This window comes from Musa acuminata, chromosome BXJ2-11, assembly GCF_036884655.1.
Source record: "Musa acuminata AAA Group cultivar baxijiao chromosome BXJ2-11, Cavendish_Baxijiao_AAA, whole genome shotgun sequence".
NCBI lineage: Eukaryota > Viridiplantae > Streptophyta > Magnoliopsida > Zingiberales > Musaceae > Musa > Musa acuminata.
In genome coordinates this window covers 5,374,290-5,489,260 of record NC_088348.1, presented here as the reverse complement: position 1 = coordinate 5,489,260, position 114,971 = coordinate 5,374,290, and the positions used below count along the sequence as shown (strand labels likewise).

Sequence of the window (114,971 nt, the reverse complement as noted above, 5' to 3'; positions counted from 1 at the left end):
GCACAAATTTTTAAGTATAACAGATTGGACGTAAAAGATCAGTGGTTTATATTGAGAATTTTTTGATGAAACCAAAGGAAAATCTACTGTTATGAAGTGTCAAAGCTATCATAAAAATTTCGTAGAGATTTGGATAGAAACAATGTAGTATCAAGATCAAACACACAGTGCTATGCAGCTGAAATTTTACAGTGCAGATTTTCAAGTGTAGCAGATTAGACGAAAATATCAATGATTTATATTAAGAATTTTTGACAAAACCAAAGAAAATATACTGTTAGGAAATGTCAAAGATGTCATAAAAATTTCGTAGAGATTTGGATAAAAAAAATATAGTAGCAAGATCAAACAGACGACGCTATACAGTTGGAATTCTGCAATGTATCTTTCATCGTAGAGATGAAAACTTTATGACGAAAAGTTTATGCAGCAATATATGAATAATTTTTTTGGGATTTTCAAATAAGGATAACTAAATTTTAACAGCAGTAAGGTAGGAAACCAGAACCTGTTGCAATTCACGGGTAGATCAAAGGATGATCCGCGGTGGTGGAGATGACGACGGAATTTGGCGATGATCTTTTAAGCAATTGTGGAGGGTTGATGGATGGCTGTGGAAGGGCAGCGAGATGCTAAGAACGCTGCTCTGATACCAGGTGTTAGAACCCTTGGGGATTCTAAACTTGGGGTTGATCTCTTTAGGGGATCGACCTCCTTGGAACTCTATAGGGGTTCCACCCTCCAAGTTGCTGCTCAAAGGCTACAGAAATGATTCATCTATTGCTTGTGAAAAGAGGAGGAATACATGACTATTTATAGGGCTTCTAAACCCTAACTCCTAATATGACTCCTACTCAAGACTCCTACTTCTAACCAACTCCTAATAGGTCTCCTACTCAAGACTCCTATTCCTTTACAACTCCTTATTCTTCTCTGAGAAACAACCTCCTAACCCTAGCCGGCCTCTTCACCTCTTTAATAGGGGTCAGCTTAGGTAGGTTTTACATGAATATCCCTCTCAATTAGGACTCTCCAAGCTAGAGTCCTAACACTTCCTCGATGGTTTGAAGCCATGGGCTCAGCAGGAACTAAATCGAAGGAATGTCACTGATGTGGTTGGGGTAATTGCTGCTGCAAAAAGGCTCACCGACTTTGTTTCCTCCGAAGACCTAGGGAGAAGGAAACAATCTTCAGACAATCGCTCTCCAAAACATTCTCGAGGGAAGGAGCTCGGGGGCGAATAAAAAAAGAAGAGTTCCCACAAAGGGCCAAGCTCGAAAGGCAAAGCCCCGAAACTTGACGGATGCTTCTTGTGCGGAGGGCCACACATGGTGAGGGAGTGCCCACAAAAACAGGCACTCAATGCGTTAACAGCTTCCATCCACCCTCCCAAATCGGACAAGGGCAAGGCTGTCACCCTTAGTTCGAGTAGTTCTGAAGCCAGCAGCGACGATGAGGAGTCGCAAGGACCCCGGATGGGAGCCATGCGTTTGTTGAACACCATGCGGGGTCAAGTGGGGGAGAACCCGAAGACAAGGCAACAAAAAGCAGGAAGTGGCGAGCTAATGTATGTTGACATCAAGCTCAATGGCCAAACAACTCGTGCAATGGTGGACACGGTCGCTACCCACAACTTTATAGCCGATCGAGAAGCAAAGCGACTTGGGTTTATCTTGGAGAAGAGCCCAAGTCGAATGAAGGCGGTGAACTCGGAGGCCAGACGAATCTTCGGGTTGGCGAAAGGAGTCCCCATCAAAATCGGGACATGGAGCGGGAACACCAACATGATGGCAGTGCCATTGGATGACTTCCAAGTGATTCTTGGAATGAAGTTTATGCACGCGTCGAAGTTGGTGCTAATGTCATTCTTGAACTCCCTATGTATGATGGGAGGCGATGATCCCTACGTGGTTCCTGTCTCTCGGAGAGGAACCAATGAACCGCAACATATATCGGCGTTGCAACTAAAGAAAGGGGTGCGAAAAGGTGAATTAACCTTTGTGGCGGCGATGAAGCTAGAGCCGCTTGACGAGAAGGCCATTCAAGAACCCACTGTGGTGGCGAACGTCCTGAAGGAGTTCAATGACGTTATGCCACCCGAGTTGCCGAAAACTCTCCCACCACGCAGGGGCGTGGATCACAACGTCGAGTTGGAGCCAGGAGTGAAGCCTCCGGCGAGACCAATCTACCGCATGCCCCCGCTAGAGTTGGCAGAACTCAGGAAGCAGTTAGGTGAACTACTAAGCGGTGGTCTCATCCGCAGCTCTAAAGCACCTTTTGGAGCTCCAGTTCTCTTCCAGAAGAAACAAGATGGGAGCCTCCGATTATGCGTCGACTACCGAGCCCTCAACAAAGTGACAGTGAAGAACAAGTATCCCATCCCGTTCATTGCGGACTTGTTCGACCAATTGGGCAAAGCCAAGTATTTCTCAAAACTCGACCTTCGGTCGGGGTATTGGCAGGTGCGCATTGCTGAAGGCAACGAAGCGAAGACTACCTGTGTGACCAGGTATGGAGCGTTTGAGTTCTTGGTGATGCCTTTTGGCTTAACCAACCCTTCGGCCACGTTCTGCACTCTCATGAACCAGCTATTCAAGGAGTATTTGGATAAGTTCGTGGTCGTCTACTTGGACGATATCGTCGTCTACAGTCAAACGCTCGAGGAGCATGTCAAACACCTTCGGACAATTTTCAAGGTTCTCAGGGAGAATACTCTGTTCGTAAAAAGGGAGAAATGCTACTTTGCTCAAACTGAGATCTTATTCTTGGGACATCGAATCGGTGATTGCTCCATTCGGATGGATAAGTCGAAGGTGTAAGCGGTTGCGGAATGACGAACTCCAAAGAAGGTGCCAGAGTTGAGATCCTTCCTTGGTTTCGTCAACTATTATCGACACTTCATAGCGGGATATTTGAAGCGTGCAACCCCACTAACGGAGTTGCTGAAGGAGCAGCCTTGGAAGTGGCCTGACAAATGTGAAAGCCGTCAAAGCATTGAGTGCTTGTTTTTGTGGGCACTCCCTCACCATGTGCGGTTCTCCGCACAAGAAACATCCTCCAAGTTTTGAGGCTTTGCCTTTCGGGTTCGGCCGTTTGTGAGAACTCTTCTTCTTTTGCTCGCCCCCGAGCTCCTTCCCTCGAGAATGTTTTGGAGGGCGATTGCTAGAAGATTGTTTCCTTCTTCCTGGGTCTTCAGAGGAAACAAAGTCAGTGAGCCTTTCTGCAGCAGCAATTGCCCCGACCACATAAGTAACATTCCGTCGATTTAGCTCCTGTTGAGCCCAAGGCATCAAACCATCGAGGAAGCTGAACAACTTGTCCTTCTCGGACATGTCCTGTATGTCCAGTATTAGTGCAGAAAATTGTTTCACATAGTCTCGGATGGTGGTACTCTGGCGGAGTTGTCTCAACTTCCTTCTTGCGACGAACTCTATGTTCTCCGGTAGGAACTGAGTTCTCAACTCCCGCTTCAAGTCCTACAATGTGTCGACTCGACACCGAACTTGTTGGATCTCCTCCCAACGGGTTCGCCACCAAATTTCGCATCTCCGTTCAGATACATTGTTGCTATAGAAACTTTGGTATCTTCAGAATCGGGCCTCGTAGCTCGAAAGTATTGTTCCATGTCGAAGAGAAAGTTCTCAAGCTCTTTGGCTTCTCTGGCCCCTCCATATCCATGAGGCTCGGGTGCCCTCAAATTTTGTGGCGGTGCAACGTGGGTGTTGCCTCCCGCATTTAGTGTTCTTGTGAGCATGGCCACCTTTGAAGTGAGTTCCGCCACAACATCCTGTAAGTGTTGCATGGAGTCTTTGGTGTCATCAGACAATCGGTCGACTAGGGCCTCGACCTTGTCGATCCTGGACTCTGCTTCCTCTTGCGAGCTCTCTACCCCAACAAGCCTTTGTTGGCCATGGTAGAGTTCCTCCATGCTCGCTTCAAGAACATCCAGGTGGATTTATGCCGTTGTGAGTCTCTCCTTGTGACTCTTTTTCTCAGTTAGCGCTCCAGATTGCGCTTCCTCCGCTCGCGGAGAGTAGCCAACTTCTCGCTCATCATGTTCGCTGCCGCGCTCCTCTTGAGTGGCTCCAACAGCATGAGAGCGAGTGTGCATATGCTGCCCACCTGTGGCTGCTTGGGGCAAGGGTCCAGCTTGCCCCGTCTTGCTTGATTCGCTACAATGCTTTGCCATGGCGAAATTACGAAGTTCGTTTGCTGCTCGCTCGAAGTGCTTGCCCGCTTTAATACCACAATGTCACGGCCTTAGCTGAAATTGCCTAAGGCGTGAGGCACCCTTGCGGTTAAAGACGTGAACTTAGCTTGCGTTGCCTAAGTCGCGGGTCACCCTTGCGGCAAAGACCCGAACTTAGCTTTCGTTGCCTAAGTCGCGCTTCGCCTTTGCGATATTGCTCCGCAAGGATCAGCCCACTTGTATATTGTTGAATCTTGGATTTTGATGATGAAGTCAATTGTCATTTGTTATCTAATCTATATGTTGAGATAAGTGTGCAGGATTAACTACGATGAAAGTAAGATATGCAGCAGGAGTTGCGCCGGAGTCAAGACAATGATCACGTTGGGAGTTCGAGAGTTCGACGGAAGTTCGGACAGTTGTCGGAGGTTCTGTGGGAACAAATCCGAGAAGTCTATGAGCTTGCCAAAGAAGCTCGTCGGAACTCGCCAAGTGGATCGTCGCAAGTCCAGGAGTTTTTCGGAAGTCCGCAAGAGCATCACCGAGGGTTCATCGGATGATCGACGGAAGTTCACCGGAAGCTCGTCGGAAGAAGCGATCGACGCATCGGAGCAAGTTGCAGTAAATGTCTTAGGAAATATCGTAGTTAGCACAATGATTAAGTTGTAAATGAGAGGTGATCCCATTAACTTAATCTTGGGGCAATTGGGCCCCTGAAAAACCCAAATTGGGCAGAATGGATCAACCCATTCGGACCCTGATTTCTGCCAGGCGGTTGAACCGCCCAAGCCAGGAGGTGGCACAGCCTGGGCTAAGTCTCCGAGCGAGATTGGGCGGTGCAACCGCCCCAGCCAGGAGGTGGCACCGCCTGGGCTCAGTCTCCGAGCGAGATTGGGCGGTGCAACCTCCCTTGACAGGAGGTGGCATCGCCTGGGCTCGGTCTCCGAGCTCTGGCTGAGCGGTGCAACCGCCTTTGTCAGGAGGTGGCACCGCCTGAGCTCGGTCTTCGAGCTCTGGCAGGAGGTGCAACCGCCCCTGACAGGAGGTGGCACCGCCCAGAGGCTCAGTATTCGAGCTCTGCCAGGTGGTGCAACCGCTCCAGTCAGGAGGTGCAACCGTCAGATCCCGGAATTCCGGGAATTAATAGTTTTGAGCTCCAAATTCAAACTGGGTTGGGGCCTATAAATACCCCACCCATTAAGTATTGAAAGGGCACTCAATATACACCAAAATCCTGATCTTGTTATGTGATTTTTAGAGTTCAAAATTGTTGTAAAGGCCAAAAGTTCTTCTCGCTCTTTTCTTCTAAGTTCTGAGCTTTAAAGAGAGGAGAGAAAATTCTATAAGGGTTGTCTCCTAAGCCCGTCAAAAGGAGTGAAACTGTAAAAGGGTGGTTGGCCTTCGCCTATTGAAGGAAGGCCTCTAGTTGACGTCGGTGACCTCGTCGGTGGAGGAAGCCAAAAGTGGAGTAGGTCAAGATTGACCGAACCACTCTAAATCTCGGTTTGCATTTACTTTGAGCATATTATCTTTATTGCAAACCTCCTCTAAAGCTTACTGCTTTCTGCACATATACGATCGGGTTTCAAGCTTTGCACTTTCCGAATCGGCGTTTAGACGTAAAACAGTTTCATTGTACAATATCATATTTCTGTTTGCGTTTACGTTTTGATTTCTATCATAACTGCAAACTGCCTTTATATCCTTGCTTAAACTGCATCTTACTTAGTCAAGTAATTTACGAATCAGCATTTAGACGTAAATCAGTTTTTTTGTATGAATATCATATTTCAGTTTGCGCCTACTATCTGATTAGAATCATAACTGCAAACTGCATTTATATCTTTGCAGTATCTCGCTTAAACAAAAGTTAAAGTGATTTATGAATCGACTTTCTTACCAAAATCACTTTTAACGAACAAACGCAGTTTTTATTTTTCGTAGAAGGTTTTCCACTGCACTAATTCACCCCCCCCCTCTTAGTGCTCTTGATCCTAACAATTGGTATCAGAGCGGGGTTAACTCTCAAACGGATTAAAACCTAAGAGAGATGGCATACGCCGGAAACCAAGAGGGCCATTCTATTACACGTCCACCCTTGTTCAATGGGACGGACAACACCTATTGGAAGACCCGAATGAGGATCTTTCTTATTTCTATGGATTTTGAACTTTGGAATCTTGTCGAAAATGGATTTTCGAAGTCTTCTCTTCCAATGATCGATTGGAATGAATTGGAGAAGTAGGCTTTCGCTCTTAATGCAAAGGCTATGAATGCCTTATTTTGTGCGCTTGATAAAAATGAGTTCAACCGTATTTCGGTTTGTGAAACCGCATTTGATATTTGGCACACACTCGAAGTGACTCACGAAGGCACAAGTAGAGTGAAAGAGTCAAAAATCAATCTTTTGTTATATTCTTTCGATCTTTTCCGGATGAAACCGAGTGAGACTATTGGCGACATGTTTACCCATTTCACGGATGTCGTCAATGGTCTAAAAGGACTCGGAAAAAGTTTTTCGGATTTTGAGCTCGTAAATAAGATTCTAAGATCCTTTCCTAAGAGTTGGGATCTTAAAGTCACTGCTATTCAAGAGGCGAAAGATCTAAATAACTTTCCTCTTGAAGAACTAATCGGGTCATTAATGACCTACGAGATGATTTGCAAAGCTCATGAAGAGCAAGAAGACATCCTTCCAAAGAACAGGAAGGATATGACACTTAGAACTTCAGAAGACTACTTGAGAGAAAACTCAAGTGATGAGGACTGTGACGATGACTTGGCACTTCTAACAAGAAAATTTAAAAAATTTATTAAAAGAAACAAGTTTAAGAATGACACAAAAAATAAACTTGAACTTAAGAAGGACCAAGTTATTTGCTATGAGTGCAAAAAGCCGGGACACTACAAGAGTGATTGTCCCCAAGTCAAAAAGAGAACATCAAAGAAGAAGGCACTCAAAGCAATATGGGATGACTCGAGTGCGTCCGAAGAAGAGGAGTCCAACACCGAGCAAGTTGCTCATTACGCCTTAATGGCCATCGGAGAGGAGGTAACGACTTTAATAGATGCAGATTTATCATTTGATGAATTATTAAATGCCCTCCATGACTTATTTGATGAATGCAAGATTATTAGTAGAAAATACAAATTGCTAAAAAAGGAGTATGATAATCTTACTTGTAATTTTAACAAGTTAAGGACTGAATATCATGATAGTTTAAGTTCATGCATAAAATGTCATGATCTAGAAACTCTCCAAAAGGAAAACTTGCTACTTAAGGACACCTTGAAGAAATTCGAGGTTGGTAGCAAGTCCTTGAACATGATCCTTGCAAACAAGGGTCACGTTCCCAAAAGAAGTGGAATCGGATTTGTGAGAAGTCCTCACCAAAATCCAACCACCTTCATAAAAGGCCCCATCTTACATGTTCGACATAAAAGCAAATGCAACTTTTGTTGCAATCTTGGACACAACGCATTATTGTCCATTTAAAAAAATTAGTCCGAATAGATTAATTTGGGTTCTTAAAGGAACCATGATAAATTCTATGCAACATGATAAAAAATGTAGATATATTTTTGAGGCACCCAAAATCAAATGGGTACCAAAAGATCATCCTTTCCTGTAAAGACACAAAACATCATAAGCTGGGAGCAAGAAATAATATCCTGCTCTTTGGATTCTCGATATTCATGACCCGAGATCCAAAAAGAAGTCGCGATGCTCTCTAGCCTAAATAACAGAAGAGGATTAGAAAATTAAAATTACCAATGCGATATAGATACAATCCCATTGGAAACCCATGATTCTCACTTCACATATCCTCTGGATTTTCGAACCTATTGATTTCATCCGTTCGTTACTTTCAAATCCAACTATATCATGAACTTACTAAGTTTGTCATGAACTTGCAAGGCTTACCAACCTGAACAATCTGTCACAAACATATACACGACATTTAGAGTATGCACGTCACAAGATCTATCTTGATCATACAAAATTTCTTATCTTACAATAGAAAATTCTTACGTAATTATGTAAGTAAAGTTGATTACTCTGAATGAAAATTCTTCTCAAGTCAAAAACATTCAAATCAAATCACACTACAGTCAGAACAAGTGCTCACCGCCTGCAGGCGGTGGCACCGCCCCAGCTGGAGGTAGCACCTCCGGCTGTCACGTGTTGCAAGCGGTTGCATCGCCCCAGCCAGCGGTGCAACCGCCCGCAACTCTGTCTCTTTTTAACCCGAGCTAGGGTCGGCAGTGGAATCGACCCCAACTCACTCCCTTCCCCTCTTTACTCTTCCAAAGCTTCGCTACCTCCATTTCACCCCTCATAGCATCCCAAATACTCCTCATTTTGAAGCAAAAGATCAACAATCTCTCCTTCTATTGAAGATCTCACTAAGGTATTCTCTAAGAACCCCTTAAATTCTATTTTTGATTCATTTACTCTTGCTCATTACTATCCTCTTAAATAGCAGTAGTTATGGGGTCTAGAAGATCCTCAAGGGATAAAGGGAAGAGGAGATTAGTGGAAGATTTTGATCTTATCCTTTTCGATTCAAAATAACATGCTGAAAAGTTTTCCTCTTTTGAACTTAGGAGTGTTAATAAGGGAAAACATATAGATTTAAATGAACTAAAAGACTTAGAGACAATCCAATGGTTTGCAAACTTAGATCTACTCCCTATTTTACAAATTAGTGAACCCATCTATCCAAGACTTGTTAGACTGTTTTACAACAATATACAAGTGGATGAAGAAGAAAGAATGTCTACCTATCTCTTAGGACAACACATCTCCATTACGAATAAATTCATTTGCGACATGATAGACATTCCTATAAAAAATAGAGGACTTTACTTTAGAGGATCATGGGATGATGAAACCGTTGGGACAACATATGTTGAAGCCTTAGGAACAATTTTCGCTAATCCCAACTTAGCATTTGTTCCTAAAAGTTGTGAACATCTACTGTCACTAAACACTAAAGGTACTTCATCATATCCTAACTAGCATCATTCTCCCTAAACAATACCATCATGATGAAGTCAGCCAATTAGAATTAGGAACTATGTATTGGATCATGAAAGGACATGATATCTGTCTTGGTTATCTTATCCAGCAAAACATGTTAGAACTATCTAAGAAAGACATGATGCTTCCATATGGTGGTATAATCACTAGAATACTGAAAGCCTACGATTTTCCAATACCACCGGAAGAAGAAGTAATAGAAGTAGATATGTTTAGCATAATAAACAAAAATCTACTTCACCGATTAAGATGTGTTTATAGAAACGGTAACTGGGTTAGAATGCTTAGAAGAACCGATCCCCCTCAACCTGAACCAGAACCGAAAACACCGGTCTTTAGGGGTACTTAATCTCCTCCGATCTGTCCCTTTGAGGAAACACACTCATTTGAGCAAGCACATACATCATCTGTCGAAGATATTGGGATTCGGATGGACCGATTTGAACAAAGACAAGAACGACTTGAACATCGACAAGATCAAATCCTATCTGAGCTGCAGCAAATTCATTGACAATTTGACTCTTTATTTAGGCATTTTAATTTTTCACCTCCTGAATGAGCTTATATGTGTATTGTAAACTCTTTATGTTACTCACTATAATCACAATGCCTTGTGCCTTGATCTTTGATATGGTTACCTGATGTATTTATTTGTGAGCAGAGTTACAAACATCACTTATTGTTTAATCTCATTACTCACTGTCGGATTTTACATCAAAACTAAATGTTTTTGAAAACCTTGTGTCTTGGTTTCCATGATTTGTGAAAATGATATACCAATGCAGTTGATGCGTCATGTTATTATATTGCCATAACATTAAACATCAACTAGCTGATATTTTTACAAAACCTCTAAGTTAAGAACAATTTGATTTCATAAGAAGAGAATTAGGAATGTTGATGTGTCCGAATACATAAACTAGTTAAAATTATTTTTCGGACTTTATTGAATTATCAAATCACTTGACTGCCATTACATGCCTAAATAACTCCTGGACTTGCGACGATTCACTTGGCGAGTTCCGACGAGCTTCTTTGGCAAGCTTATGGACTTCTCGGATTTGTTCCCGCAGAACCTCCGACGACTGTTCGAACTTCCGTCGAACTCTCGAACTCCCAACGTGATCATTGTCTTGACTCCGACGCAACTCCTGCTGCATATCTTACTTTCATCGTAGTTAATCCTGCACACTTATCTCAACATATAGATTAGATAACAAATGACAATTGACTTCATCATCAAAATCCGAGATTCAACAATCTCCCCCCTTTTTGTATTCAACACATAATTTCCAACATGTTATTTAGGCATGTAATGGCAGTCAAGTGATTTGATAATTCAATAAAGTCCGAAAAATAATTTTAACTAGTTTATGTATTCTGACACATCAACATTCCTAATTCTCTTCTTATGAAATCAAATTGTTCTTAACTTAAAGGTTTTGTAAAAATATCAGCTAGTTGATGTTTAATGTTATGGCAATATAATAACATGACGCATCAACTGCATTGGTATATCATTTTCACAAATCATAGAATCCAAGACACAAGGTTTTAAAAAACATTTAGTTTTGATGTAAAATCCGACAGTGAGTAATGAGATTAAACAATAAGTGATGTTTGTAACTCTGCTCACAAATAAATACATCAGGTAACTATATTAAAGATCAAGGCACAAGACATTGTGATTATAGTGAGTAACATAAAGAGTTTACAATACACATATAAGCTCATTCATGAGGTGGAAAATTAAAGTGCCTAAACAAAGAGTCAAATTGTCGATGAATTTGCTGCAGCTCAGATAGGATTTGATCTTGTCGATGTTCAAGTCGTTCTTGTCTTTGTTTGAATCGGTCCATCCGAATCCTAATATCTTCGACAGATGATGTATGAGTTTGCTCAAATGGTTGTATTTCCTCAAAAGGACAGATCGGAGGAGATTGGGTACCCTTAAAGACTGGTGTTTCCGGTTCTGGTTCAGGTTGAGGGGGATCGGTTCTTCTTGGCATTCTAACCCAGTTACTGTTTCTATAAAAACATCTTAATCGGTGAAGTAGATTTTTATTTATTATGCTAAATCTATCTACTTTTATTACTTCTTCTTCCAGTGGTATTAGAATATCGTAGGCTTTCATTATTCTAGTGATTATACCACCATATGGGAGCATCATGTCTTTCCTAGATAGTTCTAACATGTTTTGTTGGATAAGATAACCAAGACAGATGTCATGTCCTTTCATGATCAAATACATAGTTCCTAATTTTAATTGGCTTACTTCATCATGATGGTATTGTTTAGGGAGAATGATGCTAGTTAGGATATGATGAAGTACCTTAGTGTTTAGAGGCAATAGATGTTCACAACTTTTAGGAACAAATGCTAAGTTGGGATTAGTAAAAATTGTTCCTAAGGCTTCAACATATGTTGTTCCAACAATTTCATCATCCCATGATCCTCTAAAGTAAAGTCCTCTACTTTTCATGGGAATGCCTATTATGTCGCAAATGAATTTATCCGTAATTGAGATGTGTTGTCCTAAAAGATAGGTAGACATTCTTTCTTCTTCATCTATTTGTATGTTGTTGTAAAACAATCTAACAAGTCTTGGATAGATGGGTTCATTAATTTGTAAAATAGGAAGTAGATCTAAGTTTGCAAACCATTGGATTGTCTCTAAGTCTCTTAGTTCATTTAAATCTACATATTTTCCCTTATTGACACTCCTAAGTTCGAAAGAGGAAAATTTTTCAGTATGGTATTTTGAATCGAAAAGGGTGAGATCAAAATCTTCTACTAATCTCCTCTTTCCTTTGTTCCTTGAGGATCTTCTAGATCCCATAACTACTGCTGTTTAGAAGAATAGTGATGAGCAATAGTAAATGAATCAAAAAACAGAGTTTAAGGGCTTCTTAGAGAATACCTTAGTGAGATCTTCAAGAGAGGGAAGGATTGTTGATGTTTTGCTCCGAAATGAGGGGTATTTGGGATGCTATGAGGGGAGAAATGGGGATGGAGGAGGCTTGGAAGAGTAGAGAGGGGAAGGGAGTGAGTTGGGGTCGGTTTCACCGCCGGCCCTAGCTTGGGTTAAAAAGGGCAGAGTTGCGGGCGGTTGCACCTCTGGCTGGAGCGGTGCAACTGCTTGCAACTCGTGACAGCTGGAGGTGCTACCTCCAGCTGGGGCGGTGCCACCGCCTGCAGGCGGTGAGCACTTGTTCTGATCGCAGTGTAATCTGACTTGAGAGTTTTTGTCTTGAGAAGAATTTTCATTCAGAGCAATCAACTTTACTTGCGTAATTACATAAGAGTTTTCATTTTAAGACAAGAACTTTTGCACGATCAAGATAAATCTTTTAACGTGCATACTCTCAATGTCATACACATGTTTGTGACAGTTTATTCAAGTTGGTAAGCCTTGTAAGTTCATGACAGACTTAATCAGTTCATGATACAGAGTTGGATTCGAAAGTTATGAACGGATGAAGTTGATGGGTTCGAAAATCCAAAGGATATGTGAATTAAGAATCATACGTTTCTAATTCTGAAAAGTCAAATAGGATTGTATCTAAATCGCATTTATGATTTTAAATTTATAATCTCCATCTGTTATTTAGGCTAGAGAGCATTGTGAGTTCCTTTTTGGATCTTGGGTCATGAATATCGAGAATCCAAGGAGCAGAATTATTTCTTGCTCCAGCTTAATTTTTTTTATTTTATGTTTTTATAGGAAATGATGATTTTTAGGTACCCATTTGCTTTTGGGTGCCTTACAAATAGATCTACATTGTCTATCATGTTGCATAGAATTTATCATGGTTCCTTTAGGAACCCAAATCAATTTGTTTGGACTAATTTTCTTGAATGGACAATAATGCATCTTGTGTCCAAATTTGCAACAAAAGTTGCATTTGTTTTGGTGTCGAACATGTAAGATGGGGCCTTTTATGAAGGTGGTTGGATTTTGGTGAGGACTTCTCACAAATCCAATTCCACTTCTTTTGGGAACGCGACCCTTGTTTGCAAGGATCATGTTCAATGACTTTCTACCAACCTCGAATTTCTTCAAGGTGACCTTAAGTAGCAAGTTTTCCTTTTGGAGAGTTTCTAGATCATGACATTTTATGCATGAACTTAAATTATTATGATATTTAGTTTTTAACTTATCAAAATTACAAGTAAAACTATCATGCTCCTTTTTTAGCAATTTGTATTTTCTACTAATAATCTTGCATTTATCAAATAAGTCATGGAAGACATTTAATAATTCATCAAATGATAAATCTGCATCTATTAAATTTGTTACCTTATCTCCGATGGCTATTAAGGCGTAATGAGCAACTTGCTCGGTGTTGGACTCCTCTTCTTCGGACGCACTCGAGTCATCCCATGTTGCTTTGAGCGCCTTCTTCTTTGATGTTCTCTTTTTGACTTGGGGATAATCACTCTTGTAGTGTCCCGTCTTTTTGCATTCATAGCAAATAACTTGGTCCTTCTTGGGTTCAAGTTTATTTTTTACGTCATTCTTAAACTTGTTTCTTTTAATGAATTTTTTAAATTTTCTTGTTAGAAGTGCCAAGTCATCATCACAGTCCTCATCACTTGAGTTTTCTCTCAAGTGGCCTTCTGAAGTTTTAAGTGTCATATCCTTCCTATTCTTTGGAAGGATGTCTTCTTGCTCTTCATGAGCTTTACAAGTCATCTCGTAGGTCATTAATGACCCGATTAGTTATTCAAGAGGGAAGTTGTTTAGATCTTTCGCCTCTTGAATAGCAGTGACTTTAGGATCCCAACTCTTAGGAAGGGATCTTAGAATCTTATTTACGAGCTCAAAATCCGAGAAACTTTTTCCGAGTCGTTTTAGACCGTTGACGACATCCGTGAAACGGGTAAACATGTCGCCAATGGTTTCACTCGGTTTCATCCGGAAAAGTTCGAAAGAATGTAACAGAAGATTAATTTTTGACTCTTTCACTCTACTTATGCCTTCGTGAGTCACTTCGAGTGTGTGCCAAATATCAAATGCAGTTTCACAAGTTGAAACACTGTTAAACTCGTTTTTATCAAGTGCACAAAATAAGGCATTCATAGCATTTGCATTAAGAGTGAAAGCCTTCTTGTCCAATTTATTCCAATCGATCATTGGAAGAGAAGACTTCGAAAATCCGTTTTTGACAAGATTCCAAAGTTCAAAATCCATAGAAATAAAAAAGATCCTCATTCGGGTCTTCCAATAGGTGTAGTCCATCCCACTGAACATGGGTGGACGTGTAATAGAATGACCCTCTTGGTTTCCGGCGTATGCCATCTCTCTTGGGTTTTAATCCGTTAGAGAGTTAACCCCGCTCTGATACCAATTGTTAAGATCAAGAACACTAAGAAGGGGGGGTGAATTAGTGCAGCGGAAAACTTTATGCGATTAAAACGAAATTATGTTCGAACGATAAAAACGATTTCTGTGTGAAAGCCGATTCTAAGATTTCTTTAACTTAAGATCAAGCAAGATGATGTTAAAGTCAATCTATGAATGCAGTTTGCAGTTATGATGAAAACCATAATATAAGTGCAAACTGAAATACGACGTTCGTACGAAGAAACTGATTTACATCTAAATGCAAATTCGTAAATCACTTGATTAGGCGAGATGAAGTTTAAGCAAGGGTATAAAGGTAGTTTGCAGTTATGGTAGAAATCAAAATGTAAACGAAATCTGAAATATGATGATCGTACGAAAAAGCAGATTTACGTCTAAACGTTGATTCGGAAAGTGCAAAGCTTGAAACCCGATCGTATATGCGCAGAAAGAAGTAAGCTTCAGAGGAGGTTTGCAGTAAAGATAATATGCTCAAAGTAAATGCAAACCGAGATTTAGAGTGGTTCGGTCAATCTTGACCTACTCCACTTTTGGCTTCCTCTACCATAATATAAGCGCAAACTGAAATACGATGTTCGTACGAAGAAACTGATTTACGTCTAAATGCAGATTCGTAAATCACTTGATTAGGCGAGATGAAGTTTAAGCAAGGGTATAAAGGTAGTTTGCAGTTATGGTAGAAATCAAAACGTAAACGCAATCTGAAATATGATGATCGTACGAAAAAGCAGATTTACGTCTAAACGTTGATTTGGAAAGTGCAAAGCTTGAAACCCGATCGTATATGCGCAGAAAGAAGTAAGCTTCAGAGGAGGTTTGCAGTAAAGATAATATGCTCAAAGTAAATGCAAACCGAGATTTAGAGTGGTTCGGTCAGTCTTGACCTACTCCACTTTTGGCTTCCTCTACCATAATATAAGCGCAAACTGAAATACGACGTACGTACGAAGAAACTGATTTACGTCTAAATGCATATTCGTAAATCATTTGATTAGGCGAGATGAAGTTTAAGCAAGGGTATAAAGGTAGTTTGCAGTTATGGTAGAAATCAAAACGTAAACGCAATCTGAAATATGATGATCGTACGAAAAAGCAGATTTACGTCTAAACGTTGATTCGGAAAGTGCAAAGCTTGAAACCCGATCGTATATGCGCAGAAAGAAGTAAGCTTCAGAGGAGGTTTGCAGTAAAGATAATATGCTCAAAGTAAATGCAAACCGAGATTTAGAGTGGTTCGGTCAATCTTGACCTACTCCACTTTTGGCTTCCTCTACCGACGAGGTCACCGACGTCAACTAGAGGCCTTCCTTCAATAGGCGAAGGCCAACCACCCTTTTACAGTTTCACTCCTTTTGACAAGCTTAGGAGACAACCCTTACAGAATTTTCTCTCCTCTCTTTACAACTTAGAACTTGGAAGAACAGAGGGAGAAGAACGTTTGGCCTTTACAACAATTTTGAACTCTAAGAATCACAGAAAAGGATCAAGATTTCGATGTTAATTTTCTACCTTTCAGTGCTGAATGGGTGGGGTATTTATAGGCCCCAACTCAGTTCAAATTTGGAGCTCAAAACTATCAATTTCCGGAATTCCATGATCAGGCGATTGCACCTCCTGACTGGAGCGGTTGCACCATCTGGCAGAGCTCGAAGACTGAGCCTCTGGGCGGTGCTACCTCTTGTCAAGGGCGGTTGCACCTCCTGACAGAGCTCGAAGACCGAGCTCAGGCGGTTGTAACTCCTGACTGAGGCGGTTGCACCGCCTGGCAGAGCTCGAAGACTGAGCTCAGGCGGTGCCACCTCCTGTCAGGGGAGGCTGCACCGCCCAGTCTCGCTCGGAGACTGAGCCCCAGGCGATGCCATCGCCTGGCTGGAGCAGTTGCACCTCCCAGTCTCGCTCAAAGACTGAGCCCAGGCGGTGCAACCTCCTGCCTTGGGCGGTTCAACCGCCTGGCAGAAATCAGGGTCCGAATGGGTTGATCAATTCTGTCCAATTCGGGCTTTTCATGGGCTCAATTGCCCCAAGATTAAGTTAATGGGATCACCTCCCATTTCCAACTTAATCAAAGTGCTAACTACGATTTTTCCAAAGACATTTACTGCAACTTGCTCCGGTGTGTCAATCGCTTCTTCCGGCGAGCTTTCGGCGAACTTCCGTCGATCATCCGATGAACCCTCGGTGATGCTCCTGCGGACTTTCAGCAAACTCCTGGACTTGCGACGATTCACTTGGCGAGTTTCAACGAGCTTCTTTGGCAAGCTTATGGACTTCTCGGATTTGTTCCCGCAGAACCTCCGACGACTGTCCGAACTTCCGTCGAACTCTCGAACTCCCAACGTGATCATTGTCTTGACTCCGGCGCAACTCCTGCTACATGTCTCACTTTCATCGTAGTTAATCCTGCACACTTATCTCAACATATATATTAGATAACAAATGACAATTGACTTCATCATCAAAATCCGAGATTTAACACTTTTGACCTGAGTGTTGGCGATCCGAATGGAGATCACCAAAGCATCGTCATGATGGGATCGCTCAACTTCTTTAGCTCCGAAAGTGATTTCAGGCTCGAGCTCGGGTCGGGGACGTTTCTCGACTGCGCTCCGGGCATAGGCCTTCCTCGCCGTTGAGCTGCTGTCGCCGGCTGCTGGTCCTCTCGAGATGACGTCGATCTGTCTTTTGACGGGTCCCCTAGGGCGTGGAGTCGTTTCCTGGGGTTCCTTGAGATAATGCCCGAGGTGACCTCTCCGGATCAGTTCCTTGATTTGATTCTGGAGGTCGCGACAGTCTTCCGTGTCGCGGCCGTAGTCCCGGTGGAACCTACAATATTTGGACCGATCTTTGTAAGTAGTTTTCATAGGGTTGGGCTGTCGCAAGAGACCCTTCTCCCTGATTTGGAGGAAGATCTCGGTACGACATGTGTTCAGAGGGAGAGGCGGGGGCCTCGGGAGCAGGAGCTCTTATCGGTCGGGCCTCCGGCGGGGTTGCGCCGGGGCTGCTGAGGTCGTTCCCTGGGATTGTTCCGCCCTTGGCCTCTTGCCATCCATGCGCTTTCTCGCTACCAGAGCTTCGGCGATGATGTATTGGTTGGCGCGCTGAAGCATCTCGTGGATGGTTACTGATGACTTCTCGATCAGCGACTAGAAGAACCTTGAAATGTTTTTTGCAGCGAACAAAATGTCAGTCATCTCAGCACCTTGGAACCCCTCGAGTGGCACAAGGCTGGATAGGGCTTCGGTATATTGTCGGGCGTTGAACAATCTTCACAAGTTCGCACGTTTTCTTGTCGGGAACTTGCCTTCGCGCCCAACACCTGGTGAGCAGCTGTTTGTGGACTTACAGTCGTTCGTTCAACCTTATAATGTCCTTGTTCTCCTCCTTTCTCCATTTTCTCTCATGCATACAAGGTGCTCGCTGAATTGCTTATAAAGCTTCCCTCTTCGCGAGACATTAGGACATGTCCGTCGCTCGTTCTTCGAACTAATCAACTTTCTCTTTTACAGGTCCTTCGGGACTTGAGTGAGGTTATAAACTGGTTGACCTTTACGGACGCACATCGCAAGAGCACGTTAAGAATTAGACAATCCCAGCTAAGTCCGAGAATTTGGCGCAAGTGTGCTTTGCGACTTAGGCAACTCAAGATAAGTTTGCGTCTTGGCCGCAAGGGTGCCTCACGACTTAGGCAATTCCAGCTATGTCCGTGACATTATGGTATTAGAGCGGGCAAGCAATTCGAGCAAACAGCGAAGGAACTTCGTATTTTCGCCATAGCAAAGCATCGTGGCGAATCAAGCAAGCGGGGCAAGCCAGACCTTTGCCCCAAGCAGCCGCAGCTGGGCTGCAAGTGCAAACTTGCTCTCATGTTGTTGGAGCCACTTTGGAGGATCGTGGTAGCGAACATGATGAGCGAGAAATTAGCTACTCTCCGTGAGTGGACGAGGCGCAATCTAGAGCGCCAATCGGGAAGAAGAGCAATAAGGAGAGACTTGCAGCGGTGGAAACCCGCTTGGATGTTCTTGAAGCGAGCTTGAAGGAACTCTACCAAGGCCAGCGAAGGCTTCTTGGGGTAGAGAGCTCGTAAGAAGAAGCTGAATCCCTAATTGACAAGGTCGAGGCCCTAGTCGATCGACTATCAGACGACACCAAAGACTCCGTGCAACATTTGCAGGAAGTCGTGGCAAAACTCACTTCCAGGGTGACCATACTCACAAGGGCACTGAATGTGGGAGAAAGCAACACCCGCGTTGCGCCGCGACAAAACTTGAGGGCACCCGAGCCACATTGTTATGGAGGTGCTCGAGTTGCCAAAGAGCTCGAGAATTTCCTATTCGACATGTAACAATACTTTCGAGCTACGAGGCCTGATTATGAAGAAATCAAAGTTTCGATAGCAACCATATAGTTGAATGGGGATGCAAAACTTTGGTGGCGAACCTATTGGGAGGAGATCCAATAAGGTCGGTGTCGGGTGGACACATGGGAGGACTTAAAGCGAGAGTTGAGAACTCAATTTCTACCCGAGAACACAAAGTTCGTCGTAAGGAGGAAGTTGAGACAACTCCGCCAAAGTACTTCCATCCAAGACTACGTGAAGCAATTTTCGGCGCTAATGCTGGACATACAGGACATGTCCGAGAAGGATAAGCTATTCAGCTTCCTCGATGGTTTGAAGCCATGGGCTCAACAAGAACTGCATCAAAGGAATGTCTCCGATGTGATTGGGGCAATTGCTATTGTAGAAAGGCTCACCGACTTTATTTCCTCTGAGGACCCAGGAAAAAGAAAGCAATCTTCAGGAAACTGCCCTCCAAAATATTCTCGAGGGAAGAAGCTCGGAGGCGAACAGAGGAAGAAGAGTTCCCACAAAGGGTCAAGCCCAAAAGGCAAGGCCCCGAAACCTGACGGATGCTTCTTATGCGGAGGGTCACACATGGTGAGGGAGTGTCCACAGAAACAGGCACTCAATGCTTTAACAACTTTCATCCATCCCTCCAAAGTAGCGAGCTCATGTAAGTGGACATTAAGCTCAATGGCCAAACAACCCGTGCAATGGTGGATACGGGCGCTACCCATAACTTTATTGCCGATCAAGAAGCAAAGCGACTTGGACTGATTTTGGAGAAGAACCCAAGTCGAATGAAGGCGGTGAACTCGAAGGCCAAGCGAATCTCCGGGTTGGAAAAGGGAGTTCCCATCAGTATCGGAACGTAGAGCGGGAGTACTAACATGATGGCGGTGCCACTGGACGACTTCCAAGTGATTCTTGGAATGGAATTCATGCACGCAGCAAAGTCGGTGCCAATGTCGTTCTTAGACTCTCTATGTATGATGGGAGATGACGACCCCTGTGTAGTTCTTGTCTCTCGGAGGGGAACCAGGGAACCCCAACATATATCGGCATTACAAATAAAGAAAGGGGTACGAAAATGCGAATTAATATTCGTGGCTGCTATGAAGCTAGAGCCACTTGACGAGAAGACCATTCATGAACCTGCTGTGGTGGATAACTTGCTGAAGGAGTTCACAGATGTTATGCCACCCCAAGTTGCCGAAGATTCTACCGCCATGCAGAGGTGTGGAACATCATATTGAGCTGGAGCCAGGAGTGAAGCTTCCAACGAGACCACTATACCGCATGCCCCCTCTTGAGTTGACAGAACTCAGAAAGCAGTTAGATGAATTGCTAAGCAGTGGTCTCATCCGCAGTTCTAAAGTACCATTCGGAGCTCCAGTTCTCTTCCAAAAGAAACAAGTTGGGAGCCTCCGACTATGCGTCTATTATTGAGCCCTTAACTAAGTGACGGTGAAGAACAAGTATCCAATCCCACTCATCACAGACTTGTTCGACCAATTGGGCAAGGTCAAGTATTTCTCCAAACTCAACCTCCGGTTGGGATACTAGCAGGTGCGCATTGCTGAAGGCAACGAAGTGAAGACTACTTGTGTGACCAGGTATGAAGCATTTAATTTCTTGGTGATGCCTTTCGGCTTAACCAATGCTCCGGCCACGTTCTGCACTCTTATGAACCAATTATATAAAGAGTATTTAGATAAGTTTGTGGTCGTCTACTTGGATGATATTGTCGTCTACAGCTAAACGCTCGAGGAGTATATCGAGCACTTTCAGATAATTTTCAAGGTTCTCAGGGAGAACACTTTATTCGTGAAGAGGTAGAAGTGCTACTTTGCTCAAACGAAGATCTTGTTTTTGAGGCATCGAATAGGTGATAACTCCATTCGGATGGACCAATCAAAGGTGCAAGCAGTTGCAGAATGGCGAACTCCAAAGAAGGTGCCAGAGTTGAGATCCTTCCTTCGTCAACTACTATCGACGCTTCATAGCGGGGTATTCGAAGCGTGCAACTCCACTGACGGAGTTACTGAAGAAGGAGCAGCCTTGGAGGTGGTCTGACAAATGTGAAGCTGCATTCCTAGATCTGAAGGCTACTGTGTTTGAAGAACCGGTGCTCAAATTGTCGAACTATGAGGAGCCCTTTGAAGTCCATACAGATGCTTCAAACTTCGCTATTGGGGGAGTACTTATGTAGGAGGGTCACCCGGTGGCCTAGGAGAGCCGCAAGCGGTGGTCCACTATCTACGAGTTTGGCGGCACTACCTTCTTGGATCGCGATTTGTGCTGTGGACGGAGAACTTCGCTTTGAACTATTTCCAAACTCACAAGAAACTCTCCCCAAAGCAAGCACGATTTGTTGCTACAGTGTTGCTACAGTGTCGGGCCGGTAACAGGCGGTCCGCGTACCGGAAGCCTGTCGAACTGATACTGCAGACCATTGTTCGAAGAACAAGCGACGGACAAGTCCCGACATCTCGCGAAGAGGGAAGCTTTACAAGCAATTCAGTGAGCACCTTGCGTGCATGAGAGAAAACAGAGAAAGGAGGAAAACAAGGACTTTAGAAGGTTGAACGAACAACTGTAAATCCACAAACAGCTGCTTACCGGGTGACGGGCGCAAAGGCAAGTTCCCGTCAAGAAAACATACGAACTTGTGAAGATTGTTCAATGCCCGACAATATACCAAAGCCCCATCCAGCCCTATGCCACCCGGGGGGTTCCAAGGTGTTGAGATGGCTGACATTTCGCGCGCTGCACCAGGCTGCAAAAAACAGCCCGCGACACACGAAAACGGAGCCATTTTGGGGCTTTTTGGCCTGACGCGGTGAGCGGTCACACTGTGTACTGCAACCTGTTCGAACATGTAATTTTATAAGTAAAAACACACAAAACCAAGGCAAAATAGGCCGCCATGTCTCTGTTCAAGCATGCAAAAGCGACGAACGGTTCGTTGAACGAAGTTATTTCGAGTGCGTGATGACCGTTCGTGACAGAATGGTGCTTTGAAACTATAGATAAGACCATAGCTTAGCAGTTCATCTAACTACTTTCTGAGCTCTGCCAACTCTGAAGGAGGCATGCGGTATGGTGGTATCACTAGAGGCTTCACTCCTGTCTCCAGCTCGATATGATGATCAATGCCTCTGCGTGGTGGTAGAGTTTTCGGCAACTCGGGTGGCATAACGTTTGTGAACTCCTTCAGAACGTTAGCCACCATAACAGGTTCATGAATGGCCTCCTCGTCGAGTGACTCTAGCTTCATAGCAGCGACGAATGTTAATTCGCATTTTCGTACCCCTTTCTTCAATTGAATGTCGATATCTGTTGGGGTTCCCTAGTTTCCCTCCGAGAGACAAGAACCACACAGGGGTCGTCACCTCCCATCATACATAGGGAGTTTAGGAACGACATTAGCACCGACTTCGCTGCGTGCATGAATTCCATTCCAAGAATCACTTGGAAGTCGTCCAGTGGCACCGCCATCATGTTAATACTCCCGCTCCACATTCCGATCTTGATGGGAACTCCCTTTGCCAACCAGGAGATTCGCTTGGCCTACAAGTTCACCGCCTTCATTCGACTTGGGTTCTTCTCCAAGATCAGCCTAAGTCGCTTTACTTCTTGGTCGGCAATGAAGTTGCAGGTACCACCCGTGTTCACCATTGCACGGGTCGTTTGGCCATTGAGCTTAATGTCTATGTACATCAGCTCGCTGCTTCCTGCATTTTGTTCTCCCCCACTTGACCCCGCATAGCGCTTAACAAATACATTGCTCCCATCCGGGGTCCTTGCGAGACTCCTCATCGTCGCTATTGGATTCTGAACTACTCGAACTAAGAGCGGCAGCCTTGCCCTTGTCCGATTTGGGGGGATGGATAGAAGTTGTTAAGGCGTTGAGTGCTTGTTTTTATGGGCACTCTATCACCATGTGCGACCCTCCGCACAAGAAGCATCTGTTAGGTTTTGGGGCCTTGTCTTTTGAGCTTGGCCCTTTATGGGAACTCTTCTTCCTTTGTTCGCCCCTGAGTTTCTTCCCTCGAGAATATTTTGGAGGGCGATTTCCTGAAGATTGTTTCCTTTTTCCTGGGTCCTTAGAGGAAACAAAGTTGGTGAGCCTTTCTGTGACAACAATTGCCCCGATCACATCGGTGACATTCCTTCAATGCAATTCTTGTTGAGCCCATGTGTCACGGACAAAGTTCTAAATATGATGTTTGATGTAATACTTATATATGTCCGTGTCTTTTGGTTTGTTCATGCTTTACACAGCATGTAGAGGGACGGTCGAAGGCTTAAAAGCCCCATTTTAGTTGGGTTTGGTGGCTTTCTTAAGCTTGTAAATAAATGTTGTGTCATGTGGACACTTGTGAGAGATATTCGGTCTATAGTGGACCATTTTGACCCTCTGTTGTGCAACTGTTCAGAGCTTGTAAAGTCTGTTTGTAATTTGCATTGTCTATGAAGTGTTTTCGGAAATGTTTCCTTGTGGATTCCGAATGAGGTGTTTTCTCTAACCCGTTTTCTCTTTTGTCCTAAGGGATCATGGGAGGCTTCAGGGAGGCTGACCTTTGCGGACGGACACGCAAGGGTGTCGCACGACTTAGGCAAAACCAGCTAAGTTCGTGACATATGGCTATAAACCGTCGAGGAAGTTAAATAACTTATCCTTCTCAAGCATGTCCTGTACGTCCAGCATTAGTGCAGAAAATTGCTTCACGTAGTCTCGAATGGAAGTGCTTTGGCGGAGTTGTCTTAGTTTCCTCCTTGTGATGAACTCTGTGTTCGCAGATAGAAACTGAGTTCTCAACTCTCGCTTTAAGTCCTCCCAAGTGTCCACCCGACACCGACCTTATTGGATCTCCTCCCAACGGGTTCGCCATCAAAGTTTTGCATCCCCATTTAAATACATGGTTGCTATCAAAACTTTGATTTCTTCAGATTCAGGCCCTATAGCTCGAAAGTAATGTTCCATGTCGAACAAGAAATTCTCGAGCTCTTTAGCATCTCTGGCACCTCCATAACAATGCGGCTCGGGTGCCCTTAAGTTTTGTGGCGGCGCAACGCGGTTGTTGCTTCCTCTCGCATTCAATGCCCTTGTGAGCATGGTCACCCTGGAAGTGAGTTCCGCCACGACTTCGTGCAGATGTTGTACGGAGTCTTTGGTGTCGTCTAACAGTCGGTCGACTATGACCTCAACCTTGTCAATCCAGGATTCAGCTTCTTCTTGTGAGCTCTCTACCCTAAGAAGCCTTCGTTGGCCATGGTAGAGTTCCTCCAAGCTCGCTTCAAGAACATCCAAGCAAGTTTCCGCTGCTGTGAGTCTCTCCTATGGCTCTTTTTCCCGATTGACGCTCCAGATTGCGCCTCGTTTGCTCGCGGAGAGTAGCCAATTTCTCACTCATTATATTCGCTACCGCGCTCCTCCTGAGCGGCTCCAACAACATGAGAGCGAGTATGCACTTGCAGCCCACCCGCGGCTACTTGGGGCAAGCGTCCGGCTTGCCCCATCTTGTTTTATTCGCCACGATGCTTTGCCATGGCGAAACTGCGAAGTTCCTTCGCTGCTTGCTCAAATTCCTTGCCCGCTTTGATACCATAATGTCACGAACTTAGCTAGAATTGCCAAAGCCGTGAGGCACCATTGCGGCAAAGACGCGAACTTAGCTTGAGTTGCCTAAGTTGCGAAGCACCCTTGCGCCAACTTCTCGAACTTAGCTGAGATTGCCTAAGTCGTGGCGTGCCCTTGCGATATACGTCTGCAAAGGGTCAGCCAAGTTGCAACCTCACTCAGGTCCCGAAGGAACTGTAAAAGAGAAAGTTGATTAGTTCGAAAACGAGCGACGGACAAGTCCTGACGTCTCGCGGAAAGGGAAGCTTTACAAACAATTCAACGAGCACCTTGCGTACATAAGAGAAAAGAGGGCAAGGAGGAAAACAAGGACTTTAGATGGTAGAACGAATAGTTGCAAGTCCACAAACAACTGCTCAACAGGTGTCGGGCGCGAAGGCAAGTTCCTGTCAAGTTAACGTGTGATTTATGAAGATTTTTCAACGCCCGACAATATACCGAAGCCCCATCCAACCCTGTGCCACCCGGGAGGTTTGAGGGTGTTGAGATGGATGACGTTTTGGTGTGCAGGTGTGGCTTGCAGAAAACAAGCCATGACATGCGAAAATGAAGCCATTTAAGGGCATTTCGGCCTGACGTGGCGAGCGGTCGCACTGCAACGTTGCAACATATTCGAACATGCATTTTACAAGCAAAAACACACAAAACCAAGGCAAAACAGGCTATCATATCTCTGTACAAGCGTGCAAAATCAACGAATGGTTCGTTGAACGAAGTTATTGCGAGTGCGCGACGACCATTCGCGATAGTGCGAACTTGTGTATATCGATCAATGCCCAACACTACCCCGAAGCCCCACCCACCTTGCGCCACTTGGGCGGTTCCAGGGGTTTGAGATGGCTGATGTTTCGCGCGCGGCTGTGATCTATAGAGAACAAGCCATGACACACGAAAACGAAGCCATTTTGTGGCAGTTTTGCTCGGCGTGGTGACCGGTTGAATTGTAGTGCTACGAACTATTCTTGCTTACATTTTTCAAGCAAAAACACGCAAAACCAAGGGAAAAATATTGTCAAGCATTTGTACAAGCATGCAAAAGCGACAAACGATTCGTTGAGCGAAGATGTTGCAGGTGCACGACAATTGTTCATGATAGTTGGGTAGGTCGTCCAAGAGGATAACGAAGTCGGAGGGGAGGATAGCACTTCACAGAGGTTGGAGGCATCGCCTGGATCTCCTCTGGAATGCCTCTGGCCTTGCCCGCCACCGATGTCGCCATTGGGTAGGCCGTTCGGGAGGATAGTGAAGCTGGAGGGGAGGATAGCGCTTCATAAAGGTTAGAGGCGATGCTCGAATCTCTTTTGTAACGCCATCGGCCTTGCGCACGCCACCGACGTCGTCGTTGGGTTGGCCGTTCGAGAGGATACCGAAGCTAGAGGGGAGGAAAGCCAGAGGGAAGGATTGTGCTTCACAGAGGTCAGAGGTGTCGCCCGGATCTTCTTTGGAACGCCACTAGCCATGCACGCCATCGACGTCACCGAACTGTCAAGGATAAACTTCGAAACAGGATGTTTGATGTAATGCTTATGTATGTCCATGTCTTTTGGGCATGTTCATGCCTTGTACAACATCTAGAGGGGCGGCCGAAGGCTTAATAGTCCCATTTTAGTTGGGTTGGTGGCCTCTTTAGGCTTGTAAATAAAGGTTGTGTCACGTGGACACGTGCGAGAGATTTTCGGTCTGTAATGGACCATTTTACCCTTTGTTATGCCACTGTTCAAAGCTTGTAAAGTCTGTTTGTAATTTGCATTGTCTATGAAGTTTTTTTCAGAGATGTTTGCTTGTGGATCCCGATTGAGGCGTTCTCTCTAACCCGTTCTCTCTTTTGGTGGTCTTAAGGGACAATGGGAGGCTTCGGGGAGGCTGACCTTTGCGGACGGACACGCAAGGGTGTCGCACGACTTAGGCAAAACCAGCTAAATCCGTGACAGATGGTATCAGAGCGGGACAAGCACTCATAGAAACACTTAGCATGCAAACGTGGGGGACCTAGCGGGGCTGCGTTGAGGGCAGTCAGCACACGCGCGACCGTTTGGGGGAAAACGAGCATGGAGATGTAGGGAAAAGGAGTCGCTCAGAGGAGCGGGCATCCGAGATTGACATTCAGAGGAATGGTCAACCCTTCACGCAAGAGGCACCACGAGAACAGGCAAGCTTGGAAGAATATGGAGCACACAAAGGTTGGGATGGCTGAGTTTGAGCTACGGCTCAACGTTTATAACTATACTTGATGGTGCTCAAAGCAAGCGAGGCGCTTGGTAAAGGATGAGACCATGCAAGGTGGAATGAGTTGCTCAACGACCAAAAGAGTTTTGCAAAGCTCATAGAGGTGAGGGGAATTGCTAACTCGAAGAATTTGGTACTCATCCATGGGCTTGTATGCGGACGATGGAATGTTCGTGGCCATCCCAAGGCGACCGAAACTCGGCGCCATGGAGCATTGGAACTTTCTCTTCGACATGTGAAGGATACGTCCGTAGGAGGTTGGAGTATGCAACGAGTTCAGCATGTTGCTAGGCCTTGAGTGGTGCAGCGGGGGCTGTATGGACGTGGAGTCGCAATCTAACAAAGTGCGTTTGCAGGAGGCAGAACAGTGCACAGTTTGTTCAGCAGATCGGAGTAGTCCAAGGGGATGGTGGTCTCCGAAACGAAGAGAGATGTTACTCTAATGGGACAGTTATCCAGGAGGGATAAGTCCCGGCTCTCCAGAGGGAGAATCATGTGAGACGGACCTCACATGTTGAGGAGGAGTACCTCAACAAAGAACAACTCCACGAAGCTCGATGGACTGAGCAAGCGGCGAGGAGTCATCGCATGATTTCGCTTGAGAGAATGGATTGGTGGATGCATTGCGAGATCAAGTGGGGGAGCGACCCAAAACAACTTAAATGAAGGCACACTTGGAGTCGATATGGAGATCGGACTTGAGGGAGGGCTGACCCATGGAATGGTGGGCGCGAGGACCACCATCGACTCAATGCAAAAACGAGGAGCGGAGCAACTTGGGTGTAACTTGGCGAAGTACCCAAGCCGCATGAAGGGAGCCAGTATAGAAGTTGGAACATGGAGCAGAGGCATAGTACTTTCCTTAGACAGAGGTCAAGGACATGAACTCTTGCAGAGGCAAGAGTAGGATCATGTTGTTCCATGGGTCCTTCATTCTAATGGAGTGGACTCATCTTGCATGGTGCTAAAGACGAAGAGAGCTTCAGGGCACATGTACCTTATCTTGGAGAAGCAATTGATGGATTGATGGAGAAACTAAGGCGACTCAATTTGCGGAGGCGAAATTGGGTTCAGAAGGCCTTAGCATGGGGCAAGAGGACTCAGAGGCAGGTACTCTTGAAGAATATGTCATAGTGTTGCTATTCAAGTTGCCATGAAGGAAGCGGTGCACAGCGGAGATTGTGCTGGTAGGGGCAGAGGCCCAGAATCCAGACAATGGTGCACAAATTACAGTGAAGTCGGTGGACTTTGGGAGCTACTAGGCGACGGACTGTCCTAGAGCGGTGCTTCATCTAGGTGTGACCCAAGAGTGGGTGTATGAAGGTCGATTACCAAAGGAGCGAACAAAATCGAAGATGGAGGAGACCCTGCAATATATTGGCAGAGGCCACACATGGAGGGTTCACAATTCAAGTTTATTCCACAAGGATTAGAATGCAATGGAGATGTCACCAGGAGGCGACATGGTGTAACGGATTGTGGTGGAACAGTTCGTGGCAATGCGATACACACGACTTAGTTCCAGGAGGGACTAGATCATATGGAGGTATGATCGGGAGCTACTGGAAGCTCCACTTCGGTGAACAACACGACGGCAAGAAGGGCTATGGATTCAAGGAGTGAAGGCCATGGTACCGCAGAGGCGGGTCTTCCGTGCGTACATCGAATTTTGCATCGGATGAAAACCTTGGTCATCAGCATATGGGGGCTGTGTTCCACTAAGGGAAAAGTTCGAATGCAAGTACCGGTGAGTCCCACGGGAGGGACTTGATCATGTAGAGGTATAATCGAAGCAGTTGGAGAGTTGGACTGCTCCAGAGCTCCTATTCGCTTAAGGGAGCCCGACAAGTTAGAGGACAAGGTCGAGTAAGCGAACGTTGCTACCAAGGAAGCCAAGAAGAACAGAATCGGTGCAAACCCTACAACGTGATGGCAGAGGCCATGCATGGGAGTTGCAGTCTGTCTTTCCATCGACCAAACAGACTGCTTGGAGAACACAGAGGTGTTGAAGCAGGGGGTCGAAAGGGGCGAGGAAGCGACGACGAGTCCAGAGGGACTTAGCTACCCAAAATCAAGCATCAGTTAGAATAGAGGTGGACTCAGAGGAGTGTCACGGAGACATTTCTACTGATCGTGAAGAAAAAGGGATGCAGATGCGAGGCGACAGATAGTAGGGCCATGGGCATAGCAGCGCCATGGTACCACAGAGGTGGGACTTCCGTGAAAGTCATTGATCCCTTGCTCTCATGGAGGGAGAGCGCTTGGTTGTGAAAGGGGCCGAGGAGATGGAGCATGCAGAGGCAATCTCCAAGTACCGAGACAAGGTTGAAGGGCAGAGGCCGAAGAACTTCGTAAGACCGGTGTCAATGTGCTTCTCATCAAGATAGCCGAAAGTGAAGGACTTCGGGTCATGCAAGAGTGCATAACCAAGGAACGAAGCAGGCAGTACGTGGTGTTGTACCTTTGCTACTCAGAAGAGTAGGCGGCAGGGTTGATGGAGAAGATGGTACAATCCCAGAGGCGACCAAACCTATGTGAGAATTACTCCAAGTTAGGTGAAAACTTCTTGCATTCCAAAAGTTCGATGGCATTGAGAAAGTGAATCACAATAACTAACTCAACGCAAGGAGTACAAACACTTCAAGTGTTTCAGAAGTGTGAGCAAAGAGCAGGCGAAGGCTAGTAACCATCTCGATGCATGAAGTACAACCTCGAGGAGGCGGGCGAAGTCAAGTAACCTTTGCCTTCTCAACTCTTAAGAGAATGGGCGAAACTGAGTACCCCAATTCTCTTATCTATCCAGCAGAGGAGCTCTGTATATGTTCAAAGACCCTTCGAAGATAATGGAAGACAATAGTTGTCAAATCCTCACCAACGGTGATCAGTGTTACTAAGAGTAGATTGTTCGCTTCATTTCCCAACGAAATGCCAATCGAAAGCGGAAGTGATGCGAACCTACTTGGATGTGACAACTAAGTGAAAGAAGAGTTAATGAGCAAATTTTGTGGAGGAAGAACCCAAAACTTCAGAAGTTTGCGAGACGATGCTCGTTAAAGCTCCAACAAGCATCGACCCAGTTTAAGCAGCATGTGGAATTTGAGAGACTGGCGCAGTAAGGATGGTCTTTTCCTTCATCTGGGGGATCCGCAGGAATCAACAAGGATCAACACAACTCAACCAACCCCACACTAGAGTCAGAGTCATTGGTGAGTTGAAGCAGCATAGCGGATCAAAGGTTCGACTACTCAAAAACAACAGCGGAGAGCAGCTGGGAGTCAAGAGGCGCATTGTAGCCGGTGCAGAAGATTGAAGACTCAATAAAGGCGAGGAGTTGCAGTGTCGACAAAGGCTTCAACGAGGACGTCGAAGGAATAAGTGGGGGAGAATGTCACGGACAAACTTTGAAACAGGATGTTTGATGTAATGCTTATGTATGTCCGTGTCTTTTGGGCATGTTCATGCCTTGTACAGCATCTAGAGGGGCGGCCGAAGGCTTAATAGTCCCATTTTAGTTGGGTTGGTGGCCTCTTTAGGCTTGTAAATAAAGGTTGTGTCATGTGGACACGTGCGAGAGATTTTCGGTTTGTAATGGACCATTTTACCCTTTGTTGTGCCACTGTTCAGAGCTTGTAAAGTCTGTATGTAATTTGCATTGTCTATGAAGTGTTTTTTAGAGATGTTTGCTTGTGGATCCTGATTGAGGCGTTCTCTCTAACCCGTTCTCTCTTTTGGTGGTCCTAAGGGACAATGAGAGGCTTCGGGGAGGCTGACCTTTGTGGATGGACACGCAAGGGTGCCGCTCGACTTAGGCAAAACCAGCTAAGTCTGTGACAGAACGCCACTATCCTTCTTCTATAAAATTAATATTTTGAAAGGGATGAGGATAGTGAAATTACATTTTTACCCCTTTTATTCGTGCTCTTTGTACACTTGACAGCATGTGCAATTTTTTTCGTCGGTAAGGTTGACGTCGTGAGGGGAATTGGGATTAAATATTTTACTTTCGTAAGTATAGGAATCCTAATGTAATTTTTTAAGCTGTAGAGATTGTGTTGCTAAACATAGCAGCTAACTATAGGTGGTAATCTATATTAGCCCTCTGTTGATATTAGGTGAATGACTCAGTTTTCTAGCTTTTGTTTCTTCTTTAGAATCAATACATAAAAGTTCCCAATGATGAATGACATCACAAACATGAATCTGCATTAGTTTGATGATCTACTTTTTAGTCAAATTAGACAGCTAGCAATATGGTTATATATTCATTGAATTTAGATGCATAACATGAGCCATAAGTAAATTTCCATGTCACTTGGATTCTGCCATTAAAGAAATAACAAATTCATGTTCTTGTTATGATTTGGCATGTGTGTGTTTTTCAACACACAAAAAAGGAAAGCATGCCATCTTTCAAAATGGTTATTAAATAGTTGTGATGTGAATGCAATTTGCACTGAATATATAGGTTTTATTTGTGCTGTTAATGCAGTTGCTTGCTTGATTTGTTCTGCCTTTATGGTTCTTCTCAATAAATTGTACCATCATTCATAAGTTTTATGATATTCATATGTGCCTAAGAATCTCATCTTTTTAATAGAACAATTCAAGACTTACATGTATATGTTGAATTCTCTTCTTATCTTTTTTCTATTGAGAAGTAGCTAACTATTGAGTAAATTTAGAAGAAGAGTGTGTGAATGAGCTGTCTTATAATGAGATTTAAACTTTGAAAATTGTAGGATCATTTCTTTGTGATTTTTCATTACTAATGTGAGTGTCTGTTGAAATTCTTCTAGAGTTAAGTTCGAGCATATCAGTAATCACTATGCATTTTCTATTAATGCACCGGTAAAAGTTTTAAGTCTTCTAAGGAGTAAAGGGCCTTTTTTGAGAGGCTAAGTATCTGAATTGTTGGACAAACATTTTTTTGGTTGTCTGTGACCTTTTTATTTATCACTTTTTCCCTTTTATTTTCTTCTAAACTATCAACTTCTTTTGAATAAATGAACAGTCATAATAAACTTGTGTATATCTGAGTTGGTACTTATTAATTGTACTTCATGTCCTACAATGTCGTTGTGCCTGAAGGCTGGAAAACTACATCTGGGGATCTGATATATGAAGCTCCTTGACGAGCAAGGCTATGAATCTTGGTTGTTGTGGCTCGAGAATTCTTGGTATTAGAGTCTGTATGTTTTGTCCAGGCTTAGTGACCCTCATCTGAACATCTTTCATCATGTTGAAAGAGTCTCTAGAGAATTTGTCTTACGGTCTTACTCACATTGCATGTGACGATGGAGAATTCTTCAACTATTGTTGTTGTTATGGTAGGTTGTCTTGAACTCTAGATGTTGATCAGGCATCAATTTGGTACCAAATTTATATGATTGTTGTGTGAAATTCAATTAGTGTTTAATAATTCTGGTTCAAAATTTTAAATATCCTTTTAATTTTTACACTAATAAGCTTGAGCCATCATTTTCCATGAAATTATAATATATAACTGCTTTTTTGAAGTTCATTTGATATTCTCTGCATGTTGCCGGCATAGAGATGACCATAAAATAACTTTTGTTCAGCCATTTGACATAAGTTGATTACTGTTTGTTTTTTATTGTGGTCTGTCATTTGTACAGTAGTCTTTCATAGTAATAACATTCTAGTCTAAGTTTTCCGTGATTTAAATAACCTGACTGACTGGATGTATAAATTAAGACTGTTTATGCCCTCAAACATGTTTTATTTTATTAAGCTATAAGCTACAATATATTATTATATTGTTGTACTATATAGTGTTGTGTCATGTTTTTGTTCAGTGACTTGCTTATGAAAGTACAAGGGGTTATTGTGGATATTTCTTGTCAAGTGACTATCTTAGTTGGCCTTCTTTTTCCCTTTTCAGGTTCTTCACAACATTGCTGTTGTTACATATTTTCGACATGATTGTTCTGATCCTAGGAATCTGTTTAGTGTACCTAATATAGTTAAAGCTATGCTAATCAATATTTGCTTATTCGTTTTGGGGCCTGAATAACTGTGTGTAGAAGAACTTTTTAAAGTCATAGTAGCATTAAGTTCAGTTCTTTTGCTGTTTCGCCTTGTGATCTTTGACTTATATCAATTAACAAATTTTTTTTCAGAGATTGTTAGAACAATATGGAAATCTTGCACTTTATATCTGTGGCAAGATATTTTTTTTTTTTTGAGAAATAGCCAACTGGTATTGTTAACTATGCAACAGCTTTAACTTTGTGAACATGCCTATTCCAATTTTAGTGTCATCACACTTAGGTAAACGACCAAAGATTCAGTTTTGCCTCTTTCTTTTATTCATATAAGCCAAAGTAGTTTGCTTTACTTTTGGAGGACATTTTTTGTATCATGATACATTTTTAAACTTCCCAACTTGATGTTGTTTTGCTCAAAAACTTCTACCTTAATAGTTTTGTTGCAAATAATGCATGTGACAACATTAGGGACTTTCAGGTGCTTTAAATAGTTGTATATCTATCGAGGGTTCTGTTAAATGTTTCTTGATAATGATTCTTCTAGTGTGTATATAATTATCATTGTACCTAAAATATAATTTGAATCGTCATGTTAAATTAATTTATTAAAGGGAGGAGAGGAAAGGGGAGAGAAGAAGATGGCGGGAAACAAGGAGGACAATGACAAAAGTGGAAACCTACAAAGAGGTGAGGAGATAAGATGAAATAGAAGATGATGAAAATGATACAAAAAAGGTGAAAGAGGGGAAGTGCAAGTGCCATGATAGTCTATTTATTTGCATTTGCAATCTCAATGGGAGCCTTAGCCAGTCCTTTTATTTACATTATAAAAGGAATTATAGAGGAGAGGAGGTGAGAGATGAAGCAATAGAGGGCAAGGCCTGCTGGCCATGGCAGTGGAAGGAGCTGCCTATGCACGGAGGAGAGGAAGGAGGGAGGGTTTTGCACAAAGAAGAGAGGTTGGCAGGGAGGAAAAGAAAGAATGGAGGAAAAGGTAGCGAACAAAAGAGGATATATATTAGATGGAGGAGAATCAAATGGTGGTAGTGGATTGACAGTGATGGCAGTTTTGTGTGTGTGTGTTGGGGAGAGGGGGGTGGAGTGGTTGGTGGTGCGGTTCACGTGAGGTCAATCACACATTTTCTTGTTCTTGGTGGTGAGAATTTGTTTTAAATTTGGCTTTGCCAACATGTACTTTTTGACTAATTGATTGTTTCTGTTGTAGGAACAAAGTGAATAACTTGCTTGTTCTTCTCGAGGACAGATCGAATCTGGTAATAATAGTGAGAATAATGTGTCAAGATCTAAAGTGAATATTGCTTCGCTTCATCAACTTTCTGCAATAAATAGTGGCAGAATTGTTAATGCAGAAGAGTTTGACACTTCAGTAACACTGTTGAACATTGTACATAGTTCTGCATCTACTTCTTGACCAAAACTTCCTTTTTCCAGGGTCATTGAATGCAAATCAAATACTGTTCATAACTTCATATAGTGACACTATGCTTGCTCCATTTTGGTGAACTACAGGCTGTTGTTCTCTACCATGTCCATGAATATGCACGTGCATTATTTCTCCTAGAAACATTATATCAGAACATTGAGCCCATCGATGAGGTTTTGTCACTTAGTCATCTTATGTGTCCATGTGATGTTCTTTTTTTTTTCAACCAGTGGTTTGTACCATGCAGAGAATTGTTCTTCATGTGTGCCTCCTGCTACTGGATGTTTGCATTAGCCTGCCGAGATGCTTCAAACGCTGCAGTAAGTTTTTATGGATATATAATTTATATTTATTTTCCCGGTTCAATGTTTGTTCTACGCGGATCATGTGATAAAACTGGTGTTATGCACTTTTGGACTAGAACACAAAACTCCTTCTGTGACTTGTTGGTATAATAATATCTGTATTATGTATTGTTACCTTCTCTTACTATAAGCTACTTAAATATTGTTGCTGATAATTAAGCTGATTCTGAAAAACTGAAGGAAAAAGAATTCTTTTGCCTGTAGTAGAACTTGGTGCCTTGGTGTGGTGTTCATGGAGCCTATCCAGCATTTACAGGCTGGAGCTTTTGTTGTTTCATTACCTTTGATTCATCATTAGTTAGGTTTATTTTGTGAATCATGTTGTGTTTGAGGTTATCCTTCAGTATGCCGACTCATGTCTGATTGGAAACTGTGATTGCAAAAACCAAGGTTCGCCGTATCGTACCGTACCGGTGTTTCGACCCGGGCTCGGTACCGGTACGGTACGGTATACCGCTCGGTACACCCAGGTGTACCGAGTACTGTACACTGCTACAGCGCTACTGTACACTGCTGCAGTGCTCGATACGGTACGGGACGGTCCGCGTACCGCTGGCCTGTCGAACCGGTACGTGCCGCCCGTACCGGGCGGTACGGTCCGGTATGACGAACCTTGGCAAAAACTAATGGATGGGTGTCCTGAGGTTTGTGGCATTACTTATCTTTTAGGAAATACCATAGGTTTGGGAGTCCAGTGCATGTGAGATATGAAACCTTGTTGCAATCTTGGGTTTGGATTCATCTTTTCCTCTTTTCTCTTTCTTCTACTCTTTTTTGCTTTTACGTTCTTTCCCTGTTCTCACACATTTTCAGCACAACAGTCAGCCATCTCCTTCAGAAACCTAACTCAACATCTCATGCATCTAGGCAATGGTATATCACCAACTTTGAAAACCCAAATAGTTGTTTTCTGTTACTCTACATTCTGACGACAAGTTTCGGAATATCTACTTAAGTCTCTTGATGTCCAACTATTTTTTAAAATTTTATTACAACACCAGTTTTTTTTTTCTACCCAATATGCATCCAATCAAGTTGATTTACCATTTACTTAAGAAAGTTAGGCGTATCTGAGGTTGCTTAAACTTTCTTTATACCTAGATCATGCATGTGTATCGAATGTGACAGTAGTTTTGACTAGCCAAATACTCCAAATCTTATTGGTTAAAGAAATGCTGACTCACTTAGGCCCATAAGATGATTTACACAACAATGTATTTACAAAGAGTAAAGATGCCAAGAGCTTTCACGAATTGCCACTTCTTCAAGGTGGTCCTATAGTGATCATGGCTCTTGTCACGAATTACCCGAGGAAACGGGGAGCTCAAGTGGATCAACAACAACAACAAAGGCGTAATGTGTCAACACTTCGGGGTTGACTGAATACATCTTTTATCGTCATGGTGCTCCATAGAAAATCATATTTTTAGTGAGTATTTAACTTCCCATTTATAGTTCCTAGTAAAGTATTTTTGTCTCCCTCTATCTGTCCTCGTAACACTCATAGTAATTGTTTCTCCTCTTTAAGCACAATATCAACATGTTTCCTTAGCATATGTTCATACCAACTTAGACCATTCTCTCTCAACCACATTTAATTGTTCACAAATAAAAAAAATATTTTTTTTTCTAGTAACACTACACATCCACCTCAACATTCTCATTTAAGCGATATAGTTTTTTGTGTATGTCATTTTTTAATTGTCCAACTTTTGGAACTAACAAAATGCTTCTTTTAATATAAGAGATACTTGATGATAACATAAGGCTCCCGACGTTCCTCTCAATTTTAATCACCCATTTTTTTTATTATGAATGTTATTTTCATCAATAATAATCAATCCAAGATACCTAAAGCTTTTAAGCAGTATATCTAACATTTGTGCTGTTTTTTTGTGGGATTTGCATGTGATGGACCTAGAAGTGTTTTGGGTTAAGCTCATGAGAATGCTTGAGTTTTGAAATATTTGGTTCTTGATAACGATCTTGAAATCCTGATATTGAGTGAATCCCTAAATTCTTGTAGTACCACGAGGAACTCGTTTCTTTTTTCTGCTGACACCAGTTGAAATATTTGGTACCTGATAATGATCTTGAAATCCTGATCTTGAGTGACTCCCTAAATTCTTGTAGTACCACGAGGAACTCGTTTTTTTTTTCTGCTGAAACCTGTTGAAATATTTGGTACCGGATAATGATCTTGAAATCCTGATGTTGAGTGAATCCCTAAATTCTTGTAGTACCACGAGGAACTCGTTTCTTTATTCTGCTGAAACCTGTTGAAATATTTGGTACCTGATAACAATCTTGAAATCCTGCTGTTGAGTGAATCCCTATATTCTTGTAGTACCACAAGGAATTTCTTTCTTTTTTTCTACTGAAACCTGTGTCCTCAGATAATTGGGATTGTTTATTCTATATTCTGTCCTTGTGTGCTTGGACAATGTGATTGTTGTTGTACTGCATAGAACTGCATAGTTGGTTTGATAGCTTTGTATTAGTAATCCCACAGCACTGCTCTATGTTGGATCAGGAAACTTCTCAAAATCTATTTGGAATTTTGGCTCCCCTGTCATAATAGGTGTTGGGACTTCTATGGCCTTGTTTTTGTTGTTTTAGTGTGTCATAATAGACTTCCACAACATGTGCTTCTTGGTATGCTGCTCCACGGCTTCCTTGACACTATATCCGTCTTAGGTTAAAATGCCGAGAGATATTGCATGGACAGGTACCTATGTGGTATTTTAGTTGGTGCTAACGATTTGATCTTGAAACTAATGGTAGTACTCATTTTCATGTTAAATGAATAAACAGATGTCGTTCTTGCTGACTTTTTAATGTGAAAGGTGACTGTTTCCTTGTTGTTCTAATTTGTGATGGTGGGATTCATATGTGCAGAATTTTATCTAGTGTTGTAGTCTTTATGTGTTCTACTTTGCTATGTTGAACATCTTATTCCTTTGTTTCAGGATGTCATTCAATACCTGGAAAATATTTTTGGTGTTGGTCATGCATTAGGGCAAGGAGAAAGTGGAAGCAACATTCAACCTCAGTCTAACCATGGATTAAAATTTTCTGGTATAAATAACATCCCTGCTTCAAATGCGTTCAGTACAGATTTTAGTGGCAGCGTAAATGCTCAAGAAAGTGCTTTGACAAGAACTTTATCAGATGAGACACTAGAATATGAGACTTTATGTTCAACATTGGATACTGGTACTTATAACTTGGAGAGACCTACTACTAATGCTAACTCAAAATTAGCAGTTGTAGCTTCTGCCGTTGATTTAAAGCTAAATTTGCATCTTTACAAGGTCCGACTATTGCTGCTTACAAGGGACCTGAAGGCTGCAATGCCGGAAATTAAGCTCGCTATGAACATAGCACGCTTTGGGGATTCATCTGTCACTTTTGTTGAAGTCTCAGTTAGAATATGCTCGTGGAAACCGACGAAAGGCTATAAAACTATTGATGACATCCAGTAGCAGGTGTGATCCAGGAATGCTTTGTATATTCAACAACAATATGAGGTGCATATATCACCAGCTTGGGAAACATCATACTTCAGCTGTTGTTTTTCTCTAAAGCATTAAAATGCAGCGAGTCTCTTCGGTGTGAGAAATCCCCTGAAGCTTTCTACTTTTTCTCAAGATAAATCACTATATATACTATACAACTGTGGTTTGCAATACTTGCTATGTGGAAGGCCATTGTTTGCAGCTCGGTGTTTTGATAAAACCTGGCCAATCTTTTACAACAGATCCATTCTATGGCTCCGATTTGCTGAATGCTGCTTGTCAGCTCTGGAGAAAGGTCTTCTAAGGAAAAATGGTTCATCATTTGAGGGTGAGGAGGTTAAAGTTCATATAGTTGGATTGTTGACTGATGAGTAATGGTGACTGTACAGTCAACTTCATATACTGAATAAAAGTGAAATGATACAGTCAACTTCTTCACTCTCTAGGAAGGAAGCAGATGATTCCAACAAGGCAACTTCTGCAAGTGCCAAGAACTTGAACCACAAGAATATATTGGTTGGTGATTCAAAAGCATCTAATGCCACATAGGCCTCCATACCTGCTAGTAATGGTGACTTCAAAGAAACCAAGGCAGGTATGATCTTGAGCACTATGTTGGAGAGCTCTCTTTCTTCTTACGAGGAAATATGTGGAAAAGAAATCAACATAAAGCAGGCTGTGCTAGGGAACCTAGCTTATGTGGAATTGTGTCTAGGAAATCCATTGAAAGCATTATCTGCTGCAAAAGAACTTCAGCAATTGAGACAATGTAGACATGTCAGATTCTTTCCTGCTCCTGTAACAATCGGTAGTAGGTGACTGTACAAATGCTCAGTTGATTACCTTATACTAGAAGTTTGTACTGTATCAGAATTAGGGATTTATGTACCCCCACAGATGGCTGTTTGTAGAATAAACGTTCTTACATAGGCGCATGGTGGTGCTGCACATTTATGTGTTTGAACTGTATAGCCCAGGTTTAGGCAAAAAGAGAAGAGCTCCTTTCCTTATCATTCATGTTGTTCTCTCGTTTAAAAGATCCTCTCAGTTCTTGTGATCAGCCTTCTCTGATATGCTGAGGTTGTCATGGATGGACTCGAACCATATGGGCTTTTTGGTGCAATGGTGTGGCAAACAAATTTCTGTAAGTTCTTGGAAATATTTTTTCCCTTTTAGTTCGGTTTTTATTGGAATTTCTTTCACTTTGATCTTACCGTCAAGTTGTTTCCCAAATAGATCCTCTTTTTGATGATATATATATATATATATATATATATATATATGTATGTATATATATATATATGTATGTATATATATATATGTATGTATATATATATGTATGTATGTATATATATATGTATGTATGTATATATATATGTATGTATGTATATATATATGTATGTATGTATATATATATGTATGTATGTATATATATATGTATATATGTATATATGTATATATATATATTATATTGTAAGAGAATGGGATGAAAATTGACTGACTCATAGATAGTTGAATTGAAGCACAAACCAAGGGTTTGGTTTAAGTTAATACAGAGTTAATGGTGACTAAGTTAATCTGATGAATCGTTTAAACGTCCTTGACACTGTAGTCCTCCTTAATTATCATATTAAGAGCATGTCAATTTGGTTTAGGACAATCTTTGTGTCCACGGACCGGGCGCAGAGTGGTTCGCGACGGCCCGCACCCGGTTCGAGGTGGCCCCGAACCGTGTTGGACGGGACGTTGCACGAATCACAAAGCGTAATGCACGAAGAGATCGGGACTCGTGGTGAACATGGTTACTCTTAGGTTTCCTAAAGGCGAACGTGGTGCGATTAACGCTCTCGAATCGCCGCAGGGGCATCATCCGAATCGATTCGGCTCACGGCGGCGCACTCGACGTTCCTTCATCGCCGCCGCATTTACCGAGCAGCACCACCAGCTTCTCCGCCGCGCTCGCGAGCGCTCGTGCGGGATTCACTGCACTGCCCGCTTCTTAATCCGTCACGCCGACCTTAGCCTTCCTTCCCGTTCCATTCTCACCGAAGCTCCGCGACCAAGGACCAAACTTTCTGGGTATCTGCGTTCGCCCGAACCATTCTCCTACTCTCCGAGAGTTTAACTCGTCTCTTCTTCTATTTTCCTGGATTGATTTTGGTGGTTGGAGAGGTGAAGGAGTTCGGGGGCAATGGGACTGGGTCCCGATGAAGCCCCTTCTTGCTTCGTCAGCTTTTTATCTTGAAGCCGTTATGTCTATATTCCTCGCCTTGGCTTAATAATGATGCACCTTCTTTAGGTTCATGTATAGTAGAGATGTTTGTTCCTCTTCTCTAGGTTTATGCTTTGTGTAGATGTTTGCTCATTGGGTTATCTTTGAATACTTTTAGCATTTTCAACCAGTGGTTGTGACCAAATCTTTCTTCTAATCTGCAAATGAAGATGCCCATTCACTTACCTAGATGGAGAAAATCTTCTTTCTGATACGAAAAGTTTACTTGTTTGTAAAAGTTCCGTTATTTATAATTGTTATGAAGATTCATGGACGACTAATTGGAGTGGTTTTGGCCACTTTCTTCTGAAGCGGCGAATTTTTTGTTTGTGCTTCAGTTCTGGATTTACTTCAGAAAAAAAAAAACTGAAGGGAAGTTTGTTGTAATGGTGAACACTGGCTTTTCCGATTTATGCTAAGCTGCTATACATGTAGGAATTTAATCATGTGGATGCATCTTCCTCTTCTTTTTTTGATGAAGTTTGACAAGCATTGGTGTTCAGTAAATTCACCTTGTTTTTGGTTAATTCATTCTAAATAATGAGGAAGTCTGTCTGTACTGGGACAACGAAGAGTAGCGTGGCTTGAAAAGTGTCTTTCTTTCCTTGCTTGCTTCCTTGAGAGAGATTCCACTAAGGAGTGTAACCATGCTTTATCGAAGAATCCTGCAGTCACTTTCTGCCACTTCGTGTAAGTAAAGCAAATCCGTCTGTACCTTGCTGCAGCATGAGAAGCTTTGGTGAAATGAATCAATCGACTCTCCCTGTATTCGTGGACTCATTGAACAAAAACTTAGCCAGTTCAGTAAACACTTAAGAAATTAGAATAAATTCACCTTGTGGTTGTATACATGGGGCATGGACCAATAGTCCCATGTAGGTTGTGACTTGAGTAAGTTTGTGGCTCCCCTTTTTCTTTGATGTGCCTTTTGCACAGGCAAGGCTATGTAGACCATGAGCCAAAGCTGATATTACCTCCAGGGAAAATAGACCATTGGTACACCCCTAATATAAGATACTTATTATTTAAAGGACGAAATGCATAAACTATAAAATTTTACATAGTCATCCTTGAGTTTGCTCAAATTGTATGAATTTTTTTTGTCTTGAGTGAAGATCTTGTGGAATCAGATATTGTTGTCAAGAGATCAACTAATCTATAACTGTTTTTTCTTTCTGAGAGTTAGAAGGGATGAGCAAATAATAGAATAGATGTAACAGTGAAGCTTGGTCATCGTACAAGTGAGCATGGCAATCCTACAAGTACACCAACAATTATGGAAACTACTTTTCAACTAAAAACTAACCAGGAAAGCAACTTCAAGCAAGTTGAAGTATATGACCTTCCGGATCATATGGGAATAATAAGAAGCTTTTGGATCAGATCAAGAACTGCTTATGGGCATAATAAGAAGCTTATGTGAGTATTTGACATTGTTCTACATAGATCCGGGCTAGTCCCATGTGGATCTGGCTTGACTATTTGGATCTGGCTAGATCCATATGGATATGACCTTCCAGATTTAGGTTAGATCATCCAGTTTACACTTTCATAGATCAAGGTCTGATTTGTGCTAGGCCAGGTTAGATCTACATAGACCTAGATTGAATCTTCATGAAAACAACCTATCTCTGCTTGGTTCTAGGTTGGACGCTCACAAATTTAAGCTAGATCCATGTGGTTCCTATATGCTGTGATCCAGAGAGGTGGCTGACGGAGAGATGAACAACTTTTTCATATATGCCGCCTAGGATGAGGATTATGACTGGAGAAATTAATAAAATTTATGAGGGGAAGATGGAAGGTAGTTGATGATTTTGAGCTTATGAGAGCCTCATAGATTGATTTGGTGGGAGTTTGTCATGGTTACTATCTTCCTATCAACTTGGATTTCATAGGTCAGAGTATGAAATTGACTTGTAGTCTCAATTTGTTGAGTCAAAGAAGCCTTAATGTTTGCAAGAGAACAATATTCCTCGACAATCGGTTTTTAAACTCTATCATCAAACCTTTATGGAGTTGTAAATATACAGATCTTGTACTTGATTGATAACTGAACTCCTTTGGTTTTTGCATATCTTATTAGCGTGTACTATGATGTGTACTGGCACTATATGTGCGAGGAGCAATGCCATTCTTATGTTTTAAACACATCATATTGTCCTTCAGCCACAGGCAGATCCTGAGCAAGTATGGTACTCTTTTGGTATTAGGATAACAGGATATTCATGAGGTGGACATCATAACTGGTATTTGCTTATGTTGATGATTGACTTGGTGTCATGTTTGCATACTTGCTTAATGATTGAAGATATCATCTGGTGATTTGTTTCTTGCTAATCTTTGCCCAATCCACCATTAGCTACTTCAGACTTTTTTGCAACTTCACCGTGAGTTCCATCAATCTGGCGAACCTTCGAGTGTCCCTCTACCCTCCACCAGAACAATGTCAACTGCAATGACGATATCTGTTTCATGGTTGCACTTTCCTCCCTTATTGACCACTTAGTTTGTGGCCATTGTCATTGGGAAAGTGATTTTTATAAACTTGGTTTTAATTTTTAATTAGATGTAATAAGGCTATGATTGTGATTGTACTTTAGATTGCGTCAACATTCATGTGGAGTATATTTTTATAAATTTGGTTTAGTTTTCCAAACATTATATTATTTGTTATTTTTTCTCTTCTCAGTAAGAGGATGACAACCTTCTTGGAGCCCTCAAGCTTCTTTCAGGTACGACCCTCCTCTGTTCGTGCCTTCTCCATGCCCTTCCGGTCATATGTCGTATGTTGCTCCAATGGCAACCCCTCCACGGTCGTGCTCCTTGGTAGTTCTCGTGATCTAGAATCACATGAGCGTAAAGTTGTCCGCCTTGGTCTTCCAAGCAAGGGCCGTATGGCTGATGAAACGTTGAGCCTTCTTAAGGTGCCAACCTTCCCTCTTCTTGGATTAACTCCTAGTCTATTTGATTCTTCTATTTTCCAATCATGCCTGACAGAGTTTTCTTTGTTGTTCTTAGAATTGCCAGTTGTCTGTAAGGCAACTTAATCCACGACAATATGTAGCTGATATCCCACAGGTGATTTTCTTTCATTGCTGATATCCTTTGTATTGTGACTTTGTTTACTCAATATAAGCACTGTGTTCATGAAGATGTGAAGATGGTAGCAATCTACAAATGTCCTGGTTGTATTTTGTGTTGGCTTAGTACAATCACTATACTTTGTTTCAACAAGATCAATCCAAGTTTGTTTTGATTTATAAATAACATATATTTTTGTATATAAATTATACATCACTGTACCGCCATTACTTGTAATGCTACTCTATAATTGGTATAAGTGCAACATATACATGCCTGATTACATTACATGTTACACTACTCTATAATTGATCCACTTGTTTTGTCATTTGATGGTATTCATCTTGTAGCCTTGTCAATCTTGTTCCTGGAGGAGTTGAATTATAGGTTTACCTTTAAGACGCAAAACTTGGAAGTCTGTTTTACTTATGAATTGGCTACTCTGTTTCCAATGTTGATTATATTTATGGGCCTGGATTCCAAGTTTAAGTTGGAGATTAATTTAAGTACAGTAGCTAATGAGATACTATGTACTATCCAGGCAATCACCTGCGGAAAAACATCTATGTTGCTATTTTCATTTTACCAGTTCTTTGATGTGGCTTTTAGGTTGAGGTATAAATAAAATAGATGAAACCATTTATCTACCACATTTTTAGAGTTGCTAGTGACACTTTATTTTTTTTTACCATCTTCATCAGTTCTCTTTCTTTTTTTAAAAGGAAAATTCTTCAAGCTGACATAAATCTTACCATGCCTAGGTTAGCTTTTGTTACATGGCTTGTGACAACTGTAAATGTTTCTTTTTTCTTTCTAACTTTTTCTTTCACCAGTTGTCACCCGAATTTAGCATCTTTTAAGGTAATGCTCATGTGTTATAGATTGTGACATCCACAAATGTTATTTTCAGCTCTCAAACTTGGAGGTGTGGTTTCAGCGACCCAAAGATATAGTTTGCAAAATACAGTCAGGTGATTTGGACCTTGGTATTGTTGGTTTTGACACAGTTTGTGAGTGTGGACAGGTAATTATGTTGTATCACTAATATCTAGACTATTGCTACTTAAATAATAGTGTATTCTGTAAACGCTAATGCTAGAAAGCCATGTTTATTGTTGATTTTTATCAAACATTGCAAAATGGAAACTGGAAACCAGAGAAATAACATTTAGCTGCAATTTACGAAGCACCTTATTTGGTGTTATTTGTAAGTTAGGCATGCCTTTTGTAATATGTAGCTGTTTTCTAGGCTTGATATATAATGTCTATGGCTTCATAATATATCAGCTGGAATTGGCAAAATATTGTAAGTCAAATTCAAGGGCCTGTTACTGTTCTAGATTTATTATCCTAATCTTTATGTGATGCTGTGTGGTTAAAGAAATCAATACAAGTGCTTCAGTTTCCTTAGAGTATGTCACAACTAACATGACCATTCTTGACCCTAGTTAGCCTATTTTGAAGCTAATTTCAAGCACATGACATACATGGACAGAGCAAATCTTCCATTTCTTTGAGTTTCTTTGCTTGGGCAAGAATGTATATTGACCATTTGGCCAGAGCCTCATGCAACCTGCTACCTATTTTTTAAGTTATTTGCACACAACTTTTAGTAATTATTTGTCTAGTTGTTGGTGATTAGTCTTTACTAGATTGTCTAACTTTCCATAACAATGAAAGGATCACTTGAGATTGGATATCTGGTCAACTAATGCACTTTGCCAATACTTATTGAGAGTTGATATTTGTCTAAATCATACCTTTATGACACATTTTTGCTGTTTGATCTGTGATTATTTCTGCTTCTACCCCTCTAGGGTTAGAGTTCTCCTCAGAAGTTATCTTTCATTTTTTCTTCTTTTAGTCTGATATTGAGGTCAAGAAGGGCTCTGAGATGGAAACTGTCAACTTCTGGAATAATCTGCTGTTGACAATCTGAAATTAGTCTAGGTCCACTAAGGTTGTTGCGACATTTAAAAAAAAAGCAGAGAGGTTCTAGTAATGACATCCAAAGGGAGTTATATTAGAACTTATTCAATATTCATCAGTTGATGTACTAATGACCTAGAGTATCTTTTCCTTTTTTGTTAGTTCCTCGTACTTGGGTAAAGTTTGCACCCAAATTGTGTTTGATTCTTGTTATAGATCTTCTCCGTTTCTTATCACAAGTTTGGGATTTGCACACTTGATACATTTTTCATGTATAATGATACAACAATTGTGAACACATAGGGTTAGATTGATGTAACACTTCCCAGACCCCACATTGACAATAGCCTTGTGAATTAAGTTCACACTTTTTCTTTAGACATGTAATCTAGGGTTTTCAAGATAGATGGCATACTAGTGAGCATCATGGCAAGGGACATGAACCCAAACTGGTACATACATGAATAAAATATTTATATGATTATCAAATAAGCTATTTAATCAATTCTAGCAGATATATTCAACAATGAATGTCAATGGGCAACGAAATAGAACAGTGAAATATTATTAGGAGTTTAGGACCAACCCTCTTAACATCTGAGTCCTCCAACTCGAGGAGAAAAGACAACCCAAGGATCTAAACTAAGAAAAAGTGGTCACTTTATTGCTAAAAAATTAGTAAAACAACAAGGATATATGTAGAATACTTACAATCCTATATAGACTAATGCCAATTTGTACCTATATATTGAAGTCAGTCATTTGGAGTGATAAGGTAGTGAAGCTGGATTCACATCCAGAAAATGTTGCAACTTTGTAATCTTATGTTAGAGTTGTAGGATCTCATAAGTTATCTAGAAAATCCAAAGATTGTTGGGAATAAGTCTAACTTCACCTTTCCTAGGAACACTAGAGAGCACACTGGTAAGAGTCTCATGCACTGTGTCATCTCTTTTTTTCTTTTTCGGGGGTAACAGTTTAGCTGTGTAGATGGCTTGAAACAGGGGTTGGTATCAATCTTGGCTACATGCTGATATAACATTTTTCCAGTGAGGATGGCTCCTTGCTGAACCATGGACAGAAGACATCAAATAAGTGTAAAAGGTAGTGTCACAAATGATTGTGCTTTTTTTTCTTTTGCCTTATATATAGCTCAAATAAATCATAAACAAATTGAAGTTAGGGAAAAGTGAATTAGTTCAGGAGATTGATCCGCTGTGGTTTTGTAATGGAACATATTGTGACAGATGATTTTGATCATCTCTTTGATAAAGGTTCTAACAAAGCTTGTTTGTTTCTTGATTGAAAACCTACTTATCAATTTCTATTTGAATCTAAAATTGCTGATTTAGAAATTCATCTGACACTATCATTGTTCAGTATGCTCTATGTTGAATTGGTTTTCTGGTTTACTTTTATCAAGACTTGTATACATGGGTATTTTTCTAAAAAGATTTGGAATGTTTATATTGTAATTTTGCAGGGAAATGATGATTTAATTGTAGTTCACGAGGCACTTGGTTTTGGAGCCTGTCGTTTATCAATTGCGGTTTGTATGCACTGGTTTGGTTGTTATTATTCAAAGGAAGATCTTTTGGTTTCTAATCTGGATTTAAATTGAAAAAAGAATTGTTACTTCTACTCAGATTCCCAAGTATGGAATATTTGAAAATGTAAATTCCCTGGGTGAGTTAGCAAAAATGCCTCAATGGACAAAGGACCGACCTCTGCGGATAGAAACTGGATTCTCATACGTATGCTGTCTTCCAAGGTTTTTCTCTTTTGCTTCATTGGTATCCGGTGCTTAATTGTTGAGCTGTTAAACTCTCTCTGCACAGCTGGGGAACAAATTCTTTAAGGAGAAGGGTTTTGAGCATGTCAGATTTCAACGCTCCGAGGGGGCACTTGAGGCTTACCCTGCTGTAAGAATCCTTTTCGAACCTGTTTTCCCAGTGTGAACAAATTTTTATCTTTTTGTTGATAGGTAATATTGGCTCACAAAATATATATATATATATATATATATATTCAAATATGTAATTGTGCTCACACAATGTGTGTATATGTTCAGACAAGTGTGTTGTCGGGTTCTATGGAAATTAGCCTTGCCCGTGACGGTAAGGTTGCTTGTTTGCAACCTGAGTAGGCTGCATGCATTTATCCTAATTCAATCCTGCAATAGGAACCTTGAGGCCAAGACGCGAACTTAGCTTGAGTTGCCTAAGTCGCGAAGAGTCCTTGCGCCAACTTCTCGGATTTAGTTAGGATTGCCTAAGTCATGACGCGCCCTTGCAATATGCTTCCGCAAAGGTTAGCTAATTTGTAACCTCACTTAGGTCCAGAAGAATCTGTAAAAGAGAAAGTTGATTAGTTTGAAAACGAGCAACGGATAAGTCCCAATATTTCGTGGAAATGGAAGCTTTACAAGCAATTCAGCGAGCACCTTGCGTGTATAAAAGAAAAGAGGGGAATGAGGAAAACAAGGCCTTTAGATGGTAGAACGAACAATTGCAAGTCCACAAACAACTACTCACTGGGTGCCGAGCGCAAAGGCAAGTTCCCGTCAAGAAATCGTACGAACTTGTGAAGATTTTTCAACGCTCGACAATATACCGAAGCTCCATCCATCCCTGTGCCACCCGGGGGGTTCCGGGGTGTTGAGATGGTTGACGTTTCGCGTGCAGCTGCGACTTGCAGAAAACAAGTTGTGGCATGCGAAAACGGAGTTGTTTTAGCCAGTTCAGCCCGACACGGCGAGCGGTCGCACTGTAGCGCTGCAACCTGTTCGAACATACATTTTTACAAGCAAAAACATACAAAACTAAGGCAAAACATGCTATCATGTCTCGGTACAAGCATGCAAAAGCGACGAACGGTTCGTTGAACGAAGTTGTTGCAGGTGCGCGATGATCGTTCGTGACAACTCATGTACCAGTTTCCTATTAGCTCACTAATAACCTCATTTGGCATTGTACATTGTACTACTCATAGCCAGGGTCCAATTTTATAAATCGTTCTATGAATTATGGGTATTGTTAGGGGTAATCAATAAAAATCAAGTTCAATTTTTATATATGTATATGCACCTTTATGTGTGCGCTTATATAGTCAAAGCTTTTTAAATTTATGTTAAAATTCTTGTTCATTTCTTTGAGCCTTGCTAGGCTTTTGTGATTGCACAAACTAGATTAGAACTTTTGTAATCCACTATACTGAGGTTCTAAATACCAGTCAAATTTTGGTTTTTGTAATCTTTTGGACTGGTACAATATTAGTATACCAGATGGTATACCAAATGCCATCCTGTACCACTTGGTATCGTTGAATAAAATGATAAATAACAAAGTGAACAGTATCATACCAGTATCAGCCATATGATCTGATACTGATGCTTGGTTAGGCTGGTAATATTGGTTGGTACATAGAAGACTTCTGTAAAAATTTTAGTTGCCAATTGTCGTATCAGTTAATTTCATGCCTCAGTTATGATGTTAGCCAAATGAATTTTCCTCGTCTTATGCCATATTTAAAATTACTTCCAATAAGTTATTAATAATTGCCAGTGACAGACAGTTCCGTTTTTGCATATATAGTTATACATGGAATTATGGGACTGCTTTCATGGTTATACATGTTCTGTTTCAGACGCAAGTTGGTTTTGCAAGCTTAGTGGTGTATAAGTATTGTTGTGCTACCTGCTGTACAACTTTAAGTAGGTAGCTTCCTTATCTGTTTTGGGAAATGAAAATAAGATTATACGCTATAGAATAAAGAAAATTGATAGGTTTAGCCAATGAGGATTTCTTTCCTTCAGGTGGTATTCTCCAAATAACAAAATATGTTCCAGAGTATTGTGTGACTGCCTTCTCTGTGAATATTTATATCCTATTCTGATATCTAGATTTGGCACTTTGGGAATCTACTTTCTTTTCTTCATTAGATAATTTGATCGGTTGTTATTGATTGACTCAAGGATTTCAATTTCAGTCTGATGCCAGTTTTGATAATCTACTGGAGCTGTATAGTATCAGTATACTGATCCATATTGCCTTGTATCAGTTGAATAAATATTATCACGATTGGTACCAGACCATTTGGTATGACACCAATCTTTGCTCAAACTGGTAAATGTCACCAACCGGTATTTGAAACAATAGATTGACTCGTATAAGTGATATAATCAAATTGATCAAAAAGCCTGAAACGTGGAAATGACTCCAACCTGGTTTTTGAAACTGATTTCTGAAAGTACTTTCTAAAAATTAAAAGTTACTATATTTTTTGGTACAGTCATAATTTGCATTGTGTATCTTCTTTGTCCTATTTTAACTCTCCCGCATTTGGTTTTGCATGAGATTGCTGTAAATGTGGCACCCTTCTGTTAGTCACATTATTTATTTGCTTGGTTATCCATTTAAGTAAACAATCTGACTGGTTTGCTCTTCAAATGCTTATCATAAAAGTTTCTTGGATACTATATTCTGTTACATTTTACTTCAAAAATCGTGTTGTCTGTGTAGCACTTAGTTGTGAATGTGTTGGCTAACTATTTTATGTTGGTTTTCCAACTATTTATTATCTTCTGGGTATTAGATTTTTCAGTGGGAGAATACCATTATTCCTTTCAATGTTGTGTAACTATTTTTGTTGCTTATTTATTTTAAACTTCTTTCCCTTTCCATTCTCTTTGACAAGTAGTTGAAATTGGAATTGCCATCAATACATGGACTGAATTTATACTTGCAACATCTTTGAGTTCTGTCTTGAGTGCCATTTGCTTGCTGCTCAGGCTAATATAAACATCAAATATTTGGATTCCTCAAATTTTCCATGAGAACTTATCTTTGCTTTGGGTAAGTTCATAGTCATACTTGTAATGGTAAACTGTGAGAATTTTCTGGTGTTTTATATTGTTTCAGATGGGCACAACTGATGCTATTCTGGATCTTGTGAGCAGTGGAACAACATTACGAGAAAACAACTTGAAAGAAATCGAAGGTGGTGTTGTTTTAGAAAGCCAAGTACGTGTTAACCTTTTAATATCACTCAGTGCTATTACCTATGGAATGAAAAAAGATTAGTTTATTTTCTTTTAATCCGCTTCTGTTACGTTGGCTGTTCTGCAGGCTGTGCTTGTTGCAAGCAGGAGATCCTTAAACATGCGCAAGGGTGCATTGGAAATTACTCATGAGATACTTGAAAGGCTCGAGGCACATTTAAGGGCAATTGGGGTCGTAACGGTACGGCGAACAGGTTTTTGGTTGTCGTGATCATCTTCTTGTTTTCTTTTGTTTATTTGTGTTTCCATGATATAATGCAAGGTCGTCGCAAATATGAGGGGCAATAGTGCAGAAGAAGTGGCTGAGAGAGTTCTAAGTCAACCATCATTATCTGGCTTGCAGGTAAATGGTACACTAAACCAAGTCCAGTTATTAATATAATTCCTGATGCCCATATCCTAGGGACCTCTACTGCTGCCTTACCACTGCCTTGTCACACATCTGTGCATCATTACTGCTGCTGAAAGAGAGAGGGATTCCTGTGTTTTCTTGGGTTTGAAATCCTCTAGATCATCTCCAAATAGAAGGAAAACTACATTTCTCACAAATGCCTCATCCAGTAATGAGGAGAAAAAAGAGATGAAAAGAGTGCAACATAGTTTGCTGTAACAGTTTCAGATTGGTTACAGATGATATGACATAATACAATATTCTCTAGCCAATTTAATTTTTTTATGCTTAGGGGAATGAATAGGGCAAAATTGAGTCAGCCAATTTAGTATTTTCCCTACTAATTGTTTTCTATAACTTAACCTAACCTACTAAGTTGATTTCAGTAGGCTCTCCAAATTATGACTATAGGTCTCCATTGTATCCTTGTTGAGCTTTGGCTGTAAACAATGTTTTAAACAAAACCAGTATGGTGTTGTGAGTTGAGCAGTCTAGCAACCTTATCTCGTGCTATATCTCTTGGGATCACCAGAAACAAAGCAGGATACTTGATTTGATACTGATACTAGTTGGTTGGATAGGTATGGTATTGGTTTTTAGTATACCATGTGCCAGTATAGATTATGTGTGGGCATTGATGGGACCAGCTGGTATCATATTTGGACCTGTCCTTTCCCTTTTTGATGCATGTTTGATCCCAACTTTTTAATATATTTTCATGACCTTTATGAACTGTGTCATGTAAAAATAGAAGTAAAACATCATACTGGACTGGTCTTTTGAAGGTTTTCACCTTCAATGCATATTTGACCCCCGTTGTTCTAAATTTTTTTATCTATCATTTATTGTATCATGAAAACAAGGAAACTAAAACTTCCAAAAACATAAAATTAATCATATACATTTTTTGTAGGCTCCTAATACCAAAATGAATGATATTCCTTCCCTAGTTAAATGATATTAGTAGACTTTGTGGTACATGTTGGCATTATCATAGTAACTTGATCGCTGGATAATGGCCCTATATATTACAGACTTGATATGCTTCTCCATCTGATAAAGATGGGAGAGGGGCAATGGTTCCATCTGCAATTGAGCACCAACACTGCTATCACTTTGCTTCTCTAGTGGGCAATAGGAGGCCTCTGCACTCTTAGCTAGGCTCCCTCTCATTTCCTCAAAGTCGGTATCTGTCTTCTCCTTACCTTTTCCCTTCCTCATAAATTTTCATAGACTTGAAGCTATGATCTTTCATCCTAGTTACACCAGTAAATCTCTGCTCCATGTGCCACCTACCTCTCTTAGGTTGTGGCAATGCGGGCACTAGCCATCATGATTGATTCTATTGACATCACTATCGTCGGCCTTACAAAAAGTGATATTTCTTAATATGCTTGCAATTTGTGGTTTTCTTTTCTTTTTGGCAATTTATTGGAAGTATTGTCATTGATGGATTTCGTTGCTCTTAATTTGCTTCTGTTGATTTTAAACTTATATTTATTCATTGAAACAGGGGCCTACTGTAAGTCCGGTGTTTCGCAGTCGTGATGGCAAGGTCGTATTAGACTTTTTTGCGATTGTCATATGTGTTCCCCAAAAGGAACTTTACAAGTCTGTTCAGCAACTGAGATCAGTGAGATGCCTTCCAAAACATGGATTCTATTTATACATCTATTTGTGCTATCTTGTCTACTTGGATTGTCAGAACCCATTCGAGAAACTCTTTCATTTAATCTATTTTACAACCATAAAGAGATATCTAGCTTTTTGTTGATTACTTCACGCTTCCAAGATTATTCATCTCAACTTCTTCGTCTACTGCAGATCGGTGGCAGCGGGGTCTTGGTTTCTGACCTGACTTATATTTTCGAGGAAGAGACCCCAAGATGGCGCAGGCTTCTTTCTGAGCTTGGATTATAATCCTCGTCATCAAGCACTTTGCGGTGTTATCTATTTCGTAGCAACAAACTAGGATTTGAGCATCAAATGGAGTCCATTTATTTAGTTCATGTATAATACTCGGACACCAAAGTTAAACCTTTCTGATTATGTTGATGAACTTTTCATGGACAACTGGAGAACACGGGTGGTGCATAAGCATTGTGGAATGTGTCAGACAACACGGGTCGTGCATAAGCATTGTGGAATGTGTCGACATATCGAGACATGCAGCTTTTCTTAGAGCTCATGATGGAAATTTCACTGTAATAAATTAGTAGCATTCGATTTTTTTTTTATCGTTTGACCTTTCTTGTTGGCTTGTTTGATGGATGCTGGTTAATGTTGGTAGATTGAATGGCCACTGTGCTTGACATTTCTCATTTTAATAAAACATACAAAATAATTGCGCATAAATTATAAGTAATTCGTCAATCAAATGGTAGGTTTTTGGCTCAAAAACAACAGTAGAACCGATGGAATAACATAAGCATTTTTCAAGGACTATGATATCCTCGTCCCTTACAAAGCAAATCCTTTATTCTAGGACTCATAAATTCTAGAACAAAATTGTTTATTCGATCGCCACATTTCTCCCCTCTCCATTATGCTGCTGAAGAAATTTGGAATACCACTCGCCCGAACTCCTATAATATCTCGTCCTGTTTTTCGTAGTAAAATCGACTCCAATCAGTCCATAACGAGATGTATAACCCATTGTTAGCTCATAGCAATCGATGAACGACCACGCAAAGTATCCCTTTACGTTCGATCCATTCCTGAAACATTATATTTCCATAAGCCAATCATTAAAAGAGTTAATATGTAATATTACAGAGAATTATTAAGACTCACATACAAAGAAAGAGTCTTTGTATGTCCATATCATGTGTGATATGGCTTGTGATTGAATGGCTAAGGTGTAGTAGTTATACTTGCACAAGATTCAAGTACCTTATGGATGGAAGCATGCTTTCTATGTACTGTTGAATGAAGTTTGTTCTACGGTCGTCGTCCTGTTCATGTTGTCCGTTTGCAGGGTCGACGTTGAACTCCGGATACCCTAAGGAAAACCACAGCACAGTTCATGTAATCTGCAGCAAGATCTGAAACAAGTGGTGTAAGCTTCGACAAAGGTACCATTCTCGTGGATCAGGACCGGTGGATTTCCGTATGTTACTTTCATGTACTCGAGTAGCTTTTGCAGAGCCCATGGAGTTGCAGTGAACGTAGGTGCGTCGTCCGACACAAAATCCTGACGCGAGTTTTGGTTCCCGTCGGAAGAAGTTCTTACCGTTTGCTTAAGAATCGGCAGAGTTTGGGGGGGCACCTTCGTGAGTATGATGTTTGGCACTGCATCGGTAGCTGATGAAATGAGTTGAGTTGCAAGAACATCTACAGTGATGCTTTAGTTGAATCGGATGTAACCAAATCATTCTCTTACTTGCAATTTTCACCGACATGTCGGTGTAGTATTCTCTGCCGCTCTCGTCGGGATCATAGGTAGCTGCTTCCAGAAAGACTGCAGCATAGTGATTCAGTCCGATGAAGTCGAACGATCCTCTCAGCATCTTTGATTCTTCTGGTTCGAAGGACGGTAGACGAGACCCGACGAACTCTCTCATGACAGAAGGGTAGGTTCCGTATACAAGAGGATCCACGAACCAGCCGATTTGGAAATCCAGGGCTCTCTTCGCGGCTGCTATGTCCTCTGCCAAGTCCGTGAAGGGCTCGTACCAGAGGGCAAGCAGTGTGATCCCGATGTAACCTCCTTGTTTCACCTGTTCCACGAGATCCATGTGAAGCTGACGGGAGTGGAGCGAGAGGAGGAAGAAAGATCGAACCTGGTACTTCTCTTTGTACAGAGCGGCTGCTGATGCATGCGAGAGCAGAAGGTTATGTGCGGCGATGTATGGCTCACTGGAGGAGTTGCCCTTGGTGCAGTTGAGGCCGAAGGGATAAGAGCAGCGGCCAGGCGCGAAGATGCCGAAATCGTGGCCGAGGACGGGATCTATGTTGGGTTCATTGACGGTGATCCAGTGCTTGACTCGATCCCCAAACTCGCTGAAGCACACGTTGGCGTAAGCGGTGAAGTCCTCTCTGCATCGAGACGGAAGCCATCAAACCCACCGTATGCTGCCCTGAAGAACAATCCGAGAGAGAGAGAGAGAGAGAGAGAAGGTTACACGATCTTTGGGCTCAGCTGCCCGGCGTACTCGTCTTCCAGTGCTTGCGGAAGGTCGAAGTGGTAAAGAGTGACATGAGGCTCGATTCCTGCACCAATTCTTCGGCATTCATTTCCCCCCACCCCAACGCTAAGAAGAAGCTTCACTACAAATCAAGCATACCATATCTTTTGAGCTCATCGATCAGGTTGTTGTAGTACCGCAAGCCTTGTGGATTCACAGGCCCTCGACCATCTGCAACAAGCATATATTAGACGGAAATCACCGCTACAAATGTCTGGCATACATCATCTGTGGCAGTGTTGTTTTGTTTACTGGGGATAACTCTGGACCAGGAGATGGAGAATCTGTAAGCATCGAAGCCCATCTCATGCATCAGCTTCACATCTTCCTGCCAGCAAATGAGACCAAAACAACTTCATCCTCTTCTTTCCTCTCGTCTACCGAGAGCAGAGTGTCGTGCAACAGTGATGACAAGCCTCACCTTGTACTTGTGATACTGATCAGCCGCTACGTCTCCGGTGCTCTGGTCGAAAGTTCTCCCTGTCATCGACAACCCACATTAATTACTTCTTCCAACAGTAGATTACGTTATGTGCTTGTTGTATGTAGCGGCAATGGTGGAGGGAGCAACTACTAAACCTGCATGCGTAAACGTGTCCCAAATGCTGGGTGTTCTTCCCCCCTCTGCAGCTGCACCTTCTACCTGCATCAAAGATACAACACTTAATTTACGATCGATTGCAGAATCATCAAAGCTTCCTCTCTCGATTCATGTGATTGGATCTATTACCAATGGTTCATACCTAAGATTTTCGGAATTAATCTATAAACTTTTATGATCTGCTTCGAACAGTATGACTGTTGGATAAGTTCTTTTATGATCTGCTTCTTGCGAGTGAATTATATGCTCTGTCTGTAACTTCGAACAGAATTTTCATTCATATTCTTACTAATCTTTTTCCAGCAGTAAGAGAAATCGTATGTAAAATGCATGCTTATTTCTTTTGCTCAAAGGGGAGAGAAAGAAATATAAAGAAAAGAGTTACCACCTGATAAGCGGAGGTGCCTGCGCCAAAAATGAAGCCGGCGGGGAAATCGTCTCTGCTGAGTGCCTTCACACGAACAGCCACCGCCAAAGCAGAGAGCAACAGCAGCCGCCGCTGCAACAGAGCCCGCCAGCTCCCCATCTCCGCCACGCCACCTTCCGGCGCTGTATTATGTGGCCGAAGGCAGGCCATCGTCGGCTCACTTATAGACGCACAAAGGCCCGAGCGAGCTGTGGATGATGGATGACGACGCACGGTGGTGGTGTCAATACTTGTGTGGTGGTCGAAGGGGCGACATTCGTGTGGTTGTTGAAGATAGAAACGAGGAATGGATACAAAGTTCCTTGTCAGCGAGCGAGAGGCATCGTGAACCCGACAGCAGAGAGGCTAACGAGGGCCGTCGATGCGAGCTCCGCAGGCGTATTCGTCGAGACGGCAGGTGGGGGTCTCTCTTCCGTTACGTGATGCTCATCTCGGTGCGCGTTCACGTTATGGAGATCGGCATCTGCCACGCGTCATCCCGTCTAATTACATATTATCTTATATAATTATATAATTAATTATTTTTAATATTTAATATTTATATTTTTTTTTAAAAAAAGTATATTAATATTTTTATATTTATAAAAATTAAATATTAAGATTAAAAAGATAGTTTTATAAAATTAAAAATAAATAAAAGATATTAAACAACAGAATTAAATATTTAACTTTGATAAATATATGAATTTCAATATAATTTTTAAAAATATAAAGATTAAAATACTAAATATGATTAATTACAGGAGATAATATATAATTAATTCTACGACACCGTCGTAACAATTTAATCAATATTTTCTCAAACCATGGATTATAAATTAACTTAAATATTTATTTAATCAATATCTGTACGATACTTAAGTTAGAATATAAATATAATAATTATTTATATTGAGTATATATTCATAAAAAATATATTATTGCTCGTATTTAGTGAATAATTATTTTAATCGTTGGGTGCCATCAAATGATCGTGAGAGTTTGATTAGGTATTGCAAAAGACAAGACAAAAACAAATTGAAAATGGAATGGTGTGGCCACAAAAGTCAGACGGATTGAATGGCCTCATCGCTACAATTTCAACAGTTTTAAGGTTCTTAAATGGGACTGTACACTTAAATATCCCTAACGTAGACGAGTGGCAATGACTTGGTGACAACCTTCCGGAATAGCCAATGCAATCCGGCAGCGGCCACAACACGTTGCTCGACGAAGTGGAGTCGCCATGGCACGCTGCAGTCGTGTCTTTAGACCGAAGAGAGTTAAAGAGATGGGGCGAGAGAGACGTAAATAAAAAGTGGTTTGTCTGTGAACGTAGAAGAGATGGGTGAGAGAGAGACGTAAAGAAAAAGTGGTCTGTCTGTGAACCAGCAAGTCGTATAGGTGGATAGAGACGGCTGAGAAAAGTTGCTTTTGCTTTTCCGGTGAACTCATCGAACACGTATCATCGATCGACGCTTTCAAGTTAGGCTGCTCGCTGATGGTTTGCGTTTGTCCTCATTCACTTCTTCTTGATACGGAAAGAATGCGAATTGGTGACGGAGATATCGGCGTGACGTCTAAATCAGTGTAATTTGGTTCGAATACGTATGTGTATGTGTAAAAGACTCCCAAGTAGAGTTGAGGAGGACTTTGTTGTCGGATCGGGTCGGGTTTCTGATGTGATTTTTTCTCGATACTCTAATTAGTCGGAAAATGAAATATAAGAATTTCAAGTGAAACATGATATGATTGGATTTTTATAATTAATTTAATGGGAAAAATATTTCATGATATGGACTAAATATTTATTTTAAATTTTATATTGGGTCGGGTCATTAAGTCCTCAATCATTTTGGTTTTGACTTAATTATTATCGTATGTATGTCGAGTCATTAAACATTTCACGTATCATCATTTTACTATTATTATTATTATTATTATTATATGGTTTTTATTATTGTTTGAGCTCCGGCCCATCATGGCCCAACCCCTCTCTCAAGTCCAAAACCCAAAACCCTAGACCGCATCTCCTTCTGCGAACACCACCAACGGCGACGCTAGTTTTCCCGTAAGCCCCATCTCCTTCGTCGAACACCACCGACGCCGACGCTCGCTTTTCCCCCCATGTGGAGGAGATCCCCAATCCACCTCCGCCAATACTTCGTCGCTCGCTCTTTCTCACAGTCCACCTCGATCCCTAAGAATCTGCAGCGCGTCCGCGACCACGGCTTCGACGACGTCATGGAGGTGGAGAAGAAGGTACGCCGCGCCCTCCACCTCCAGTCCTACCTCCTCTCCCAGCCCTCCGGTTCCCTCCCCGTCTCCCAACTCGACGTTGTCGCCCGCCGCTACCACGCCTTCGGCCCCCACGAAACGGGTAATTTCCTCCTCAAGCACCCCCACGTCTTCCACGTGTTCGACCACCCCGTCCAGCGCCGTCTCTGGGTCCGCCTCACCCCCCGCGCCGCCCTCCGCCTCCGCCAGGAGTCCGACGCCGTCCGCTCCATGCTCCCTGACGCCGTCCGCCGCCTCCGCAAGCTCCTCCTCCTCGCTGCCCGCTCCCGCCGCCTCCGCCTCGAGCACATCCGCCTCGTCCGCCACGACCTTGGCCTCCCAGATGACTTTTTGCAGTCCGTCGTCCTCGCCAATCCCTCCTTCTTTCGCCTCGTCGTCTCCTCTGACTTCCCCGACGACCCCCGGGCTAAATATGTCGAGTTCGTTGACGAACCTGGCGACGGCAATGACTTGGCGGAGTTCACCATGTGTGCCATTGAACGCACCCGCGAGCTCCAGTACCGTGAGCGCGGCGCTGACGCCGAGGACTCCCGCTTTGCCTTCCTCATCAATTTCCCCCCGGGATTCAAGATCGGCAAGTACTATAGGATCGCGGTGTGGAAGTGGCAGCGGCTGCCCTACTGGTCTCCTTATGAGGATGTGTCCGGCTATGATCTCCGGTCGCTCGAAGCACAACGGCGGATGGAGAAACGAATGGTGGCAACAATACACGAGTTGCTGTCTTTGACGGTGGAGAAGAGGATGACGATGGAGCGGATTGCACAATTCAGGCAGGCAATGGGGCTGCCGAAAAAGCTTAAGGCGTTCTTGCTGCAGCACCAGGGAATATTCTATTTTTCGACGAGGGGGAATCGTGGAAAACTGCATACAGTGTTCTTGAGGGAGGCATATCGCAAGGGGGAGCTTGTGGAGCCAAATGAGTTATATCTAGCAAGGAGAAAGCTAGGTGAACTGTTGTTGCTTAGTCCTAAGAAGGCAAATTTGGATAGGATGCTGACTAGTCTTGGGAGGGGCATGGATGCCTGCAGTGGAGGGAGTGGTGCTAAGAGTAAGCTGATTGGCGATGAGGGTGAACAGAGAAGTGAAAACGAGGACAGTGGTTCTGATTCTGGTGTTGAATCTCAGTTTGTTGATTGACAAAATTGAAGTTGACCCCAAGTTCTAAGGATTATCAATCTAATTATCATTAAGTATTAATTTAATCTTTGAAGGTACTCACTGGATCAGAGCTTAACTGTCTTATTAAACATTGATATGATCGTCACTTGCAAATACCTTAGGTAGATGGCAAAATAAAGTCAGTTTTGATCTGAATATCAAATTATTTACTTCAAATTGTCATCGAAAAGAGTTGAAGTTGGAGGAGCATAAGATCATGTCCATGCTGGAAAGACAGGAGATATGTTCCACAGGATGCTTGGTTTTGCATGATCTCTGACTTTAAGAGAATGCCACGGCATGATGGAATCATGTGAGTTGTTCAAATTGCTGGTCATTCCACATGAAGGAGCTGCATCACCTTGAGGTGCTTTTTTGGACAGAGTTCCTAATCCATCTAACAGTGATTTATAATCTATTTATGTGCTAAAAAGTGCTCTTGTAAGTTTGCTGAAACAATTGCTACTTTGAATCTCATTAATTACTTTGATTAGTTCAACTCTCATGCTTCCTTGAATACATACAATAAATGATTCTTCTCTATTGTTGCCATAAATAACGGAGATAAGTGATTTCATCTTGGATTATCTCTGTGTTCTCTGTATATGTTTTGCTGTGGATTGTCTTAGCTAAGTTTTAATTTTTTGCTGTTTACCAGTTTCTACTGATTGTTTCACTTCACAATAAGCAATTTATTACCCTAACAACAAATGCTTGTGAGACTTGGAACACTAATTATTTCATTGTGCCTCTTTCCGTTTTTTCTACTCATGTACATTGATTATTTTGAACTACCAAGTGATGCAGTTCATGCATTAATGTTATCTGTAACTTCATTTTTTTTTTTTAAGTCTAGGATTGGTTATGTTAACTTATCTGTTTGCTTATGGTAATTTCTTTCTTTATTTTATAGAATTTTTTAATTGGAATTCTTCCATTGTTTAGCTGCTTTTTTTGGAGGTCTAAAGGCTTGTTTGGTTGCTTCTTAAGTAATTGATGTCAGAAAAACTAATTTCTGAGGTGGAAGTTCTGAAAAGTGACTTTGAGTTATTGGCTTCTTGGTTTTTCACAAAAAAGGCTACGATAAACATATATAATTTTTATCACCTCAGTTGTATGTTTGCTTCCATTGTTAAGTAGTTATTTATGACTGATCAGCTGCTGGTCTATGATGGAGTGAGAAATGCTCTTTCTTTGGCAGTCTACCAATCTCTGAACAATGGTGGATTGTCAGTTGATTGGCTGGCAGCAAGCCTCAGCCAGTTGGTTGTTTATACATATCCTCTATTAGTTTTTATTGGACTAAAAGTTCACATACATTTCTCCCCTTGACATCAGGGAGCAACATCTGATGAGGAATTATGCAAACCTTCCCAATTTCAGTATCAAACAGTTGACAAATCTGGAGACTTGGTAATGGAACAAAAGAACCTTAGATGGAACAATGACCAAGTGTGGCAGTTCTCCACCAGTTGGACATGTTTCTGTTGAAGATGCAGTAAGCTTTTAGTTTCATTCTTTACTGCTGTTTATATCTTATGAACATTTTTCTTAAATGATCTTTCTCTTATCTGTCTTCGACTTGGGTATAATTGATGGACCTTCCTTGCCTATTTACATTTTGTAAAACAGGTGAACAAATGATGTGACTTAGGTGGTTATTCAAGTGTATTATCACAAATTTTCATGGGTACTTTTTGTCTCATAATGTGGAGGATTTCAGGTTATTGTAATGTGCTTTTTCATCCACTCACAGGAAATGACCATGATGCAGTAGCACACTTCACTTGTTCTTTCTTGTCAAACATTACATGTAATTTTCTTGCAATTACATCTTGGTAGAACTTTAATCACTGGCATTGGCTGTGATTTCATGAGTCAGACCGACCATTATCAATCCTTAAAGTCTTCTTGAAGCAGCACTTACATCTTTATTCTACTCTGTTGCTAAGGTGCTTATGGGAACAACTAATATTTGCGGATTACCTGTGAAATCTACTCAGGATAATACTGTTGAACAATTACCTTAGGTTATTTAGAATGAATATAATGACCATGGAAAAGTGTCTTTTTAGGTGATATTGCTACATTTGATGCATGCATGCCAGCAAGTATAGATTGGACAGAATCTACATAAAAGTCAAAGCAACCAACCCATATTATTAGGAGAGCCCATTTTACTTAGTCATCTCTAACCTTTTACTCAAGGAAACTAAACAAGTGCTTTGACTATCTACCAGATTAGGTGGATGCCACACTACAGTTACCATGTCATTGTCTCGGAGAAGCTAGTATAACCAGCAGTAGCAACCAGTGTTGAATTGTCTCACTAGCTGTACCTAATCATGTATTAGTTCTAGCTGAGATAGTCAAGAGTAAGTCCAAGCAAAGAAGTCAAGTAACACAACCAATGCTAAATAGGCTGTAGGTTATGGATCCAGAAGGAATTTAACTGATATCGAACTTTAAAAAATTACGAAGCAAAGTTATGTGAAGTACTGAAGTAGCTCAGCTTGTTTAGGCTTTTCTTTTCTTGGTTTTGGCCTTTTGGATTTAAGATGGAAATATGTGCTCATGTATCAAGGATTTTAATTTCGAATGATACTGCTCGTACTGGGCGGTATGTACTGGTCCACCAGCAGATCGGTACGCGGATCACCCTCTATCAGGCGGTACCATCGATTGAGGTTGTTTCCGCCCCGTTACCATCCGTAATTGGTCGGTGACGATCGATTTTGATCATCACCGCCCGCTACTGTGCAGTATTAGCCGAGGGAGAAGGAAGAAAAGGGAAAACCTGGAGATCCGGTGCTGCTCTACCTCAACGATCCCGATCCGTCGCCGCCCTCCCTCGTTAGATGCCGTAGATAAGATATCGCCTCCTTATTTGAGGCGACGAGGCCTCGGCGTTGTCGGTGACTTCTCCTCATTCGCGTGGGGAGAAGAAGCCTCGGCGTCGCGAGGAGAAGAAATGAGGCGACGTCACCCTTTTCTTATTTTTTAACTTTATATATATATATATATATATGTATGTATATATATATATGTATGTATATATATATGTATGTATATATACATATGTATATATATATATACATATATATATCGAGTGCTACGTCAGAGCGTATGGTATGAAATTACGAACCTTGATTATAAGAGATATGGCAAACATTATTTTTCTAATCAATTGCATCATAACTCATCCTGCATCAACCATCAATCAGGTTTATTGCTTTGTTTAATTGATAACTTGTTTTTAATCCATCATTATGTTTCATTATGCAGAATCAGAAATGTGGACACATTTAGCAAGCATTGAATTAGGTTGCAATATAATAAATAGATCATTTTATTGAATCCTATTACAATTAGCAGTAAAATGTTATTGAGACCACTTAGAAGTAAATGTACATCACCACTGCAGTATTTCACAAAGATTGCATTGATCCATTTGCATTTAACATCAACTTACATTAGGTTCGTTATATAGACCCTATCATTGCTCGTCTCTGATGTATCTTCTCCTTGGACTAGCCTCAGTTTAAGAAGTTCTCAGGAGGGCGGTTGTAGATGGGTACAACAACTTGGGCTCCATGTCTCTGCAATAGGATCGACTTAGTGTTGGTGGATCAAGGTGGATAAAATAGCAGAGTTAACTTATTTTGTCATTATATATACACATATAATATTTTGATTTTAGAAAGCTTTCAATATTGAGTTAATAGTTGGGGCAGCCAATTGCTGGGAAGTTTAGCGATTTCTGTAATTTACAATTTTGCATAGGGTTACTGATGGAAGTAAAGCCAGGCAAAGGTATCTGAAGTTCAAGAAATTAATTTCTGCAAGCGGAAAGCTTGCGAATTAACTTGAAATTTGGATGACATTTTAGTTACTCTATTTATTATTTCAATCAGATGCATACTGTATACATTTCTCAAAGCCAGTAATGAATAACATTCTTAAATGTTTTTAGAGTTCACCAGAAGTGATTGATAATTTAACCAGTCTTCCCCCAATATAACTTAATCTACAATTACATATGAAGCATACCAAATTGCAATGTGGCTTTAGTCCTAAAGATGTATCAAGAGCTGTCACCTTGTTGTTTTGCAAAGTAGCAACTGAAGTCATATGTTATCTTAATCTTGCAGGTGTCTTTACAAAATAGGAAAAGTGGCATATCTTGAAGGAGGAAAAGAAAACATGTAAACCCATCTCCAAGGAATCTTCCTATGAAAATGAAGGCTCACTGCCACTGAAAGCCAAGACCTGATCGGAGTTTTCTGCACACAAAAAATCCTTCCTTCAGGGCTTGAATCTTGATTAGGAGCACAACATAGGACAGCTGATGAATTCACATAAAATGATTCTTGGGTTCGCCACCTTGTGATGTCCAGGAAAGTTAAAAAGAGGATCACAGGTTCACCGTCATACATTATCAGGCTTCAGGCACTGCAATGGATCCATCAGCGCGGAAATGGCCCAAGTACAAGATTCGTCCACCATGACAGCTGAGTACGACGACCTCTTGCCTGTGATGGCAGAGAAGATGAAAGCTCAAGAGTTTGCAGCTGAGCTTTGCAACGGGTTACGTCTCCTGGCATAACTTAACCAGGCTTGACCATGCCCAAGAGCCTGCGGAGAACCTCTGCCCTTCTTGGGATGGCAGGGACGATGGAGTTAACGAAGGATATGATTAAGGGGGTATCGACGGCAATGAGAGAGTGTTCTGAGTACTAATGGTGTGGCCGTACCCTGAGATGATGGAAGATGCAGTCAAAAATGGCTTGACAAAGCGATCACCGAAGATTGCATGTTCAAGGCGTCTTCCTTTCATGAATGACTTTTATGATCTCTGTTCCAAGATTGATTTGGGTTTAGGCTTGGGCATCGTGTGGGTCTAGTCTTTATGTATTACACACACCGACTTTGTGAAACTTCATCTTGTCCAGTTGAGATTTGGATGATCTTGTCTTAATCTACATACAAAATTGCTTGGATATCATATAAACCTACACACGCATGTCCCATGCATATACATTGTAGAGAACAAACATATCGTATGCATTTGGTTGTCTTCTTCTGAATTGGAAATCATCGACGTTAGAATTGGAATTGAAATTGAAATTACCAAATTCTGAGATCTATAATAAGGATCGGATTTGTAAATTAATAGGGGGTGTTCTCGGTGCACAATGTTAGGATCGGAGCAACACTAAGAGGTGGGGGTGAATTAGTGCAGCGGATTAAAACTTGTAAGTTTGCAACTTAAGTAAATTTACAAATACGAGGAGATTTTGATTCGATAATAACTTAAGTAAATTGAGAAGATCAAAACGAAAGCTTGCTACAGTGTAAATAATAATTTCAGAAAATTAAGTACTCATACATTAAAGGATCAATTTAAAGTGGTTCGGTCAAATGACCTACATCTGAAGCCTTCTTCGATGAGGTTCCCAACTTCCACTAGCAAATCACTTTGAAAGGGAAGGACAAATACCCATCTTACAAGTTTTACAAGTGGTTCACACTCTTACAAATTTTCAACGAAAATAAATGAAGTGAACACTCAAGCAATTGAAAATAAGGTTTGCTAAAAACTTTACTAACGCTTTTGTCTCAATCTATTGCTACTAAAAAAGTTGTATTCTTTGCTGAGAATTGAGGGGTATTTATAGGCCCCAAGAGGATTCAAATTTGGGCTCCAAATTTTGAATTATCTTGGGTTCCCGATGCTGGCGGTGCCACCGCCTATCAATGTCATATTGACTGTTTACTGGCGGTGGCACCGCCCAGTCCGGCTGTTCCCCTGCCCGGTCCTACGGGTCACTAGATAGGTTTCAAATCTGGCCCAAACTAGGTAATATCAGGCTCAGTTAGCCCCTAACCAAGATATAGGATTATCTCTTAATCCTAACCCTAATTACATGCAAACTACGCAACTGAAAACATAGTCCTAAGCAAGTTTTCAACTGGCAAATGTCGAGTCTCCTTCCGACGAGCTTTCCAGCGATCTTCCGGCGGACTTCCGATACACCCTCGGATTTCTTCCGGCGAACTCCCAGTAGGCTCCCGATCTTGTGGCGAGTTCAGCGAGTAGCCGAGCCTTCTCGGTGATCTCCGCGAACCTCCGACAATCTCTTCGGCGGACTTTTAAAAACTCTGACAAGTCCTCGATTTCTTCTCAATTGGTTCCGGCAGCATCTCCGACGAATCTTCGGACTCTCGAACACCCATCGAACTTGACTCTGGTAGACTTGCTTTATGTCTTCAAGCTATCGTAGTTAATCCTACATATGTAAAACAAAAGTTTGATCTAGACAATTACTCCTAAGCAATTAATCAAGTTGTCCAGCATGTCATTAGTCCCTTGACGCTTTGTCCGATTCTTCGGTGCATCGTCCTCTCTTGCGGCCTATTGCCCGATCGGCCAGTTGACTCCGCAACTCCGATATCCTTGGCGCAATACCCGCTCTTCTTGGCCTGATGCCCGAATCCATGGCCCGAAGCCTTCTATCAATACGTCAATCGATCCACCGACCCGACGTCCAATCTTCTAACATATTCCTCCGGCACAACATGATTTTCCTGCTTTAACTGTCTCATCCTGATCGAAGCATCCTGCGTCACTTAAAACACATATTAAATCATAAACACATAGTAAGTGGTTTCATCATCAAAATACGAGATTCAACAATCTCCCCTTTTTGATGATGACAACCACTTGATGACGGAGTTAACCTTAATTTCCGAAGTTTAAACAAACTCCACCTATCAATATGTCATATTGATAAAACCTTGAATTCAAGCCGAATTCAAGTCATTGCAAATATTTATCATGAATATTTACAACACGTCATCATGCATAACATGATCATACTTCTCCCCCTTTGCCATCAACAAAAAGGAGAAGTGTCACTTTCTGTGTTTAAGATATAAAGTTTAATACATTGCATGAAAAAATATAGTGTTAAATTTTATTATCATGCAATTAAAGATGTGCAAGTTTAGCATGTTTGCTTTTCTTGAGATAACAACCGTTTGCTTTTCTTTAGACTACAAGCTAGCAATTTTTATGATATGCAAGTTTTGCTACATGCAAGCTAACAAAAAATTTCGAAAGCAAATGCAAGATAGCTTTCTTGTGTAAGCTCATGATTCTTGCTTCCTATTGCAAGTTGCAAGTTGCAAGTTTTTGAAATATCCAAGTTCAACACATTGCATAATTAATTTAATCTCCTAGTTTTATCATCATGCAATTTTGCTATTATCATCTATATGCAAGGTAGTATAATAGCAATTACTACAACATATAAGCTAGCAAATTTTACAACACTTTTAGACTATGCAAGCTAACAGTTTTGAAATGTTCAAGAAAGCATCCCTTGCTTCTTGAAATAAGCAAGTTTGCTAGAATTGCTAGAAGTGCAAGTTAGCATATTTTGCTTCTTGAGATAGGCAAGATTGCACATTTGGTATACAAATTTATAGTATGCAAGTTATCAACTTTTACACATATAAAGTTAGCAAAAAGATGTGTAAGATGGACTATTTTGTCTCTTTTCAAAATATGTAACTTGGCACATATTGCTTCTTTGAGATATGCAAGATGACACTTTTGCTTAGATTACAAGATAGCATTTTTTGCTTTTGAGTTGAGCAAACTAATAAGTTTTGCCCCTTTTTGTGATATGTACATTTGTAATTTTTGCTTCTCTTGTCTTGTGCAAGCTAGCTAGCTAGCTAGCAAGTTAGCTATCTCCCCCTTTATTATTGTAAAAAAGAAGGGAAGACCCTTTACATCAATTTCTAAATCATGACAAAGGTAAGTATCAATCTTATTTGTGCATCATTATGTTTTCAAATTAAAATATGCACAACTTCAAAACTATTCATTTGTATCCTTACTTCATGCATTATACAAATAAATTAATCACTATGGACATATCATACATAATACATAATTTTGATAATAAATCATAGCATTTATTAATATTTTGATCATGATACCAAGTATTCATCATTTAGAGCATTCATGATACACATTACATTCATATATCATCACAATAAAAACCAATTACATGCATAATTTTAAATCATAAATGTTTCGAATCATGGTGGTATTAATTTATCAAATTGCATCCTACTATGCATGATCGAAACTTCTCCCCATTTGTATTTCATGCATAATTTCATTTCATCACATTAGGAGTATCAAGAGGAATTAATTGGGTGATGAGATAAATATTTCATGAATACATGAAATTGTATAAAAAATCATATCATAAGTGTTTCATACATTCATATCATCACATAAAGGAATATAAATAAAAATTGGTGATGAGACATTACTTCATGAATGCAGTAAAATTCATATAGCATATCATGGTTTATTAGAATTAGTCTTCTTTTTGGTGAATAGAAAAAATAGTAGGAGAGCAATATCTCAATTCATGCATATCAAATATTCAATCATCAAAATCATGATTCATCTAGAAAATGCTCTCCTTTAAATATTCAAAGAGAGATCTTAGGAGATCAAATAATAAGAGATTTTCAAATAAAATTTTAAGTCAAGAATTAAAAATAATAATATTCTCTTTAGTAAATCACAAAAGGAAACGTAGGAGAAAAAGATTTCAATTCATACATAACTCTTATCATTCATATTGAATTTTTTTTCAAAATGTAAGAGAATGAAGAGTAAGAAATCTTGATTCATAAAGGATTTCATGTTATAAATTTCAAGAGATCAGGATCATAATTTTGATAAAAAATTATTCAAATTCAAATTATCAAAATCTAAGATATTCACAAAGATGATACAAATGGATTCATCAAAATCAATAAGATAGAGAGCAAAATAATTTTCAAGAAGAATGTTTTCCTCTTTTTGGTTGTTTCAAAACATATGATTTTATTTCATTTATGCTAAATAAAAACATGTATCATGTTTAAAATCGAAAGTGTAAGATTTATTACAATAAAGATCAATAAGACACTTTCATTATGGTAAAAATCAATAATCCGTAAATCGCAAGATTCATCATGCATAATTTCGAAATTTATTAAGCATGATCATTATGCATGACACTAAAATATGGTTTCAAAATGTTTAATATTTTCATTACACAATTTCATCATTATGCATCATCATATTTTCAAATTGGAACATGCACAATTTCAAAACTATATCTTTAATTTTTCATGCATGATAAAAATAACTCAATCATCATTATGAGCATATTATATATGATATTCAAACATTCATGATACATAATTTTAGCAACATGATCATAGCTTTTCAAATGATGGTATCTAAATGTCAAAGTTCATTACATCCTATCATGATCATTAACTTCTCATTTGTATTTTATACATTATTCAAAATATCAAGAGAATTTTGGTGATGAAATATATATTTTATGAATGCAAGAAATTTTACATAATAAAATTCAAGTCATAAATTATCAAGATATCGAGTAGCGTAGGTTAATTTGAATAAATCATTTTTAGTGAATACCAAGAAGAATCACACGATGAAAGAATTTTGATTCATGGAAAAATTTCATGTATCAAGAAATCAAGATGATAATTTATAAAAAATATTACAAGTTATATTCAAGAGAAAATTCATCGTTTGTTTTCAACTCATTCAATTTGTAAAATCAATATCATGATTTTGATATAACTCATTTCAAATTCAAATCATCAAATCAAAATCATTTTCAAGATATTCATATAAATCAATAAGATAGAGAAAAACAATTTTCAAGAACAATGCTTTTCTCTTTCTAGTTATTTAAATTCATATCATTTATTTTATTTATGCTAGATAAATATGTGCATCAACAATTAGGATCGAAAAATGAATTTTGTCATAAAAACCATCAAGATCAATAAACCACAAAAATTATTATGTATAACTTTACAATCTCATGCATAAAATTATCAAATCATAGTATCAAAATTTCAATAATTTCATTCCATCATTTTGTATTGGATTCATTGAACATAATTTTAAATGATTCTTATAGATAACTAAAACTTCTTTAGTTTTAATTTATGTGATTGACTTTATATTAGCATGCTCAAATTTTATTCTTAAGTCAAAACCATACATCATGTTTGACAACCAAAGACAAGGTTCTTAAAAAAAATTATCAAGCCTTCTATTCAAAAGCTATGCATCATTATTAAGCATGATATTAAACTTCTCAATATTTTCATTAACACATCAAGCATGGTCTCAATCAAAATTGCAAATCATCAAAATACACATTCTTACTTCTCAAGCACATACATAAGATTTATATTTAACATTTTATTACATTTTAATTTTTAAATATTAAATTATTAAGCATACAATTTTCAAGAAAATTAATCTTAAACTAAATTAAAAATAACTCATAAAAAGTATTATGTAATTTTGAAATAAATTTGGGGGATTTCGATTACCTCATCGTTGAAAGCAGTTAAGGCGTAGTTTGCCACCTCACCTTTCTTGATTTTCTCCTCATCTTCGGAGGAGCTCGATTCATCCCAATTTGTGTTCTTCTTCTTGCGTTCAAAGCAAGTAGTTCCGTTCTTTTTGCATTTTAATTTTTGTTTCATTTGTAGTTTAAGTTCACCGTCACTTGAGCTTATGCTCGAGTGGTCTTCATGTGTTCTATGTTTCAAATCCTTCCTATCCTTTGGAATGTTGTTCTCGAGTTTCCTTTTTGTCATATTGTTCATTTGATAGGTCATTAAAGACCCAATTAGTTCTTCGAGAGGAAATGTTTTAAGGTCCTTGGCCTCTTGAATGGTCGTAACTTTTGGATCCCAACTTTTTGGAAGGGATCTTAATATTTTAGTTACTAGTTCAAAGTTAGAAAAACTTTTACCAAGAGTTTTGAGTCCATTGATGACATCCGTGAAACGGGTGTACATGTCTCCGATGGACTCACTTGGTTTCATTCGGAAAAATTCGTAAGAGTGCACAAGAATGTCGATTTTGGACTCTTTTACTCAGCTAGTGCCTTTATGAGTGATCTCAAGAGTTCTCCAAATATCAAAAGCCAAATCACAAATCGAAATGTGATTAAATCCATTTTTGTCAAGTGCACAATATAAGGCATTCATAGCCTTTGCATTTAAAACAAAAACTTTCTTCTCTGATTCATCCGATTCGCTCATCAGAAGAGAAGATTTTTAAAATCCATTTTCGATAATATTCCAAAGCTCGAGATTCAATGAAAGTAAGAAAACTCTCATTTGAGTTTTCCAATAAGTGTAGTCTGTCCCATTGAAAAAGGAAGGACGAATGAGAGAATAACCCTCTTGAAAGCCGAAAAGAGCCATTTTTATTTAGGTATTAAACCAAAGTAGAAAACCGTGGCTCTGATACCAATTGTTAGGATCGGAGCGACACTAAGAGGGAGGGGTGAATTAGTGCAGCGGATTAAAACTTGTAAGTTTGAAACCGAATTCATAAATGCGAGGAGATTTCGATTCGACAATAACTTGAGTAAAGTGAGAAGATGAAAACGAAAGCTTGCTGCAGTATAAATAATAATTTCAGAAAGGTAAGTACTCACACATTCAAGGAACACACCAATTTAAAGTTGTTCGGTCAAATGACCCACATCCACTTGCGAAGCCTTCTTCGATGAGACTCCTAACTTCCACTAGCAAATCACTTTGAAGGGGAAGGACAAATACCCCTCTTACAACTTTTACAAGTAGTTTACACTCTTACAAATTTTCAACGAAAAGGAAGGAGGTGAACACTCAAGTAATTAAAAATAAGGCTTGCTAAAAACTTTACAAAGGCTTTTGTCTCAATCTATTGCTACTCAAAAAATTGTATTCTCTACTGAGAATTGATGGATATTTATAGGCCCCAAGAGGATTCAAATTTGGGCTCCAAATTTTGAATTATCTTTGGTTCCTGATGCTGGCGGTGTCACCGCCTGTCAATGGCGGTGCCACCGCCTGTCAATGTCATATTGACCGTTTACTAGCGGTGCCAGTGCCCGATCTTTCAGGTGCTGGGCTGTGCCACCGCCGGACCTCTCGGGTGCTGGGTAGTGCCACCACCCAGTCCGACGGTACCACCGCCTGATCCTCGGGTTTTGGGCGGTGCCATCGCCTAGTCCGGCAGTTCCACAACCCGGTCCTACGGGTCACTATATGGGCTTCAAATCTAGCCCAAACTAGATAATATCGAGCCTAGTTGGCCCCTAACCAGGATATAGGATTATCCCTTAATCATAACCCTAATTACATGCAAACTACGCAACTAAAAACATAGTCCTAAGCAAGTTTTCAACCGGCAAATGTCGAGTCTCCTTCCGGCAAGCATTCCGACGATCTTTCGGCGGACTTCCGATACACCCTCGGATTTCTTCCGACGGACTCCCAATAGGCTCCCGATCTTGTGGCGAGTTCAAAGATAGTCGAGCCTTCTCGGTGATCTCTGCGAACCTCCTACGATCTCTTCGGCGGACTTCTGAAAACTCCGACAAGTCCTCGATTTCTTCTCAATTAGTTCCGGCAGCATCTCCGACGAATCTTCGGACTCTCGAACACCCATCGAACTTGACTCCGGTAAACTTGCTTTATGTCTTCAAGCTATCGTAGTTAATCCTGCACATGTAAAACAAAGTTCGATCTAGACAATTACTCCTAAGCAGTTAATCAAGTTGTCCGGCATGTCATTAGTCCCTCGACGCTTCGTCCGATTCTTCGACGCATCGTCCTCTCTTGCGGCCTATTGCCCGATCGACCAATTGACTCCGCAATTCCGATATCCTTGGCGCAATACCTACTCTTCTTGGTCCGATGCCTGAATCCATGACCCGAAGCCTTCTGTCGATACGTCGACCGATCCACCGGTCCGACGTCCAATCTTCTAACATGTTCCTCCGGCACAACATAATTTTCTTGTTTTAACTGTCTCATCATGATCGAAGCATCCTGCGTCACTCAAAACGTAAATTAAATCATAAATACATAGCATGTGATTTCATCATCAAAATACGATATTCAACACAGAAGACTTTTTCATTCGAGTTGACATCATTTTAATGAGACTATTATAAGCATCAACGACATCAGTCATTGAAATAACGAGTAGGGTATATGTGAACATTGCTAGAACCTCAAGTTGGGTACTTACTTTGTCCAAACTCAGATTATTTTGAGTACCCTTTGGCTTATACTTATTATCTGTCGTCAACCGAGATTTGACAATGTGCATAAGACACCTAACGAGAGAAATTATAGAATGAATGTTACGAGATGAAGTTTTCCTATTAAGTTTATTATTTTTTCTCAAACATAAAGCAGATGAATCGGTAAAGCATCTCTCTCTCTCTCTCTCTCTCGCTCTATTCACAATATACATATCCAAAACATAAGCATCAAAGCATCTAGTCCAACCTAACCAGACAAAAGTATGTGCTTGTGCTAGTCATAGGTGCCCAGCAAGCCAATCACGTGAGTGATGGCACGTGTGACTTGATACAGAATCTTTTTGCTTATTATATTTTGGCGTATATCACTTTATAACTATTGCATAAATGCATATATATTGTGATGTCCTTGGATTTGTGCAATGGGAATCGGATCGTGATGAGATCACGATAATGAGATCGATTCACCTTTAAACACATATCCTAAATAATCCCGGTCATAGGTTACTCGAGAAGGACATCGTGATAACCGGATAGACTGGTGTGCTGTATACCCGTCCATATGATGGATGCAGCTGGTCTCATAGCTGCTCGTGTAGGGACACTAGGGATACAGTACAGGTGCTCATTGGAGAATGAGTTCACTGATTGATCCGCTTACGGAATGCTGGATGGTTGATGATGCCTTATTGTCAGACAACGATTCCGTAGTCCTAGTGGTGTATCTGGTTCTTAGACTTGAGACACCAAGGATGTCCTGTATGAGTGCTCCACTCTTTGATACCAGACTTATCGGTTTGGCTGTTCCCAGATCTAGTACAGCTGGTCATTGGGAGTGGTAGTCGACCTTACGAGGGCTATTGAGTGTCGATAGAGGATCATCCACTCTCGGTATCATGAGAGGAATATCCCATGTGTTCTTGCTCAGACAAATCCCTGGCCAGGGTCATTCGGGTTGAGAGAGAAAGAGTTCTCCGGGAGAATCCGATTAGAGCGAGACTCGAGTAGAAACCGTATGGGTCTGACAGCACCATGCTCGATATACGGTCTCTGGGATATTAGATGGATGAGGGACTATAGGTACATGGTAACTGAGGACAGACAGGTCCAATGGATTGGATTCCCCTGTATCGTCTGGGGACTACGGCGTAGTGGCCTAGTACTTCCGTAGTCGATGAGTCGAGTGAATTATTACAGAGATAATAATTCACTGAGTTAGAAGGAGTTCTGACAGGTATGACTCACGGCCAGCTCGATATTGGGCCTAGAGGGTCACACACATATGGTAGGCATTGCGATGAGTAGAGGTTCGGATATGAGATATCCGACGGAGCCCTTGTCTTATTGGATGCAGATCCAATACCCACTAGGGAAAGGACCCATTAGGGTTTTGACACGGGATCTCTATAAATAGGAGGGATTCACAGCCTCATAGGCTAGAGTCTTTGCTTGTCCTTCCTATTCTCCTCTCCCTCTCCACCTCAGAAAAGGCCTGGAGTTTTGAGGAGCGTCGTCGCAACCCTGCTGTGTGGATCACCGCTAGAGAGGAGGACGCTTGACCTCCTTCACCCTCTCCTAAGGATCTGCAAGGAAACAGGGATATACGATCTCCCTAGGTAACACAATCAATATACGCAGTTTTGTGTTTTGCGGATTTTTACGCACCAATCTTCGCACGACGACGAACATCTTTTTGGGAATCGGGGATTTTTGTTTTCTTGTTCTTCCGCTGCGCATATGATGTCGCCCCCAATGATTTCCCAACAGCTTGCACATGATGCGTCTACGTAGACATCAAGGCACCTAATGTATTCTAATATATCTTTCCTCATAATACGTGATGTGTTTGAGCCAAAGACAAGCATTAGGCATATAATAAATATATTGTCATTATGTAAAGCATTTCCTCATACCATAATAATACGATCATTTATAAGTATCAAAACATTCGACGTGTCATAATTGAGCAAAAACATCTCCTTGCGTATGTGTTCAAACATCTAAAACTAAAGTATCAAAGAGCTCAATGCATCTTTTCGCTTATTTATTCAGAGTATAAATATTAAATATACTTATGAGTAGAAATAATTATGTGTCATAATTCGATGCATTGCAAGAATTAATTGATCCCATAATCTATTCGGCTAACAATGAGCTGCTCGAGTCTAGTTTAGCAGGTTACCAATCATTCACCATTTACTTTGGTATTATATATACTAAGCCATTATATTATACAGTGATACATATATACTACTATCAAGTTAATATTTTATATATATATAATATCAAATAAAAATTTAAAATAAAAATAATAATATGATCGATGCTTTGACTACGATGACAAAGATTAGCGATTGTGTGTCATAATGTAAGAGCAGCAATCTAACGATACAGGTGTGGTGTCGGTGAGCGATGCAACAGAGACGACGATCGAGAGGTGTAGGAGCGATAGTGGTCAAGCGATGCAAGTGGAGTGAGTGCGTTGGGCGAGCGACGAGCAAATATGTTGGAAGGTGGAAAGAAAGAGAAATTGATTAAGGCGAGAAGTGAATATAAATTTAATAATTTAAAAATAATAAAATTATATATTTTTTTATTTGTGTATATATATTTTTATATGACATTAAGTGTGATTTTTTAATATAATATATAATTAACCTCAAAGGATAAACGAACTCAAAAGGAAAAAATAAAAATAACCCTCGATTGACTCCGAATAGACTATCGACTTCAACAATCAAAATTAATCTACGCAGACATTTACTCTTGTACAGTGCAACTCGCCATGTAGGAGGAACTAACTTGGGACATTGCGGTATAAATGGAGCGAGGAGGTAAGGGGGGGGGGACACCATCAACCAGCGAATCCAGCAGCTAGAGGCGGAAATGGGCATCCGAGAGATGGAGATCTCGGGCCACAAGGTCATCATCCACGAGCGCGACGACTCCAGCGACCCCTCCACCGGCCGCGCCCTCACCGGCTCCTGGCTCTGGGACGCCGCCATCCACCTCGCCGAGTGGATGGCCGCCGACGGAGGCCCCCACCTTGCCGGCGCCACCGTCCTCGAGCTCGGCGCCGGGACGGGCCTCCCGGGCCTCCTCGCCGCCGCCATGGGCGCGGCCCGCGTGGTGCTCACCGACGTCGCCCAGCTCCTCCCGGGCCTCCGAGCCAGCGCGGAGGCCAACGGGTTGGGGAGCCGCGTGGAGGTGCGCGAGCTGCGGTGGGGCTCGGGCGAGCAAGCGGTGGCGGAGGCCGACGTGGTGCTGATGTCGGACGTGTTCTACGACCCGGAGGAGATGGGAGGGCTGGCCAGCGCGATGAGGGCGGCGTGGGGGGAGAGCACGACGGGGTGGGCGGCGAGCGAGGTGAGGCCCGGCGTCGGGGAGTGCTTGGAGGCGCTGAGGCGGGAGGGGTTCGAGGTGGTGGAGGTGGAAGAGAGGGTGCGGCCGTTGTTGCGGGCGGAGGGAGAGACTTCGGTGTTCGCCGTGTATCGCGTCAGGCGCGCCTAAGCAAACAAAGCATGGGGAATCGCGTTCCTCCACATAAATTCCTCCTCCATTTTGCATTGCAAATTAAGAGAAAATTAGCTACTTTGCGTCGTAATCAAAGAAAAATCAAACTACTATTTTTAACCACAAGACCATAAAATCAACTAACTTATGCTGGTAATAAATATATCGAATTATGTTTTTTGATGAAACGATGAAGATGGTAATATATCATTAATCCATTAGTTTCCCATGAAGTTTCTTAGAGAATTACATGAGATTTCTGAAGGCAAACTTGAAAGCTCCACCCAAAGCCCTCACATGACATACTTATTATAGACCTTAATTATAGATTTAACTATAGTCAAGTATAATCTAAACACTTGTTAAGCAAAAGACAAACAAGCAAAGTTGAGGTACGAATCTCTCACCAAACCTCCTTTGCTCTTTTTTTTTATGTTGTGTGTCTGTATCTGTGTAATATAATAATAATGCCTTTTATACCTGCCGACATATTTATTCTATGCGGTATCTAATTTTGTCCCATTGATGAAAACACAGCTATTTATTTGTCTGTATTTTTGGGTGATTATTTGATATTATTGTTTGAAAACATTTTATAGTGTGTGTGATATGAGATCATGAGAAATATCGAGAATAGTGATATAGTCGGGTTCATGCCGTTTGGGCGTGTCACCAAATCCAGAATGCCAGAAGACACCCACCAGCTGAGATATCTCTATTTGCTTTGTTGGGATATGTCACTCCATTGGCGTGATGGTGTACAGCTATCTCGCTTTGTCAGTTCGCGGAGAGTTGTTGGCGTTGCCTGAGCGCAGGTCCCCCACAACCCCAGAATAAGATGATGCCCGGTGCATGTTGGCCTTTGTTTGAAGCAGACAGCACCTTATTCTTGTTTGGTAAACAGATTGCAGCGGAGCACTCGAGCTTTGTTTAATGCCGCAGTCAACACTGGCAGAGGTGAAGGGATGCAGAGTGTAAGCAAGGATCTCTCGAATGCCATTGATGTTTTCTCGACTGGAAGAGGACAGAGACCACCTTTGGCTGACGTAAAATGGCAATTATGCCATTCCAGGCATAGCTGCTCGAGTACTCTCACATTTGTATGTGCTTCATGCAGTAGATGTGAGCATATAAAGTTCAGGTACAAAGGCTTCATGTCATGCTTCATTCAGGTTGCATGATTCCACAGACAAGGCGTGCAGAATGAGTCGAATAGAACTTAGCCAGCTATAAACTAATTGATATCTTCACACACACACACAAAAATAAAAACATTGCCTCATATCTCAAACTTTCAACATTTAATGAATAAATTTGACCAAATACCTTAACCTTTGGTAAATGAACCAGCGATATTTCAGGTAGCCTTGATAAATGAACCAGAAATATCCTTATGTAATCCTTCACACAGACACACACACACACACACACACACACACACACATATATATATATATATATATATATATATAGATAGAGAGAGAGAGAGAGAGAGAGAGAGAGAGAGGAATAAGAAAAAATGGTTTACACCATTGAACACTATGGAATCAACTAAAAGAAACAACACAGCCTAAAACTAGTATTTCAGTATACCGTATAATGTTGTGGCAAAGCCAATTGAACATGTTTATCAAAAAAGGTAGCTGCTGAGATGAGATCAACAAGGCAACCCCACAAATGCCTCAAAATATGATAATTATGTTCAGCAAACAAAATTGTTCCGATTTTTCAGTCAGCATATACCAACAGCATTATCCAGAGGAGTTCGCCACTAGGGAGGGAATCTAAAGAGTAGCAATGTGATCGGGTAATGAATTGCAAACAAAAGAACAACTGCATTAGCAAAGGGAATTTTAGTAGGAGAGATATGATACAAACAGCATCATTATAAACGAGTGAACCTTTTCTTGCTAAGTAAACAATTGAAATATGATGAGAATTGAATCATTATTGAAAGCTGTACAGAAATATAGATGACCTAGAATCTGGTGGAAAAATTGCATGAAGTAATTGAGGCATTCATATTAAGAACATAAGAACCTAGAGGGGTCAAAAGAGAATATCCTGTTGGGTGAAAACATATCAGCTGAAGATAATAAAAAAAATTAAAGATGATGCAGACTTGAAGCAGAGTGACTACAGCTTCTGGGTGAAGAAATTTTGTGTCTAAATCAGAACATAAATTCATAGGAAACAGAATATTGTACCTTGTAACTTACTGGAAATGACCTAAGAGTCCTGTGATTCTGATTGGTTGCCAACAATTCGAGACATAAGCTTTGAGATTTCCAAGATAGCATTGTGGACCTCCTCATCATCTGGCTCTGCTTGCATAGACCATGGAGGTGATTGTGAACCCAATCTGCTCATACCAGTGGCCTTCTTCACCTTTCTAGATGTCACTAATGCTCTCTCCAAGTCAGGCTGTCTCAATGGTCTTGGTCCCTGACAAAAGCAATTAAAGATATCATGTGAATGATACACATCTTATGTAACATTAGAAACTGATTACAATTTCAACATTGGCTATAATCTTTTTGATCTCCAACAATTATTCTGGATCAACCAGTTCTATAAAGCACCTAACACTATAAAGATGTAGCAATATTGTCCAGAATCCAAAATTTTTTTCCCAGGAAAAACTCCAATCACGGTTTCTTATATGAATATCATAAAATTCAATAGGTAATAACCACAGATAGGGATGTTCAAATCAGTTCAAACCAAACCGTTAAGGGCCGAACTAAACCATTTATTTATATTCAGTTCAGTTAAAATAAGATAGTGCGAACCGAAACCAATTCGGATCTACCTAACCGAACCGATTCAAAACCGGTTAATCCAATTCCGTTAACCAGCTTATAATTTCAAGTAATTTTTTAAAAAAAATAAATTTCAGATGAGTTGATTCAATTCAATTAAATCGAACCGGAATCTTGGTCTAATTAGATGACAAAACAATATTTGTGAAAGTGAGCCTACGTTATTTGTAAAATTAGGCAATTGGGCTGGTTTGATTAATCGGTTTGAACCGGTTAAGAGCTTAGGGCAGTGATCTCAACCGGATTGATATCTTTTTAAGTTAAAAATTGGTTCAGTTCGGTTTGAACCGGTTAATCGAACCAAAAAGGGGCACCCTCGAACCAGAACGGTTTATAGCCTTCAAAACCGAATCATTTGTGAACTAGTTCAATTTTTCGATTCGATTTGAACTCCCCTAACCATAGAACATGATGATATACATCAAGGTTCGTCGTACCGTAGTGTACCATCCAGTACAGGTGATACATACTAGTCCAATAGAAGATCGGTATGGGCGATACATACCAGTCTATCGGTACATCTCATCGTACCATGTGTTAGTATATCGGCACACATTGTACCGACGACCAGTCGATACACCGGTGCGGACCGAAAAAGCGAACCATGATATACATAACCCTATATGGGAGAACATAGTAACAAAAGATGCACCTTAGAATAAAATGAGTTACTCAAGCAAGTTGCACCAAGGACCACTAGTGCACCAACAAGGAGAGTGGGTCAATTCAAATTCAAGACCTCAAAAAGAGAAGAGGAAGACAAATAAAGGTTGCAACCAGCATGGATAACACTGTGAACATAGCCTTCGTTAGAACCATAATGGCCTAAAGATCCATGTTTAGAACAGTGACTTGGGCGGAATGGGTTACATCAAGAGATAAAACGAACTCAACATGATCCAGCATTTATATTTTTCTTTCCTAACACTTGCAATCTTGAGTTGGGTTATTGTTGCATGTAATGAAGATACAGTTGTTAAAACTTATAACTACCTACAAAAAAGGATTCCTGTTGGGCTGAGGTCAAGATGGTTTATTGTTTGACTTAGACGACTTAGAGTCAGGTTGGAAATTCCCAATCCCGACCATTCCCAGATCAGGTTTAATTTCTGCCAGGTTTGGGGTTGATACCCTGTCCAAGTTGATCAAATTGTAAATGGCTCCTGGTAAACATACATAAAAAGAACATGAGAAATATTAGGCTAAGTTTATGAAGATTTGAATCTGGGTTATCTAAATCATTTTACAATAAAAAATAGCTAGATTGATATATAAATGCAGTATACTCACACTGGATGCTTTTCCATTCCTTTCGTCATTCAGCAGCTCCCTGAGAGGAAAATAGGCTGCTTGTTTGCACAGCTCAAGTATATCTGAACCACTAAAACCTTCACATAAGGTTGCTATGTAGTCATAATCAATGTTTTCTTCCACATTTTCACCCTTTAAGATCACCTTTAGTATCTTGGCTCTCTCACTTCGGTCAGGCATGCCAATTTCAAAGGTCTGGGTAAAGCGCCTGAGTATTGCCTCATCTAGTTCTGATGGGCGATTTGTAGCAGCAAGAACCATCACACGAGCATTCACTGTAAAATTGATGCACAATAGTTTTAATATGAATGTCTGGAAACTGATGTAGACACAAACGGAAGTCTGATACATCTTTTACTTGTAGCAACTGAAACAATAAATTAATAAACAGAAGAATGGAATAAAAAACCATTTTCTTGCAGTAATATCAAAATATGAAATAGTACGTGCAGAAATCATATTTAGTATAGTACAGCATCCTTACTTTTTAAATAAGAACCCTTCTGCACTCCTATTCATCACTTCTTTTTTAGACAAAGTACCACTAGGTGTTGGTTACATTTAAAAGCCTGTTTAAGTGAGTTTAGGCAATGCAAGCTGGGAAAAGAGGGTAGTTTATCCTTGAGCCTGGAAAAAGAAAAATATGATCTTAAAAGTTTGGTCTTGAGCCTGAAAAGAGCATGAGATTATTATTAACTCCAAGAAAAATTGTCCAATCTGAGGATGACATGGACCTTTGATGCTATTCGCTCACTTTAACTTGTATCCATTGTTGGCAAAACATTTAGCAACAGATACAACCTTCCTATATGAAATAATCAACAATGATAAATGGATATAATAGAGGGATAGAAACTCCATCTCATTAGACTTTCTTAATTAGTGATAACAGAAGATCAGAATGACGGGAACATGGCGCTGTCTTCTTTCAAGATCCAACCTTATGACAATGAGAACCACAACTTTAACACACATGATAATTATCTTTGCTTCACTGAGGGATAGCAGAGAACATAGACAATTAAAGATACTCTTATCTCAATGGACTTTGTCAATTGATGACAATAAAAAAAATTTCGACAATGGGAATACTATGATTTCTTCTGTCACGCTCCAACCTCATGACAATGAGAGTCATTTAACACAGATGATATCAACATCTACCTGTGAGTACATAGAGTTGTATAAAGAAAGCCCTCTCACGGGTGTGGATCACCAATAATCTTTTATAAGTATTATTTACATATCAGAAAGAAAATAAGATGCTTCTGACTTCAAATAGGAACCTAAGCATGTGTTTTGTTTGGTAAAGACTGATCAAGAATAGCTTTCAGGGACAATTGTTATACAGGTTTCATTTTGCAGCAGACCCAAGATAGTGAAAAACAGCAATCCAAAATTTTAGAAAGAAATATCAACTTATTGTTTTCTGATGTCTTTGCTCAAAGGATAAGAAAAGCTTTTTCAGTTTTCCTAAGTCTTCTTCATCAAACCTTCAGAAAAAGAGTAGCTTTTAGCATTTATTGCATTCCACAAATAAGGAAAGGGAATCAAAATCATTTTGCTTATCCTAAAATAAAAAAAACATAAGATTTATTTCTCAGGGCATCTTTTATCTTGTGATCAACCAGGCGCTAAGTTAAAAAAATCAACTATTGTTCCATGAAGCAAGTACAAAATAATATAGAGTTTTCAACCACATTCTTTGCTAGCAGAAGAGTTCTCTACTGCTCTTTTACACACAAAAAAAAACTATACTCAATAAATGTCTGAATCAAATTCAATTAGCAGATGTGTGTGCAGACTCTCCATTAACATATAATTATTATTTTCTGTAGTATCACAAAATTACTACTAATAAACCTGACAAACATCATACAAACTAGAAACATATAGCTACATTCACCAGAACAACAATAAAAAAAAATCAAGAGAAAATTCAGTACCATATGCCAACAACCTGGGAACCACCACACAAATTAGATTCTTATAAAAACATATAGCTACATGCAGCAGAATAACAAAAAATCATTCATAAGAAGAAGCACGTCATGTACATGCTCATTCAACAATGCACACTCACATTTGCTAGAAGGCTGTATTGATAGCATAAAGGGCCTTCTTGCCCTTGGGTTGGATATCATAAAAGAAGAAAGCATATTAGGTGTATGACAAACCAAAACTGGAAACAGATTTTGCTGATTAAGAGCAAGCCACATAAGCAAGGAAATATGGCATACATCCAGACAATAAAGAGAGCCAAGAAAATGGAATACTCACAATCAGTTGTGAAACCATCCCACAAAGACATGAACTCAGTTTTCATGTTAGTCATGGCTTCATGATCTGTATTACGGCGCTGACCCAAGAAACTATCCACCTCATCAATAAAAATGATAGCAGGTTGTAGCTTATAAGCAAGGCTAAAGACAGCAGCCACTGCAACGGAACAAGTGAGATATTATGCAAAATGCTTCTAGACAACAAAAAAATAAAAGTAACTGACACGTATGGTGATATACAGCAAAATTTTAAAACATGATAGCATGTGTAGCAAATGCCTAATTTCAGCATGATACATAGTGACAACAAATCCTAGTTCCAAATTAAAAGAATTTTCGAGTTCCTTCATCCAATGAATATCTCAATGGTACCAACTTTTCACAAGAAGATCACACAATAGAATGACATGAACAACCTCAAAGAGCAGGTTTTCTGTTTTCCAGACATGTTAAGAATAGCATTACCTGAAATACTTTGTGCACTACCAATTATAAATATGGAACTTGTTTTCATAGTATCTATTTATAAAGCTCTCGTTATATTTATAAGTTTCAAGACAATAATTCACAAAGGTCAACTAAAGAAGACACCTCTACATCAATAATGAAATTGATATATTTATAGGTTATCAAGCACACAAGCAACAGGAGAAAAAAAATTCTTTTAAACTGTTACTTATTTTGTCAAAGCCTTTATCAGCTATGGTAGACGACACCTTCATAAAACTCTTGTTATTTGCACAAGTTTTAAGACAATAATTCACAAGGGTCAACGAAAGAAGACACCTCAAATTCAATAATGAGAATGATATATTTATAGGTCATCAAGCACACAAGCAACAGGAAAAACAAAAATCTTTGAAAGAATTACTTATATTGAATCATTATAAATAATATCTTCAAAAGATTTTATCCGTCTATAAACATCCAAACTCCAAAGAAGCTTGAACATTTTTGCAATTCACATCAAGAAATGAGAGGCCTTTAATCTTCATTCTTTATAGGCTCACTTCAGATGGTGACCATATTAGCATAGCACTTATGGACTCTTCTTACCTATCAGAAAGAAGAAATCAATTACTCACTTGAACAAATTAGTGCAACAATTTGTGTCTCACCAATACTAAACCATAAAAAAAAAATTGCCTCTTTGATAATAGAAATAGCAGATATCATCTCAACCCTATTCTAACAATGAATTTAAACATATGATATGACAAGAATTTGAATAAGGTCAATTACCTTGAACATACTTACATTTCATTTTAAATTAAATGAAACAAAAGAAAAATAACAATAATTTTCTTGAACATGAAGAAAAGCAAGTAGTTTAGTAATCGTAACAACTGAGTATACTAATAAATCTATGAAAATAAGCAAAATTAGCCCTCTGTTATGTATCATAAAAACAAACTTACCAAGTTTTTGAGCATCCCCAAACCATTTACTCATCAAATTCGAGATTCTCACATTAATAAAAACTGCCCCAGACTCTTTCGCTAAGGCCTTTGCGAGCATTGTCTTTCCTGTTCCTGGTGGCCCATACAGTAGGACACCTTTTTGAGGACTAAGAAGCTTTCCATGTGAAAACAATTCAGGTCTACGTAGGGGGAGAATGACTAGCTCAAACAAAGCTTGCTTCACATGCTCCAAACCCCCAATAGACTCAAATTCAACATCAATGTGATCAGGGTTTATAACATCGCAAGCTATTACATCCTGCAAATGCATTTACACATTATCATTAAGACATTGTTGAGTTACCTACAAATTGATTCCAAACAAAATGTAGAATTAAAAAATCATGTCCAAAAGCAAAAATCTTTACCAAAAAATGAAGGTTACCCATATCCGTAAAACAAATTTAGAAGATGGGGGATGTCACCAAGTATATTATTATCTTCATCTATAAACTTAAATTTTACATACCTTGTACCATCCCAGAGCATAGTGCTTACAGTGTTTAACAAGACAATTTCACACTATATCTGAGGGAGAATGAAACTTTGCATACAAGACTGCATCACACCAAAAAAAAAAAAAACAAATTTTGGAAATCCTGAAGAAACTAAATCTGGAAGATGAAATTTACATGATAGTGTGAGTATATTTTGCTGGTATCTGACTATAGTAAATTATGATATATGTGATACCAATATTAATCTAACTATTTGAAATGTAGAATCACACTGATTTTTCCAAGAGCTAATATATGATTTGCCATGCTAAGATATGACTTCAGACATGACACAACCATGCTGATCACATAGATGAATCCTGCTGTGTCATGCCCATGTGCCTTATGCAATAGATGGTAACTAGCACAGCTGCATATGTATGCAGCTCTATGAGGTGCGCGTAGTTCTCCAGTACATGCAATTTGACTGCATAACTTAATGCTGTGTGCCATCAATTTGATACATGTTTGTTAACAAGCTCAAATCTTACTAGAAACAACCAAGGAAAGGTCAGGAAGGGAAACCGATCTAACAAAATCCTCAATTGCCATAGGTAGGAATTAATGCAGGACAGATTGATTGCCTCAAAGGCAAAAATCATGGCACAGATTTGATTGCCATAACTTGGGATGATGCTTTGTGACAACATTTCTCATTTTTCATCAAGGGCCACATTAGAATGTTCAGGAGATACCAAGCACTTAAATAAAAAAAAATCAAAAAAAATAAGACATCTTCGAACTTGCACCGAGTTAGACTCTATACATCATTATTTGGTAAATGCCTAGGAATCAACAAAGACAAGAAGGGAAGAAACATAACCACTCTATAATTAGCTCTCATGAGCTATGGATTATGCTACACAGTAATAAATTCAGAAGTACAAATATAATCCGGTCAAAGAAATTATGTAACAATGTTTATATGCATAACAAGAGTACTGCTTCACGCTAAGCAAAAGTAGAAAAGACCGACCGGAGGATAAAGAGAAACAGGATGCTGTCAGTCCGTGCTCAAATGAAGTGATCTTGTGTACAATATGTGATCAATTCCATTTCCAAGTCAAATTGAGATCAACCTAACTAAAATCAAACAATAACTTAGCTTAACCAAAAAAGCTCTAGGATGTCATGGGTCCCTTACTAACCCTGGCCATGTATTTTCTTAGAAACTTTTCAAGGTAATCAATGCCTTATCTGAAACCACATGAAAATTGCGTACATACTCTAATACATAAAAAAGGCTTTGAGAAAGGAAGCTACAACCATGATATCTATGAGATGTATTAACCAATTTAAAACTTTGAGCCTATTGCAGTGTGTTAACTATGGAAGTCCACGAAAGGCAAGATAGTTCATATTTATCTATAATTGATGAATGACTATGCAATGTTTGCTAGTACTTTATGTAAGTTATAGCATCAATAATATTAGTTTTTAGTTAAATTAATCCCTTGGGAGGTTTGTCTTCCATGAAACAGAGAAGTGCTTGTAGGAGGCATAGTTCTAACGAAGCAATGCCAACACTAAATCAGGGCTAATACAAAACTAAGCTGCAAAAGTGTTACAAAGCTAAATATTCTGTACTTTATGGAGTTTCATAAATAAAAAAGACTGCAGAGTTTAATCTCTTTGTTTCAACCTTGACCTACGGGTTAATCATAATAAAAGACCATATTTATAAACATCATGGAACATGGTGTCATCATTAGAAAAAACAGGGATTGGCCAGATAAGAAGAACATCAAAGCAGGGATGTCAAGTTACTGTACATTATCGATCACGGGAACAACAATTATTGATCAAACATGTATCAATGGAATGTGTCAACATGCATACACTATTCGTCAAATAATTAACAGAAGACAGACTGAATTAGAAATGGAGTACTCAAAATCATCTTGTTGGAACCCAATTCAATATAAAACCTAGGAGAAAAAAGGGATCGCAGACAAATTTCAATATCAGCTACTCAGAATAAAAACAAATTGGAAATTGTCTCCCCCAAAACAAACCCTAGGCATCACTATGTCACTTAACTGCATTCAATAATACACGGAAACCTGCATCCGGAGACCTAAAACCCAGAACGCCATAGAAAGAACTGACCGTGAGGGGTCACGGGGCATGTAGAAATCAAGAAGAAGAGGAAAGGAGAAAGGGAGGCGAGATGAAGACCTCGTACTGGTTGGTCTGAACGAGGGGCCGTCCCAGGCGCTTGGCGATCTCCTTCTTGTTTTCGAGGGCTTTCTTGCTTGCGGCGCGGTTGGGGTCGAGCTGGCGCAGCCCGGCGAAGAGGACGAGGCAGCTCAGCGCAGCGCTCGCTGCGTACAGCACCAGTTCCTGCAGGAACCTCGACTCCGATGGTCTCATGTCCCTCCCTCCCTCCTCTTTCTCTTCCGCCCTCTCCCGAGAATCCGTTCGCAAGCCCTACACCTCCGGTTTAACCTCTTTGCTGCTGCCCTTTTCAGTCCCCTCATGACATAGTTACATATAATATACACATTAATTATATATATATATATATATATATATATATATATATATATATATATATATATATATATATATATATATCTTTTTTGGCTTGTCAACCAAGCAACGAATTTGAGGCGTATGCGACACCCGAAGAAGAAAGATCGACGCAATCGATTAATCGGAAGCCCATCCATTGTCCAGCCGGAAGAGAATATTATATTATATTATATTATATTATATTATATTATGGATGAATTTTCCAAAAAAAAAAACTTAATTTTGATTATTATTATTTTTACAGAACATTTCTACTATAAAAAAAAATATTCAGACAGCACCTTCAACAACTAAGAGATTCATTTCCTATCCCAAATACTACCCTTTGGATCATCGGTTCATTAAATGATTCGATATTGGTTCAGTTTGCCCATCTGATTCATTGGTGTTAACATTGATAAGATAACATGCCTTCTCTCTCTCTCTCTCTCTCTCTTTTGTTTTTGTGTCTCTCTTCTAAATCTACTTGAAAACACAATAAACAAGTCAAATAAAATTAAAACAAACTAAAAACCAATTGATGATTCAAATAGATATTTATAATAGTTTTTGAAAAAAATCACCCAAATAAAAATAAATAAATTGACTTGTTACAATATTTTGATCACCACAATAAAGATACTATAAGTCTTATAAGAAAATACTATAAATGATCTAAATAAATTCTTAACCTTAACCAAACTAACTATAAGCCTACAAAATATAATATTGTAATAATGTATGAGCAATACCAAACATAATATAATGTCATAATATTTTTTTAATAATATTTATACTATTTTTAACATATTAATAAAACACTATAAATGTCATTGAAAAATAATACACGAGTCAAGCACTATAACAGTTTAAAAATTTTAAAGTGCATTTTGAGTATTTTCAAATTAAAAATATTACTAGGAAAAAAATAAAAAAGGGAGTAATTCCCAAAATATGAATATTGTTTTAGAAAAATAATATTTTATTATAGTTTGGTAAATACGTGGTGAGGAATTGATTTCAAACGTTGGGCATGACCATCATGGATAGTAAGAAGGGAAAAAATTAATTTTAGGTACTTCAATAATGAAAATTCCACATCATGTGTGTGACTCATACATCAACATATAAAACTGGGATATTTTATCTATAATTTCATTAAATGACATCATGGTAATGAAAATTTCATATGTCTAAGGGCACTTTCCAACAATCACATCCAGAAATGATGCATTCGAAACGTACATGTGTGAGAAATAATTGGATACACCATTGAAATTGGGGAATTGAAGTTTCAGATGGCAAAGACACCAAAATGTTGCATTAATACCCAAAAGTTACATGTTAAGATCTCTACATTATAACATGCACAACTAAATAGAATGGCTATCCTGTTCAATGGGATTAATGGCTATGATATAGGAAGATAGAGAAACCTTAATCAGAAAGAATTAATGAAGAGATGGGAAACCTATCTGACCTGGCACAATAGCTAAGAGCTGACTATGATATTGATCATATAAAATAAAGGCCACTCAACTGGTTGTAGGAAATGCACTCCTCAGTCCTTTCAGTCCCATAGCAGAATTCAATGAGGAAAAACACATCTAGGAAGATGCTTCATGTAATCTTAAGGATCTACATTACTTTAGCTCAGAGGAAAAAGTTTTCACATTGCAAAACCATAAACAAAATGTCAGGAAAAGAACCTGCTATCTGAAATTTTCTCCAGTGAGATTTTCAAGGAGACAACCAATCAGAAATCAAACAATATCAAAACTGAACGTTTTAAAATCAATATCAGATGTTGTATATGGATCATTCTGAAGTTTTACTACCAAAATCCAACAAAACAAAGGTAAATTAGATAAAGACATGAGAGATTACATCAGAAAAGTGAAGTGCACCGGCCAACCTGAGAGAAAGAGAGCTTCAATATTTTGTTTTTCCATCAAATTACTGGACTCATGTTTATATATATATAATCAACCCTAAACAAAAATGGAAATAAGAAAAAATAATGGAACAGAGGTGGTGGGAAGGCAACCTGTCCGTACGGATGCCAAAACTCAACGCTGGCGAGGAACAGGTGTGCATCGAACCCGTTTTCTACTTCTGTTGGTTTTTATTTTCCAAACTGAACTCCTATGGCTCACAACTTCTGATTTAACAATGTGGCATCCCGCATAAGTCTTGCGCCACCTACAACATCTTATAACACAGTTTGCTTGAAATAATCTAATCTCAAATGTAAGTCAACTAAACTCGTTCTAATTTCTAAAAAACCTAAGAGCTGAAAAACACTACTCCTAAAGTGAAGACTTCAAGGATCAAATCTGACGCCAAGTTATTTCCTGCTACAGATCTGAATATCCAAAGCAATCCATCAGTCACTTCCAATGCACATTGCTAATTCTCGAACTATGATAAAAAGCTTACTTTCCCAGGATAAGGACCAAGAGTACATCTAGAACTGTCAGGTGGAGAAATGCCAGAGACCTTCCTGACTTAGATAGTTGTTCTTAATATCAAGTCATCCAGATATCTCTCTGACACATACTGAATGTGGACATTGCACCGTCCATCCTGCTTAGGGTTGAATGTGTTTGTCTTGACTGTGGATAGCATTTCTATCAAATAACAGGGCATATAACCATAGTGCATAAAACTGTTTTTTAAATCTTGTCCATCTGAAGAAGCAAAGAGCAGTAATTTTTTACAATATTCTTTTCCCTGAATTCACCCCAAGCGAATAGGCTTGGGACAGAGTTGCCTAGGCAATTCAGGCCTTGGCAACGAGTTCAGGAGATACCAAATTCAGCTGGAGAAGGGAAGAGAGAGAAAGAAAGAGAGATGAGAATGTTGACAAGGAGAAGAGAGGAGAGGAGAGGAGAGAAGAGAACCAAGATGTAGAGAAGGGAAAAGAGAGAGAAAGTAGAGAGAAGAGACTTGAGAGGATAAAGACAACAATTTTTACTCCAAGATCATTCTGTTATGAATTACATTAAAAAAGCCTCTATTTATAGGCTCAAGTAACATTCTAATATAACTTAGACCTAACTCCATCAAGTAATTACTTCTAATACCAACACAACCTATATTTCCAACTAATCAAACACAAGTTCCAAAATTACAATCAACAGTTCAAACCATGGATTCAAATCTCAACCATACTGGTCAGTACATTCAGTTTTTTACAAGTCCAACGATTGAATGATTTGTGGATTGGGCAATTTCGCCCAGTTTGATCCATATCAGACATATCGCTGGTAAATTCATGACGGCAGGTTTACCAGTCGTAAACTTAGTGGTACAAATGCCCATGACCTATACTCATCCTACCTCTCCATTTATTTTTTAATTTCTTAATTTTCTTCTCTTTTTCTTCTTTTTCTTCTGTCTCACAAGTCACAAGACATGTCATCACCTCCCAAGTGCCATCACTCCTCATTCTCTACATGTTCCATCTCCTTTTGCACGGGAATGTCCTAAAGCTTGCTCACTCTACATTGTAACTGTTAGTGTAAACACCTTTTTTTTAGTTAGTATAAACACCTTTTTTTCTTAGCCGTGACCCGGGAGGTCGTCTCGGCTCGTTCGGGGGTCCGAATGGCGGGGATCTTCCTGGGGCGGTACTCGTCTCCACCGGGGTGGTCGGGTGCGGCCTCGGACTCGGGGCGATGCGGCGACTCTTCCCGAGCGGGGATCGCCGGCACGTCCCGGGCGGGAGATCTCGGCTTGATACCTGCACAATGGTCGGGTTCGCTCGACCCGACCCCTCCGACGATCAAGTTAGAGAGATGCGATGGCGGTTGTTCGGGAAATTCAGCCTTACCTTTCCCTTCTGGCTTGAGGACGTTTATAGGGGAACCCGGCATTCTCAGCTGCGCCATCCCGTCGGTCGGGGCCGTATCTCTGATGGCGTCCGACATCGCTGAAGACGTTGCGTATGGGAGCGGGGGATCGCAGGGTATGGGCGAGCTTCAACCGCTACCCACTTCTGTCTCGTCCTACTGTGCTGGGTCAACTGAAGGGGCTGCGGGCTCAGTGAGGCTAACGTCCGGACGCAGACTGTTGCCCTCGTTGCTCTCCCTGGGGCGCCGCGCCTGTCCACGTGCGGGGGAAGTCGCCGGGGGTGGGGTTTACCATTTTTTGCCATATCATATCCCCCCCCCAAAGGAAGCCATGACTCGGCATCGGACGGTGGGGATTCGAGGCATGGCTTTTGATCGGTAAGCGACGGTTCTTTTCGTGGGTCGCGACTGGGACTCATGTTCGGGGCGAGCAGGCCACGCTGCGTAGGTGCTTTGGTCGGGGAGCACGTCTCGGGCGGGCTGGCCGCGCCGAGGAGGTGGTCTCGGGAGACATGCGGCCGAGGAGCACGTCTCGGGCGGGCTGACCGCGCCGAGGAGGTGGTCTCGGGGAGCATGCGGCCGAGGAGGTGGTCTCAGGGAGCATGCGGCCGAGGAGCACGTCTCGGGCGGGCTGGCCGCGCCGAGGAGGTGGTCTCGGGAAACATGTGGCCGAGGAGCACGTCTCGGGCGGGCTGGCCGCGCCGAGGAGGTGGTCTCGGGGAGAATGTGGCCGAGGAGCACGTCTCGGGCGGGCTGGCCGCGCTGAGGAGGTGGTCTCGGGGAGCATGTGGCCGAGGAGCACGTCTCGGGCGGGCTGGCCGCGCCGAGGAGGTGGTCTCGGGAAACATGTGGCCGAGGAGCACGTCTCGGGCGGGCTGGCCGCGCCGAGGAGGTGGTCTCGGGAAACATGTGGCCGAGGAGCACGTCTCGGGCGGGCTGGCCGCGCCGAGGAGGTGGTCTCGGGAAACATGTGGCCGAGGAGCACGTCTCGGGCGGGCTGGCCGCGCCGAGGAGGTGGTCTCGGGGAGAATGTGGCCGAGGAGCACGTCTCGGGCGGGCTGGCCGCGCCGAGGAGGTGGTCTCGGGGAGCATGTGGCCGAGGAGCACGTCTCGGGCGGGCTGGCCGCGCCGAGGAGGTGGTCTCGGGAAACATGTGGCCGAGGAGCACGTCTCGGGCGGGCTGGCCGCGCCGAGGAGGTGGTCTCGGGAAACATGTGGCCGAGGAGCACGTCTCGGGCGGGCTGGCCGCGCCGAGGAGGTGGTCTCGGGAAACATGTGGCCGAGGAGCACGTCTCGGGCGGGCTGGCCGCGCCGAGGAGGTGGTCTCGGGAAACATGTGGCCGAGGAGCACGTCTCGGGCGGGCTGGCCGCGCCGAGGAGGTGGTCTCGGGGAGCATGCGGCCGAGGAGCACGTCTCGGGCGGGCTGGCCGCGCCGAGGAGGTGGTCTCGGGGAGCATGCGGCCGAGGAGCACGTCTCGGGCGGGCTGGCCGCGCCGAGGAGGTGGTCTCGGGGAGCATGCGGCCGAGGAGCACGTCTCGGGCGGGTTGGCCGCGCCGAGGAGGTGGTCTCGGGAAACATGCGGCCGAGGAGCACGTCTCGGGCGGGCTGGCCGCGCCGAGGAGGTGGTCTCGGGGAGCATGCGGCCGAGGATCACGTCTCGGGCGGGCTGGCCGCGCCGAGGAGGTGGTCTCGGTAAACATGTGGCCGAGGAGCACGTCTCGGGCGGGCTGGCCGCGCCGAGGAGGTGGTCTCGGGAAACGTGAGGCAAGATCGTCGTTCTTTTTTAGGCGTTGAGAAGTCGTAGTGGCCGTTCTCCACGTCGTTTCTTGCAGTGGCTTTGGGTCCGCATTTATGATGGGGTGTCCGTTGGTCTTCCCTGATGCGAGCGGGTGTGCGGATGAGCTGTCGGCCGCTAGGGGGAGACGAAGGGACGTCTCTTTCGGCGGGTTTTTCCTTACATAAATGGCGTATCCTGCCCGTTTTTTGACTTCTGCTGCTGAGTCTTGGGCCTCGTCGTTTCTCTCTGCCATCGCTCCTTCTCCTCTCCCACGCTACCATCCCACAGTCGCTCCCTCGTCGTCTCTCTTGTTCGTTCCAAAAGCCGGTAAGGAATGTCCTTCTTGCCTGTCTCTTCGCCTTCGTCCCTCGACAGAGTCCAGGAGAGCATGCCTCCGTCTTCCCCGGACGAGGAGGCGACGCGAGCCCTTGAGGCGCTAATGTGGCCGCACGACCTCGACTCGGTGGTGAGCGGGTCGTCGCTGGAAAAGCTCCGGGAGCGTTATTACATCCCGGAGGAGTTTGTTCTGGTTGCCCCTGATCCGGGGCAACGGTCATACGACCCGATCCCCCGAGGTTTTGCGCTGACCCAAGATGCCCTAGAGGCTGGGTTGCGCCTTCCCCTTCACCCCCTTATTGTTTCCTGCCTATCTCTCTGGCGGATTTCGCCTTCCCAGGTGACGCCTAACTCATGGCGGTACCTAGTAGCGTTCTTGGGGGAGTGTTATTATGCTAACATCACCCCTACCCGAAACCTCTTTCTTTCATGTTTTCGCCTTCTCAAGGGGCCGGGGGGCTATTTCGTGTCGGCCCGGGCTGGCTTTCGCGTCGGGGGAGCCCCTTCGAGTAATAAAGGGTGGAAGGGGCGATTTTTTTACATCAGTTGGCCGAGGGATTGGGGCTTCGGGGTTCGGTGGGCGGTGAGGGTGATAGATAACACCGTCCCGGATTTGAACGACGAGGAGTGTCGGGATTTGAAGAGGCTTCGGGCAATCCTTCCCGGCTCTCAGGCCATCCGAGCTATGACCGAGGAGTGGCTAGCCGAGGCGGGTCTTAGCCCGGCTTTCGGGGGTATGTTTATAGAGGGTGTTCTCCACGTTTTATTTGTTTCCACAGTTTGTGACGGTTTCGCTTGTCTTTTTCGCAGGAATAAAGCTCCTGTCCCTCCGTGGTGGTCGCTCTTCGTCGGCTTCTTCCCCGCGCCAGTCCGCTGCTTCCCCTCCGCGTTCCCCAGCCGACCCGGTGCCCGGTTCGGCGGGTGCCCCATTGGAGATCCCTGCGGGACGTCCGTCCAAGAAGGCGAGGACGACGGGTCCGGGGAAAACCAAGGCGGGGACCGCTCCTCCAACAGTCGTGGGTGCCAAGCGGACCACTCGGGAGGAGGGGCCTTCCCGATTTGAAGGGCCTAGCCAGGGGGCGGCCGGGAAAAGGGCGAACCTGCCCACGGTGGATGATCTGTGCGGGCTACGCGCGGGAGCCGACGAGCCCCTATGGGCAGCGGTGATGGGCGAGCTTCCGACAGGGGAGGCTTCCGACCCGCTGGTCGCCCGATGGAAGGGGCTGTCCCGAGGGGACCGGGTATGGGCCGGGGGAGATCCCTCGGCCGCCTTCCTTCGAGGCGTGCTCCACCCCGACCTAGCTCGGGACCTGTACACTCTGCCCTCGGAGACCATGCTCAGCAAGGCGGGGAGGTTCCTGACGTTGGTAAGCATTTCGCTAACTCCGGGTATCCCTGCGACTGTGCGCTGACCCTTATTTTCTTGTGGCAGGGCCTCCATTATTCGACGGCGCTGATGGACCGAGTGCGCGACGCTGGCCAGATAATCTGGGACTTCAGCGAGCGCAACTCCGAGTTGTGTCGTCAGCTAGAGGAGATTCGCGCTGGGTCTGGCCCCGAGGCGGTAGCGGCTGCGGAAAAACGCGCGACCTGTTCCGAGGAAGAAGTGGCGCGTTTACGAGCAGAGCTCGAGCGGTCGGGCGATTCGGTCAAGGAGCTCCAGGAGTTCCTTCGTTTGGATCGGGCCGAGCTCCGCCAGTCGAAGTCAGAGGCGCTTGGTCTCTCCAAGAGGGCGGAGAAGGCCGAGGCCGAAGCCCGCGCTGCTTCCGAGGCGTTGGCTGAGGAGGTTCGCCTCCGCCCGTCGAAGGACAAGGGGGCGATCGAAGCCTACAAGAAGTCCGAGAACTTTGAGCTCGGACTGACCCGAATGGGGCGAGTATCCTACGAGTATGGATACAGGATCGCCCTGGGTCGCTTCGGTTCGTGCCCTCCCGGCTCCGAGGTGGAAAGGGATCCGTTCGCCTCTCACCCCGTGGACCTGGAGGTGGATATGCCGGAGGACGTGCCGTTCGACGACCGCCCGAAGACTCCGGGTGAGGAGTGAGGGTCGTTTTTTGTATGTCGGGTCGAGGGTGTGAGGGTTTTGTGCATGGGTTTTGGCTTCTGTATCCCCTCCTTTTTAATAAGATGATCTTTTCCTCCGATCTTCTGTGTTTGCGTGTTGTCTATTTCTTCAGACGAAATATTTCCTAAGGTTCTGTATGTTCCAAGTCCGGGGCACGGGGTCGCCATCCATTGTTGCGAGCCTGAATGTCCCCGGTCGGGATACTCCGATGACCCGATAGGGTCCCTCCCACTTTGGGGCCAGTTTCCCCCTTACTTGGGTGGGGTGGCTGACCTCGATTTTGCGCAGGACCAAGTCCTCTAACTTTATCGACCGGGGTCGCACGTTCCGGTTGTAGACCCTCGCTACGGCTCTTTTGTAAGAAAGGGCTTTCTGGTGTGCGTCGGCCCGTCTTTCCTCGAGCAGGTCCAGGTTTGATCGGAGCCCTTCGCCCGAGGCTTCTTCGCTGTAGTCTGCCGTCCGCGGAGTCGGGACGGCTACCTCGGGTGGTAACACGGCCTCGGTCCCGAACGTGAGGCTATAGGGAGACTCCCCGGTCGGGGTCTTGGGGGTAGTGCGAAGCGCCCACAGGACGCTCGGGAGCTCGTCGATCCAAGCCGATCGGGTAGCGGATACCCTTCTCTTGAGTCCATCGACGATGGCCCGATTGGTTACTTCAGCTAGCCCATTCGCCTGGGGGTAAGCCACCGAGCTGAACCTCAGTTGAATCTTGTGCTTGGCGCAAAACTCTTGGAATTTCCTGCCGGCGAACTGCGGTCCATTGTCGGCGACGATGGACTGGGGCAGGCCGAAACGGGTTATGAGGTTTCTCCATACGAACCTTTTCACTTGCGACTCCGTGATGGTCGCTAGGGGCTCGGCTTCGACCCATCTGGTAAAGTAGTCCACTCCCACGATGATGTACTTCCGCTGGCCGGAGGCGGGCGGGAGAGGCCCGAGTATGTCCAGTCCCCATTACGCGAATGGCCAGGCACAGTCGACGGGGGTGAACAGGACCGCCGGCCGTCGGGTGGTACGGGCGTGCTCCTGGCACAAGCTGCATCGCCGCACGAGAGCTTTTGCGTCCTGGCGCATGGTCGGCCAGTAGTACCCCTGTCGGAGTACCTTGTGAGCCAGGGCTCGCTCGCCTATGTGTTCCCCGCAAGCCCCTTCGTGCATGTCGGACAGAACCGTCCAGGCTTCGCTCGGCTCCAGGCAGCGCAACAGGGGGCGCGAGAAAGACCGTTTGTACAGCCGTCCTCCTTCCTCGGTGTACCACGCCTGCGTTCGACGCAAGCGCCGAGCTGTAGTTGTATCGTCGGGCAGGGTCCCGTCCTGCTTGAAGCGTAACATCTCCTGTACCCAAGTGGCCGGCGCGCCGTGAGCGACGGTGGCGACGACCTCTATGGCTCGGCGGGGGAGTTCTTCGGTCTCGGGTCGAGCCCAGGGGGACGGGCCGGACGCCAGTTTAGCCAGGGTGTCGGCTCGCTGGTTCTCGCTCCTGGGAACATTCGACAGTTCAAAATGGGCGAACTTGGCGACCAGGCTTCTTACCTGCGCTAGGTATTTCGCCATAGTCGGGTCCCGGGCCTCGTATTCGCCATCGAGCTGCCTAGCCACCAGCTGCGAGTCGGTGATGACGCGTATGTCGGTCACCTGCATTTCCAGTGCCAACTGGAGCCCCGCCAGGAGAGCCTCGTATTCTGCCTCGTTGTTGGTGGCTCTGAACCCGAAGCGGAAGGAGCGCTCGATCGAGCGGCCGTCAGGTGTTGTCAGTACCAGACCCGCGCCGGCGCCTTTCGCGTTGGCCGAGCCATCTACGTGGAGGGTCCAGGTATCGCGCAGCGGCTCGAGTTCTTCGCCGGTATTCGGCGTCAGCTCCGCAATGAAGTCTGCCACAGCTTGGGCTTTGATTGCGGTCCGAGGTATGTATTGTATGTCGTGCTCGCCGAGCTCCACTGCCCATTTGAGGAGACGCCCTGCAACATCGAATTTGGACAGGACAAGCCGAAGCGGCTGATCGGTTATTACCTCTATCGGGTGGGCCTGGAAGTAGGGGCGGAGTTTCCGCGCCGACAGGACGAGCGCCAGCGCCAGCTTTTCGATCGGCGGGTAGCGTTCTTCTGGCCCGCTCAGCATGTGGCTGACGTAGTAGACCGGTAGTTGGTCGCCGGAAATTTCTTTGACTAGAACCGAGCTGACCGCGTGCCGAGAGACGGCAAGGTAGAGACTCAGCTTCTCCCCTGGGGAGACCGAAGCGAGTCGAGGGAGGCTGGCCAGGTGTAGCTTCATCTGCTCGAAGGCCGTCTCGCACTCCGCCGTCCATTGGAAGTTCTTCGGATCCTTCAGGGCCCGGAAAAAAGAGTGGCAGCGATCTCCCGATCGGGAGAGGAAACGCGATAAAGCGACTAGCCTCCCGTTGAGGCGCTGCAGGTCTCTGATCGTCCGAGGAGGCCGCATGTCAATGATGGCCTGTATCTTTTCCGGGTTGGCGTCAATCCCTCTTTCGTGTACGATGAATCCGAGGAATTTTCCCGAGGTCACACCGAAGGCGCACTTGGTGGGGTTGAGGCGCAGGCCGAACCTCCGCAGAGTGTCGAATGTTTCCGCCAGGTCGGAGGGATGAGCCTCCGCCGTTCGGCTCTTTACGATCATGTCGTCGACATATACCTCCATGTTTCGTCCGATCTGGTGGGCGAACATCTTGTTCACCGTCCTCTGGTAGGTTGCCCCGGCGTTTTTTAACCCGAACGGCATAACTTTGTAAAAATATATCCCTTGCTCGGTGAGGAAGGCTGTATGTTTTTGATCTTCGGGTGCCATCCTGATCTGGTTGTACCCGGAGAAGGCGTCCATAAACGAGAGTCGGGCGTGGCCGGCCGTGGCGTCGACCAGCTGGTCGATCTTTGGCAGGGGGTAGCAATCTTTTGGGCAAGCATTGTTGAGACTGGTGTAGTCAACGCACATCCGCCAGCTTCCATTAGGTTTTTTGACAAGGACTACATTGGAGAGCCACTGTGGGTACCTTGCCTCTTCTATGAAACCGGCCGCCAGAAGCCGGTTTACTTCTTCTCGGATGGCCAGTTGCCGATCCGGGGCCTGCCGCCTGGGCCTCTGTTTCACCGGCCGGGCGTCGGACGAGATGTTCAGGTGGTGCAGCGCGACTTCTGGGTGGACTCCTGTTAGGTCGGCTGGCGTCCAAGCGAAGATGTCGACGTTGACTCGCAGAAGGCCGACGAGCTGTTGTCGTTCCTTTTCGGGGAGTCCCAACCCGATTTTGACTGTTTGATCGGGCCTTCCTTCGACCAGTGGCAAGTCGACAGTGGCTTCCTTTGGCTCGGGGCGGGGGGTTGGTTTTTTTCCCTCCCGGGGGTCTTCCAGCGGGGATTGGATCCTTGCTCTCTTGTTTAATGACACAGCGGTCAAGTAGCAGCGCCTGGACTCCCAGGAGTTCCCCGCCACTTCCCCGACCCCATCGTGGGTCGGGAACTTGATGGTTTGATAGTAAGTTGAGATGACGGCTCGGGTCTTGTTGAGGGTTGGCCGTCCTAGGATGGCGTTGTATGCTGTGGGGAGGTCGACTACCAGAAAGGAGGTCATCACAGTTTTCGCCTTCGGGAAGGCTCCCAGGGTCAGGGGCAGGGTGATGACCCCTAGTGACGAGATTGAGGCGCCGGTGAACCCCGTGAGTGTTGAGCATACCGGCTTCATGCTCTCCTTTACCGGGCCGAGCTTTTGGAAGGCGTCCCAGTAAAGTATATCGGCCGAGCTCCCAGTGTCGACCATGATTCTTCTCACTTGCGCGTTGGCGATTCTGGCTGATATCACCAGTGCGTCATCATGCTCGGCCAGTTCAGATCCCTCGGTCGGGAAGGTGACTTCGGGACCTTTTTCGGGTTTGGAATCCTCTGCCCGGGAGGCCCTGGCGTATGCCCTTCCGCCCGCCGTGGAACTCCCTCCGGACGCCGGCCCGCCGGTTATGACATCTATGTGTCGCTCGATGGGGCCCTCCGGGCGTGGCGAGAGCTCCTTGTCTGGTCGGAGGTATGAACCGAGGTGTCCTCGGCGGATAAGCTCCTCAATTTGCCTTTTTAATTCCCGACACTCCTCGGTGTCGTGACCGGGCTGTCGGTGGAAACGGCAGTATTTGGAGCGGTCCGCGAGCTCGCGCGGACTCCTCATCGGGTAGGGGTCTTTGAGAAGGCCTTTCTCCTTAATATGGAGAAATATCTCGGTCCGAGAGGAGTTCAGGCCCGGAAGAGGGGACCTAGGTACCGCATCGTTGAGGCCACCGGCCCTGCGTCGGGAGGTGGCGGGCTGTTGCTGTTGGGACTGCTCTGGCTTGACCCTTTTGCGCTCGTCACGCTTCCCGACCATCCATGCCTCGGCAGCGATGTACTGGTTCGCACGCTGCAGCATTTCGGGTACCGAAGTAGGGGGTCGCTCCACCAGAGACCAAAAGAATCGGGTAGGGCGCAGGCCCATCATGAATGCCTGCATCATCAAAGAAGGGTGAGCATCAGATAGCCCGCGGATTTGTGTGGTGAAGCGGTTCACAAAGTGAGAAAGGGGCTCATCCTCCCTCTGGTTGAGCCCCAGGAGCATCGCCACCGACGGTTTCGGCTTGGCATGAGCCAGGAAGTTAAGCTCAAAGTCCCTGGCCAGCTGGTCGAAAGAGGCGATGGTCGCGGTCTTCAGATTGCTGTACCACGCTCGGGCTGGGCCCCGCAGGGTCGTCGGGAACGCCCTGCACATCAGGGCATCGGACGTCCCGTATAGCGCCATTTGGGCGCGGAAAGCAGCCACGTGGTCCGCCGGATCGGTGGCACCTTCATAAGCATCTAGTGACGGGAGCCGAAAATGCGGCGGGATGGCCTGCTCTTGAATCTCGGGGATGAAGGGGGACCCCTGGTGTAGTTCGGCCCCCGGGTCTCCCCCGGTCCGGCGAACCTCGCGCTGCACCTCGTCCAGCCGGCGACCTACGAGGCGTAGCTGGGCCCACAGTTCCTCCGCTGAGCCTGAAAGTGGGGCTACGGGCGTCGGGTGCGCCGCTGGTTCCTCCGCTCCTCGGCTCCCGAGTCGGGTCGATCGGCGCGGAGGGGAAATGGGAGACTCGGGGAGCGGTGCGGCGTTTTGAGCGCCGGCGGGCCGTTGCCGCGGTGGGGGTAAGGTTGAGTGTGAAGACGTCGGGGGAGAGACCAGCGGGATGATGGTCTGCATTACTCCCGTAAGGGCCCGAACCTGGTGCGTGAGGTCGTAGAGGGCTTCGGGTGGCACGGGTGACGAGCCACCGGGATTGGCGACGGGAGGCGATAGGCCCGGATCGTTGAATAATCGCCAATAGCGCTCCGAGGTCGCGGCGGGGCGCTCGTCCCGAATTCCCTCCTGTTGGGGGTGCTCCTCCATCGCGTCGGTCGTGTGCGACCGGATGGCTGGGGGTTCGTCGGAGTGAGCCTGCGGATCGCTTGACATTCGGACCGGCCCTTCCTCTAGCGCCATTATGTTAGTGTAAACACCTTTTTTTTAGTTAGTATAAACACCTTTTTTTCTTAGCCGTGACCCGGGAGGTCGTCTCGGCTCGTTCGGGGGTCCGAATGGCGGGGATCTTCCTGGGGCGGTACTCGTCTCCACCGGGGTGGTCGGGTGCGGCCTCGGACTCGGGGCGATGCGGCGACTCTTCCCGAGCGGGGATCGCCGGCACGTCCCGGGCGGGAGATCTCGGCTTGATACCTGCACAATGGTCGGGTTCGCTCGACCCGACCCCTCCGACGATCAAGTTAGAGAGATGCGATGGCGGTTGTTCGGGAAATTCAGCCTTACCTTTCCCTTCTGGCTTGAGAACGTTTATAGGGGAACCCGGCATTCTCAGCTGCGCCATCCCGTCGGTCGGGGCCGTATCTCTGATGGCGTCCGACATCGCTGAAGACGTTGCGTATGGGAGCGGGGGATCGCAGGGTATGGGCGAGCTTCAACCGCTACCCACTTCTGTCTCGTCCTACTGTGCTGGGTCAACTGAAGGGGCTGCGGGCTCAGTGAGGCTAACGTCCGGACGCAGACTGTTGCCCTCGTTGCTCTCCCTGGGGCGCCGCGCCTGTCCACGTGCGGGGGAAGTCGTCGGGGGTGGGGTTTACCATTTTTTGCCATATCAGTAACCACTCAGGACCTAACTAGTACTGATTAGCCTACATACTATACGGTAACAATACAAGTACCTATTTGGCCACTGGACCAAGACTTTAATCAATGATTATGATTTAAAATACTAGTCCACCAGTACGTACCAATTGATATTTATAGGTTAAGAATGTCAATTGTTTAAATACCACTCTCTCTCTCTCTCTCTCCCCTTCCAAACTCCTCACCCCCCCCCCCCTCTCTTTTATCCTATTTCTGATAGACTTGAAATGCTATCAGCCATGAACGAGAAGATAATTGTTACATCTAATCTGTTCAAGACTGCCTAAATTCATAGCATCGAGTTCTTGCAATCACAATAGATTTTGAGGAACCTTGTTCCAGTTATTGATTGAACTTTATTACATTTTTCTTACATGGTGTTATGAATCGTATGTGATCATCGCTTGAGTACCTCTTCTAGAAACTGACCTTGAGGAAATGTTATAATTTCCTTCTACATGTGTCAAGCCCGAGAAAGCATCAACATGCTTTTCAAGCATGCCAAAAGCATATTGCATACGATGTGAGAAAAATCAACTCTGTAGAAACAACCAACTGAGGTTCTGATAAGATGTTCAAAGAAAATAAATGCCGAAACCAAAATTGTTATTATCCAAGGAAAAGATATGTAGTTGTATCTAAATTCTTGAGACATAATGTGATGCCTAAGCTTTACAAGACACTAAAGCATTCAAAGAAGCATAGTTCTTTATGTTCGCTACCCATGGATCTTTAAACTGATTTACTAAAGACATTTTATGGACTATCTTTATTCTTCAGTATCTTTCTCTAGTATAGTTACACCAATTTGACATAGGTTCTTGTAGTAAAGTACATATGTTATTGATAACCTAGTTCTCTCAAGCCTACTTTACACTTCTCTTTTACCATCTCAATAAATTACTTATTTCTCCACCTCCACCTTGACTTCCCTTCAGATGAACTAAATCCACTCTATATCATACTAAAAATAGCTAGAAACAATTAGTACTTCCCATAAGAACATGCCAAAAATGCAAATCCTACACTACTTGTTTCCCCAATTTCTATTCAATCCAATGGCCATGCCACATAATGGAGGAGTTTCTTAAGTATACGTTTATATCCGAACAATAGAGCGTCATAGTTTGGTACGTTGCAACCAAAAGCATCAAAGTTGGTGACAAGCACATTCCTTGTAGTGACAGAGAACAATACCCTACCAAAGAGGCGAGATGGGATCTCAGATCAGCTTGAAAGGGAGGGGCCAGGGAGTGGACCTAGGGACCTCGACCCGGTCCTTGATCCGCTGGATCATCTTCTTCCGCTTCCCCCGCGCGTTGCCGAACGAGCCCTTGAATCGCTTCCCTCGCTTCGTCTTCTTGTCGCCGCGACCGCACGGCACCACGAACCCAGCAACCGGCAACGCCTCCGACGGTGCAGCGGGCATCATAGAGGAAAATGAGCGGACCATCGGCTGATGCGCCAGCCGCTGCATCGCCGCCCTCGCCAGCGACCGCATCGCCATTGGAGCCTCGGAGAGTGAGCGCCGCACGGGGTTACAAGCGCCATTCGAAACCCTTTCCCCTTTGCGCTGGGGAGCGTCCACCGAGCTCGGGAGTTCGGTTGGGTCGGACGCGATTCCGTGCAGTGACGACGTCAAGTCGGACCGCGTGCCACCGACAGACACTAAACGGATCCATTTAGATAACGGGCTGAGATGCGGAATGGGATCCGATATTTATCTGATCGGATCTTGATCCATAATCGACCTCTAATGGTTTGGATCTCAACTCGGTTTATACTTACATGATGAAATATATTTTACATAGCAAAAATATGCTTGTGATGATCCAAGAAAGAAGAGAAAAATCTAAATTTGTCGAATGGTGCCAATCCCTATATAAATAAAGCATGTCTTGATTGCAATTGATTGTGGAAGAACACATTAATAATAGTAATTCATCGTTAAATCTTTGCATGAAAATAAAATGTCAATCACATTAAATCGATAGACTATAAGCATATGAGAGTAATGCCCGTCATGTGTGTGTCGACAGACGTGCGGACAAAGCATCAGTTCTCGGGCTGGGAGGCAATAGAGGAAGAAGAAAGCGAGCATCGGTTGGTGGAACAGAGCTGGCTCAGATCCCACTGGAAGCACAAAGAAGAATCGATGGCAACGAACATGTCATGTGGTATTCGTCGGCTTTGGGAATCTCCCTCCCACCCCGCCTCCGGAGACCCGCGTTGACGCGGAACATCACGCGCCCCACCGCCCCTTTGCCAACCCACATGGCCGGCAACCCCGCCCCGCCGCACCCGGTCATCGCTGGTGCCCCTCCCGACCGTCGCCAGATACCCCCGGCCCCATCTTCGCCTCCTTGTCACCGCCTCCCCCGGCACTCCGCCCAACTCTGCTCCCCTTCCCCCCAGCCCACTCAGTAGTTGTCCATCAATGCCTTGAGCAAGACACAACCTCGACTCCTCTCTCTCTCTCTCTCCATCAAGCTATATAACGCAACCCCCTCAAAGGCTTCTCCTTCCCCTGAGCGACGCGACATGGAAGATCATGACAACCTCAAGGCGACAGAGCTGACACTTGGTCTCCCCGGGACGGATGCGATAGAGAAGCCGACGCCGGCCGCCCCAAACGTCAACAAGCGGAGTAAGGAGGAGGAGGAGGAGGAGGAGTGCTGTGGTTTCACAGGGAGCAGCGGGCGGCCGGCGGCTAAGTAAGTTGTCTACGTACAAGCAGCTTGCTGGGTGTAAATATTCTGAATGGTTTGTGTGGATGGACATGGCGCGCATGCAGGGCACAGGTAGTGGGATGGCCACCTGTGAGATCTTACAGGATGAATAGCTTTAGGGAAAGGAAGATGGAGAAGAAGGAAGAAGACACAACAGGAATCTACGTGAAGGTCAGCATGGACGGAGCTCCTTACCTGAGGAAGGTGGATCTCGGAGTCTACAACAGCTACGAAGACCTCACCGATGCCTTGGAAGCCATGTTCAAAGGCTTCTCCTTGGGGAAGCGGATCACACAAAGACAAGCTCATGATCTACACGAATCCGAGCACGCCATCACATACGAAGACAAAGATGGAGACTGGATGTTGGTCGGAGACGTTCCATGGGAGTGAGTATCATTAATTGGATCTTAAACGAGCTTACGGATGAATCTGATTTCCACTTCTCTGTTGCATTTGTATCTATATATATCCACCTGCTTGGATGTGCAGGATGTTCGTCTCGTCATGCAAGAGGCTGAGGATAATGAAAGGCTGCGAAGCACGAGGCTTAACGTCGAGCCCGTAGCGAGGGAGTTGGAGACACACACAATTCGATTTGATTTGGACATCCTTCCATCAAGAAGAGGAAAAAGAAAGAAAGAGAAAAGCTAATAGAAGAAGAAGAAGAAGCAGTAGTTGTATTGAATTATTTGTACTTGGTTTTATTTCTACAAAGCATGATTTCCAGTTGTTTCTCCAGCTTTTATGATCTTTGTAAGGCTCATACATATCATAGTGAGAAGATTTATGGGTATTCTTCTACCAAGAAGACAGAGAGATGTGATCCGAAAAATATTAATTTATGTAACAAATGTTGGGGTAAAAACCCAAAGATAAAAATTGAAGTTGATCTAATTTAAAAAAATAAAAAAATAGGCATTAAAATTCACTTATGGTTGAATTAATTCTTTCTCTAAGGATCATACATGAAGATAAAAAAAATAAAAGCATTAAAATAAAATTGATTTTTTTTGTTTATTTTTCATATAAATATTATTCGAAAACCAATTCAATATATGATTACGATCTATTGATTAATATAGATTTTAGTTGTCCAATACATTAGAGGTTCAGAGCTTCGAGGTTGAGAATGAGATGTGTATCATCTACGAGCACAGAAGCAAAGAACGAGACGTATTGCACTAAGATATTACATGAATGATTGGTGTCGATGTAACCTTAACCTTAAATCTGTGGAGACTATTATTCGGGAAACATCTAATCCACTAACAATTTTGTGTTCATCCAATAATGATATGATGCAATACTCCAATCCCATCAATCTTTGTCAGTACTCTTTTTGCCTATGAATCAGAGTATAGTTTTCTTGAATCTTATCTCGATATCAAAATAACGTTGACTTGTCATTCCCATATAGATACATCACTGTATTCTCTCGTTTTCCAATAACGTTTTCTTACCGTAAAATAAAATAAAGTTATTATTAATTATTTATTAGGTCATAAGTGGCACCGTAGATCTTGATAAGTTTTCTAGTCTATCAATGTTTTTCAATAATTTCTTTTGGCTTATCAATTTTATTTCGTTTAGACGATTGTTAAAATATTTAAGTTGAAGTTGAGATAGTAATATACTCATCAAATCTTTATAAGTCAATCTTAATCTTACTCACTTCTAATGATAAATTAATCGGGATGTTTCAATCTCCCCCACTTAAGATAGTCCAAATCAAACCTTGTACATGTAAGAGATAACCCAATGAAGGCTCAACGCTATGATGGAGTCCTCTAACTCCATTAATGATTAGCCCTTTCCTGCTCGTGTCTCTTTACTATACCCAAATATTAAGTTAACTCTAATACCAAATATTATGATCCGAGCTTGATGGGCTAACTGACCTATCAATTTCGTTTGACCCAAACCACTAACCAAAATATTAAAACTAAATTTGATAATAATACACTCATCATATCCTTATAAGTCAATCTTAATCTTATTCACGTGAAATTAATTTGGATATTTCAATAAATCTCTCGTCAAGTTAAGTTTTAACTAGATCCTCCTCTAACTTTCAGTATATATCAGTTATGATATTATTTATTATGTCTCAACATGATGATGAAATAACTATCGATTAATTTTATAAAACTTAAATTAGTGACTCAAAATGTTTAGACTTAATACACTTATCAGATCTTAATATTATCATGACATCATCACATAAGAACTAATATAGTACAATTGAGTTTAAATCTAAACCTAAGATAATAATAGTATAATTTCTAATGTATGAAACTAAATAAAAGTATTATAATGATCATGTTTATGTCTTACACACTTTGACCGTTTTCCAGTGACATGGATCACATCAAATGAGAAAGTTAAAGCAGAAACTCCGGTGGTAAGATTAGAGACATTGCTGCGAGAAAAGCAACGGGAAAACTCAGGTGATTCCTTTGTATGGTTGTTCAACCCCTCTCTCTCTCTCTCTCTCGCTCGCTTTAAGCTCCACTTCCTGCTTGTCTGGTATTATAATCACTCATCTGTTCTCATATCCACCACTATGCTTACATTATTATTCCTCCAACGCCTCTCTCTCTCTCTCTCTCTCTCATTTCGCTTTCAGCTCTCCTCGTGCTGCTTCACGCATATTTATAATAATATTGTATAATAATATCGACATTGTGCTTAAATTATACTTCCTCCTATGTTCTCTCTCTGGTTCTTCCTTCCCCGATGAATCCAGCTCGTTTTCTCGTCCTCCACACCACCACTTGAAAAAGATCTCCATCTGAGGAGGAGGAGGAGGAAGAAAAAAACAACAGTACGTAGAAAGAGACAGTACGCACAGCGTGAGAGAGATGAAGATACTGTGTGATTTTTGCGGCAAAGGGGAGGCTTTGGTGTTCTGCTGTGCGGACGAGGCCGCCCTCTGCGACGCCTGCGACCGTCGTGTCCACTGCGCGAACAAGCTCGCCGGCAGGCACCGCCGCTTCTCCCTCGATCCCCCTTCCGCCCACTCCCACCCGCTCTGCGACATCTGTCGGGTACGGCCAACGGAACCGATTCAAAATAACTCCGATTTATAGCCAAAGTTTAAACCTTTGCGTGTGTTGTCTGATTCGTAGGAGAAGAGATCGCTTTTGTTCTGTCGGGAAGACCGAGCGATGCTTTGTGACCACTGCGATGCTTCCATACACAGCGCCAATCACCTCACCATGAAGCATAGCAGGTTCCTTCTCACCGGCATCCGCCTCTCCGCCTCTCCTATCTCCTTCCCGGAGGCAGAGATTACGGGTAGCAGCGCCAGTAGTATCTCAGAGTACCTCATCAATATGTGCCCAGGCTGGCACGTCGAGGACCTGCTGGTGGAAGACGGAACAACCGCTGCCGCCATGGATGGTTTCTCCAATGTTTGCCGCTCTATAACCAAAAGCTCTCATCTTTACGGGATCAGACCGTCGCAAGATCTTAACCTTTTATGATATGTTGTGCAGGTGGATGAGTTGCTGCCGTTGCTGGAGGAGGGTCTGGACGGCGGCGGGCTGGAATCCATCCGCGCGCCCCATGTACCCCGGTTCCCTTCCACACTTCCTCCGGCCGGCGGCACCCGTCACCCGCACTCCCTCGGAGGCAAGGAAGTAGCAATCAACCTCGAGCGGTGGAGCAACGACGCCTTCATGGTGCCACAGATCTCCCCTGCTCCAACTCCCGGCAAGAGATCAAGACACTCTGTTCAGCACTACTAACTTGGCCTTAGCTTGGATTGGTACTCTGTTCGCAGGTCCCCTCTTTGACGAAGAGTTTGTGTTTGTGCTGCTTCAAACTCCTGATACGTCTTTCTTACTAGTTGCTTAGTTTCTCTCTGAGATAGCACTGGCACAGCAAGAAAGAACGCAATCGTTGAGATCTCCATGTGGTTCTTCTGTTGGTTTTTGGTTGGCATAGTGCCTCCAGGTTCTGGATATGGCGCTTCTTATTTAGTTGTTGTTTGGGCAAATTCTAAACAAAAATCCTTATTTTCACTCTTTTCCTTGTTTTTTTTTTTTTCATTTATTCCTAAGGAATTTTTATTTCTTAACAGATGAAATTACTTTTACCCTCCACCACCTCCATCCCTCGATCATTACCCCCACAACCTCCATCCCAGCTCCCTTCACACGCCCTCCCCTTCGTTGAATTTCGACACCATCTACTCCCCATGGAGCAGGGAGATGACAAAGGTCGTGATGGTCAAGCACGATAGAGAAGAGGTCGAATGAAAAGGGGAGGAAGGTGAGGGCGACAAGGCATAGGTGGCATGCAACATGATAATTGCATCAACAAAGGGGAGGAGAGACAAGGATGATAGGACCTCATGATGGGATGACAAGAATATATATGACGATGAAGAATGATGGCGACTAAGACAACAAAGAGGAAGAGATCAAAAAAATGAGAAGAGGCAAGAGCGACGAGACAAAGAGAGCTAGCAACGTCAACAACCATGATGAGATGATGGGGCAGATATTACAACTAATTTTATTTTTTAGGAAATAAAGGATGTGCTACAAAAATAAATGAAAAACAAATGCTAATACAAAACGTAAAAATAGAAGGTTTTTAGTTTGCCTTATTTTATGGTGGTGTGCAAATAAAAATTGCAAGTCATATGCACTACCAAAGGCTGAGACGAAACTTCATCCGATATATTTATTCATCATGAGTCATTCATCATGAGTTTCAGAATCAAAACCTGTCTTAACCAATTACACATTATATAAAAAAAGAAAACAAAAAACCATTACTTGCACAAAAGAATATACCATGTCAGATTGAGTAGGCATTTAATTTCCAATCTGCTTAAACTTGCATTCCAACTGATCAAAATATCTAACAACTACATCTAAAACGAACATTTTAAAGCAAAGAAATAACCGGGGGTAGCAGAGAGATAGGCTAAAATAATGATCATTCAAGTCATTGGTGCTTTGTTAGTTTGGCATATTAAGTATATATCCTCTCTGATAATAAAGCAACAAAATAAAATCAATTCTCAGTTCCAGAATAATTAGCATCACAATAGACCCCACAAGTAAGGAAAAAAAAAATGATGCATTCAATATCTATGCCTTACATGGACCAGTAATCATCCATGTGCACAAAAAGCATGAGAAAACTGTGCTGACCTCTAACTAGGAGAGCCGCAAGAAACGCATACGCAGAGAACTTTAGCTCGCATGTCCAATGCCCTAGTCTTTACATGTAAAATTTTAACAAAAACCAAAATCCGAGAAGCAAAAGAAATGCATAGATAGAAAATTAAAAGAAGTTTTTTTTTTTACTTACTAGCAGAATGCAGCTACATATTCTGATGAATTTGAACCGCTAGGAAGCTCTCTCCATCAGAGTCAGAATGCAGCTATATATTCTGATAAATTGAACAGCTGAAGAATCTCCCTCCGTCAGAGGCACAAACAATAAGGGAAAATTTACAAGACGGGTGAGAATGACATCATGGATTTCAAAGATAATTCATAAGATAAGGCAATATGAGGTCGAAGAACCCTTCACAATCTCCAGCTTACTCCAGATTAACTTCTCGAGCAAAAGAGCTGCAGCTGTTTTCTGATGACACTTTCTAATTCTTCCTATTCGCTTAGCTTGCATCGCGTAATATAAGGGTGATCATACATGATGTACTTGGTCCAATATGTTCTGTACTTGATCATTGCCATCTCCAACCATGGTTTCATGTTCCCATTATAATGGACTACAGCAGCATTTTGTATCTCTGAGTGATCAATGCTAGGGTTATAACCCAAGCCAAGAACATGCCATGATTTGTCCAGCGTGTGTGTCAGTTTATAAAACGTGAGTAGTCCTGGAGGAAGTGTCCCCAGTTTCCACAGCACTCTCTTCATTCTAGACATAAAAAAGAGAGAAACGAGTTAAGAACTTTAACCAAGTGGGAAAGAAAAGAATGTCATGTCTCTTTATGCGCTCGTGTAATCCAGTGGTAAAATATGCGGTTGAAATGTGTATCCCAGCATGCTGGTTTTGTAAGGCTGATTCCAAGCACCAAATGTAATTTGCCAATGACCACAGAGATAAAACATGCATTCTGCATAGGATATTTAAGGTAACAACAAGATAGTAGTTATCACTACAACAAGGCAATATATGCCTGCTCATGATAGTATACCACATTGTTATCTCCATACAGAGGATATTGAAAAACAGGCACTGGAATTCTATCTTATCTATTAGCTCAAAAGGTCAGGATTTAACACAGTTACTAGAAGAGGAGGCTAAGTTTTGTATGCGGAATATCTGCATGAGGCAAGCACTAGAATATAATCCATGTCACATCTATGAATCTAGGTTGACAGTGGTTAAAATTCAACATGGCCAAACCAAGTTTCTGAATATACCATCTGGCTTCAAAATTGCAAATGAAGCAGTATTTTATAGAGATCATGTGTTGATTGCTAGAGGAGAATGTCTGTTGAACTTTGGATGCAATGTGAACGCAGAAGGTGTCAATAACGATCCAGAATGAAAACTGAACACTTTAAGGAAAATGCTAGTGGAAATGAGACCACAATGTAAATTTGCATAATTCATTTACCAACAAACCAGGGTATATGGAATATTTGTGAGATAATTAAATTAGGAGTAACAGAATAAAGATCTGTCTGGTCTCTGCTATACTTCCACCATACTAGTGAACCTGGGATGAGAAACAACACTTTGATTCATTGAGCATATATGGTGAAAGTAACACAGGTTATGTCGTTCAAAATTCCAACTGAATGCTCTGTGTAGAGATAATACAAGGATTGTCACAATGAGAAAGTTTCCAAATTTATTCTAAGCAAGGATAACAGTTAAGTTGAACTAACAGACTTGACAATCAAGACTACAGGGATCTCAGATTAACCAAAAGCTAAAGTTTTCAACAATAAGAAGGGTAAGTAACTCAAACTAAGGTATGCAATTTCGAATAATATCTTCCGGTACGGGCGGTACATATCGGTCCGTCAACTTACCGGTACACGGACCGCCCGTTATTGGACGGAACGAAATATATATATACGAGGCGACGTCGCAGAGGTGACGCGACATCGCCTTTTATAAAAATATTATATATATAAATATATAAATAGCCCCGCGTGGGAGAAGGAAAAGGCGACGTCGCCTTTTATAAAAAAAAAATATAAATATATATATATATATATACCGAGCGGTATATCGAACAGTATACCGCTCGGTATACAATTTCGTACCGTACCGAACGAACGTTGAAACTTCGGTACAGTACGAAATTGCATACCTTGACTCAAACATATGCACAGTTTAAAACATTCTAAATGCTATATTCGGGAGGAAAATCTGTAGAACAAACCTGGATGCTGACTAAAAATAATGCTATTCTATGGGAAAGGCAAAGAACATAAGTTATGGTAATTCTAACGCAAGTTAAGGGAAAAAAGGTTTGTGTGCAGTTTATATACTTCAAATCCTCTCTGACTATTATTTATATAGAAACTACAAATATGCCAAACGTGTCCCTGAATGAACATGGCCTAGAAGTACTCTATTCAACATAAGGCACAAAGTATTGAAAAACAGCATAATTAGTTCAATTGTCGCATAATTTATATATTTAGCATATATTACATTTTTATTTTTCAAACATCATATACAGTTATGAGGAACTAAATGAAGAGAAGTTTTTCCATAAACATACCATTTTCTGCCACTTGTGATAAATAAGAGTTATATCTTTCTTCTTCCACTCCTTAAGGTAAACAGTATTCATCCCATATGCCCAGCCACTGCTTGTCTCAGACTAAGAAAAAGCAATTGAAGTAAAACCTGAAATCCAAGCGTCTTGTCACCTCAGAGCAGCAATCATGACTAATGTACATTAACCACACAAGATAATAAAGTAATACCAGCAATCAGTGAGCACATATTCCAAAGGCAGTCAACAGGTACTGTTCTCTCCAATTTGAACTCTGTAGAAGAGTTTGAAGGTGAGATACAAGGCAAAATAGAGTTGCATTTCTTGATAAGAAATGTAGCAAATATGTTAGTGAAATTATCCTATGGCTTGAAAAGTTTGGACTGCTTGTATCATCTGTATCAAAAATAATAAATTTTACACATCACAAATAACAACCACTGTCCATGACAGTAGCATACCTTTGAAAATTTAAAATTCAACCACAAGCATATAAAAAGAGGGACAGAAATACGAAGAATAAAAGAAAACTTAGTGATGCTTGACACATTTTACATGGTGCGTATAAGCAGCACAGAAGTTTGTAAATCTACCATTTATAGGACTATTTTTTAACATCCTTTCTAACTACCAATGGCATAAAAATAACCCATTCATTTGGAGTAAAAGTTGACAAACGATCATGTAGTATTTAAATTATCAAAACTTATATCCAGACTGGAAATTTATTAAGGATGAACACTTGAATTTATTTGTCTCCTTTGGCCTAGGATATCTTAGTAGTATATGGTCAACTAATAGTTTAATATCCTCTAATTACGTCCTTGTGAGTAATATGCATCCTTCTAAAATTCATCTTCCAAGGAGTTATGAATAAATACTGAGCAGTAAGCAGTCACCTAAAAGGCTACTTGTCCAGAAAGAATATACACCCTAAAAAAAGATGACTTAGTTTAAAAAAAAGAAATATCATTTTGTTACATAATTCACATTTTTTTTATCTCCAGTACAATTGAACCATATACATGTAAACTACCTGATAAAAAACAGCAAAAGAACTCAACAATACATGGTCTAGTAAAAGAAAATTGATTATTAAAACCAGGGTTCATTGTACTATGGTATACCGCCTGATATATACCAGTCCGACAGGGGACTGGTATGTGGACCACCTTGTATAAGGTGGTATTTACTAAAACGCTTTGTATCACCTGATATGGGCCTATACCATTCAGTAATAGTCGAAATCCGACCATTAAAGACCTGTACCGACGGCTCAAATTTAACCCTTTCCAACAGTCAAATCCATTTGAAAGGATTTTTAAACCCTTTTCTCCTCTCTTTCACCCCCTTTCACTCTCTCAAACTCTTATACTCTCTCAATCTCTTTGTCACTCCCTTCTTTCTCTTATTCTCACATTGCACTATCTTAAAACTTCACAAAGCTGTAATTTGTGGATTAAATCAAGCTTGAGAGACTAATTAGGGAAGATTATATCTAAGTTAGAGGAAGAACTCTCTGGTCAAAGGTATATAGATAACTTCTCAATCACATTCAGCATCTCGATCGATCCGGAGGCATGACAGCGATGTGGACAGTATCAAACAAGCCTCGATCGACGATGGCAGCAATGTGGACTCCCCGGCGTCCCCGTCATCATCAGCATCAAACAAGCCTTATCCATCATAAATGGGTTGACTATAATACATAATAGCATTTGCCTGCAAAATTTGGCTCTGTATCCTACTTAGGTACAATCATGGCATGTCAGAAACTTGCTTAGAACCTAAAAGGGCCACTGGCAGGAAGCGAGTCCACCTTAGTGGTCACAATTTTTTATGTATGCAATCATGAAACTAACTTTAACATCTTGTTAGAAATGGTAAATAGTCTAGACGAATAAGGGATTGAATTTGCTACCATTAAAAATATTTGTATTAGGAACCAACTGAATATAATCCAATAAATTCAGTTGTGTCAATTTCAATACTTGGTGAAGTCCTCCTAATGCAGCCCATCTAAATTTTCAAATTCATTTTTTTGAATCATATTTGTGAACTTCACACGATCTTCTATGATGGGAAAATGTTACAGAAACAAACAAGTCATCAGAGTTCAAAAGAAATTACAGCAAGTTACAATGGTTTGATTGGAAGTTATTCTCATCCTATTGAAATGATGTACATCATTTAGTTGCCCTTTTTAATTCATCACTAGCCACTTAACTGATGCATTAGTGTGCTACATGTCACTTAAAACATTATTTTTACAATAATAAAAAGGCTGATACATGTTTCTCCGCATATTAGTTTTAAGTCAATTGCAACAAGAAACCAAAGGTCTTTTGCTGTAGCAAAAGAAAAAGTATAAGCCACACTGGTCCAGCAAACAATAGAGACCCTTGATGACTCCTACTTAACTACATAAATATTTAAGTGTCACATAATAGTTGAAAGACTAAACAGAATTTATAGATGGCAGCATGCTTAGGTGTTCAAGCTTGAATGGAGATGTTCTGCACAGCAGTGTCTGCCATATCGAATCGTACCGCCCGGTACGGGCGGTACACCCAAAAAAAGCCCGTATCGGACAATACGAGTAATATCGGGCGGTAACGGTCGAAATCGACCGGTACCATACTGTAGCAGTGCTACAGTACTCCAACGGTCAAATTGACCTTTAGAGCCCTTTCTCCTCCTATTTAAACCAATCTTCTCTCTCCTATTTCATTATACTCTCTTAAACTCTCTCTCAAACATTTTTTTTCTCTCATAAATTCTATAAAACAACGATTTGTGAATTCAATCAAGGCTAATTTGGGAAGATTAAGAGGAAGAACTTTCTAATCAAGAGATATGTATTTGTTTTCTTTAATTAGAGAGTAATTAAGATATTTAAGATTATGATTAGTGTTTTTCATACATAGTAAGTATTGAATAATATTTATCATAGTAAAATAAGTTTAATTAAATTTTATTAAAGTTATTTAATGCTGCGATTAGTTATTTTAATGATGATTTAATTGAAATTTGTTTGATTTTATATCAATTTAATGTCTTTAATACATATTAGGGTATTTGTCAGGTATCATAACTTTTTTTTAATTTTCAGATATTTTCGGAGGGATAAATCGGTGAAATCAGGTGTACCGCTCGGTACACCTCGGTATACCGCTCGGTACGCCGTGGCATACCGTACCGAGCCCGGG

At 42.2% G+C, this 114,971-nt stretch overlaps 7 protein-coding genes, 1 long non-coding RNA gene and 1 pseudogene across 15 annotated transcripts in view; 6 read left to right on the top strand and 3 right to left on the bottom strand.

The window, feature by feature from the left end:
- Nucleotides 1-32,108: 32,108 nt before the first annotated feature.
- LOC135626339 (uncharacterized) lies at nt 32,109-39,287 on the top strand (annotated as a pseudogene).
- A 657-nt stretch (nt 39,288-39,944) lies between these two features.
- LOC135627838 (ATP phosphoribosyltransferase, chloroplastic-like) lies at nt 39,945-53,121 on the top strand. Its single transcript, XM_065134199.1, has 12 exons — nt 39,945-40,228; nt 43,114-43,348; nt 43,443-43,502; nt 44,416-44,529; nt 46,918-46,983; nt 47,081-47,188; nt 47,273-47,356; nt 50,354-50,455; nt 50,561-50,674; nt 50,756-50,836; nt 52,398-52,517; nt 52,709-53,121. The coding sequence occupies exons 1-12, from the start codon at nt 39,948-39,950 to the stop codon at nt 52,802-52,804; spliced, it is 1,461 nt and encodes a 486-aa protein (XP_064990271.1). The 5' UTR covers nt 39,945-39,947; the 3' UTR covers nt 52,805-53,121.
- Nucleotides 53,122-53,286: 165 nt separating this feature from the next.
- LOC135627837 (beta-glucosidase 32-like) lies at nt 53,287-56,466 on the bottom strand. Of its 2 annotated transcripts, none has more exons than XM_065134196.1 (11): nt 56,061-56,466; nt 55,651-55,714; nt 55,493-55,551; nt 55,324-55,399; nt 55,171-55,242; nt 55,009-55,096; nt 54,667-54,922; nt 54,267-54,603; nt 53,963-54,187; nt 53,777-53,885; nt 53,287-53,601 (listed from the first exon to the last, which is right to left on the bottom strand). In XM_065134196.1, exons 1-11 carry the CDS (start codon nt 56,247-56,249, stop codon nt 53,397-53,399), a joined length of 1,680 nt encoding a protein of 559 aa, XP_064990268.1. In that variant the 5' UTR covers nt 56,250-56,466; the 3' UTR covers nt 53,287-53,396. The 2 variants fall into 2 exon arrangements, with proteins under 2 accessions (XP_064990268.1, XP_064990270.1); XM_065134198.1 differs by having other exon boundaries at nt 53,963-54,175; nt 56,061-56,462.
- Nucleotides 56,467-58,105: 1,639 nt separating this feature from the next.
- On the top strand, nt 58,106-64,534 carry LOC103970571 (protein ROOT PRIMORDIUM DEFECTIVE 1). 3 transcript variants are annotated; one of them, XM_009384390.3, is made up of 3 exons: nt 58,106-59,901; nt 60,873-61,032; nt 63,686-64,534. In XM_009384390.3, the coding sequence occupies exon 1, from the start codon at nt 58,206-58,208 to the stop codon at nt 59,511-59,513; it is 1,308 nt and encodes a 435-aa protein (XP_009382665.2). In that variant the 5' UTR covers nt 58,106-58,205; the 3' UTR covers nt 59,514-59,901; nt 60,873-61,032; nt 63,686-64,534. The 3 variants fall into 3 exon arrangements, with proteins under 3 accessions (XP_009382665.2, XP_009382666.2, XP_064990267.1); XM_009384391.3 differs by having other exon boundaries at nt 58,106-59,975; XM_065134195.1 differs by having other exon boundaries at nt 58,106-61,032.
- Nucleotides 64,535-75,557: 11,023 nt separating this feature from the next.
- LOC135627835 (uncharacterized) lies at nt 75,558-76,959 on the top strand. The gene has a single exon (XM_065134194.1). It carries the CDS (start codon nt 75,599-75,601, stop codon nt 76,220-76,222), a length of 624 nt encoding a protein of 207 aa, XP_064990266.1. The 5' UTR covers nt 75,558-75,598; the 3' UTR covers nt 76,223-76,959.
- An 818-nt stretch (nt 76,960-77,777) lies between these two features.
- Nucleotides 77,778-87,058, bottom strand: LOC135627834 (uncharacterized). 4 transcript variants are annotated; one of them, XM_065134190.1, is made up of 6 exons: nt 86,776-87,058; nt 84,059-84,359; nt 82,639-82,797; nt 80,338-80,633; nt 78,433-78,670; nt 77,778-78,058 (listed from the first exon to the last, which is right to left on the bottom strand). In XM_065134190.1, exons 1-5 carry the CDS (start codon nt 86,968-86,970, stop codon nt 78,455-78,457), a joined length of 1,167 nt encoding a protein of 388 aa, XP_064990262.1. In that variant the 5' UTR covers nt 86,971-87,058; the 3' UTR covers nt 77,778-78,058; nt 78,433-78,454. The 4 variants fall into 4 exon arrangements, with proteins under 4 accessions (XP_064990262.1, XP_064990263.1, XP_064990264.1 ...); XM_065134191.1 differs by having other exon boundaries at nt 77,778-78,009; XM_065134192.1 differs by having other exon boundaries at nt 78,445-78,670.
- A 16,695-nt stretch (nt 87,059-103,753) lies between these two features.
- Nucleotides 103,754-104,783, top strand: LOC103970567 (auxin-induced protein 22D-like). The gene is made up of 3 exons (XM_009384382.3): nt 103,754-104,015; nt 104,096-104,419; nt 104,523-104,783. The coding sequence occupies exons 1-3, from the start codon at nt 103,843-103,845 to the stop codon at nt 104,596-104,598; spliced, it is 573 nt and encodes a 190-aa protein (XP_009382657.2). The 5' UTR covers nt 103,754-103,842; the 3' UTR covers nt 104,599-104,783.
- Nucleotides 104,784-106,633: 1,850 nt separating this feature from the next.
- Nucleotides 106,634-108,058, top strand: LOC135627262 (B-box zinc finger protein 20-like). The gene is made up of 3 exons (XM_065133283.1): nt 106,634-107,080; nt 107,162-107,446; nt 107,531-108,058. Exons 1-3 carry the CDS (start codon nt 106,895-106,897, stop codon nt 107,780-107,782), a joined length of 723 nt encoding a protein of 240 aa, XP_064989355.1. The 5' UTR covers nt 106,634-106,894; the 3' UTR covers nt 107,783-108,058.
- Nucleotides 108,059-108,196: 138 nt separating this feature from the next.
- LOC135627263 (uncharacterized) overlaps nt 108,197-114,971 on the bottom strand; it is a 7,791-nt gene continuing 1,016 nt past the window's right edge. The window contains exons 2-5 of one of the 2 annotated variants that reach the window (XR_010492576.1): nt 111,974-112,036; nt 111,766-111,893; nt 109,362-109,937; nt 108,197-109,269 (exon numbers count right to left, since the gene is read on the bottom strand). This is a non-coding gene — a long non-coding RNA (uncharacterized LOC135627263). Of the gene's footprint in view, nt 109,270-109,325; nt 109,938-111,765; nt 111,894-111,973; nt 112,037-114,971 lie in introns of those variants that run through there. The other variant, XR_010492575.1, reaches the window with a different exon arrangement.

Coding starts and splice junctions, on each gene's coding strand:
- LOC135627838 (XM_065134199.1), top strand. CDS start 39,948: ATGGTTACTCTTAGGTTTCCTAAAGGCGAACGTGGTGCGATTAACGCT. Junction 50,675..50,755: donor GGGCAATTGGGGTCGTAACG/GTACGGCGAACA, acceptor ATATAATGCAAG/GTCGTCGCAAATATGAGGGG. Junction 52,518..52,708: donor CTGTTCAGCAACTGAGATCA/GTGAGATGCCTT, acceptor CGTCTACTGCAG/ATCGGTGGCAGCGGGGTCTT.
- LOC135627837 (XM_065134196.1), bottom strand. CDS start 56,249: ATGGCCTGCCTTCGGCCACATAATACAGCGCCGGAAGGTGGCGTGGCG. Junction 55,400..55,492: donor ATCAGTATCACAAGTACAAG/GTGAGGCTTGTC, acceptor ATTTGCTGGCAG/GAAGATGTGAAGCTGATGCA. Junction 54,923..55,008: donor CAGCTGAGCCCAAAGATCGT/GTAACCTTCTCT, acceptor GTCTCGATGCAG/AGAGGACTTCACCGCTTACG.
- LOC103970571 (XM_009384390.3), top strand. CDS start 58,206: ATGTGGAGGAGATCCCCAATCCACCTCCGCCAATACTTCGTCGCTCGC.
- LOC135627835 (XM_065134194.1), top strand. CDS start 75,599: ATGGGCATCCGAGAGATGGAGATCTCGGGCCACAAGGTCATCATCCAC.
- LOC135627834 (XM_065134190.1), bottom strand. CDS start 86,970: ATGAGACCATCGGAGTCGAGGTTCCTGCAGGAACTGGTGCTGTACGCA. Junction 82,798..84,058: donor TGGGGATGCTCAAAAACTTG/GTAAGTTTGTTT, acceptor GTTCCGTTGCAG/TGGCTGCTGTCTTTAGCCTT. Junction 80,634..82,638: donor GGATGGTTTCACAACTGATT/GTGAGTATTCCA, acceptor TCAATTTTACAG/TGAATGCTCGTGTGATGGTT.
- LOC103970567 (XM_009384382.3), top strand. CDS start 103,843: ATGGAAGATCATGACAACCTCAAGGCGACAGAGCTGACACTTGGTCTC. Junction 104,016..104,095: donor AGCGGGCGGCCGGCGGCTAA/GTAAGTTGTCTA, acceptor GCGCGCATGCAG/GGCACAGGTAGTGGGATGGC. Junction 104,420..104,522: donor GTCGGAGACGTTCCATGGGA/GTGAGTATCATT, acceptor TTGGATGTGCAG/GATGTTCGTCTCGTCATGCA.
- LOC135627262 (XM_065133283.1), top strand. CDS start 106,895: ATGAAGATACTGTGTGATTTTTGCGGCAAAGGGGAGGCTTTGGTGTTC. Junction 107,081..107,161: donor CGCTCTGCGACATCTGTCGG/GTACGGCCAACG, acceptor TCTGATTCGTAG/GAGAAGAGATCGCTTTTGTT. Junction 107,447..107,530: donor CCATGGATGGTTTCTCCAAT/GTTTGCCGCTCT, acceptor TATGTTGTGCAG/GTGGATGAGTTGCTGCCGTT.